At 43.6% G+C, this 113,335-nt stretch overlaps 1 protein-coding gene across 1 annotated transcript; it reads right to left on the bottom strand.

The window, feature by feature from the left end:
* Positions 1–29,858: 29,858 nt before the first annotated feature.
* On the bottom strand, positions 29,859–101,058 carry LOC115077508 (vomeronasal type-2 receptor 116-like). Its single transcript, XM_029579799.1, has 5 exons — positions 100,983–101,058; positions 61,137–61,927; positions 47,057–47,284; positions 35,466–35,592; positions 29,859–30,763 (listed from the first exon to the last, which is right to left on the bottom strand). Exons 1-5 carry the CDS (start codon positions 101,056–101,058, stop codon positions 29,859–29,861), a joined length of 2,127 nt encoding a protein of 708 aa, XP_029435659.1.
* Between the last annotated feature and the right edge of the window lie 12,277 nt (positions 101,059–113,335).

Here is a 113,335-nt window from a genome sequence, read left to right as displayed (position 1 = left end):
TGGGAACAATGGATAACAATTCCAGATGATAGGCCGTAGCAATGCCCGCTGTCACTCCTTGTGACCTTGGGCAAGTCACTTTACCCTACATTGCCTCAGGTACAAAAACTTAGATTGTAAGCCCTCTGGGGATAGAGAAATACCTACAGTACCTGAATGTAAACTGGTGTGATATCTCAATTGAGATCAAATGTCGGTATATAAAAAGAAAAAACAATAAAACAACAACACTGCACGTTTCAATTATTCATCAGGGGCAAAGAGTCTGAACTAAATCAAAAAAAGAAATGTAAGTGCATTCATGTACAAATGATTAAACTTATCATAGTTTAAATAGCAACATATTTAAAGTGATTGTTTTGATCTCATTGAAAACATGACAAACAGCAATTCATCTTTTCTTTCCCATAAGAAATCAGGCATCTAAGCATCCGTGCATGCTAACTCCCGCCTTTTAAAAAATTGGAACATGAAGGACTGAACAAAGAGCCAATTGAGGCTGAGACACTCTGCATCTCGAGGGGGAGGGCCCCTAAATCAATGAATACCAATCTATGGCCTCATTCATGCCATGAGGACCTATGGTATTTAAATTAAGTATCCATCGATGCTCATAAACTTTTTACCTACTGTAGGCTATTACAGGCTGTTCTATAAAGTTAGAATGAAAAGATAGGACATTGCAATGTCTTTTGTTGCTGGAGGAAACTAATGCTGCCTTGTAAGAATGAGGCAATTTGCATATTACTTTAGAGTTGACATTTTTACTACAATAATGTAGTAATGATGAACGATCTGAGTAAAGGGCACAGCGGTAAGCTGTTTTCACTACTGAAAGAGGGTAGCCCCTTTGAAAAAAAAATTTGTGCCTATAATAGCTTATTGTAGGGATAAAAATCTTAAGAATTTGATAATAAGAACAATTCTATCAACAGTCACTTCTCCATCATCAGTACGTCAAGTAGGTAATTATAACTGTAGCAACTCTGATATTTGCAAGAGCCATCTTGGGAACATCCAGCCACCCATGTCACTTTAGTAGAATGACTGCCTGATTGTAATTCAGCAAATGTAATGTATTTGAACATGTGAGCTGCCTTTTGCCTTACGCTGGTAGAACCCCTCACTCTTTCAAATTAGGATATGCGAGCACAGAAAACATTTAAAAACAAGGAGAGAAGAGGCTCCAATTGAAAAGCACTGTTTGCAGTTTCAGCACTATTTTCAACAACTTACTTGGACAGTCATAGATTCTGTGAGAATGCCAAAAAGAGGAGGGGACAGTTCATCTTTGCTCAATTTTATGGAGCAAGAATGGATGTTTAATTGGAATACCTTTGCACCTCATGGCATGAATGAGGCCATAGATTGGTATTCTTTGATTTCGAGACCCTCTCCCTCGAGATGCGAACTGTCTCAGTGCCTCAATTGGCTCATTGTTTAGTCCTTCATGTTCAGACCTGTTTCCAGTTGTTTAAAAGTTGGGAGTTAGTATGCACGGACACTTAGACACTCGAGTACTGATGGGAAACACAAGATAATTTGCCATTTGTCATGTTTTCAAAGAGAGGAAAACAATCACTTTAAATATAAGTTGCTATTTAAAGTATGAGAAGTTTAATCATTTGTACATGTTTGTACTTATATATATATATTTTGATTTAGATAAGATCCATTACCCCTGATGAAGAATCGAAACCCGCAGCATGTTGGGCATTTCTCTGGGCTATCATCTGGAATTGTTATCCATTGTTTCCATCCATTGTTCTACATTGAGTAACTCAGCCACTTAGTTTAAAGATAAGTACAAACCTTGCTAATGAATCTATTTTAAGACTTTCACCTTAAGATAAAGTATAATTATTATGAAAGTTTACAACAGTGTGTGAAAGTTAATTCTGTGACAATCTAAAGTTTGTAATTATGTATTCCCTTAAAATGTCATTAATTACAAGGGATTATAAAACAATAATGTGAAGAGAAAGGAGAATTATAATACGTGTGTTTGTCTTTGAATATTCTTCTAGACCCTGTGGCACTTGAGCGTTCAGTGGCCTGGTTACAGCCAGAGCAAAACCCCATGGAAACTCTGCCTTTGCTTAAAGTGCTCTTTATTTAGAGTGATTTTAAAGACAAGACACACAAGTGGCAGCAGACAGTAGAATAGACTCATTGAACCTTAACTTTAAGTACAGACAGTTTACCAACTTTACAAATGAGTCCTCAGTTGGTATGCTGGTACTCTGTCAGCATCCTGGGGCCTGTCTAACATGTCAAAGGCCTCAGGTTTTATGCTCAGGGGTTGGACTCCTCCCTCCTCCCAGGATACTTTGGGGAGCCCAAGCTTAAGAGAACTGGATGGGATATCTGAGCTTGGTCCCTTAAGGTAGACTCACTACACTATACACTCTCTCATAGATCCCAACCCTCAAAAAGGGCAATCTTTAAATTGTCCACCAGGTTCAAAGTTTGTGTTACTTTACATCCATACTAATATTCAAGGCCAAGGTAACCAAATACTTTCATTCTTGAAAACTGTTGGGTAAAAAGTACTCATGAATTTTGCAAATGCTTTGAATGTGAATATGGTTTCTATGGAAAAAAAAATACTTTCCATACACCTGAAAATATCTATTTTCAAATCCTGCAATAAACACATATGCTGGAATAAGTGTGGGCTATCATACTTGAAATGAATCATCCTCTCATTATAATCACTAATCCCAAACATTAAATTCAGAAATCATCATCATTATTTATATCAAGCTTTACCAGGCGCAGAGTACAAAGCATGTTACAATGAATGGGATATTATAGTACATGCAGAGTACATCTGTAAATGGAATTCAGTTACAATTCACAGGCAATAGGTATTATAGATATAAATGCAATTATAAATGCAAACACAATACAGGATGATTATAGTATATGTTGAAATTAAATATAGAGTTCTTTGATAAAATGAGAGTCTGCAAGAATAAGTTATATTAGCCTGTTGTAGAAATAAAGGCATCTGAGTCAAGTACATCTGAGGGATTTGATGTGGTGCTTACTTGGTGGGAGGAGGTAGTAATTAGTGTGTGTGCTGTAGTGAATTTTATATGAGTCATTGGAGACCAAAACTGTGGTTAAGGGATGTCATCAGGAGGTCACAGTTCCAGCTGTGGGCCAAAGTCAGCACAAATAGCCCTGTTTTCAATCCCTTCATAAAGGTGAGGAGGCCTAGGGCAAATCAAACTTCAAGACCTGTGAGCTCCATAAGGTGCAGCCTTTAGTCTTATTCTGAAAAGATTCTCCTTCCAGTGCTTCATCATCACGCAACACCTTGGGTTCTTTCATGTCTGAAAACCCCATAGGATTCTCTTAAATTTCAATATTCTTTCAGAGTAGCATAATGTATTTCTGTTCAGATTGTGATAAATTGCAGGAAGAACTTGTGAGATTGGAAAATTGGGCATCAAAATGGCAGATGAAATTTAATGTGGATAAGTGCAAGGTGATGCATATAGGGAAAAATAACCCATGCTATAGTTACACAATGTTAGGTTCCGTATTAGGTACTACAACCCAAGAAAGAGATCTAGCGTCATAGTGGATAGCACATTGAAATCGTCAGTTCAGTTTGCTGTGGTAGTCAAAAAAGCAAACAGAATGTCGGGAATTATTAGAAAGGGAATGGTGAATAAAACAGAAAATGTCATAATGCCTCTGTATCGCTCCATGGTGAGACCACACCTTGAATACTGTGTACAATTCTGGTTGCCGCATCTCAAAAAAGTTGTAATTGCGATGGAGAAGGTACAGAGAAGGGCTACCAAAATGATAAGGGGAATAGAACAGCTCCCCTATGAGGAAAGACTAAAGAGGTTAGGACTTAAGAACATGCCATACTGGGTCAGACCAAAGGTCCATCAAGCCCAGCATCCTGTTTCCAACAGTGGCCAATCCAAGCCATAAGAACCTGGCAAGTACCCAAAAACTAAGTCTATTCCATGTTACCATTGCTATTAATTTGTGAGGCAAGACTTGCCTTGAGTAAAGCCATGTTGACTTTGTTCCATTAAACTATGTCTTTCTATATGTTCTGTGATTTTGATGTTTAGAACACTTTCCACTATTTTTCCTGGCACTGAAGTCAGGCTAACCAATCTGTAGTTTCCCGGATCACCCCTGGAGCCCTTTTTAAATATTGAGGTTACCTTAGCTATCCTCCAGTCTTCAGGTACAATGGATGATTTTAATGATAGGTTACAAATTTTTACTAATAGATCAGAAATTTCATTTTTGAGTTCCTTCAGAACTCTGGGGTGTATACCATCCGGTCCAGGTGATTTACTACTCTTCAGTTTGTCAATCAGGCCTACCACATCTTCTAGGTTCACTGTGATTTGATTCAGTCCATCTGAATCATTACCCATGAAAACCTTCTCCATTACAGGTACCTCCCCAACATCCTCTTCAGTAAACACCAAAGCAAAGAAATCATTTAATCTTTCCGCGATGGCCTTATCTTCTCTAAGTGCCCCTTTAACCCCTCGATCATCTAATGGTCCAACTGACTCCCTCACAGACTTTCTACTTCGGATATATTTTTAAAATGTTTTTACTGTGAGTTTTTGCCTCTATGACCAACTTCTTTTCAAATTCTCTCTTAGCCTGCCTTATCAATGTCTTACTTTTAACTTGCCAACGTTTATGCTTTATCCTATTTTCTTCTGTTGGATCCTTCTTCCAATTTTTGAATGAAGATCTTTTGGCTAAGTGTGACGCTTTCCTGGTCCGTACACCGCTGCTTGCGTCTGTTCCCGGGATCAAATCCCTGAATGAGCTTCCCTGGTCCCTTGGAAACTCAAAATAGCAATTTAGCCCCAGGTGGGATTTGAACCCTCACCACCTGGCTAGAAGGCAGATGCCTTCCCCACTGAGCCAGCAACTCACTTTCCAACCACTGGCTTCAGAAGTCCCTCTCAAAGTCCATAGTTCAAATGTCCAGCCCCACTGGGCCTAACTGCCACCTCCCTCCGTACCTCTGGGACCTCAACCCTTCCCCAGAGGTACAGCCACCCACCAGCAGTCCTCCAGGCAAAGTATCCTTGTTGTACGTCCAAACAACAGAAGTCCCCATGCTCACCTTCCTTGTGATAGTTGCTGCAGTCCTTCACACGGTCGGGGAATGTCCAGCCTCGAAGTCTCCCAGAGCCACCAGGAAATCCGATCCTTCCTCCTCGGTCCCCCGCAGGAGACTGACAGTGCTCTACTAGGGAGTCCTTTTTATCCTGTGGAAACTCCTCCTCCTCTGCCAGCTGATTGGCTCTGGGGAGGTCCCACCCTCAATCCCCCACACCTGTGGTCCTTCTGTCCTTGTAACATCCGGGGGAAGGAACCAAGGGACGTCTCTTGCCTGGTGTTGCTGTTTTTTCCTTCCCCCCCTTCCCTTGAATCTTTGGTTCCTAGCTTTATTCTTCCTATCCAGAATAGCATAGTGACCCCATCACACTAAGATAGCTTCTTTCACCTCCCCTTTTAACCATACAGGTAATCATTTTGCCATCTTTCCACCTTTTTTAATGTGTGGAATACATCTGGACTGAGCTTCTAGGATGGCATTTTTTAACAATGACCACACCTCTTGCACACTTTTTACTTTTGTAGCTGCTCCTTTCAGTTTTTTTTTCTAACAATTTTTCTTATTTTATCAGTTTCCCTTTTGAAAGTTTAGCATGAGCACCATGGGTTTGCTTACTATTCCCCTTCTAGTCATTAATTCAGATTTGATCATATTTTGATGATCAGTATTGCCAAGCGGCCCCACCACTGTTACCACAAGGACATCATAGTAGAAGGGGAAAAAACAAATTTGGTATGTTGATTAGAATTAGAAGCAGGGAAGATAGAATATGGAGGTCTAAGCGTGATTACCATAAAAACAGGCTGCAGAAGATGGGAAGATACCTGTGCAGAAGTACCTGCAATTAGACAGGTGAGATAATGATAATAGCAGGAAGCATTAGAAGGGGATAATGGTGTAGTAAGGACAAAACCTGCCATCTGAGTAGTATGGAAATGCTGAGAACAAGCAATACACGGAGTGTTAGGATACAATGTAATAGAATGTTTATACATTAATCGATAATACATATTAGTAAAGAAAGGGGTATGTGTGGGTAAAGAGAATTTAACCAAAAGGTCAGGGGAAAGAAGGGTAACAAAGAAAGAAGGTAAAAAGAGTAAAGAAAAGACAGATAGATACATAATTTCTAAAAAAAATAAAAACAAAAAACCCCCCTAAAAATAATGAATAGCAAACAATATTTTTTTTTAGTTAAAATATGATAGAGAAAGAAAACATGCACCTACTAAGATGATACTTCAATGTTCAAAGATCAGTCCTTTGAAGGACAAAAAGGTCCTTAGTTAATCCTAAGAATCCTATAGGATAAAATAAAGTCAATCCAAACCAGTGAGGCTGAAGAAGCAGAGACAAAAGGGTAAAGTCTCAGCAGGTAGCCTTTGTGCTTGTACACGGCCTCAAATCAGCTAGGTGTGTGAAGGTAATGTCAGCATCTATGCAAGCAGCTCTAGGAGTTAGCGTTGTTATTCTGTATGGTCTGGTGTACACCAGATCTTTCCATGTTTGATGGGTAAAGTTGTGTCGATAAACTAAATCTCCTACTGCATACACTCTCAAAGGTTCTAGCACTTCGGATTGCTTAGCTCTAGCAGCATGTATTTGCTGTGTCGCCACCTGTAAATTTTTGAGAAACACAAACAGTTATCTGGTACTTAGCATGTTTCTGATACTCAACTTGTTGGAGTAAGTTCATAGCTCTGTCCTTACACAGCTCAAAAGTAGTGAGTCCTATAGATCTCACCTAGCTCATTCTAAGTGCCATCAAAGCAGCTGGTAAGGCAGTAAGCCAATTTTGTTCATAAGACAACATCAGTTGTCTTAACTTAGTTTTAAGTAGGGATGTGAATTGTGTCCTCGATCGTCTTAACGATCGATTTCGGCTGGGAGGGGGAGGGAATCGTATTGTTGCCGTTTGGGGGGGTAAAATATCGTGAAAAATCGAAAAATCGCAAAACCGGCACATTAAAACCCCCTAAAACCCACCCCCGACCCTTTAAATTAAATCCCCCACCCTCCCGAACCCCCCCCAAATGACTTAAATAACCTGCGGGTCCAGCGGCGGTCCGGAACGGCAGCGGTCCGGAACGGGCTCCTGCTCCTGAATCTTGTTGTCTTCAGCCGGCGCCATTTTCCAAAATGGCGCAGAAAAATGGCGGCGGCCATAGACGAACACGATTGGACGGCAGGAGGTCCTTCCGGACCCCCGCTGGACTTTTGGCAAGTCTCATGGGGGTCAGGAGGCCCCCCACAAGCTGGCCAAAAGTTCCTGGAGGTCCAGCGGGGGTCAGGGAGCGATTTCCCGCCGCGAATCGTTTTCGTACGGAAAATGGCGCCGGCAGGAGATCGACTGCAGGAGGTCGTTCAGCGAGGGTTCCGGCGCCTCTGTGATATAGTAAGGGCAAGGCTATCGGCGCCATTTTGATTCCTGGCACCCGACGGCATGAGTGCAGGAGATCACTCCCAGACCCCTGCTGGACCCCCAGGGACTTTTGGCCAGCTTAGGGGTCCTCCTGACCCCCACAAGACTTGCCAAAAGTCCAGCGGGGGTCCGGGAGTGACCTCCTGCAATCGGGCCATTTTGCCAGTATTCAAAATGGCGCCGGCGCTACCTTTGCCCTCACTATGTCACAGGGGCCGAAGGTTGGTGACATAGTGAGGGCAAAGGTAGCGCCGGTGCCATTTTGAATACTGGCAAAATGGCCCGATTGCAGGAGGTCACTCCCGGACCCCCGCTGGACTTTTGGCAAGTCTTGTGGGGGTCAGGAGGACCCCCAAGCTGGCCAAAAGTCCCTGGGGGTCCAGCAGGGGTCTGGGAGTGATCTCCTGCACTCATGCCGTCGGGTGCCAGGAATCAAAATGGCGCCGATAGCCTTGCCCTTACTATATCACAGAGGCTACCGGTGCCATTGGTCAACCCCTGTCACATGGTAGGAGCACAAGATAGCGCCGATGGCCATGTGACAGGGGCTGACCAATGGCACCAGTATCCCCTGTGACATAGTAGGTCAAAGGCTATCCGGCACCATTTTGAAGTGGTATCGAGGGTGTGAGAGTGCATGGGATGGGTCCCAGACGCCCCGCTGGACCACCAGGGAGTTTTGGTAAGTCTTGGGGGGCTCAGGAGGGTGGCGGGGTTGTTTAAATTGGCGGCCGAATAATTTGGCGAAAATTCATTGTATTCATGGGGAATCATGAGACGTTTCGCTTCCCCAAGAATACAACGAATATTGGCACATCCGTTGCTGATTGCCAATATGTAGGGACCGAATGCACACCCCTAGAAAAAAAGCTCATAAAATCTCTATTTGCAGTTGGAGAGTTGAACGGATGGATCAACTGGTGCATCGTACCTACAGATATCCACTTTTTAAGATAAATTCACTCCAAAGGCCTCTAGGATGTAATGGAGGGTTTCTGGATAGAAGACTCTGACCTACACATGTGGTGAGAAAATCCAAAAGTGAAGGTTTTCTGGGGAATGATTGAGAGGGAGATATCTTCTAATCTGGATGAAATCTTTATTGTTACCCCTGAGCTCTGCCTTCTGGGGAGGTGGGAGGGCAGGTGCATGTGTACCAGTAGGAGGACTGGTGGAACATGGGCAGATATCTAGAATGGAATTGTGGTTTATGCAAATTCACAAAATGGTGCTGATTGAAAGGCTGACTTACTGTATATGCCCAAACACAATATGTTTCTGTACAATAAAATATGGAAAGAATTTTGGAACTGCCTGAGCAAGAGAGGCAAATGACTCAGCTAATGATGACCGACTTTTACACTTGTAAAGTACATGTTCCATTTTATTTTTTACCCTGGAGTTCCTGACATACTCTTAGCTGTAGAGAGAGATGAAAAATGAATAAGTAAATGGTAGATTTCAATTTTGTGGTATTTGCTAATGCTTTAGTGTTGTTGCCCTGATGTAACACCTCCACATTTCTTTAAGTAAAAAAATAACCCTGGGAAAGAGCAAATATGAGAGCCCTACACTGTTCTATGCTATTTCATTGGAGCCTCCAGAACCTAAAAAATAATCACAAAGTTAACAGCTATCCTTTTTGCTCTCTGGAGAAGAAAAGAAAACCATAGCTTTTTATATTGTTATCTTGGCTGCATATAGACTGTTTTTAACATATGTTCTCTTTTATGATTGCTTTCTTTTCGAAGCTGCCTAGGACACAGGATAGTGCAGCAGATAAGTGTTTTAAATAAATAAATAGAAGCTAAGCCATGGCTAGCAGTGAAAACAGTTGCATGGTTTGTAAGATAGGGGGCACTCCTTTAAAAAGTTATTGTTTTTTGTTGTTTTTTTTTTTGTCAAAATCATTTTTATTAATGAGCAACGCAGGTACAACCAAAACTATATCTAGGGGAAAGGGAAGGTTCAATAGAAGCCAAAGAATGATGCAGCTTTACAGTATAGGATTATTCCCCTTAAGTATCAGAGCCAAATGGAACAACACCCAGCGTACACTCTGTTTGAGGTCCACTGGACCATAGTGAGCAAACCAAACTCAGGCAGTACCACGCAATCCATTCATACCACATGCAACCACAGACATTCTCCCACTCTGCTCGCAACTCCCTTTCCCACCCCAACCCCTAGGAGGCAGCCCCTCTATTACAGAAAAGCTATGATGATATTGAGCAACAATTCAAGTGTAGTTTCTTATAGAAACAAATTATGAAAGAATTCCTTCCTTTATCATGGGTAGAAAGGAAATCAGTCTGCTTTTTCTGCATTTATCTTTGCAGGACAGAAGATAGATATGCAATATCCTTTAAAACTAACCAAGACAATAGTCTAGGATTCTCTCCTTCAAGAAATCTCAAGCTCATAGGTCAAGGGGAGAATTCAGTCATTCAGGAAACAATAAGGTCACAATCTCAGAAAGTATGTTATTTATTTATTTATATTATTTTGTATGCCGATATTCTGATAACAATCATAACAGTTCACAGCATACATATAAATAAAATCACATAAAACATAAAATCTGCAAATCAGTATAAATAATACATCATAAAAGTATCCTAGACCTGAAAATAAAATAAATACAATAATTCAATAAATACACATAATATATACAATCAAATATTAAAAAATGAAATATCATCATAAAGGCCTCACTAGCTCATGCAAACTGTTGCGATTCCGGTCGCCACACTGGCGACCGGGTCCCTACCTTCTTGCCGGCTCCCCCGTCCCTGCCGCGCTCCTCTGGGGTTTGGGCCTGTCCGGCAGCATGGCAATGGCGTCTCCCTCGTGGAGACGCCGTCGAGCCTCGTTTCCAGCTCCTCCCCCTGTAGGTCCAGCACCCGGAAGTGCTGAACCGCCCATTTCCTGACGTCAGATGCTGGTTCCCTATTTAAGCCAGCTTCACTCTCTCCTTCCTCGCCTTGCAACGAGGTCGCTCCTGTGAGTACTTAGTTGCTTCCTGCTGGATCCTGCCTGTTCCTGTTGTGCCTTGGTTCTTGCTTGTTCCTGTGTTCCCTGCTGCGCTCCGTTCCTGTTTTGTTCCAGTTCCATCTGTTCCTGCTTGTTCCCTGTGGCTTCACTCCTGCACTTCCAGCATTCACTTGTCTTCTGCCTGCCTCGACCACCGGACCTCCGCTCGTCTCACCTTGTCTGCTGCCTGCCTCGACCACCGGATTCCTGTTCGACTCTTCTGACTTCTGCCTTCGGTTCTCCTAAGTCCCAGCGACCCGGACCCCTACGGGCTCCTCCTGGGGGGGTCTCGGGCCTCCAGGGTGAACTCTTTCTCCTCTGCACCTGACTTGTTCCGCCTACCGGCTCCTTTCCCATCGACCGGAGTTCGCTCTCCAGTCAGCCGGCCCAAGGATCCACGAACTAACTTTCTTCTCAACAGTTTGCAAGGCCATGGATCCGGCGGACACTTCTGGCCTGCAAGCCATTCCGGGAATGGCCCAAAAAATTCAGCAACAACAGCAATGTCTTGAGCTGTTGGCTGCCACAGTCGACCGCCTGGCAAGCCGCCTTGATGCTAGACCTCCTGAGGCAGCACCGCCTCCACCTCTGGCCCCAGCACCACAGTCATCAGTACCGACTCAACTTCCGGCTCCTACGCATTATTCTGGTGATGCCAAGACGTGCAGGGCCTTCCTGAACCAATGCTTCATCCGCTTTTCCCTGCTGCCGGGGCAATTCCCTTCTGATGCTGTCAAGGTGGCGTACATTTTGTCCCTACTTGACGGGAAGGCAATGCTATGGGCATCCCCCATGTGGGAACACCAGTACTCTATGCTGCAAGACCTGAATCGCTTTGTGGCTCATTTCAAACAAACCTTCGATGAGCCTGCTCGTCAGACTACCACCACCACGGAAATTCTTCAGTTGAAACAAGGGCCTCGTTCGCTGGCAGACTACGCGATCGAATTCCGTACCCTGGCTATGGAATTGGGGTGGCAGGACGATTGCTTGCGGGGCATATTCTTGGAAGGTCTCGCCGGTCGTATAAAGGACGAGCTGATGGCTCGAGATGTTCCTCCCACTTTGAACGAGGTGATAGACTTGGCCGGGAAGATTGACCGGCGCTTGCAGCAACGTGCCAAGGAAGATCGAGTGACTCGTCGACTAGTTCCCCTGGCACCCTCATTCTCAAGACCTCTGGCCGCTTCTCACAAGACACCGTCCACTTCGGCTCATAATCCTACGGAGGAGCCCATGCAGATTGGACATACACCTTTAACCGAGGAAGAGAGGAGGCGTCGGCGCACAATAGGATTATGTCTGTACTGCGGTACCAAGGGTCACCTTCTGGCTCAATGTCCTGTGAGGCCGGAAAACGCTCAAGCCTAGGGCGGAAAGAGGAGATCTCCCTAGGTTGTCTTAATGCTGCTCCTCAATGTACAGTACCTGTGACCCTGGAATACCCAGGAGGTTCATTCCAAACTCTGGCCTTTATTGATTCTGGGGCTGGAGGAAACTTTATTCTGAAAGAACTAGTGTATCAGCTCGGACTCCCAACAATACCCAGAGAACCCCCGTTGCGGGTCACCTCTATCCGAGGCACTCCGTTGCCAGGTGTCATCTCTCAGATTACCAAAACTCTCACTCTTCGGACTGGAATTCTTCATTCCGAAAGCATCTCCTTTCTGTTGCTAGAAAAGTCAGTGCATCCCATAGTTTTAGGTCTTCCTTGGTTACAACAGCACGCACCGATGATTCATTGGGATTCTCTTCAAATCGCCCAGTGGAGTACTTTCTGCTTTCAAAACTGCTTGGACTTGCCTCTGAGACCCACAGTTCCGTGTTGCCAAGCAGCCTTAAAGCTCCCTTCACCATATCAAGAATTCTCAGATGTATTTTCTAAACAGAAAGCAGAACTTCTTCCAGCTCATCGACCATTCGACTGCGCTATTGAACTTCTTCCGGGCACCACTCCACCGCGAGGCAGAGTCTATCCTCTGTCATTACCTGAGACTCGGGCGATGTCGGACTATATTTCTGAAAATCTCGCCAAGGGCTTCATTCGCCCCTTGCACTCGCCTGCCGGGGCGGGCTTCTTTTTCGTAGCCAAGAAAGATGGTACCCTCAGGCCATGCATTGACTACAGAGGGTTAAATACCATCACTAAGAAGGATCGGTATCCGCTTCCCTTGATATCAGAACTACTTGACAGACTACAAGGAGCTAAAGTTTTCACAAAACTCGATCTGCGTGGGGCTTACAACCTAGTCCGTATCCGTCCAGGGGATGAATGGAAGACGGCCTTCAACACTCAGGACGGACACTACGAGTATCTGGTAATGCCCTTCGGGTTATGTAACGCCCCAGCCGTCTTCCAGAACCTCATGAACGAGGTACTTCGTGAGATGCTCCACTTCTTTGTCATCGTATACCTCGACGATGTCCTGATCTACTAGCCAGATCTTCATACACATCGTCATCACGTCAAACGCGTATTACAAGTCTTAAGAGATAATCATCTATACGCCAAACTCGAGAAGTGTCAGTTTGAGTGTGACTCACTTCCCTTTTTAGGGTACATCGTGTCTTCCACTGGATTCCAAATGGACCCAGAAAAGGTTTCCGCTATTACCAACTGGCCTCGTCCTTCTGGCTTAAAGGCTCTCCAACGATTTCTCGGGTTTGCCAACTTCTACAGACACTTTATACCACACTACTCCCGAAAGGTGGCTCCTCTCACCGCACTTACCCGCCAGGGGGCCAACACCCATGACTGGCCTCATACTGCTTGTCTATCTTTTGAAGGATTAAAACAAGCGTTTTTGCAAGCCTCTTGCTTACGCCATCCGAATTCGCAGAACCCCTTCATTGTTGAGGTTGACGCTTCCAGTCAAGCAGTCGGAGCCGTTCTCAGTCAACACGATGCCTCTGGCAAGTTAATGCCTTGCTCGTACTTCTCCAAGAAGTTTTCACCTGCTGAATGCAACTATGGCATTGGAGACAAGGAACTTCTTGCTATTAAACTTGCCTTCGAAGAATGGAGACAGTGGCTGGAGGGAGCAAACTACCCAGTGACTGTTTATACAGACCATAAAAACTTACAGTATTTAGCTCAAGCTCAACGACTAAATCCTCGTCAAGCAAGATGGTCGCTTTTCTTCAGTCGCTTTGATTTTATCCTCAAATACCACCCCGCGGAGAAAAATGCCCGGGCAGACGCCCTTTCTCGCACCACTCAACTTGAGGAAGAGGAAGCACTGCAACATATTTTGGATCCTGCATGTATCCAATTAAGCGTTACTTCTTTTGATTCTACTACCAAGGTCACCGTACCAAAAGACTTCGTAAAAAGGTTTTGGCTTGGGGACATGACTCCCTGACTGGGGGGGCATGCAGGAATACGAAGGACCCTAGATCTGATTAACCGCTTTTATTGGTGGCCTGGTCTTCGGTGGGACATTACTCTTTACGTTGGCTCTTGTTCCACGTGTGCTCTGCAAAAACCTTTAAATGGTCCTCTGAGGGGGTTGTTACAGCCATTACCCGTTCCTACGGAAACTTGGACACATATTGCCACAGACTTTATGGTAGAACTTCGACCTTCTCGCAGCAAGACGGTAGTGTGGGTCACTGTGGACCGTTTTTCTAAAATGGCCCACTTCGTGCCACTTGCTAAACTCCCTTCTGCTACTGAATTAGCTTCTCTGTTCACTCATCATGTATTTCGCATCCATGGTTTGCCTCAAGACATCGTTTCTGACCGTGGTCCTCAGTTTACCGCCAGGTACTGGAGAGCTCTATGCAAAAAGTTCAAAATTCAGTTAAGTTTCTCTACTGCCTTTCACACACAGAGCAACGGCCAAACAGAACGAATGAACCGGTCCTTGAAATTATTCTTGCGAGCTTTCATCAATCACAGACAAGACAATTGGGTGGATTTGTTACCCTGGGCTGAGTTCGCTTACAACAATCAAATACATACCGCAACCGGAAGGTCACCCTTCCAGATCGTATACGGTAAACAGCTGAAACCACCCTTGCCAGTTCCAGTACCTGACTTTTCACCTGCCGCCCAGTCTAGCGCTAACCAACTGGGGAAGCTTTGGGCTTCTACTCAATGTCGACTTCAAAGAGTCGCACTCTCTTCTAAACGTTATATCGATCAACATCGAAAACCCGCACCCCTGTACCTTCCAGGAGACAAGGTATGGCTCAGTACCAAGAATCTCCATCTCCGGCAACCTTCTAAGAAGCTAGCACCTCAGTTTTGTGGTTCTTTTCGTATAGCGGAAAGAGTGGGCTTAGTATCTTACCGCTTATGGCTACCCAGCACCTTGTGCATCCATGATGTCTTTCACGTCTCTCTACTGAAGCCACTCATACTCTCAAGATTCCATCCTACACCGCCTCAGTATTCTCCAGCTCCCATGGCCGACGATCCCACTTTCCAGGTACGGGACGTTTTGGATGTTCGGTTTCTCAACAGACGTTGGGAATATTTACTTGCATGGGAGGGTTGTGGGGAAGAGGACAATACTTGGGAGCCTGCTCGCAACATATTGGACAAGTCTCTCCTGCAACAATTCCACTTGGACCACCCGAATAAACCTGGTCCTTTGAAGAGGGGGCGTAAAGGAGGGGGTACTGTTGCGATTCCGGTCGCCAGACTGGTGACCGGGTCCCTACCTTCTTGCCGGCTCCCCCGTCCCTGCCGTGCTCCTCCGGGGTTTGGGCCTGTCCGGCAGCATGGCAATGGCGTCTCCCTCGTGGAGACGCCGTCGAGCCTCGTTTCCAGCTCCTTCCCCTGCCTAGGAACGCGCGCGAGGGGACGGTCTTTGTAGGTCCAGCACCCGGAAGTGCTGAACCGCCCATTTCCTGATGTCAGACGCTGGTTCCCTATTTAAGCCAGCTTCACTCTCTCCTTCCTCGCCTTGCAACGAGGTCGCTCCTGTGAGTACTTAGTTGCTTCCTGCTGGATCCTGCCTGTTCCTGTTGTGCCTTGGTTCTTGCTTGTTCCTGTGTTCCCTGCTGCGCTCCGTTCCTGTTTTGTTCCAGTTCCGTCTGTTCCTGCTTGTTCCCTGTGGCTTCGCTCCTGCACTTCCAGCATTCACTTGTCTTCTGCCTGCCTCGACCACCGGACCTCCGCTCGTCTCACCTTGTCTGCTGCCTGCCTCGACCACCGGATTCCTGTTCGACTCTTCTGACTTCTGCCTTCGGATCTCCTAAGTCCCAGCGACCCGGACCCCTACGGGCTCCTCCTGGGGGGGTCTCGGGCCTCCAGGGTGAACTCTTTCTCCTCTGCATCTGACTTGTTCCGCCTACCGGCTCCATTCCCATCGACCGGAGTTCGCTCTCCAGTCAGCCGGCCCAAGGATCCACAAACTAACTTTCTTCTCAACACAAACAGCCTTATTTAAAAAGGATTCATATCATTGCATCTTCTCCAATTCCATGTCTAAATAGCCAGGTATCTAAATCTTTTTTAAAAGTTTGAAAATTTGTCTGTAGCCTTAGCTCTGTCGAAAGCGAGTTCCATAATTTGGGCCCAGCTATAATGTATGTAACATAAAAAGGCTAGAAAGGTAGTTTTTAAGGTTTATGCATAGTCATTATTTACACGAGATAATGCCTAAATGGACCATGATTTTGTTTCAATATCTTGGGCTAAAGACAGTGTTTCTATATTTCTATCTAAACTGCAAGACTAATTTATGAAATTCAAGCATTGATTATACAGAGTCCCATTTTAAAAGATTCAACTAAAACTCAGTTTTCAAAATGATAATGGCTTGGTCTAAGTTTCAAGAGTTAAGATGAAGGAGAGTGATCCCCATTAATATTATTAATATTCTTAGATGTTCAGATAATTCTAATAAAATATTTGGAGGTTACAAATACCTTTCAATGTACAGACAATTTATTTGAGGTTTTAGGGGGTGAATGCAAAGTAGAAGCAGCATCTAAGGTCACAATTGCAGGATGTTTTGAATAGTCTATTTCATCCATAATTTTGATGAAAGGAAAGTAGATTCATTCACAAGCCATAAGAGCACAATTGACCTCTTGGGTGGACTTGAGTGCTATAAATCTTGCAGAAGATTAAACAACAGTTTCTTATCATACACGTTCACTAAATACTATATAAGTTGAATGTATCTACAAAAGAAACACATGGATTATAAAGCAAATGTCTTAATAGTGAGTCTATAAAAGTAACACCCAGGATAATTGGGCTTTAGTACATTCCAAGCGATCTGGAATGGTATGGCAGAGAGACTGGGGAAAAAAATAAACTTACCTGATACTTTTTTTCCCTTTATTTCTGCTACACCAGTTCAGAAATCCTCCCCTCCTCCCCCCAAAAATAAATAAATAACATTAAAAAAGGGTATAAGAGAGGGCATGTTCTTAATCAATTAGCACATTTATTAGTTTTTAAATAGATTGCATGGAAGTTTTATTAAATTTTTCAGAAGAGTACTGGCTTTTCAGGTGCAGCTCATAGAATAAGTAGTAAAGGTGATGTCGTATAAAGAAAAAAAACAAACCCATGCCTCCATCAGCTAGAAGTTGGGACAAACCCAATAATTCTGGACCAGTGAGGCAGAAATAAAGGAAAGAAAATTATTAGGTAAGTTTATACAGGACATCTGAAAGTGACTCATAATTTGTAATGAAAAAAGTTTACCAAAGGACAAAAGAGACAGTGTATTTCTCATAATCAAAAGCCTTTATTTCTTATACACATAAGGAAGTCAGCTCCTAAGCCTGAGAGACTGACTTGATTAGACATTCAATTGGCTAGTCTTAAATACAGTTTTTTCCTAGAAATTAAAACAACACTCCTTTGATTTAAGGTCACAAGGTGAAAAGAAACATTTGCTTACATCTGACATTCTAAAGAGTCCTGGGAAACTAACTAGCCTTGATTTTATAACTCTTCATTGTGTTGCCTAAAACAACAAAGAGATACATGTAAGTATGAAAACAAATGGTTGTGAAAGCTTGCTGGGCAGACTGGACGGGCCGTTTGGTCTTCTTCTGCTGTCACTTCTATGTTTCTATGTGTTTTTTCTGTTATCTAAGTGTGAGACAGCTTCAGAGACAGTTTCAAGTCCGAGCAGTGACTCCTGGAACCCTTTTGGTAAATTTCCACTAAACAGATGGCCCTAATACATTTTATTATCACAGTCCCTCCTATAGGTCCAGGGGGCAATGCTTGCCTTAAATTCTTACTATATTTTTACTTATAGTACATAACCTATTAAATTCCTCATCTGAGGATACGTTCTGGGCACTGCAAGTGTTGTTAAGACCATTATTTTAGGAATACTTTTTTTTTTTCATAACATGACAATGCATTGAACGGATACACATAAAATAAGAAATATTATTCCTAAACCAAAGTCATCCCATGAGGGATTTTCTGTGTCAGTAAAATGAGGAAAATGGGAGAGTAAAGTATCTATTGCCTGCATGTGATTTCTAATACTACCATCATTATTAATATAGGAACAACAAGATGAATTAATATATTGGCAAGCCCCTCCTTTGTCAGCAAGCAACATGTCTCACGCAATACGATTATCTAAAACTATTTCTTTAAGAGTCTTGATCTCTTGTTGCATCATAATCTTCATTGTCTCATTCATTATGACTTTCACAGTGGCAGAAAGATTTTTTAAAGCACTTTCAAGTTCAGAAACTCTTAAACCAGGAAAAACTGTCCTCAAAATACAATGAAAGGACCACGGTCCATCTGGAAATCGAATAGTGACCTGTGCCTTCTCTGAGGGGCAAATCAGTTCTGACAATGTTTGTTGAAAGAAAACAATGGTACAATGTATCCAAAGGAAAACTGAGCAGTAATATTAAAGGAAATAGTCTTTACTGCTCCCCACGCTGCAAAGAACTACAGCCCTGAGGTATCATAGATTGATAGTCCGCTGTCATTCTCTTTTACCTTAGAGGTGGTGAAGTAGATTTTTTATATGTTCCCTCCGGTTACAACAGGTAGGCCCAACACAGAGCAGCCTTGTGCTTCAATATAAGCCTTGGCAAACAGAAACCTGGGAGAAGGGGTGTACTCATCATGAGTATAGTTCCCAGTACACCTGAGGTTGCATCCATAACCAGTAGGGCAGGTTCCCTGAATCCTTTTCTCAGCCTCCATAGGGCACAGCTGGCGAATCACATGGACTGACTGCTCTTGCTGCAGTCACAATGAGGTAGAGTCCTTTTAAGCATGGGGAATATCTGGGGCATTTATGTTTATATTCCCTGCAGTATGAAGGATGTGCACCGGGGAAAGCCACCACCTTGTTGTTGACCTTGTACAGATGAACAGTCATGTTTAGTTCATGGTCAAAACATTCATGCACAAAGCTCCATCGTGCAGACAAACGATATTTCACCACACAATAGTAACCCCTTTTGTAGGTGACGGTCATCGTATCGGTGTAGTTTGCCTAGGGTGTGGCACCCTCCAATTGAAAGCTCCACCCAGCCTGTTTGGTGAGTAGGAGTAGGGCATAAGGGTTAGAGTGGGCAATAGAGACAGTAGTAGGTGCAATATAAAGATCTCGATTGAGGATGGAGGATTCATTACAAGAACAAACCCAGAGCCATCCGGCTGTAGATGATAACATAGCCAGCAATCTGAAAGATTCAATGATTTCTGCAGTGTTTTAGTATAGCCCAGATAAGTCTGTATATGGGGCCCCAGATAAGCCATGTCTCTGTGGAGTGCAAATGAATCAGAAGCAAAAGTAGGATCATGTCTGTTCCAGTAGTCTCATCTATACTCAGGAGCTTCCTGTAGTACTGTAAGCCTTTTTTACAGTGAGAAAAATGTACCCAGGTAGGGTGTCCTTCCCATTTTACTGCAGAATGTGAAGTTAAGAGTACCTGATAGGGTCCCCTCCACCTGGGGGCCAAGGAGTTCTTCTGTCGTAAAATCTTCAGAAAAACAAAATCACCTTGTTCACACTCTCAGTGGATGCAGGGTACCCTGGAGGAAAAGATGCTTGTACTTTCTGCCAGTGTGAAGTCAAAACTTTCTGCAACATAAACAAATAGGGAGGTAGACCCAAGCCAAGGCACCCGCGAGGCCTCTAAGGCAGATACAGGCAAGGGACTTTATTTTATTTTATTTTAATAAACTCACTGAGCAAGTGAGCAGCGCTTCACAGCAAGCCCTCTTCCGGAAGCCCCGACGTCACTACCGGCTCCCTAAAGCCCTTTAAAGGGCGAAGACGGCTCCAGGCGTCGCGCGCCTGGCGTCGCGCACCGAAGGAGCGCAACAAAGGGGCCAGCCCCTTTGTGCGCCCCTTTGTGCACTCCCCTCGTGCGCACATAGTGCAAGAATTATTTACAGATCGTCTCACAGCTCTCAGTTCTCACACTGTTTCTGACAACACTCAGCATTCAATAGCCTCGGACTTCTTTCGTCCAGCACTCAGAATTCAGCCTCAGACTTCATTCGCCCAGCACTCAGAATTCAACCAGCACTCAGAATTCAACTAGCACTCAGAATTCAATCGCCCAGCTCTCAGAATTCAGCCTCAGACTTCATTTGCCCAGCACTCAGAATTCAACCAACACTCAGAATTCAACCAGCACTCAGAATTCAATCGCCCAGCTCTCAGAATTCAGCCTCAGACTTCATTTGCCCAGCACTCAGAATTCAACCAGCCTCAGACCTCATTCATTCGCCCAGCATCCAACATACAACCAGCCTCAGACCTCATTCACACATCACTCAGAATTCAACCAGCCACAGACTTCATTCGCCCAGCATTCAACATTCAACATACCTTGAATCAATCTCGCTTACCCCAAGCGGATATCTGATCAACCACGAGGCTATCAGTCCCTGATTCTCTGATCAATAAGAAGTGCATTGATTCTCAGATCTTAGGCACTCCAAGCCTTGACTCCTTTTTCTTCTGAATATTCATTCTATACTAACTGATCATTACCAGACCAACTACATTCACCATGATCACCTCCCACATTCCAGTTCTCAAATACTCAAACTTCTCCACCAATATAATGAGAACAAAGATTAACACCTCATACTATAAATCACTCATTCCAATTATGACCTCTCCCATCACTCAAATCTTAGGATTAATGACTTTCTCAATTCTACTTCTGAACACACAATCCCTACTAAAAAAGGCCACCCTATTAGGTGACATACTCACGGATGAGTCCCCCGACATATGTGCAATCACAGAGACCTGGCTAAAAAGTTCAGACTCCTCCATAATAAATCAACTTCCAACAGACCAATACAATATGTTCTCTATTCCGAGACCTAAAAAGAAAGGAGGTGGAATCCTCCTGGCTGCAAAAAAGAAATACAATCTCTCCCTGCAACCTACCTTACCTCCTCACAAGATTGAAATTGGTCTCTTTAAATCAAAAGACCTTCAAATTTGTTTAATCTATGCCCCCCCTGGCATCTTGGAAAAAAACCCATCTCCACTTACTGAATATATTTCTAAACACATCGACATCAGCATACCTACCATCATTCTAGGAGATCTGAACCTCCATTTTGACCGCTCCCCTCTTTCACCAGCATGTGAAGCCTTTCTCTCTACTCTATATGCAATTGGATTTAAACAAATAGTCTCAGGCCCAACTCATAAGGCAGGCCACACCCTGGATGTTATATTCACGAACTCTCTCTTACGCACTGACCAACCTCAATGCACCCCCATACCTTGGTCGGACCACTACCGAGTTGACACACGCTGCACTCTCAACTGTAACCCCCACTTGACACTCTCTAAGAAAAGAACCATAGAGTTCAGAAAAAAATGCCAAACTGAAGACATCATCGAAGCGCTATCAGAAGATCTTCATAAATTAAGCCTCTCTGATGCCAACTCCGCCTGTTCCTCTTGGCATCAACTCACCAGCTGCATTGCAAATCGACTCTGCCCTCTACTAATGAAAGAGATCCGCTCTGAGAAGAAGATAAAAAAAACCCTGGTACACCTCGGACCTTAGAATTATGAAACTCGAACTCCGTAAACTGGAAAAAAAATGGCGTAGAAACCAAGATCCAACTCTTCTACAAAAATTCAAATCTCTACTCCACAAGTATCGTAAAACAACAGATGAAGCCAAGAAAAACTTTTATACAGAAAAAATCCATCAATACCAGTTCAACCCGCGTGCCCTCTTTCAATACGTTTCTAGCATAGTTACTCCCCCAATAAACATCAACCCAGAAAACGAGGATAAAAACAAATGTGAGAAACTAGCTTCCTATTTCCACGACAAGGTTGCCAATATCATGACTCGCTTTACCTCCCCCTCTCCACCAGTATCTCCACTGACCACCAGCACCATGATCTGCTCAGCCACACTCTCAAATTTCGAAACAACAACTGCATCAGAAATTGAAACAATCCTCAAAAAAATCAAACCAGCCATGCACCCAATTGATATAATGCCATCTAAAACACTTCTATCCATTCCGACTAGGATTGCCCCTCCCATTTCTAATATTATCAACAAATCCATATCGTCTGGTGTTTTTCCTTCTCAACTCAAGCACGCAATAATAAAGCCTACACTCAAAAAATCTGACCTAGATCCATCAGAACCTGCCAACTATCGTCCAGTCTCTAACCTCCCGTTCTTGTCTAAAATCATAGAGAAAGTCATCAACAAGCAACTCACAGACTTTCTTGACGAGAATCTATTACTCTTCCCATCACAATACGGCTTCCGTAAGAACCACAGCACAGAAACTCTTCTAGTGTCCCTCTCAGATTCAATACTAAAAGCCCTCGATTCTGGTCATTCTTACTTACTGGCTCTCCTTGATATTTCTTCTGCTTTTGACACTGTCAACCACAATACCCTCCTTTCCCGCCTTTCACAAATTGGCATCACTGGCTCTGCACTATGCTGGCTCCAATCTTTCCTGAAGGACAGGACTTACAGTGTAAAGATGGACCACCATGTTTCGAAACCCAGAAAACTTTCACAAGGTGTTCCACAAGGATCCTCCCTTTCATCTACGCTCTTCAACCTATACCTATCTCCTCTCTGTCGACTTCTGGTGAAACTGGATCTACTACATTTCATATACGCCGATGATGTACAGATCCTCATCCCCATCAACGATTCCCTTACTAATGCTCTAAAAACTTGGGATACGGCACTGGTTGAAATAAAGAAACTACTCACAGAAAATTTCCTAGCCATAAACACTACCAAGACAGAGCTCCTTATCATCACACCACACAATAACATCTCCTCTAACCACACTCTTCATTCAACATCAGACTCTTCACATTTGCAGCAAGTCCGCAGCCTCGGCGTTATTATAGACAATCATTTCTCCTTAAAGAAATTCATCTCAGACACTATCAAAAATGGTTTCTTCAAGCTACACACACTAAAAAGAATTAAACCTGTACTACATCCACATGACTTCCGGACTGTGTTACAAGCTACAATATTGTCAAAACTAGACTATTGCAACGCCATACTACTAGGTCTCCCTAAAAATACAATACAACCATTACAGATGCTACAAAATGCAGCAGCACGCCTACTCACCAATACCCACCGCCATGAACACATTACACCAGCTCTCATGTTCCTGCACTGGCTTCCTGTAGCCTCTAGGATTATATACAAAGTACTCACCTTCATTCATAAGTCAATCCATAACCAAGATATGCAATGGTTCTCCGATCATTTTATTTTCCGTACTTCAAAGAGACCAATAAGAAATATGCACCAAGCTAGACTCACCACTTCTTCCCATAAACACATCAAACACGTCGCCACAAGAGACCGCTCTTTCTCTATAGCTGGAATCAACATATGGAACAAAATGCCCACGGACCTGCGTCTTGAACCCTGCCATAAGAAATTCAAACAAAACCTCAAAACCTGGCTTTTTGAACAAGCTTACACGCTATGAACACCTCCTCTTCTGAAATGCTGATTTACATGCGCTATGTCTCCCTGATCCTATCCCTACTCCTGCGGCCCGTATTTTCCCTGATCCTATTCCTACTCCCCTAAATTATTTATCGCTCTACTATACTTTTCCTTTATCTCTCTCTGACCCCCTGTTTATGATTTTTGACTCGCCCTTATCTATTTAATCTCTTATTTTCTTTGGTTTAATTACCTTTTGTTCTTAACTTGTTCTAAATTGATTTATATTATATTTTGTTCTTAAATTGTTCTTAATTGATTTATATTATGTCCACCTTAATTTATATTGTATGTAAAGCCTGTTGCTGATTTATTGTTTATTGTAAACCGAGGTGATGTTTTTTACGTGCCGCGGTATATAAAAATTCACTAACTAACTAAATAAATAAATAAATAAATAAATAATGGTTAAGATATACCTCCTGGGAAAATATGAGGGCAGTGGAGGGTTTTCGTATTAGACCAATAGCCATTGGTTGTCCAGTGACTATCTCAAATGGGGTAAGCCCTGTCTTGGAATGGGGTGATACCCGCAAAGCCATTAGAGCTAAAGGGAAAGCTCGTAGCCACGTTAAGTGTGCTGCAGCCATGATAATGCCCAGCTTAGTTTTTAGACTGCCATTGAAGTTCCCTATAAGGGCAGAGGCTTGAGGTCTGCAAGGGGTGTAATAGCCAGAGTCTTTACAGCTGAAACCAGTCCCCACCAGTGGTGAAAAACATGACTATTAATGCCGCAAGAGCTGCATGAGATGCCTGATGAAGAGAAAGTAAAATATGGGGCAGTATATGTCGGGGACCACTACTTCATCATTTGGGCTGAACCATATTTGAGCTTGTTCCTGATTTTGGATAGTGGCCCCTCCTTTTGCCCACAACTTCCAATAATCCTTGTGTCTGTCACTGAATCAAAATGTTTTTAATATTAAAGTCTTTGTTTTATCTATGTGTTTTAGTAAAGGGCATCCTGCAATTCCCACAGTATTGTTGGTCAGAGCTGCATGCTTGGCTGTCTGATCTGCCAAGTTATTCCCTTTGGCTACAGTTGAATCTTCCTTGCTATGCCCTGCAGATTTAACTACTGCCAGCTCAAGAGGCAACAAGATAGCTTCTAGCAAAGCTTTAACAAAGGACCTGTTCCTAATCATTTCTCCATTGCTGTTAAAAATCCTCTCATTTTCCATAATGCCCCATAACTGAGACATAATCCCTTTCCTCTAAAACAAGCCAGAGTGAGGGCTACCAATTCTGTGGTTTGTGCTGATTGTGAATGAGTGAGAGGTCCAGCTTCCAACACTTCCCACTGGGTACATACAGCGTATCCAACCTCCAGGTAACCTGTATCATCATGGAGAGCAGAGCCATCTTTAAAATAAACTGCATCAGCATTAGAAAGAGGGATATCTTTTAAGCCTTCCCGGGGCTGTAATTCATACTCCATCAGTACTGCACAATCATGGTCTAGAATCTCTAAATCAATTATTTCTGGTAACAAAGTAGGGTGAGAGGGTGAGAGCAGAACAGTGATGAAAGATAATATTCATTGATTGTAAAAGGAGTTCATACTTTGTTATGTGTTCCAATGTGATTATCTGAGTCTTTGCATTATTTAAATCTGTGAACAAAGCATAATATTTTATTTATAATTGACACATTTGAAGTTTACCTTTTAATACTTTAAGACCTAATGATTGCAGGAAACACATCTCTACTTCAATAAACCTAGGCAAAACTGGGATAACTGAGATAACTGTCAGGTGAGGTAGAATGCATGGAACTATAAACTATAAATGTTGTAAGTCATGGTTAATTCTGAATCCTTATTTTTGTGTGATTAACTCTAATTACAGACACTACATTACCACGCCATAGTTTATTCTTCTAATGCTAACTTAGTTGGGAGTTTATTAAATCTTCAGCTCCTTTACTCTTTTCTTTCATATACAAATCACTATAATGACAAATATTAAGAAACATTTCTAACCATAGTTTATTTTCCAGCCCTGGTCACAAAAAAAAGGTGTCTGTGAGTTTGGAACCCACATGCTAGTACATGGGTTGTACACTGTTGTGCATAGGCCAGTAAAACTCATATAATATTAGGGATGTGAATCGTTTTTTGACGATTTAAAATATCGTCCGATATATTTTAAATCGTCAAAAAATCGTTAGGGCCACGATACAATACCAATTCCCCCGATTTATCGTTAAAAAATCGTAAATCGGGGGAAGGGGGAGGGCAGGAAAACCGGCACACTAAAACCCCCTAAAACCCACCCCGACCCTTTAAATTAAATCCCCCACCCTCCCGAACCCCCCCCCCCAATGCTTTAAATTACCTGGGGATCCGGCGGTGGTCCAGAACGGCGGCGGTCCGAACGGCCCCCTCAATAGAATTGTGTTGTCTTCAGCCGGTGCCATTTTTCAAAATGGCCGCCGCAAAATGGCGGCGGCCATAGACAAAAACGATTCGACGGAGGAGGTCATTCCGGACCCCCGCTGGACTTTTGGCAAGTCTTGTGGGGGTCAGGAGGCCCCCCCAAGCTGGCCAAAAGTTTCCTGGGAGTCCAGCGGGGTTCCGGGAGCGATTTCTTGCCGCGAATCGTTTTCGTACGGAAAATGGCGCCGGCAGGAGATCAACTGCAGGAGGTCGTTCAGCGGGGGTTCCGGACCGCCGCTGAACGACGATCGAGGACACGATTCACATCTCTATATAATATCAAATCTAAAACCTTTAAAGCATAACAGAGAGTACCAGTTGGTTTTACCCAGCCTACCTTCTTGCTAAATGTACAGCTTATAGCTTTCCAGTTCCCTATAAATTCATGCAGCTGCTACACTGTTTGTAATCCTTCTTTTCTTTTGTGCTCTAGTTTGTATACATTCCTTAGTTGCTAATTGACAAGCTTGTTTAGTAATCTCTTGTGCTGCAAAGTCAGCAAATGTAAGAGAGGTTCTACAGTAGCTGAAACAAAGCCTTTACTATTCCATTTTCTTAAGTGTTTATTAGTAGATGAAAAAAAAATATAATGTGAAGCAGTGAATACTGTCAGGGGAATCTGAGCACAGTTCATGAATTCTGCTCTCTGTGCAGTCATTTCTGATGGTAGTGAGAACTGTTTACGTCTAAGCACTTGGTCTGCAGAATTATACTAAACAGCAGCAGATCCTGGGTTTGATTTTGTACAGAACCCATCTGCAAAACAAAAATCTCTTTCTGTTAGGGGTTCCTTAGATATAACAACCTTATCAGGTAGGGGAAGCCCATTTATTCCATATGGGGAATTGGGTATGTTCCCTCTAGAAGGACCTGAAGAAAATTAAATGTGGAATTAATTGTAATAGTCTAATGGGATACTATAGAAGTCAATAATATGGCCGAATATTTACCAAGGCTCGTAGTGGTAAAGGAGATGTGTGCATCCCCTAAAAGTATTCTAACTTCATGGGAAGTATGTAAAACAATTAAAATCCCTGGTACATGCGCTTGCAATTTACAGATAGCTTTTGCTCATGCCACAATCCCTAATTCACAATTTGAAAACCCAAAAGTACCAGAGAAATAAATCATGGGGGTTATATTGTCATGCTGAGAAGCAGCCACTGCCCATCCTTCAGACCCATAAATCAATATCATAACTTAAATCAACAAGAGCCAAACTAGGTGCATTCAATACAAAATGCAATATGTCTCCTATGTCTGCTGTAAAATCTTTTAAGTTTATTGTTTACAAACTCAATAGCTTTTTAACTTCTAACCAAATTCAATGTTAGCCAGCCAGAGAAAGCTGATGAAATCAAACTTTCTGAAAGAATCTACTAAATTAAATCACTTACTGTAACCTTTCCCCACAACTTTAATTCCTCAGCAGTCTGCTTATAACTTTCAAACAAAAGCAAGTCAAGTAAACCAGTTCTCCCTCACTGTGTCCTACTGTGCATAAGAATTGTCTGGAGCTTTACCCTTCCACCTTCTCTTTACCTGCCAACCCAGTTAACTCTCCAGCTCCCAGTGCCCTTTCAAGTGCTGAAACTGCCATAACAATTGTAATGCATTATACTACAGCAGAAATCAGACATAAATAAAAAACCAGATTGCAAGCTACACTTTCCCAACACTTTCCCTTTTTTATGTTCCTCTAATAATCCCTCAGTCTCGCAAGCAGGGCAAGGGCTTTAAACCATAGGCTAACTGGAACTGTTGTTAAATCTCCTTGAATAGTTTTTTCCAGTACACAGTTATTAACAAATATACAGACAAATAACTCACAATCACTTTTAATACGTTCTCCTTAAGTAGGATAGTCTACAATGGACGTCCCCAAAGTAGATCAAAAGTAATAGTGCATTTGGCCAAAAAGAAATCTTTCAAACCAATCTACCATAGCACAAATTATGTTAACTGCCATAACTTTTCTAAAGGTATCTTCAGCTGGAAATACCCCCTTAGTGACATGATGCCATTCAAACATATATTGGACTGATTCTGGTCCATAATTTTTCCACATATAATGGGCAGGGATTTTTAATGGTAGTTCTGGTATTTGTTTGCTGGGTAAATCTCCCATTTTTTTTCTCAAATAGCAATCCTTTGTTGAATTACAGACACTCTCCTTTTGTATCAAAAATACTCTATGTATTCAAGATTTCCCAAGAAATCAAGATTCCCTTTGCTATCCCCTGATATCCCGTTTACATTTTTATGGTCTACTTTTATTGTAATTTTGTCCCCCTTTTTCTCTTTTTTTTTGTTTTCTGTTTTTTTTTATACCATAAGCAGGGGTGCACTTCCCATACTTATCCTAGCCTTTTCCTAGGCTATATTCAAAGGGAATTTGTCTCCCTGTATCCCAGTCCTAGACTTTCCCAGAGAATTTGTCTCCCTGATTTTGGTCTGCCTAGACTGTCCCAGCCTATTTACCTTAGGCTATATATTCAGGGATTTCACCTCCCTGTATTTCACCGGGCCCGGTATTTTTCCCAGGAGCCTAGTGCCCTGCATTTAAGCTGCCGGATTTTCCTGGAGCCTTGTGCCCTGTATTTAAGCTGCCGGCTATGTCAGGTACCTTGTAATGCTGAACGCTTTGTTATTCATAACAACACACAAGTCTCTTTATAATAGTGCAAAAGCAATGAGTAAGCACATTTCCTTTAAAGGTCTCCATGTTAGTGCAATACAAATGGGACAGCACAAAAAACAAAGAGAAAAAGATTAAAAATACCTTCAGGGATCCTGTGTCCTGTATTCCGTTCGAATCGAGAGAAGGGCTTCTCGGGCTGTCCTGCTTCAGGTCAGCCCAGCCCTCCCTTCTTTGATTCCCAGAACAATGCACCATCTGTAATGAAAAAAGGTTACCAAAGGACAACAGAGACAGTATATTTCTCATAATCAAACGCCTTTATTTCTTATGCGCATAAGGAAGTCAGCTCCTAAGCCTGAGAGACTGACTTGATTAGACATTTAATTGATTAGCCTTAAATACAGTTTTGTCCTAGTAATTAAAACAACACTCCTTTGATTTAAGGTCACAAGGTGAAAAGAAACATTTGCTTACATCTGACATTCCAAAGAGTCCTGGGAAACTAACTAACCTTGATTTTATAATTCTTCATTGTGTTGCCTAAAACTACAAAGAGATACATGTGTTTTATCTAAGTGTGAGATAGCTTCAGAGACAGTTTCAAGAATGAGCAATGCCTCCTGGAACCCTTTTGGTAAATTTCCACTAAACAGATGGCCCTAATAAATTTTATTATCACAAAGTTTAACTAGATTTCTAGGATAATTTTACAGCTCATAATTTGTTTTGGGAGTATTCAGCTGCAGATATAGTAAAATGTTTGGTGTATGCTTGTCACTGATATGGTGATTCCTGTGTTTAAATTGTATAAAAAATATCTGGACTACAATAAAAAGAAATAGAAAGCCCAGTATTCAAAAGATAATTAGCCGGATAAGTCAGACTTATCCAACTAAGTAGCAGCCAGTGAATATCTATGTTCTGCAGTTGCCACTTAGCCAGATACTTCACTTATTCAGATAAGTACATAGCTAGATAAATTTTGGGCAGCAATGGGCAGATTAGGATGGACTACTTAGCCGGATAATTTATTTGGCTAAGTAGCAACTTATACATGGTTATTCATCAACAAAGCCAGATATTCATCATCATATACATAGCTGGCTATGTCTGAATATTAGGTTCATACTCTATTGACTATCAATGATTCAATTTCCAAGTAAAACACAGATCAATCAACTTGTAATGGCTAAAATAATTAAAATGATGTCAAATGTAGCCATCAATTATGCAGATATTAATCATTCCTGGTTTTTGTTAGGAAAATCCTGCTGTTTCTGTCAGGCCTCAGAAGAATAATGTAACATTTGGGAATAAAGATACAGCCCAAGAGTGCAGCACTGGAAGACAGGATAGCAAATATCTCCACTACCACCATGTACTTGCCCCTTGTACTCAGGTACGTTGGGATGAAGGACACCCAAACACTGCAGAACACCAACATGCTGAAGGTGATATGTTTGGCCTCATTGAAAGTGTTAGGTAGATTTCTGGCTAGGAAAGCTACAATGAAACTGATACTAGCCAGAATTCCCAAGTAACCAAGAACACAGTAAAAAGCAAATATTGACCCTTCATTACATTCAATTAGTATTTTTCCAGTTTCAGAATGCATGTTAAGATATGGGAATGGAGGAGCAGTGGACAACCAGACAAGACAAACAAGGGCTTGAAGAAGGGAACCTGAAAGGACAATAGAGTTTGAGACCCTAAAACCCATCCATTTCTTGAACTTGCTTCCTGGTTTTTTGGCTTGGAAGGCCATGACCACAACAATGGTTTTTGCCAATATAGTAGAGAGAGAGATGGAGAATGTGATCCCAAATACAGTCTGACGGAAAATGCAGGTCACCTCCTCAGGGCGGCCAATGAATATCAAGGAGCAGAGAAAGCAGAGCATGAGGGATATAAGGAGAATATAGCTGAGGTCCCTATTGTTAGCTCTCACTATGGGAGTATGTCGGAATTTAATGAAGATTCCCAAAATTGCAGCATTGATGAGAAAGAAGAAAATGCTGATGAGTGTCAAAGCTATCCCCAGTGGTTCTTCATAGGACAGGAAGATTATCACTTTTGGGATGCAGGCGTCTTTCTTTTCATTAGACCATTTGTCCTCTGGGCACATCAAGCAGGTGTCCATATCTGAGGAGGGAGAACATTGTCTCATTATTTCACCAAGAGCATCTCTTATGGGTCCATAAATGAGCATATTTATCAATTTTAGGGACTTGGGTTTTTTTACTGTAGCTTAGAATATTACAGATTTTGATGTGCTTTAGTATTTTGATGGTAATTTTGAAAAGCATTTTCACAGATAAGTATCAGTTTACACAGTTACAAAGGATGTCTGGAAATTGCCTGGCTTTAAGGCAGCTAAATCAATGCAAAGAGATTCTTCAACATATCTACATTTAACTGCACCAGGAGAAAATGTTTCCATGGGCATGCTTAGGTGAGTGGAAGATAAAAATATGTGTATAGTGCATACTCAAATTTTAACATAAGAACATTTTGCCAAACTGGGTCAAACAACACAGGATTCCTAAACATCCCCACCTTAAGAGACGCTCATCTTTCAACTACGCGAGAAAGAGCATTTTCCATTGCTTCCCCCAAAACTTGGAACACCCTACCCATAGAACTGAGGACCCAGCACATCCAAAAAGCATTTAAAAAAGACCTAAAAACATTTTTATTCCGCAAACTCTATTCTAACTATCTGACACCTGATCATCCCAGCACTCAACAGAACTCCAAGCATAATCCTCCTCGTTCATGCTCTCCTGATGTACCCTCCTTTTCTACGCCTCCCTGCTCACTCCCTTGATCCGTTAAGTTCTTTGAAAATGTTCTCCACAATATTCTGTTATTCAACGACTAAGGTTATAATCATTAATCTCCTGCCTCCTCTCATCATTTAAGAAAACCAACACTAAAGAAAACTGAAGGTACCCGCTCAAATATTAATATGATTTCACTTGAACTGCTTTAACAGTTTCCGCCTAGAGAACAACACGCAAGCCAGAGAAAGTTTGGGACTATATAGAGAAAACTTTAAAAAAAAAAATTGTTTTGAAAAAATCACATATATGGAGGTGGCAGGAGGTTAATGATTATAACCATCATAATATTGGTGTGGGGACACCTATGCTCTATATGAAACCTTCTGCTCTTCCTAAAAAACATTTTTTAGATAATAAAAATGCCATAAGTATTAAGGTTTATTGAAAACCATTTATACACATTACGGAATGCAGGTGTTGAAAGTAAAAGTTTACATTGAAAAATATTGTTTTTTAAAATAGATAGAAGCATTAACAAAATGAATCATTATGTATTTGGCCATCACTGGGGTGGCACAGTTGATGGCTCCCTCATGACACCTACAAAGAACTTGTCATGTATAGTTAGGTGTTTAATTGAACAACAAGCAGGCCGATACAGTACAGTGCGCTCCAGCATAGCACACTGTTAACACACGATTGAACGCACTTTTGACGCGCTAGCTTTACCCCTTCTTCAGCAAGGGGTAAAGCTAGCGCGTCTACCCAAAGGTAGGCGTTTAATTTCTCCGGGCACTGGGAAAGTGCACAGAAAAGCAGTAAAAACTGCTTTTCTGTCCACCCTCCGACTTAATATCATGGCGATCCCGAAAGTTAAAAAAAGTTAAAAAAAATTTTGAATTGGCCCACAGCTCGTGGGTTGAAAACCAGGCGCTCAATTTTGCCGGCGTCCGGTTTCTGAACCCATGGCTGTCAGCGGTTTTGAGCACCGACGCCGGCAAAATTGAGCGTCGGCTGTCCAACTCGCTGACACTGCCGCTCCTGTCCAAAAAGAGGCGCTAGGAACGCGCAAGTGTCCCTAGCGCCTCTTTTTACCTCAGGCCCTCATTTGAATACAGAATCACACGCAGAGGAGAGCGGGCATTCACTTTTACTGTATCGGCCCGAAGGTCAGCTAACATCAGGTCAGCTAACACCAGTACCTACAAGTGTTGGGAAGCATGCTGATGTGGAGGACATGGTGCTTTGGATTCAGTGGGATTTTCAAGAAGACAGACTGCATCATCATTCATGAGGCAGTAACATAGAGAGGGTCTGCCACCGAGTAGGCCAGAAGATAGTTCTGAGATCCAGGCAGGTGCATACAGACTCAAGTCCAGGTAAGGTATAGGGATGTGTATTCATTTAAAATAAATGGCCTATCTGCGATGAATATACTATATTGATTGATTCATTTTCCCCTGAAAACATATGAGCAAGTGCCACAAATGAAACATATGTCATTTGTTTCATTTTTGTTTCCCCTTTGAAATGCATTGGCTGCATTAAAAAAACAGAATCTGAGTCTGGGCAGGTCATGTAAGAGTTTTCAAAACAACCAGCCCTTATGCCTATGACTCATGTGTGAGGTCAGAGGAGAACCGGGATCTGTTGTCAAGGAAACCAGACTGACAAAGCAAGGGAACATATCAGAGGGAAGCATTTTTCTAAATCAGCGTATCATTGAACTTTCCATCCTTTGTATTGCAATCCCTGAGTGCATCAGCTTGCAATTGGATTCGATCTCTCACTCATAAAAGATACATCCTGCTTTGCTATTGTCTTAGAATTCTGTATTATTACAGCCTTCTGTATCAGCAGTGCTTTGGTTCAAGATTAGAAACATTTCATCTGTTCTAATCCTGTTAGCTGCTGTCACACTGTGTTAATATGCATAGGTTCATACTTTTTTTTTTAACATCTCACTGCTGTCACTGCTACTGACTTAGAGGAAACTTAGTATTCTCCAGCTTTCCCTTCCCTTTAGAGGGAAGTCACTCCAGGCTGCCTGGCCTGCTTGGCTGACTGGCATTGGATCTTTTTTCTGTGATTTATTAAATAAACTTGTTGTTACCAGTGTAGTACCAGAGCTGTAGCTGAACTCTGCCACAGTATCTCACATAGAACGGCTGTTTTAACTCTCTTTATCTGGGTCTGTATAAGTTAGAGATGTCAGCGCATCCACAAAGTGTGCAGTAGTTCTGTGCCAGTTACCACCACAAGTACAGCCAGCCACTTTTATTTTGCTACTGCATTTAAATTACTAGTGCACTCACTTTTACTTCTGTTTTATTATTCTTTGCTTTTTCTGCATGTGTTGTGTGCATCAGCATGCAATGTAGTCACTAGCAGAGCAAAATACTAAAATTGTTGTTCTACTGTAGTGCATTCTCTCTGTGTGTTGTTCAGCCTTACACACAGAAGGATCACTGTAGTAGTTTGTCACACTAGTGCCATCAGTGTGACTAACCACCAAAGTCAAAGGTTGCAACAGTTTCAGTTTGTAGAAAGCTATTTTGGCCAATAGATGGACATGTGGTTTAAATGTTAAACTTGAGTCTTTATTTTAGTTAAAATAGGGAGTTTAAGGAAACCGTAATTTGGGATATCAAAACTGACATCTCGTCCTTATGGAACAGATTTATTAGTAGCTCTTCATCCTCAGCTGACTGTATTTCCTCTTTCTCAAGGAAATCTTGACTTCTTGCAACATATTCCTTATTTTCCAAAATTTCCTGTAAAAATTCTGGGGAACATAAATCTGCTATGTCTGAGCAAATTCCCTTTTCTTCTGGGATATGTTATTAAAGACCTGAGTTTGTTCTGATGAGAAGAAGGGAGTGTGCCTGGGTGCAAAAATCCTCTGTCTCTCCCTGACTCTACAAAGCCTGAAGGCCTAGTGCAAGAGGTTAAAAAAAATAAGGTTAGTAATCACCTGTAGATTGATCACCAAAATCCAAATTTGCATCCATCTGTTGATTGTCCTCTGGGATTAACTTTGGGAGGGAGGGGGGGTTCACAAGAAACAGAAGAGAGACTGTCACAGAGCTTCTTGCTGATCGCAGTGGCTTCAAAATGGCCAGCATGTCCTTCTCAATGGTCATATTCTGCATTTCAACAATCTCAGGAAAGCACAAAAGTAGCTTTGGTTGTAACTTTGAAGAGGTTGCAGCCTCAGAGACATGGTTTTTATTTTTAAAGTTTGAGAAGTTTGAGATAATTTCACTGCTTCACTTATGTCCGCAGATCCTCTTCCACAGATGCTGTAATATTGGTGTTTTTCTGTCAACTTAAGTGAAGAGTTGAAATATTGCAAAACTCCTTATTTGTCCTCTACAATTTATCTAGTCTGCTAAAACATGGGAAAAATATGTAATAGATTTAATCTTATCTTTGCAGAACTGATTGTAAGTATTAAGCAATCTCTGATGTCTCGTTTAAAATTCTAATAATCTTTTCTTTTTTTTTAATTATAACTTGTTTGGGAAGAAACCACTTTTCCCAGGAGAGTTCTCCTTCCTTAATGAACAAATGATATGTTTTACCAATCCCAGTTAACATAGGGTTAGGAGCTTCAAACCAGTCAATGGCTCACTTCTCAGCAGGGTTCAAATATTGGAGAAACTTGGCCAAAATATGACTTTTAGCTTGCAGGCATTAGAATATAACTATACCAGTTTATTGGATATATTAATCCAAATATATTAAATTTCTTAAAGACGAGGGTGTGCCTTGCCAATATCCATCCTTCCAATAGTTGGAGTCAGAGAATACTGGTTAATGGCTATACCAGTTCTATACAGGACATTACTAGTGATGTCATTAAAAATATCAGCCACCAACTGCTGCATGAGCGACTAAACCCATATGTTCTGGACTAGTATAGCATGAAAAAGAGGAATATCTGGTTATAACTTATACAAATGTTCTCCTTTGCATAACCTCTGAGTGTCACAGAACTGTGGATATAGTCAATGATCAGTGGCCAAGGCATGCCACTTAGTAACTTTATAATTACCCACCGGCATGGCTGGAGAATTCTCCCTCTGGACAAGAAATGCAGTCATAGCAGCAGACTGGTTCTCCTTCCCTGGTTAATTTCCTAAAGCCAGGAGCACAGCTTTTACTGCATTTGGCCTGTGGAGGTATCTAAATATTGAGAAATAAATATTAAGAAAAAAAAATCTAGACAATGTGATTGTAACAGATTAAGCACTCCCTTCCCAGTCAGTAGTAGGGAAGTAATGCTGGTGAACCACAGAATCAAGTTTTGCTAGAGCAGGGAAGCCAGCAGGGAGCAGTAAAGCAGGGAAAGTATGACTTATACAGCCAAACCCTATATCCTTATAAAAGAGAGAAAGAGAACCAGGGTTGGAAGTGTTTGGAGAGTGGCTGCCCATTTATCTGAGCCACATAGGAGAAACTTTGCTTATCAAAAGAAGACATTTTTCCTGTGAGGTTTTAAATAACTTCTTCTTGGTTAATATGCCTGCCTTTACATACTGGCTGTTCACTCTCCCTATGGCAGCAGGAATCTTTGCAGGAACCTTGGATTAGAGGGATGCTTTCCATTCTTGTTAAGCCTTGCTCCTGGTTCTAGAAGCCCAGTACATTTTCCCATATTACAAGCCTAGAGCCGGGCTGAGATGTAAAGAAGTCATTTCCCATCTTATTCTAAAAGCAAAGGGAATTTATGGACGTGAATTATGTGGTTCTGTCATATTTTGTAAGCTGTGCTACTCAGGGACTGCAAAACTACAGACACATATTTCAATTAAAGTTCTGTTTTCCAAAGGCAAGGAGTCTGACAGACTTCATTTTGATAAGAAGGAAACATTTGTATGTAGTTGCTAATTTTCTTTAGTCTGGTTCCTACCAGACCAGTCCATACTGATGGGGTTTCTCTCTCTTCCCAGCATATGGAGCCAGAGAAACAAAGCATCCTTTACTTATGGCACCGTGCCACCTACAATTGTACAGTAACTCTGTAACCAAGCTACAAAAGCAATTCTTAATGACCAGGGGAACAATAAAACTAGGCAAACCCAAATTCGTCTCCACTCCCTTAACTGTGCAAGAGAGAAGCCAAACTAAGACCAGGATTCATCATTCCGTCTGGAAAGATGAACCCTGCGCTACAGGGGGGCAGGGTGGCGAAGCAGGAGGCGGTTGGGCAATAGCCTGCAGCTGGCCACACCACGGTAATGCAGTTTCACCTGCCACTGTGCGGATGGCTGCAGGTTATCGTGGGTATAATTAAAAAATTATTGCCGGTAGCGGTGCTGTCGCCAATTTCCATAATCCCCTCACTAACTCCGCCCCGACTCCTCCCCTTCCCCTAATTTAAATCTTACCACCACAATAAGGGCCTATCGCGGCTTGGAAAATAGCACCCTAATATTGTTACTTTACTGACCTGAATATTTACACTAACAGGCAGAGCTTGCCTCAGAAAGAATGGGTAGGGTTCTGGACTGTTCTGGTAGGAATAAAGGAAAGAATACCATCAGGTAAATACCAATTTTTCCTCTCTCTTCTTCTACCTGAATGGTCCAGATTGATGGGATATGCCCAAGAAGCCACCCTAAACCTGGAGGGGAAGTGAAAGACCTGCTCAAAAGATGCTTGCCCCAAAAACAGCCCCATCTAATGCCTGAACATTCAATCTGTAATGTTTGGCAAAGATTCTTAAGGAAAACCAAGTCACCATCTTGCAAAAGGTCTTGCAGAGACACCAATTGACTCTCCAACCAAGAAGTTGCTTGACTCCTCTTGAAGTGAGCTTTCAGGACATTCACAACTACCAAATCCTTGTCAATGTAAGCTCAGGCAATTGTCTGTTTAATCCATCTGGATTTTGATGCCTTTGATGCATTTTCATGTCTTCTAGGACCACTGAATATCCCAAAAAGATGGCCTGACTGACAAAAAACATTCATCACATTGAAATAATGCACCAACTCCCTCCTGACATCCAATATATGAAGATCCTTAGATCAAGATCCTTCCCCTGAATTTCTCTTTCTGAAGGAGGGAAACTCCACTACCTGATCCATATGAAGGGAAGAGACCACCTTTAGCAAAAGTAGAAGGCACCGTCTGAATAGACCCTCCATGTTCCAAGAACTTGAGAAAGGGATCCCTGCAAGTCAAGGCCTGCAAACTCCGAAATATGCCTCACTGATCAGATGAACACCAAAAACATAATCTTCAACAAAAGATGCCTCTCTAGGAGGCTCAAATGGAGAGGAACCAGATTAATGTTCACTGAGACACTAACCCCCTTATCAGAGGATGCAAATGCTTAATACCATTTAAAAATCTGTGTGCATCCAGGTGCACTGCTAAGGTAGCCTTCTTTATGACCCTGAAAGAAGAAAGAACCACCATCTGAACCTTGAGCGAAAACAGTGCCAAGCCATTCTGTAACCCTTTCTACAAAAATGTAAAATATCTGGCATCAAAGTCACAAATGGAGACAATCCTGACTCCTGACACCAAGATTCAAAAACCTTCCACACTCACACATAAGCCAGAGAAGTAGAAGTCCTGCAGGCTTGAAATACCATGGTAATCACTTCCTCTGAGTAGACCTTGATTTTAAGCCTTCTCAAGAGCCAAACTGTGAAAAAAAAGTGATCCATCTCTTGCAAGGAGATAGGAACTTGATGAAGCAGAGCGGGAATGTGGTTGAATCTCAAAATGCTTTTTACCTTGAGTCTTATTAGATCAGTGCAACAAGGTCTCCTGGGCCACTTTGCAGCAACCAAGATCATCGGATGCCTCTGAATCCTAAAAATTGCCCTGCAAATCAATGGCCATGGTGGAAATACATATAAAAGCACTTGGGCCACTGCTGTACTAAGACATCAAAACCTTTCACTTCCGGCTCTCTTTTGTGACTGAAGAACCTCTGGGTTTTGGAGTTGTATGCAGTTGCCATCAAGTTCACTTGAGGAATCCCCCGCTTGGATATAAAAAATGAGAGAAAATGCTACCTGATCTAGCTCCCATTCTGTGGGATCCAACATGTGCCTGCTTGCACATTCTGCAGTCCAGTGATGTGAGAAGCTGACAGAACCAGAAGATCCAGTTCTGCACATCGGAAGAATAACCTCACTTCCAATGGCACTGCTTGAATCCTTCTCTATCCTTGCTTGTTTATGAAATCCACTGCCATAGGACTGTCTGAGGCCACTCTTTCCACCCTTCCCCTAACTAGAGGAAGAAAAGTCTCCAGCACTTTTAATTCTCTAATTTCCAAACAATTGATAAGCCAAGAATTTTCATCATTCTTCAAAGACTTTGCAACCTTTGTCCATGGCATATGTTTCCCCAGCCTCTCAGGCTGGCATCAGAAGTGACCACTATCCAATCTAGACTCTAACCGAATGCCTTTGCATAAACTAGTCTCTAACAGCCACCAAGACAGACTGTATCTGGCCTCTGCCAGAAGGGCAATCTGACCCCATTATTCTGTGACTGAGAATAATATCTGGATAACAACGCTTTATTTATTTATTTATTATTTATTTAGCTTTTTTATATACCGGCATTCATGAACAAGTCACATCATGCCGGTTCACATAGAACAAGGGGTGCGATGAACAGTATAATTAAACTTGTGCAAGGGGGGAAGCAGTTACAAAAAACAGGGGTAAATAACATGGAATGAGCAGAAAGGGGGAGAGTGGGGTGTAGCAGAGGTCTCATGTGTGCTGCTGTCTAAGCAAACAGCTGGAGAATAGAAGCCACTGATCATAGCACCTGTAGATAATCCTAGACCTTTGACATGATTTGAACCTGAAACTTCAATCTCCTTTCCTTCATCAGATAAACCTTGCTTTCACTTGTGTAGAAGCGAGCTTCCAGATACTCCAACATCTGTGAGTGATACAGCTTGTTTTTTGTCAAATTGATTACCCAACCTAGGTTCCAACTGGACATACATGGTAAGCACTCACTGACACTGTACATCTGTCTTTGCATGAATCAGCTAGTCATCCAGATATATATGCACCATGATTCTTTACCTTTGCAAGGCCTCTGCCATCACTATTATAATTTTGGAGAAAGTCCATGGTACAGTAGCCAGTCTAAAGGGTAAGGCCTGAAAATGATAGTTACCTCCCAGTACTGCAAGTGGAGAAATCTATGGACCTCTCTTCAAATAGGAATGTATAAATGTGCCTTCAACAGATCCAAGAACACTAAGAACTTCCCTATTCATACCACCACAATTACCAAATGGAGAGTTTCCACATGGAAATAAGGCACTGAGAGAGACATGTCAACATTTTTAAAAAATCCAAAATAGGTCTTTTTTTGTTTAATACTGCAAAGTAGATTGAATAATGACCCAAGCCCTGTTCTGCTTGTGGCACTGGAATTACTGCTGCAAGGAAAAAAAGATGGTCTAGGGTTTTCCTGTCTACATCCCTGTTTTTCCCTGGAAGAGCAGGAGATACAATGAAGGCACACGAGCATGCAAATTCTAACACATAATTATCTTTTACAATAGAGAGAACTCATTGGTTTGTAGTTATTTGTGTCCTTTCTTCAAATGGATCCCCTCTGCTTCTTTGGGAAGTGTCTCTTGCCCTTCTACAACATCCATGAAAAGACTGTCCCTTCACAGAAAACTGCCTCGGCCTAGAAGAAGTCTTTCTCAGGCAATAGTGTCTGGACTCTTGAAATCTTGCCTGAAGAGGAAAAGCCTTTCAAGATCTTTTTGGTTTATGACCCTGAAAGAAGAAAGAACCACTACCTGAACCTTGAGCGAAAGCAATGCCAAGCCATTCTGTAACCCTTTCTACAAAAATGCAAAATATCTGGCATCAAAGCCACAAACAGTGATCCTGTTTACCAGAGGATAGGCCCATATTTGGGAGTGGAGTGGAGGAATAGCCTAGTGGTTACAGCAGTGGGCTATGAACCAGGCGACCAGGGTTTAAGTCCTGCAATTGCTCCTTGTGGCCTTGGGCAAGTCACTTTACTCTCCATTGCCTCAGGTACAAACTTAGATTGTAAGCACTCTGGGGATAGAGAAATATCTACAGTACCTGAATGTAATCCACTTTGAAGTACTGCAAAAAGCAGAATATAAATCTAAATTAAAAGAAAAATAGTCACCCCAGGAACCCAGCTACTGGTCTCAGATCACATTTGCTCATGGTGGTAGGCAGCTGTCTCTGCCCTCATGTGCTTGCAGCCTCCTCTGCCACTTCTGACTCCCTTGCAGTTCCCCCTGCACCCAGCAGGCCTCTCCACATGGGCTGTGGAGAGATGCCACCATCCTGCCTTTTCTGGGTCCTGGCTTAGGCGTGCACATGCACGACTCTCGTCCTTTTAAAAGGGCTGTGGCGGGAAAATAGCCCATGGCCCCAGATGATAACATCACTGGGCCTTAGTATTTAAGGCAGGGCCCAGCCATTTGTTCCCTGCCTTGGCAACAGGTCTCCATGGTTGCTTGTGTGCTCGTTGCCCATCATTCCTGGTTCCTGCTCCTGATTCTGTTCCTGGTTCCTGCTACTGACACTGTTCCTGGTTCCTGCTCCTGACTCCGATCCTGGTCCTGTTCCTGTCTGCTCCTTGATCTACTCCTTGTTCGTTTGGACTGATCCTCTGGCATTGACCCCTGCTTCATTGGACTACGCTTAGACTGATCCTCTGTCTTTGACCCCTGCTTTATTGGAATACGCTTGGACTGATCCTCTGGTTTTGACCTTTGCTTCGTTGGACTATGCTTGGACTGATCCTTTGGCTTTGACCCTTACTCTGCTTCCTGGTACTTCACTTCCTCAGCCGCCTACCCCGACTCCAGGTTGCCTTGATCTTGTCTTTGGTATCCCTCGGACTTGGCATTTCAGGCTTTGGCATACCACTACTTGGGTGCCTCCTGTCTTGCCCTGGTCCTGTCAGCATCCGGGTTTCTGGATCCCTGCCTCGTCCGGACCAACCTCAGTCCTCTGATAACTTTGCTGGCCCCTGGCATACCCTTGCTTCTCATCTACTGGGAGTCATCACACGGAGGCCCTCTTAAGACCAGCCAGTCACGACACCCAAGGGCTCAACCTGCAGGGAATGAGGGCTGGTATTGGTGAAGCTCCAGTTGGCCTCTGTCTCTTAGTCTGCTCCACCTCCTGATGGTGGGGACCCATAGGGCTTGCCCTACTGGTAGCATCAACCCCACCTCGGGCCAAGGGTACACCACCAGCACAACAGGTTGCCAAGGCCATGGACTCGGTGGAGCCTTCCAACTTCCAGGCCATTCTGGGCTTGGCTTTGAAGATTCAGGAACAGCAGTGGTTCCTTGAGGCATTGGCCTCCTCCTTCGAACATCTCCATGCTCAACTGGATACCCACGCAAGAACTATAGCATCGATGCCCATATCAGTCAGCCCACCGCCTGCACCCTTGCCTACTAGAGCTTTGCTGGCCCTACCCGATCCACCCCGCTTTAACAGGGATCCTCAACTCTGCAGAGGGTTTATTAACCAGTGCTATATGCAATTTGCTCTACAGCCTTCCATCTTCCAGGATGAACTAACGAAAGTTACTTTTATTCTCTCTCGCTTGAAAGGCAAGGCGCTGGCATGGGCTTCTCCCTTGTGGGAGCGTTAGGACTCTCTTCTACAAGAATTATCATGCTTCGTGACTTTCTTTCGCTGGATCTTTGATGACCCAGGGAGGCAGGCTATAGCCAGTACCAGTTTCTTTGTGGCAAGGTCAGAGAACTCTCAATGACTATACCATTGAATTTCAGACTCTAGCCACCGAGATGGTGTGGCAAGAAGATTGCCTTCAAGCCATTTACTTGGATGGTCTTTTGTCCCAATTGAAAGACAAACTCACAGCCCATGAATTACCTTCCTCATTAGAAGACCTTATCAACTTGTCAGGCTGTATTGATCACCGCCACCAGGAGCTTCACCGTGAATTTTGGACACCCTGACATCTTGCAGTGGAGCGTTCCTGTTCTCCACCTACAGCAGGACCTGCATCCAGTGGAGTCCTACCTTCCACCAAGATAGAGGAACCCATGCAACTGGGTCAAGGGCCCCTTACTCTGGAAGAAAGCCTTTGACAGAGGGATTCTGGATTGTGCCTGTATTGCGGGGCTTCCAGCCACCACCTTCATTGTTATCCTATTCGTCTGGGAAACTCCCAGGCCTAAGTTTAGTTGGGGTCCTGAACTTGGGCACTACTACTCCGGCCCCTCAATTGTCTTTGCCTGTAACCCTGACTAGGGACTCTCGTTCTTTTCCAAACATGGCTCTAATAGATTCTGGAGCCAGTGGGAGTTTTATTTTGAATGACCTAGTACATCTCCTAGGCATTCCCACTCATGCCATTGAGGTACCGTATGCATCACATCCATTCATGGCAAACCCCTACCTGGGCGGATTTCCCAAGTAATGGCAACTGTTCGTCTACTCACCAGAGCTCTCCATGAAGAAGAGATTGAACTTCTCGTGAGGGACAAGTCTATACACCCAGTAGTTTTGCGGTTACCGTGGCTCCTGCATCACTCTCCCCAGTTAGATTGGGAAGCCTTACAGCTTTTTGAGTGGAGCCCAGCCTGTCCCCAACAGTGCATCAAGAAGGTGGCACCTTCTCCTGTGATCTCCCTGGCAGTAGCTGTTTCTGGTCTTCTGTCTCCATATGTGGACTTCAAGGATGTCTTTTCCAAGCAGAGGGCTGATATCCTTTTGCCTCTGCACAAGTTTGACTGTCCCATTGACTTGGTTCCTGGTATAACACCTCCCCGGGGTAGAACCTACCCATTGTCCTGAAATCCAAGCAATGACCGAATATATCCAAGAAAACCTGGCTAAGGATTTTATCTGTCCATCCACCTCACCTGTGGGTGCAGGCTTTTTCTTTGTCACAAAGAAGGATGGGTCTTTGAAACTGGAAAGCACAGCTGCATGGAGCGTTGAGGCCATGACCTCAAATGACCTTGAGATGACTCTCAGTTTTCCTGTCCTGGGCATCCTTGAGAGCCACACTCTCTTCAACCACACTAGTAGTCTTCTTTGGCAGCAGACATGAGCATCACATTTTGGCAATTTTCATTGCTCTAAATGTTCCTGAGGAAGGGGATATCCCATAGACCTCCTGCCCTTGCCTCTGGAGTATCTCATTCAGCAGACACCAAGGCTTTATCCATTCTGTGAAAGGTAAAAGATCTGTTGGGCCCTCTAAGCCCTTACAAAATTGGATCCTCTCCCTACCTTCAAAAAATTAAACTCCTCCTCACTAGCCTAAACCTGGTATTAAATTCCAGCAAAACTGAACTCCTGCTCATCGCCTCAGAAAATAGCACCATCACCCTCTGCACAACAAGCCACGCCAACAATCACACAAGTGAGAGACCTAGGAGTCCTAATTGATAATCGCCTGAATTTCAAAGCCACCATTAACAAAACCACCAAAGACTGTTTCTACCAACTACAAGTGCTGAAAAGAATTAGACCTCTTTTCCATGCCCAAGACTTCAGAACCATTCTACAAGCAATCATTTTTTCAAAATTAGACTATTGTAACACCATCCTACTCGGCCTTCCCGCTTCATACACCAAACCGCTTCAGATGGTGGCAAAATGCAGCTGTACGAATTCTGACAATACCAGGAGAAGGGACCACATAACCCCGATTCTAAAGAGCCTCCATTGGCTACCTATACACTTTAGAATAATATACAAGGCCATTCTTACCACATACAAAATCATCCACCAACTGGCTCCCATTGACCTACAGATCCCTCTCCGACTACACAATTCGTCAAGACCGACAAGAGATGCATACAAGGGATCGCTACAGGTACCACCGTCCAAATCTACTAGATACTGCACACTAAGAGACCGGGCTTTCTCTACAGCCATTCCACCGTTATGGAACTCCATCCCCTCAAATCTCAGAACAGAACCATGCATCTCAACCTTCAAAAAAAGACTAAAGACCTGGATATTCATACAAGCTTTCCCGGACGCCAACATGGTCAACTAATCTCCAACTACACCTTGTTTAACCATATCTTCTATCGTTTACCTGTGTGAATTAATAACCTGTCCTTTCTCTTCCTTCTCAGCCAAGTTCTTATCACCCTGTTATATGTAACTGCCTTTTCAGCACCATTGTTATAGTTATTTTTACTATGCACCCCTGTTCTATGTGAACCAGCATGATGTGACTGCTGTCTCGAATGCCGGTATATAAAAATCTGAAATAAATAAATAAATAAAATACTGATCTGGTTCTACTTTTGTTTCCTTGATATGCAGTTCTTCTGGAGCCCAAGTAATAATAGCAGGCATCTCAACTCTTTTAAAAAGATGGATCACCTTAGGATTATCCTCTATCTTCCACAAGGATTTCTCCTTCCTCCATATCCTCATGAATTCCCCCAGGACAACCTTCCCCAATGCCATCTCCCAATGCCTCTGACTGCAGATCAAAATCCATATCTGGATCCAATTGAAACTACTTAGGATGAGAGGGTATCATAGATGCCCTCAGAAGTCCAACAGAATTTGAGAATCAAGTAGAATTGGAGCCTTTCTTAAAGAAAAATGCCTTATGCATTAAAGTTACAAATTGAAATAACAAGACTCTTCTGAGCCCTGCTGCAGCCATTCAGGAACCATTGAGATTGTAGGTCCCTTCCCACATGATATACCAACATCCCTTTCCAAAGGGTCAGGCTCAGTGGGTCAGAGTAGGCCTCTCTGCTTTCTCTGTCCTGCTGGGAAGGGCTTAAAATGGCCACCATTCGCACACTATGCTCAGTCACTGTAAGTCCCGAATTGGGACCAGCAGATATCTTTTTAGAGACGAGCCCAGCGGCTTGAATCACTCTTCACTTAACGCTAATATGCGAGACACTTCTTTCCATTATGATGGGGAGCTATCATACCTTTGGTGCCACACAGCCGAGCACTGCTCATCAAGCATCTTTTTGGTCTCTCTCTTACCCTGTGCAGGCTGTTGACTGCCTGAAAATCCCTGAGTCACAGAAACATTGCCGAAACACTTGAAATAACTCCACTGGAGCTGAAATGCTGACTGTTCCATTTGCTATCTCCTTTATTTTTTATTTATATTTATTTAAATAAACTGTGACAAGCCTATAGATAAATGAAAAATAATTACTTCCCTGATCTGGACCACAGAAGATCAGGCCAACAGGAGAGGCAGGGGAATAAGAGACATAGTACCACTGGCTTTCAAATCCCTCAGGGAAAGACAAGATCACCAAAAGGAACACAAAACCTTTGCTCATTCCTTTTCAACCAGGAAGATAGCCCCCCCCAAGAGACCTGCCCACTCCTGGGAGCAATTTGTCCACAAAACCAGTCGATTACAAGTAAGACATCTGTGCCATCTGCTGGAGATAGAAGTGACACATTGCCTTAAGTACAGTAGTGTATAGCAAAGCTTTGTTTCTCTGTCTCCATCTACTGGTAGTAGAGAACAATCCACTTATTGTGGACTGGTGTGGTCAATAAACAGAAATTTGTGTTTCCTAATCAATGCAACCTCACTATCTCTAATACCATCTGCATCTCTGGCCTCAGTCATTGATATAATATTGGGCTATGAATTTCTATATGCAGTGTTACTTTACTGTCTATAAATAAGCCATTTCATGCTATTTATTTTTATGAGGTAATTTGCAAGCAATTCAGTGGTATTTGTTTCAGGAGAACTCAGGTTCTTCTGATAAAAAGAAAATAAAGTGGCTATGACATTCCAATTAATTTGGAAATGTATTGCGCAATGATGCTAGCAATTTTGCAGGATAAACTAAAATTAATAAATTTAATCAGTGGTATGAGAGAATATATCTGCTCTTTCCTTGAAATTAAAAATGTTTCTATGATCATAAGAGTCAGGGTATTAAAATAGAACCTTCAGAAGATGCATCTGAAGTCTACATTTTTACTTGTTTACCTAATGGAGCAGACATCATGATCCATTTTTTAATGGATACAAGTATAAAAAAAAATGCAGCCCAAGAATTGCATTCCATTTTCTCCGAGCAGTGACTGAGAGTGAGAAATGATGATGTTAATTTGCAGATCCAATGGTGGTGAGCTGGAAGCATCCTAGCACCCATCTAGAGGCAGCCTGAGAAACACTTATTCTTAGGAGGGCTTTCAGTCAGTGCTGGGAGGGAATCTGCATGGTGGCTTCCATTTAGCATATCTGCATGACTGGTGGGAAATTATTCTAATTGGGAGTAGCACTATAGAAATGTTATGTAGTAGGAGTAACACAAAAATGTAACCCATGCGCCAAACTGAACTTATGAAAGGTGATAGATTTTATTTTTCATTATTATGGAAGAGTTTAGGTGAATTCCCCTCCTTCTGTAATGCAATCTCCACGTGATCCCTCCTGCTGCCCTCTAATGGGAGAATTCTCGCCACTCGTCATTCTGATGGAAGAAAAATTCTCTCCTTTGCTGAAAGGTCTGTTACATTATCAAGAGGTGGAATTTAGGCCAGCCGAACACACACCAGCACTTCCCCTTTCCTGTTTTATTAACATATGTGATACTTGCAAGGTTCAGTGTTTCCATCATGTTTTAGTATTTCTTGATTCTGACCTGGGTGAATGCGCTCTCCCACACGATTGCCTTCTCATCAATGGTAAAATCCTGGCCCTGAGGAGCGTGAGGGTTGTAACTTCCAACAATATTATTCCTCACTGTCCCATTGGGTAGATAGACAATATTTATAATATTGTATCCAATGGAGAGGTCGCCGTTCTGATCAAAAATGATCTCTTCTTCCAGGCTGTTCCTGAAGTGGACGTTCTTCAGATAATGATGAAGCTAAAGAAGGAGAGGAACAATTTTAGTAGAGCCCTAACTGCAGAGTCCAGAGCTCACTTCAAATAGGGATCTGCTGTCTTTTCTTTTAGCATGCATTAACATTTTTGTGTGCATTTAATGCATGCCAAATTGTTTTAATTTGCTGTAAATGAACTGAAACAAAGCATATCAAAATGCAAGATAAAATACTTTTCTTCTCTGTCCATAGCTATCTTGAAGTACATAAAACATAAGTCAGAAGGTTGATATTCCGAGGGTCTGTCCAGCTAACTTTTGGAGTTACTCAGTCAGCACCTGAGATTTTAATATGTCCTCCCACTCCCCCCTGGGGGCATTCTCAGAGTGTGGTTTCACTATGTGGCTAGTGCTGATATTCTGCCCAGCCAGATAAAGTTAGCTGGATAAATGTGGTCAGCAAATACCTGTCCTAAGGTTATCGGATAATTTTGTCCAGGTAACTTTTACTGGGTCTATTCAGTGGGGAAGTATTTTTTTTTCTGTTTCACTTAGTGCTCACTATAAGGCCGATTAAATATTGTGTTATGACTTCGCTGCCCGCGGGTTTCCCCGCGAGCAGACACTCACCCCATGCTGTTTCCACCTGACGCGGCAGGACGCCGCCGTTGGGACTTCCATGCAGCTGGAGCCGTGGTCGTTGCTGCCCACATGGCCCGGAGGCCGCCTTGGAGTCTCCTGTGCTCCATGGTCGGAGCCGCGGCCTTGTTTCATCTTCAGCGGGGCTGGAACCGCTCCCGACGTTGTCAGCTTCTTCGCGACCTAAGGCCACATCCCCGGCCTGGATTGGCGGCAGGAGCCGCCCCCGGGGCCTCCTGCAGCAGCTGGAGCCGCTGCTCACGTCAGGCCTGCATCTCAGGCCAGTCCTGCCTCTTCTGACACGATGACGTCGGTGCAGGCCGCTGTCCGCGGTCCTGCACAGCTCCCTGCTGCTCTCCTTAGGCGCCGGTGTGCACCTCTCTGCAGAATTTAAAGGGCCAGGCACCGGACGTGTGCTGGCCCCACCTTCAAGTGGACTTCCTGCTTTAGCCCTATAAAGGGATGCTTCGTCAGTCTGTTCTTCGCCTTGCATCATGGCGACTCCCCTCTGCCAGAGACTTGTAAGGTCTTTTGTCTTCGTGGAGCTCCTTGTCTCGTCTCGTCTGCCTTCTTCCATGTCTTCATGTCTTGGTGTTCCGCCTGAGGTCCCGGTCCATGTTTTGATGTCTTGCTATGTTCCTGCACGTCCTGATGTGTGTTCCTGCATCTCATCTTCTACACTCCTGAGCCTTCTGGTCCTGTGGGCCGGACTCCCTCGGATGACGTCTTTCCAAGGTTGGAGTGGCCTGCAGGTGGACTGGTGTCCTGCGCTCTCGAGCCGTCATGTCCTGGATCTTTCCTGCGCTGTCCCATTCTCCTCATGGTCCATGACCAGCCTGCATGGGCTGTGTAGGGCCCGCAGTGGGACAGGGTGGTCCACGACTCATCCTGAGGGTGGCCTGAGTAGGGCGCCCTGAGAGACAGTGCCAATGTCCATGCCTTGTGTTTTGCCTACTTCAGGGGTGGGCAATTCCGGTCCTCGAGGGCCGCAAACCAGTCGGGTTTTCAGGATATCCCTAATGAATATGCACGAGAGAGATTTGCATGCACTCTGCCTCAGTCGTATGTAAAAGTTTTTCATGCATATTCATTAGGGATATCCTGAAAACCCGACCGGTTTGCAGCCCTCGAGGATCGGAATTGCCCATCCCTGGCCTTCTTGGATGTCAAGTCCTTTGTCATGGATGCCGTTGCATCAGCCAAGTGTCTTCGTCCAAGGATGCTGTTGCATCAACCCTGCATCTTCGTCCAAGGATGCCGTTGAATCAACCCAGTGTCTTCGTCTAGATGCCGTCGCATCAATCATTGTCATGTCTTCATGTCAAGGCCGTCTGCCCTCAACCTCAGGCCAGGCCTGCTGCTCCATGCTGTTCGCAGCAGGTCCGAAAGGGCTCGGAATGGTCAGAAGACCATTCAACTTCCAACATCCTCGGATGTTGGCCTTGGGAGCTTGTCGGCCTGGCAGAGTGTAATACCGTCAGCCATGCGGAGCCACTGTCAACCCTTACTCGGCCCTGAAGGTCTGGGACCGAGCGGAGGCCCATGGGCACACTAAACCGCCCACCACATAACATATTGTGTGAGAAAAACATGCGTCCAAACTGGATGCCCATTTTTTTCAAAACCTTTCATGGGCACCCGATGCAGTATTGATTTGAAACTGAAATGAAAGGGATGCCCCAAAAGCATGAGAGGTCAAAAAAGAGCATACGTAGCGCTATCCATTTTATTGCATCAGTCGTCCATACTGCATCTTGCTTATGCCATGCGGACATGCATACATTCTGACAAAAAGAGCATACATTCTGTCAAATGCAATACGGGGTATGTTTATTTGAAAAATTATATTTTGAAATTGAATTGTTCACCCCCAACGTGATGTCATGATGTGAGGTCATAACTCTCCAGCAGGGTATATCAATCGCTGCTTTAAGTCAAATTGTCCTTTAGTGCTCAGTTCAAAGTATATCTGTGCTCTGTACAGACTGGTATGGACTGGTGCCTAGCATTTGGGTTATTCAGCATTGCAGGAAGATCAACATTGCTTCATTTTCAACAGGTAAGATGTAGGGTTGTGAATGGTTTTTGACGATTTAAAAAAATCGTCAGATATTTTTTAAATCGTCAAAAATTGTTAAGAGTCGCAATACAATAGAAATTCCCCCGATTTATCGTGAAAAATCGTAAATCGGGGAGGGGGAAGTGCGGGGAAAACCGGCACACCAAAACAACCCATAAACCCACCTGACCCTATAAAATGAATCCCTTACCTTCCCCCGCCCTCCTGAACCCCCCCAAAACCTTTTACGAGTACCTGGTGGTCCAGTGGGGGTGCGGGGACTGATCTCCCGCTCTCGGTCCATCGGCGCCATTTTGGCTGCCACTCAAAAATGGCACCGATAGCCCGATAAAAAACCCCCCACCCTACCCTTTAAAAATGACCCCTTAACTTCCCCCACCCTCCCGATCCCCTCAAAACATTTTAAAATTACCTGGTGGTCTAGTGGTGGTCCCGGGAGCAATCTCCCGTTCTCGGGCCATCGGCTGCCACTCATAAAGATGGCGCCGATGGCCCTTTGCCCTTACCATGTGACAGGGTATCCGTGCCATTGGCCGGCCCTCCATTCAATTTCTTTTCATTTCTTCTATTCCACTTAAATTCAATTCCCGATCAGAGACTCCTGTTTCACCCAAGGTTTCATCAGGGGATATAACAGCTATTTTACAATGGATCACCATTAATATAACAGGGAGCCATATATTTCAAATCTTCTCATTGCTAAATATCCTGAAGAAATAACTTTAACCCTTCTTACTCATATTCAAAAATTATCTGATCAATGTGTCTTCCATACACAAAACCGAAGCATTTCCCGCCTATATTTCAATGTTTTTTCAATGCGGTAACCTTTATAATTTCCTCTCTCATGCCGCCAGTTTTTATCATTGCCGTTAACATCAAACAGCCATCTCATTCATCCAAAGAATAATGCGGCTATTTGATGATAACGGTGATGATAAAAATTAGTGGCGACAGACTCATATCTGTATTCATGAACTGAGATTAAATACCAGAGTTTGTGACATCATGTGGTGGGGACACCCCCGAGGTTCCCACCATGACGCATGTAGAGGACAGGGCTGTGCATGCGCACACAAGCCCTAGATGACTCTGGGAGAAAGATGGCGAATGCAATCGCCCATGCTAGACTGGGAATGCCGAAGGGGTCGCGTGGAGATGCAGAGGGAGCCATCTTCCCAAACTGAGCTGAATCAGGTAGAAAAAAGGTGAGCAATAGAGGGCGCAGCCATCTGCGACCGACGGGCAGAACAGTTGTTCTTATTTTTCTCACCGCCGAGCATCTTGAGGCAGCCAGTATCCCACAAGCAATGTTCCCCCAAACACTATAGCTTTAGGAAGACAAGCCAAGTAAGAAAAGGTATTTTATTGGCCCAGGAGGGCTGTGTAGGTGTGTCTGGGAGAAGGTCTCATTTTCTCGCTCGCGATAATAGCATAGAGCTGCTGTTGCGCGATAAATACATTTCCCCCTTTACTGCAAAATAAAAGATATTTTCCACATTAAATTCCATGGTATTGTGCATTATTTTGCTGCAAAATGCAGTAGGACACTAATTTGCATTGACTCCTCCTATTTGCATACTCATAATAAAATAAACATGCTTGCTTATTGCATGTTTAACAGACATTAGATGCATTTAAAAGGGATGTGCAGAAGGAAAAAATTGGTTTCATTTCATTTTTCGTTTTGCTGGGACCCAAATTTGTTTCATTAGTTTCATAGGGGAAAAACCAATTTGTTTATTAGTTTCATTCATTTTTCATTTTGCCATTAAAGTCAAAGGGGGAAGTATTTGCAGCCTATTTTTGGCTGCAGAATTCGGGTTTTCTTATCAATTCTGATGAAACTTAAGGGGAGCAATCATTGAAAGAGGAAAGAGCTCCAAGGTACTTAGACTGTGGCAAAGTGGCACCAAAGTGGCATGAATAGTCTAAGGCACTGTAAAGGGGTAAAGGAGTGCCAGGAGTGGCAAGTGTGCTTTAACAGAGGTACAAAGCAGCAGCGAGAGTGTCAAAAACACACCACAGCTTCAAAAGAGAGCACCGATAACAGATGCATGAACCCTCCAAGGCAGCATGACAGGCAAAGTGGAAAGCAAGTGGCATCAACATCCTACAGCACAATGAAGGGGGAAGATAGCAAACAGAAAGGGTGTGAGAAAAAATCATAAGGCACCGATAAAGGGACAAAGCAGCAGAAAGACTAGCACCAACACACTGAGGAACCATGATAGTGGCAAAAACACCACAAGGAGTAGAATCTTCTGGTGTATGGCAGCAAGACAGAGTGGCAGAAAGTTGATAGGTACAAGACAGGATGGCAGAGCGGAGGTAGTCTGGTCCCTGTGGTTTTTATAGGGGCAAGACAGGCTGGTAGAGCTGAGGTAGTCTAGCAAACAACCTTTGCAGATAGAACCCAAGAAACATAGAAACATAGAAACATAGAAATGACGGCAGAAGAAGACCAAATGGCCCATCCAGTCTGCCCAGCAAGCTTCCCTCATTTCTTCTCTCATACTTATCTGTTTCTCTTAGCTCTTGGTTCTAATTCCCTTCCACCCCCGCCATTAATGTAGAGAGCGGTGATGGAGCTGCATCCAAGTGAAATATCTAGCTTGATTAGTTAGAGGTAGTAGGGGTAGTAACCGCCGCAATAAGCAAGCTACACCCATGCTTATTTGTTTTTACCCAGATTATGTTATACAGCCCTTATTGGTTGTTTATCTTCTCCCCTGCCGTTGAAGCAGGGAGCTATGCTGGATATGCGTGAGGTATCAGTTTTTTTCTTCTCCCCTGCCTTTGAAGCAGAGAGCTATGCTGGATATGCATCGAAAGTGAAGTATCAGGCACATTTGGTTTGGGGTAGTAACCGCCGTAACAAGCCAGCTACTCCCCGCTTTGTGAGTGTGAATCCTTTTTTCTTCTCCCTGCCGTTGAAGTTATGCTGGATATGCGTGAAGTATCAGTTTTTCTTTTCCCCTGCCGTTGAAGCAGAGAGCTATGCTGGAAATTCGTGATGTATCAGTCTTTCTCCCATGCCGTTGAAGCAGAGAGCCATGCTGGATATGCGTCGAGAGTGAAGTATCAGGTACATTTGGTTTGGGGTAGTAACCGCCGTAACAAGCCAGCTACTCCCCGCTTTGTGAGTGCGAACCCTTTTTTCTTCTCCCCTGCCGTTTAAGCAGAGAGCTCTGCTGGATGTGTGAAGTAACAGTTTTTCTTCTCCCCTGCTGTTGAAGCAGAGAACTATGCTGGATATGCATTGAAAGTGAAGTATAAGAATGGAGTGATCAAGCTAGTTGAAAGGCATCAGGAATAGAGGAAGGTGGAGGTAGTAATTTGGATATTTGGTTTGGGGTAGTAACCGCCGTAACAAACCAGCTACTCCCGTCTTTGTGAGTGCAAATCCTTTTTTCCACATTTCCTCTTGCTGTTGAAGCTTAGAGTGATGTTGGAGTCACAGTAACCATGTGTATGTTTATTGAATAAGGGTATTGTCTCCAGGCAGTAGCCATCATTCTGGCGAGTCACCTACTCTTCATTGGCGGCCTCTTGACTTTATGGATCCACAGTGTTTATCCCACGCCCCTTTGAAGTCCTTCACAGTTCTGGTCTTCACCACTTCCTCCGGAAGGGCATTCCAGGCATCCACCACCCTCTCCGTGAAGAAATACTTCCTGACATTGGTTCTGAATCTTCCTCCCTGGAGCTTCAAATCGTGACCCCTGGTTCTGCTGATTTTTTCTTATGGTAAAGGTTTGTTGTTGCCTTTGGATCATTAAAACCTTTCAAGTATCTGAAAGTCTGTATCATATCACCTCTGCTCCTCCTTTCCTCCAGGGTGTACATATTTAGATTCTTCAATCTCTCCTCGTACGTCATGTGATGAAGATCCTCCACCTTCCTGGTTGCCCTTCTCTGTACCGCTTCCATCTTGTCTTTGTCTTTTTGTAGATACGGTCTCCAGAACTGACACAGTACTCCAGGTGAGGCCTCACCAAGGACCTGTACAAGGGAATAATCACTTCCCTTTTCTTACTCGATATTCCTCTCTCTATGCAGCCCAGCATTCTTCTGGCTTTTGCTATCGCCTTGTCGCATTGTTTCGCAGACTTCATATCATTAGACACTATCACCCCAAGGTCCCTCTCCTGCTCCGTGCACGTCAGCCTTTCCCCCCCCCCCCCCATCGAATACAGTTCATTCTGATTTCCGCTCCCCATATGCATGACTTTGCACTTCTTGGCATTGAATCTCAGCTGCCATATCTTCGACCACTCTTCCAGTTTCCTTAGATCCCGTCTCATTCTCTCCACTCCTTCCGGCGTGTCCACTCTGTTGCAGATCTTAGTGTCATCGCAAAAAGACAAACCTTACCTTCTATCCCGTCCGCAATGTCGCTCACAAAGATATTGAACAGGACCGGTCCCAACACCGATCCTTGCGGTACACCACTTAAAACCGCTCTCTCTTCAGAGAAGGTTCCGTTTACCATCACACATTGAAGAAAGTACACTGTGTGCTATGCTTGCAGAAGTTAGCAATTCAGTGGACCCTTGACTTACAAACTCAATTGGTTCCAGACGGCTGGTTGTAACTCAGGTTGGTTGTAAGTAAAGATTATTTTTCCCATAGGAAATAATGGAAATACTCATAATGTATTCCAAACCTCCCAAAGCACCCCTTACCTAACCATCAGCTATATAATTGAGCGGTGACTGATTTGCCATGAATGCGCAGTAGAGAGCAGCTCTCACCGACGTGCCGTGCTTGCGCAGATGAGAGAGCTCTCACTGACGTGCTGTGCCTGTGCCGCGAATGCGCAGAAGGAGCAGCTCTGTCTGTGAGGAAGAGAGCTCTGACCGACGTGCCGTGAACATCCAGAGCTCTGACTGACGAACCGCGAACATCTCGCCCGTTTTAATGGGCCCATGAGAAGCTGTGACTGTGCGGAATAGACAGCTCTGGCCGGCACACCTCGCCTGTTTTAACGGGCTTAACAGCTCATTTCTATAATAAAAAATGGTTGTATAATGTCTGTAATTACCAGAAACACCAATAATTTCCTAGTGTACTCACCAAAAAGTTATAAAATGTACCTAGCATACCAGAAACAATAACTTTACCTCCTCCACCAGTTCCTTTATGATATGGACTCTCTACCTGAGTAACATCAAGCTAGGTTGAGAGAACATTGCACAAATCTCATTTTTGGGTGAGTTTCCTCGCTCCGAAGTTCATCAAATCTTCACAAGCGTGTACTGTTATGTTCGTACGTCACACTCTGCATGTCAAAGTGGCCCCTAACCCCTACACTAATACCTACACCTCACCTCGAATATCTAGGTGGGCCTCATATAGGGGTATAAATACCTACATAGGATGGGGACATTCTCTCTCTCTCTCTCTCTCTCATATATATATGTTATGTTTTATTTGTGGGGGATCGCCATTCATTTCGCGAATGCAACGAATAGGGCCTTATTTGTTGCGGATGAAACATTCATTGAAAATGAATGCACATCCCTTGCATTTAATGCACGTTGGGGCCTCAATGCAATTTGAAAAATTATCCTATAAGTTAGCCTTATAACTTTAGACCTGCTCGGAAGTAACCCCATATGGCTGGATAACTTCAGACTTAACCAGCTATATTGAAAAGAATATAGCTGGCTGTTTTCCAGTTAAAAAATAATTCACATTACGACCTGACCCCCGCTACTCTCCCATCCGAGTTGCAAAGGCCCTACGAGGCTAAACTTTCCACCCCCTCCACAAAAAGGGCCCACTTCATGCTTAAAATAAAATAATTGGGTCCCAGAGTCCCCCTCCCCCACCCCTGTTCCCACTTTCCCTTCTATGCCCGTACCTTTATTTGTCATTGGTCTCCTGGATCGTAGTAGCCTAGCAATCATAGAAGCACCAGAAAAATGCTGGCCCCAGCTCCTGCAATCCAGGAGACCAACTATAAATAAAGGTATGTGGTGGTGGCACAGAAGGGAAGGGTTGGGGTGGCATTGCGTGGGATCAGGAGCCCGTGAGATGTGATGAAAATAATAAAAGGGGTAGGAGTTCTTCTTTTTTTTTTTTTAACTGGAATAAAACTTAACTGGCTATACTCTTTTGAAAATAGCAGGTTAAGTCTAAAGTTATAGGGCTATCTGTCGCCGAATACCTTAATATATAGCAGGCGATATTCAAAAGAATATCCCATTATATTTAACCAGATGTTTCTCCCACTGAATATCCAGGAGACGTTATCCGGCTAACTTTAGTTAAGATAACTTGTTCACTAAACAGCCAACTGCATATTGGCCTCCACGTTTATAAATTACTATAATTAACTTCCGAACATACATTTACATACATCCAAGCAATACATAACTTGAGATTTTATATTTAGAGAATTCACTCTAGAAATCTTCACTCTGAATGAGTTTTTGCCCTCCTCCAGCTAGTTAAGCCCATCTGGAAATAACCAAATCTCAGGCAGTTTCAGTCGCAGCTGGAATACTCTTCAAACCGTTCCTTCTTTTTTATTAGACAATTATGAATTTTTTAGGAGGAAATTAAACATGCACTGTTTTTCATTTTCCTGATCCTTTTGGTAAAAAGAGTAAGGGATTTGATTTTTTTTTCTAAATCAGAATTGCTGCGGTTTTCTGTCTTCCCTTATTTTTAGGGCTTTTAATGGTTTTATTTTTTTGTTAGAGAAAACTTGTGTTTCTCATTGATTGCATAATCAAAAGCAAAAAATAATGTGTATTGACTATGTTCTGCTTGGACTCTATACCCATTTTTCTCTATATTTAATTATGTGTGACGTACTTCACAGGGATCAAGTTTACTTGGACCTGTGGGTTTTAAAATGTGCCACAAATAAATGCAAATAATGAATTGTCAAGAACATTTAATTGAATATTATTCAGTTAATTCTGACTTTTAATGTCTGAGGCAATTATCTAACCAAATTCTAAAGATGAATTTTAAAAGCTTGACAAGTGCATTAATTACCTGAATGTAATCCACTTTGAAGTGCTGAAAAACGTGAGAAAAGCGGAATATAAATCTAAACAAATAAAATAAAATAAATAAATGAATATGTTGGGGTCATGCGTGCCAAGCGGAATTTAAAAGCTGCTGATATATGCGTGTATCCCCTGAAGCGCACGCATCGCGGAAGTTTTCAAAACATAGCCAGTATGGGCGTGGTTTGGGCAGGGTGTGGGCATTTCAGGCATCAGCATGTACACAGATACAATTCTTTTTTTAGGGACATCCCTACATCCATGAATTATATCAACATCACCTTTGGTTTGAAAAGAATTTCAATGATGTTTGAGGGATGAAACATTCTGACTCCGTTCTCAGTCCACTCCATCTTCACATCCCCTCCCTTCACTTAAGGACAGGGTGGGAGGAAAAACAGAAACTTCTTCCCTGCGGGAAGGAGCTGGAGCAGAGGGAGAGAGCTGAGACTGAAGACTGGCAGGCACCCTGTAGCTTTGTTCAAAGGATTAAATTAAGAGCTTTCAGGAATGTTGATTCTGTGGCAAATTTGGTGGTTTCTCCTGTAATCACACAAGTGCTGGATGCTAGGGATACTGCCTCTAACCCTGACAGATCTATTGTCTGACCATTCATCATGGATCCTTCTGCACAGACTGCCAGACAGACCTGTTTGCACACTGTCCTGTTTTCATGCCAGATCTTCTATGTATTATTATTACACGTACAAGCTGCAAGTCAGAACCAGCTATTCATTAATTCTATGATTCAGAATAATCTGTTAGGATCCCCGGCCTTCTGAGACCATGGCCGGGTCCCCTTACCTGCGCAGGCAGATGACCCATTCTTGCTCCCCTCCGTCACCACCTCTTGCGACCAACATGACCACCACAACTGCAGCCTTCTCTCCCAGTGCTCCCATATGCCACCAATGCCCAGTTCGGCACCTGGCTCCCTAGGCACACACGCACGCCTCTGCTGTAAATTTAAAGGGCCTGAGGCAGGATATATATACCCTGCCCTGCTATTTTTTTTTAAATTTATTTAGATTTTTATATTCCGCTTTTCGCACTTTTCTTAGCACTTCACCTCAGCAACGGGTCCAGCTCATTCTTGAGTGTGAGTTGTCTGCATTCTTGATCCCTGCCTTGCTTCCTGTTCCTGACTCCTGGTTCCAGCGTTCCTGTTCCTTCTCTCCAGTTCCTGCCTACTCCTCATCCTGATGGATTGATCTTCTGGTTCTGCACAAAAAATTGATGCTAAAGCCCAGAGACCGGTGCCATTTTGACTTCACATTTGGAACTTTCAGGACCAGTTGATGCCAGTTTTAAAGAGACATTGGTGGGCAGGAACAAGTGTGGATCACTCCTTCCTCTTTCCTGCTGGAAACATCACCTGGAAAGAGGTAAGTGGGGGACAAGGAGTTTTTTGGTAGCCAGGGGATAAAGACCCTGGGGGAACTGGGAGTTCAGTGTAAGTGGTGGATAGGGTCAGGGGGTGTTGCGACCGTCGTTGCTTGATGCCCTCACTCCGCCCTCTTTACCTCTGTGGCGACTTCCTCCGGGTCTGATGGACGGTTGGCTGCCGCGGCGTCTCCATGCCGTCTCTCTCTGGCGTCCCCGGACCAGCTCGACGCTGCAGATCCACCATGTTGCCTGAAGACCTAGGGCGTGCGTGCACGCTCTGATTGAAGTTCCATCAAGGGCACGAACGTCAGGGGCGTCCCCCTGAGATGATGTCATCCGCTTCCAATATTTAAAGGTCTCTATTTGCACTATCAAGCTGAGTTAGCAAGGGGTTGGTATGGGAATGTGTCTCACTACTTTCTGACTACTCCCCCAAGCTACTCTGCCTCCTCGGACTTACCAGAGGTACCCGCTCCTCGGTACCCTCGCTCTTTTCTTTACTTTATGATTACAGATAGGAACCGATACTCGCTCCTCGAGGGCCCATGTTCCTGGACACTCTGAAGATTAGGGATGTGAATCGTGTCCTCGATCGTCTTAACGATCGATTTCGGCTGGGAGGGGGAGGGAATCGTATTGTTGCCGTTTGGGGGGGTAAAATATCGTGAAAAATCGTGAAAAATCGAAAAATCGAAAAATCGCAAAACCGGCACATTAAAACCCCCTAAAACCCACCCCCGACCCTTTAAATTAAATCCCCCACCCTCCCGAACCCCCCCAAATGACTTAAATAACCTGCGGGTCCAGCGGCGGTCCGGAACGGTAGCGGTCCGGAACGGGCTCCTGCTCCTGAATCTTGTTGTCTTCAGCCGGCGCCATTTTCCAAAATGGCGGCGAAAAATGGCGGCGGCCATAGATGAACACGATTGGACGGCAGGAGGTCCTTCCGGACCCCCGCTGGACTTTTGGCAAGTCTCGTGGGGGTCAGGAGGCCCCCCACAAGCTGGCCAAAAGTTCCTGGAGGTCCAGCGGGGGTCAGGGAGCGATTTCCCGCCGCGAATCGTTTTCGTACGGAAAATGGTGCCGGCAGGAGATCGACTGCAGGAGGTCGTTCAGCGAGGGTTCCGGCACCTCGCTGAACAACCTCCTGCAGTCGATCTCCTGCCGGCGCCATTTTCCGTACGAAAACGATTCGCGGCGGGAAATCGCTCCCTGACCCCCGCTGGACCTCCAGGAACTTTTGGCCAGCTTGTGGGGGGCCTCCTGACCCCCACGAGACTTGCCAAAAGTCCAGCGGGGGTCCGGAAGGACCTCCTGCCGTCCAATCATGTTCGTCTATGGCCGCCGCCATTTTTCGCCGCCATTTTGGAAAATGGCGCCGGCTGAAGACAACAAGATTCAGGAGCAGGAGCCCGTTCCGGACCGCTGCCGTTCCGGACCGCCGCTGGACCCGCAGGTTATTTAAGTCATTTGGGGGGGGGGGTTCGGGAGGGTGGGGGATTTAATTTAAAGGGTCGGGGGTGGGTTTTAGGGGGTTTTAGTGTGCCGGCTCACGATTCTAACGATTTATAACGATAAATCGTTAGAATCTCTATTGTATTGTGTTCCATAACGGTTTAAGACGATATTAAAATTATCGGACGATAATTTTAATCGTCCTAAAACGATTCACATCCCTACTGAAGATTCTCTACTGCCTGGAAGCTATCGCTGCTCCAAACAATTGTGAGTTACCATCGCTCTCTCAGAGCTTTCCCTGGAACCAGGTACTCGCTCCTCGAGGGCCTAAACCTTTCCAGCTCCTGAGCTTCCTTGAGACCTTATGTGAGTTTTGTCATCTAGTTATGTTCATGAACTCTGCCTACTCTGCCTACTCACTTTCTATAGTTTCTCAACAGCTCAGCCATCCTGGGATCGCTGTTCCAGTACCTGAGGGACTACAGCCCTGCCGGGCATATCAACTCACTACTGCCACCTCTGGTGGTTTCAAAAACCTGTTTAATAAAAGAACTAATGTGTGGCTGTCTCCATCCTCAAGCCTAGCCATTGGTCCCTCTCGGGATATCCTCCTGGGGGCATGGTCATCTACCACCGGCCCAGGGATCCACCCACAACTATATCAGATTCATTTCAGATTGCTACTCCATAGCAAGACAATATTTGAGACACTACGGATTGCTATCTCCTCCCTCCTTCAGGAGCTTGCAACTCAGATTCTAATAAGACTGCTGACTCCTCCTTCCTTAGGAGTCAACAATAACATAATTCTAACAGTTTGCTCTCTCCGCAGTCAGATCAACAATAGATTGCTAACTCCTCCCATGGAGTACAACAGATTGCTAACTACTGTCTGATTGCTCCTCCCATCAGATAGCACGTCATTAACAGATTTCTCCTCCCAGCAGACTGTTCACTACGTTCATAACAGGGGGCCATACAAAAGAAAATGTGCATCATACCTGCTCTTTTCTTGCTGGAAGAACCCCCCTAGAAGAGGTAAGTGGGGAGGTCTTTGCTGATGACAGGGAAATAGGTCGGGTTCAAAGAATATGGGTTGGCCCCAGCTGAGCTTTGCTTAGCCCAAATGGGTAGGTGTGTGTCATGGCTTATTGATGGCAGGTGGAAGGGTTCTGTTCGGAAGCTTATCCAGGTAGAAATGAATCATTAAATCAAGAAACAAAGCCCAATAAAAAGATCCAAACTATTTTAATATGCACATCCCTACAATGTACGACTGATTTTGTTTTCCTCGAACAAATGTTACCTTCCATGGAAAATCATCCAAAAATGACCAACTTTCTGCATGCCACGTGGCTTTGTTTCCAGGTTTATCCATGATCATGTCATGCAGCGCATGAGCCAGGGCAGACACAGCATTGTGCACACTATAACTGTTCCCATAGTATAATGAGCCACAGTGATTGCTGTGGTGCAATGTTTCATTATAGCTGCAAGACTTTCTGATGCTCTTGGGGCAATAGCTGTGACACAGGTTTTCCCACCACATCTTTGTATAATAATTTCTTTGAAACAGGAGAGGATTCACTTCACGGATAAATTTGGAGAAGTCTGGAATATTTTTCTTTTCTACTGTGAATACCAAGGTGTTGTTCTTATTATAGTCCACTGAGTTAATTGAGGAAAAGTCATATACACATATATTGATCCAAACCTTGCCAGATATCTCCAAAGTATCAGAAAATTGTAGCATATTTATCTCATAATCAAAACTTAAATAGAGAATGATGACATTAGCTGATGATGCATAGATGGTCTTCTTAAATTTCTGTATCTTTTCTGATGTGACAATATTCATGTGCATGATTTCTATGAATTCAATGCAGCCCCCGTTCTGCTCTATCCCTTCTTTCAGGATCTGGATAGCCCTCATGCTGCTGTCATCATTGGATGCAACGATACCAACCCAGGTCCAGTTGAAATGCTTTAATAACTTGACTATCCCATTGCAGAGGGACAGCTCATTGGGGACTGTTCGATAGAAATAAGGAAACTTAACAGTGTCACTCATAAAATATTCTGCGAGGCATAGCTGATCTGTTGAGAAAAAAACAATAATTTTGCATTCATCACAATCACTAAGAATTAATTTTCTTCACATATTACATTTTAAAAACATAATTTTACTTTGCTTAATTCTGTGAGTTAGTAAAGCTTAGTTTTTAACTATTAATGTTAGAATAGTGTGTATATTGAGAGAGTAGATTTTGATTAAATCTGTGAAATGACAGAATTTAGTATTTGATTGTCAGTATTAGAATAGTGTGCTTGAAAATATTAGTTGGAAGATCTGAGAAGATGAGACTACTCATTCCTGGGCAACTAGTTACTGGTTTGATTCCCAACCATCTCATTCATATTTTTTGATATATACATTATTTCTCCCATTTGGAGAAAAACCTAAAATAAGAGTCCATGAGTGATTTAGAATAAGACCTATTTAATCTCCAAAGGTAGACCCCTGCAAATTAGTAAATATAAGGTCATACTAAAATGGTTGGACCAAGGCAATCTCTTGTTGTCGATAGGTAAAGATCTGGCATGCATGTAATTAAATCAAGAAAAGCCAGGTCAAGCAAATGCCCTTTCTTAAGAGTTGGTGAATGGAATTCTTCTTCAGATCCTAAAGAATTTATAATGTTAAAAATGTTCTCACAATGTGCTGAGCAGATACATGTCTATGTGTAAATTAAAGTCTTCAACTAAAATCATTCTGCTCAAATCAATATTACAAACCTCATAGTCCTCAATCAAAGGTGAGAAATTATATCCCAATGAATTTGGTAGGCATTAAATTACAGCAATCTTCAAATTACCTGTGGATAATAATAGTAGCTCAAATGCTTGGAGATCATCAATGCTTTTGATGTTTGCTTTGTTTGGTGATTTTTTTTAAGGTTGTTTTCTAACATTGTGGGGCAGATTTTTAATTTTACACACGCAGGGTACATTTGTGTGCGCTACCCGGCACGCACAAATGTACATCCGGGGTCAGTACACGCAAGGCGGTGCACACTTGTGCACCTTGCACATGCCAAGCCCTAGGGGAGGACCAATGGCTTTCCCCATTCCCTCCGAGGCCGCTACGAAATCGGAACGGCCTTGGAGGGAATTTTCCTTTTGATCCACCCCACCTTCCCCTCCCTTCCCCTATTTAACCCACCCCTCAGCCCTACCTAAATCCCCCCCCTACCTTTGCTGTCAAACAGGTCGATACAGCAAGGACGCGTTAGAAAGAGTGCGGCAGTGCCGGGCGCACCCTCATTCCCCACACGCACAGTCCTGCTCACATACCGCTCGATACTCTATTTAAATTGCTTGCAAATGCAAGCCGCGTCTGCGAAGCGTTAGGCGAAGGGTTAGGCCCGCACAACCCATTTTACTGTATAGGCGCTTAATACAGCGCTTATACAGTATCCTGGGTGCGCTGGTACCTGTCATTGCAAATGTCATTTCAACTGACATGGTACTTTAAAACAAAAGTGTAAAAAACAAAAGTGTAAAAAAAGTTAACTTACGGGTGGGAGCCGGCGGGAGCGAGTTCATCGAGGCAGTAGCCGGCGGGCTGTCATTGAGGTGGGAACCGGCGGGCGGGTGGGCGCGTGTTCATCCAGGTGCGGTGGGAGCCGGCGGGTGCGCGTTTATCCAGGCGGTGGCAGCGGCGGTGGGAGCCAGCGGGCGCGCGTTTAACCAGGCAGCGGCGGTGGGAGCCGGTGGGCGCGCGTTCATCCAGGGGGCTGTCATCGAGACGGGAGCCGGCGGGCGGGCGTGCTGTCATCGAGGCGGGAGCCGGCGGGCAGGTGATTGTCAGCCCTCTCCCCTCCTCCCGAAGCAAGGCACGAAAGCAGCCTTGCTCCGGGAGGAGGGGAGACAGGACTGGCAGTGTAAAGCGAAAAAAAAAGTAGCAAGAGCGAGGGGAGAGAGGACGGGCAATCCTACGCTCGGGATTGCCAGTCCCCCCTCCCCTCCTCCCGAAGCAGGGCACGAAAAGCAGCCTTGCTCCGGGAGGAGGGGAGGGGGGACTGGCAGTGTAAAGCGATGAAGCAACTTACTTTTTGCAGCCCCCCTCTGGACATCGGCGAGGACGACCGCGGCTCCCCTCTCCTGCCTCCAGCTGCTCGCGAAGATGTACGCCTGCACGGGCAAAAGCGGCCCCTGTTCGTGCAATTGAACCGCTCAAGGCGTGACGTCATGACATTTGGCGTCACGGCACGTGACGCCAAACGTGACGCCATAATATATATATATATATATATATATATATATATATTATGGTATCTATGGTATAGATACCATATGATATCTATGGGTTACCATAGATACCATATTGTTTCCATATAAGATATACTTGACCTTGTGCTTTATGATGGTCGATTGTTTACACAGTTAAATAGTCCACTCAAAATATTGGAAGTAAGAAATATTTTTTTCTGTGATTTATTTTTACATAATTTAGTATTGGTACATTATATAACCGCATCATGTAATATTATTTGGAATCATAAAAACTGGCTTCCTGCAGCTGCTCCTTTGAGGGTGTTTCAGGCATTGGTGGTGAGAGGAGTTGTTATAAGGAGTTAGGTGGCTCTAGGTGTTGCTGTATTAAATTACTCAGATGAGTTATCTGTGTCTCTTGCTTGTTTCTTCATTATTCACTAGACATTACATTCAGGAGAAAAAAAATAGGAAATAACAAAATTACCTATTTTGTTCTCTAATTGTTTAATTTTGAGAACAAAATTGGTAATTTTTGTTATTTTCTATATTGTTATTTCCTATGTTTTTCCTCCTGAATGTTACATGTCTAGTGAACAATGAAAAAACAAGCAAGAGACAAAGAAAAGTCAATCACCTACATCCTCACAATGTAGGGGTCTATGTCTAGGCAATGGCCCAACATTAGGGCCTAGGATGAGATCTGAGCAATGCTCAGGTCCCAAAAATGTTGCTGTGGACCGAAACCTTCCCTGCCCCCACTTATGTAATCTGCTATCCTGAACTAGCTTAGAGGCGGGATCCCGATGCATGGACCTCGGCCTAGGCCAAGGCTTGGACCCAAGCCTGAGGCCAGTACTTTATCAAGAGAATGGGTGCTGACATCTGGGACTCGGCTTAGGCCAAGCCCCAGGCCAGGCCTAATGCTGAAGCCCAGTCCAGAGATTGGATCCTGATGTTGATGTTGATGTTGATGTTGGGCCTCAACCTGGACCCAGGCTGATGCCAAGGCTCATTCTGGAGACTGGGTCCTGAAACACCTGTGCATTAGCCCATACTCAGGCTCAACACAGATCCCAACCCAAAGGCCAGGTCCTGATGCCTGATGACATGTTACAAGAAGATGGCCTGAGTTTTGTCCTCCTGCCTTGGGCCTGGGCTTAGACTGATGCCCAGGCATTGGGACCCAGCCTCTGAGTTGGGCCCTATCATCGGGTCTCAGCCTCTGGCATCTAGACCCAGTCTCCGGAGCAGGTCCCAAAGTCATACGTGGGCCTATGCCTAGGCCAAGGCTTACACAATGATATTGGGACCAGGCCTCAAAGCCTGTGATTTGCTTAGGGCCTAGGATGACATTGTGGTAACCTATTGTGGACTAGTTCTACACAAGGCCCATGCTTTTGCCTGAGCCTTGGCCCTGTCAGCAAATCCCCCTCATACCAGGTAAGGGTGGCTAAGAAGGATATTGGTCCCTGCATTTTTTTAGGACCTTGGCCCATGAGGTGACAGGTGGCCTCATGAGGCCCCCATTTATTTTTTGTTTTATTGCATTTATTTTTATGTTTATTTTGTTTCATAAACTAAAGAAAAGAAAATAAGCATAAAAAGAAATGAAATTCATGAGGTAAATTACTTAATAATGAAAATAAAAAGTAAAACAACATTTCTACCCTGTGCACTCCTATTGTTCACCTATCCCTTTGTCTCTTGTCTTTTTCTGTGTGTGAAAGAAGAGTGAAAGTTTTTGAAAGTTTGTCATATTTGTCTGTCTTTCCCAATTTGTTTAGAAATTTCAAGAGAGGAGTGTGTGGGTGGTGAGATATGTGAGGATGGAGGGCGAAAGGAGTGAGTGTGGGCATAACAGGTATGTGTGTGGATACAGGAAGAAGAAGTGTGAGAGGAGGTGTGAAAAGAGGTGTGAAAAGAGGCAGGAACAAAGACATGATGAGAGGTGTGAGGAGGAGATCAGGAGTGGTCGGGGAGAGTGGTAGGAGAGAAATGAGGAAGAGTAGAAGTAGATTTAGAAAGGAGAGAAGGCAGGTTGGGAAGGGGTGTAGCCATGAAAGTGTAGAGGGAAGAGGATGGGCCAAGTGCCTGAGAGTGAGGGTAGAGTGTGGGGCAGTTGTCAGAGCAGGCATAGGAAGAGTGTGGAGGAAGGCAGGAAGCTAGCAGCAGGAATGAAAGTAAGAATGAAGGGAGTGACACAACATCTCTGGAAGTGGCAACCCGCTATGAAATTTATATGAAGTAAACAATATATACATTGTTAATAAACCTAAACTAAACCCAATACTCAGGCAGCCAGGCAGCAGAAAGACCATGGCCTTCAAGTTCAGTGTGGAGGAGAATCACCTGCTCATTGAAGGCATCCTGGAAAACTACAACATGCTGATCAGGTGACAGGCAGTGAAGATGTCAATAGCCATCAAGAGCCAGATATGGAAGACCATCACACAGGCCATATCAAGATTCATCAGAATCGAAAGGACTGATGAGCAAGTTACCCATCACTACCATGATGTCAAGGTGCAGTTCAAGAAGAAGGATGCAAGCAGGAAAAAATACATATGACAGACTGGAGGGGGTGCGCCCTGTCCCATCATCCTGATGGCCATGGAGGAGTAACTGATGCAATGACAGGGACACGATATATTTAATGGCATGGGTGAGGCCCTGGACACCAGTCAATTTGTCCTTACCTGCCAGGGAAGGTAAGGACACCAGAACAAAACATACAGTATGCTACAGATGTGAATGCTTTTTGCATAGGATGCTCACATATGATGTTATCATTATGAACATTTCAATAACACAATGAATAACAGCATTTATTTCATTCGGGGGGGGGGGGGGGGGTGTCCCAAAATGAATCTGGGTCCCTCTAAATGAATTGAACCATATTCATTGCCTTTGTTTGAAATGAATATTTCAAGTCTAAGCCTAGGCCCGAGGACAGGGCTTTGCCTGGGTCATAGGACAAGGCCCTCGAGCATGATGCTTTGATCTTCAGCCTATACCGGGGCCTTATCCAAGGCTTAAGCTCCCCCCCCCCCCAAGAACAATCACTTAATTGATCCATCAAGTATCCGAGTTCCAGGCCATGTGATGATGCCTGGACCTTGGGCCTGAAGCAGTAGCCCAGGCCAGAGGCCATGTCCTGATGTCGGGATCTCAACCCAGACCCAGGCCTGACACCATCCCCAACCCAGAGACTGGGTGATGACACCTGGGCCTCAGTCTAAGCCAGGGCTTGCACTCAGGACAGACACCATGGCCCAGCCTGGAGGCCTAGTCCTAATGCTGAAAAATCGGGTTTTGATCCAGAGACTAGATCCTGAAACCTGGGCTTGGGCAATTACCCAGGCCTGACACAGGGTTGGCCTGGAGATTGGCTCCTGATGCCTTAGCCTTGTCCTAGGGTCAAGAACAGGCTCAGAGCCCAGACCCCGAAACTCTGACAAAGTGGTCCTTTCTTTGTAAACTGAGGCCATGAGCTGGAGTTGCTTCAGAACTAATTAACTCCATTTATGAAGAAAGAAGAGGATTCCATTGTTACTGATCTGAGGCCTGAACTCAAGCCCAAGCATCAGGACCTGGCCTCCAGGCCAAGCCCTGTCATCACGCCTAAGTCCAGGTCAAGTCCCTGGAGTCAGTTTCTGGCATCTAGGCTGAGCTGTGGCATCAGGCCTGGACTCCTCCCTTGCCCAAGGTTGACGCATTAGAACCCAGCCTCTGGGCTAGGTTGATGCACCGGTCCTAGACCCGGTACCTTCCTGGGCCAAGTCCCAGGCATCAGTTTGCACCTGTTCTCCATATAATTAGTTGCTTTAAATGTATCTTTATAAAAAAAAATTCTTTAAATTATTATTTAAATCACTTCAAATTATCAGTTAACCATCTGTAGCTAATCATTTGGAATCATTGTAGAGAAAGATCATATTTTGTTGAGATTGGGTACGCAGAAGGAAGTAAAACAAAATCAAGAAGCTCCCTGACCTGCGGGTAGTGGTATATCCTGAATATGTCAGACATCTGACTAGACAGCTGAGCAGGAAGGCCTTCAATGACAGCAGCCAGTCTTCCAGATCTTGTGCAGCTGTAATTAGGGATCATGGCATCTTTTCCGGAAAATGTATGTATGGCAGCCAAAAGCATAAAGACTGGATTGTTGTAAGGCTCATCTATTTGGTACCCCAATGTCAGGTTGGGTAAGATCTCCGAGCTATTAATCTCTTCCACTGTCCAAACAAAGGCCAGGAAATCGAAGTACAGGCTTGCAATCATACTGTAATGACATTAATGGAGCAATATTCAAAACTGTGCTTTTCCTGCAAATCCTTGGGTACATTTACCCTCTCCACCTGTTTGCATCCATGGCTAAATTTACTCCTCCACCAGTTTTGTAAAGTTAAGAATGAGCATAATTTCCTTTTTGAATAATCTACCAAGAAATAGTACCCACAGATAATTGAATCTGTTCTTTTTTTCTGCAAAAACCTTTCCTGAGGAAAACTATGCATGCAATTTATAGAAATAAAAAAACTATACACCTTGTTGCATTCTCCACACTAACCCCACCTCCAGGAATGCCTCCACAGAATACAGGTAAAAGTACACATGTTATGAATAACCTGGATAAGGTATGGGAAAGTCCAAATAACCAATTAACCCTACTAAGCAGATATCTGCCAAGGTAAATTACTTCTCAAAATCTGATATTATAAAATCAAACCTCAGTGAAAATATAATGAAATATGGATAAGAATTATAGAATTACGTGAAATAAATGGAGCCTTTTATAAGCTTTAAAAACTGATCTGGTAGGAATTTCTGGTGATGCTTTAACACAGGAATGACAGCTTATTGAGGCACCCACTTATATCCACATAATAACTTCAGTCTGTCAGTTTTGCTGCCTTCATTTTTACAATGTCACAATATAACTTGGTTTGATGTTTCTCTTAAGATTTTATTTGTGATTGATTTTATTTTACTTGTTACTCATTTATTAATGATTAGCAACTGTACCCGTTCTACGCCCAGGCAGCAAGCCTTTTTATTGGCACATATGCTCTTTTATGGAAGCGTTAGCTGAAAAGGAAAAACAAAATTGTTTTCACCCAGGGCAAGGGATGTGGACTGGAGGCACATTTGCTAAAGCCAGGGCTGGCAAAATTTATTTAGCAAACTGTCTTTCTGTTGCGTTCGTGCCTCTTCTCACCCCTCTCTCTACCTTGGGAGCGACTCCCTTCGGCTCTGATGGACAGTTGCAGCCGCGGTTTCTCCCTGCCTCTTGGTCCCGGTGTCCCCGGGCTGGCTTGACGCTACGGATCTGCCATGTTCCTGATGAGGTATGGGGGCGCGTGCTCCAGACTTTGTACCAGCAAGGGCCCAAAAAACAACAAGGTAGGCGATCTAGAAAAGCCGTGGGCAAGCCTAAGAAAGTAGATGCCTGAAGAATGTCCTTTTCAATATCTTTATTAGATGGAGACATTTGGTAACAATAAAACCTCCTGACACAGGCCGAGTTTCGCCACACAAGAGTGGCTGCCTCAGGGGCTTGCAAATAACTGTAGTATAATGAAACTTATTCGCAACAAATTTTGAATTGATACTTTCAGCTCTTTGACATGGTATACTGGATGGAAGGGAGTATACTGGATGGAAGGGAGTCTTCAAAGCCATAGGAATGTAGGCCCTCGTGGAGCGAGTACCAATTCCTATTACAATAGAACTTACTGTGTTCACGTCTGCGATCGCTTCCCGGCAATGAGGAATCTTCTGAGTATTCACAGGCAATCTGAAATCAAAAAGAGAGAGCAGAGCCCCCATGGAGCGGGTACTCCTGGTAAGTTTGAAAAGGCCGAGCAGTGGGGAAGGATTCCCCTCACTGACTTGGATCGTTCTTGCAAGTATCGTTGGCTGCCGAAGCAAGTCCTGTTGGAGTTCCTTGCTAACTCATTAGAGATAGGCAACCAAAGACCTTTTAAAGTAAAAATGGATGACATCATTATGGGGGGACACCCCCGAGGTTTGTGCCCTTGCTGGTACAAATCTTTATTAGATGGAGATGTTTGGTAACAATAAAACAGCCCGACACAGGCCGAGTTTCACCACACAAGAATGGCTGCCTCAGGGGCTTGCAAATAACTGTAGTATAATGAAAATTATTCGCAGCAAATTTTGAATTGATCCTTTCAGCTCTTTGACATGAACATCGGCACTGACATATCTTAATGATGAACAAGTGATTTATATGCTTTTGTTGGTTCCATGTGCAAAATGGTACCTCATACGATTATGCCGCCGGTTCATGTGTGACGTCTCCACTCAGATTGAGAAAAAGAAAATATATTATAGATTTTATTTGAACCTCTTTTGTAATTATTTTGATTTGAGGATAAGAAGAACATAAGAACATAAGAAAATGCCATACTGGGTCAGACCAAGGGTCCATCAAGCCCAACATCCTGCTTTCAACAGTGGCCAATCCAGGCCACAAGAACCTGGCAAGTACCCAAAAACTAAGTCTATTCTAGGGATGTGAATCATGTGCCATATCGTCTTAACGATTGAAATCGTCTGGCAGGAGATGAAAATCGTGTTTGGCACGATTTTTTAGTTAAAAAATCGTTTTTTCCGATTAGTGCGCACTAACCGGGAGTTAGTGCGCACTAACTCCCGTTAGTGCGCACTAACAGAAAATGATACAATTTGACACTTTTCAGGTCAGTTAAGGTCAGTTTAGGAATGAATATGTATTCCTATTGGCTGCCCTCTTATTTATTCATGTTACCAAGGTTCCCACTGACAATATATGGGGGATGGGAAATGGAAACAGTTGGTAGCTTGACAAAAAAAGTAATGTGATCAGTCAATGTGACTAGAACTTGTGCCCTAACCCTGATACCAGGGGTGTTGTGATCTTCCTGCACACAGTGCCCTAACCCTGACACCAGGGGTGTTGTGATCTTCCTGCACACAGTGCCCTATCCCTATTAATACCAGGAGTGTTGTGATCTTCCTGCACACAGTGCCCTAACCCTGATACCAGGGGTGTTATGATCTTCCTGCATGTTAGTGCGCACTAACTCCCGTTAGTGCGCACTAACATGATTTAACGATTTTTAACGATAAATCGTTAGAATTTCTATTGTATTGTGTTCTATAACGATTTAAGACGATATTAAAATTATCGGATGATAATTTTAATCGTTGAAAAACGATTCACATCCCTAGTCTATTCCATGTTACCATTGCTAATGGCAGTGGCTATTCTCTAAGTGAACTTAATAGCAGGTAATGGACTTCTCCTCCAATAACTTATCCAATCCTTTTTTAAACACAGCTATACTAACTGCACTAACCACATCCTCTGGCAACAAATTCCAGAGTTTAATTGTGCGTTGAGTAAAAAAGAACTTTCTCCGATTAGTTTTAAATGTGCCCCATGCTAACTTCATGGAGTGCCCCCTGGTCTTTCTATTATCCGAAAGAGTAAATAACCGATTCACATCTACCTGTTCTAGACCTCTCATGATTTTAAACATCTCTATCATATCCCCCCCTCAGTCGTCTCTTCTCCAAGCTGAAAAGTCCTAACCTCTTTAGTCTTTCCTCATAGGGTAGTTGTTCCATTCCCCTTATCATTTATATTGTGAACCATTATGTGAACCATTATGACTGTATGCAGAATATCATTATATAAAATCTATAATATATCAGGCTTGGTAGTGTGTCTGTCAGTGCTTGCGCATGTTACCCAGCCCACCGATAGATGGCGCTATAATGATTGCTAATGTTGCTCTTATCCATCTCCTCAGCATAAAAGTAAATCTTCCGAAACATCTGACTGCTTTCATAAAAAAGTGGTCTGGGGAGATGGTAAAGCAAATGGACATTTTTTTAAAATCCAAATGTTTTGCAATATACTAAACAAATACTGAAATAAAATAGAAACAAGTCAGACATAATGTAAAGAGAATGTGTATGGGAGAAAGACATGAACAAAAGGAGAGATGAATAATAGCAAAGGGGTTTGAGTTACACAGGCAAATAGGGGTAAGCACATATTTTCTCATTTCCTCTTTCTTTCTTTTTTTAATTCTAACCCTCTGTAGGCTTTAAAGACTCTGTGCCTTCACTGTGCCAAAAGAAATAAAATGCCCGGACTAGCTATAGCTAAGTACCTTCTTATTACAGCTAGATTTTTCCTAAACTATGCCTCACTCGGCCCGGAAACGAAGGGCACGAGAGAGGTTCTTTTCTGAAGGAACTTTAGTGAGTCCAGTGTTGGGTCCTTTGGATGCCCACATTAGAAGGAATGCCATAAGACTGGGTGAAATGTCGCCTGAAGGCTTGCGGGAAGGCACCGCAAGCCCTCGTGACCTGGAGATCTCAGTTTCCCTGGATGATAGAGTGCCTCCCAGGAACCCTGTTATTTTAAGACCTGAACCTATTGAGGATACATTGTCTTCTCTAAGGAAAAGCGACAACATAGAGGGTGGACTGGGAACAACAGGGGTTCAAGGAGCAGAGCAAACTAGAAAGTCTAGTGAATTAGAAGGGAATGTTAGAGAGGGGTTGTTGATGATCCAGGAATCCACATTAAAAGGTGAAGAGTTTGAAATAATACCAATTGTAAGACCACATACATTTTTATTGGAAGTTATATGGGAAACGTTAGTTGTTTTAAATAAAAATGTATCATTACAATTAAAACCTATAGTGAAAAATATAGAAGAAATGGAATATGAAGTTAATAAGATAATCAGTGATGATTTAGTAAGGGATCAGGCTATAGAGAGAAATTCTGAGGAATTGAAAAATCTAAGTAAAGAGAATGAATTGATAATGAAAGGAAACCAATTCTTGATTAGAAGAATGGAAAATCTGGAAAATCAATCCAGAAGTAGAAATCTTAGATTGGTAAATTTTCCTAAAGTGTAATTTCTCAGCAAAAGAAATGTGGAACAGATTTGCCTTAGAACATCTTAAAATTCCTCAACAAGCTTTACCTCCTTTAACTCAAGTATACTATCTTCCTTCATGGAAAATAATAACATCTGAAAAAGACCAACCGTTTCAATCATGAATGTCATTAAATGTCACTGAAATGCTTGAATCCACAAGTTTAGAAGAGGCCCAACCTGCCACAATGGTAATCTCCTTCCTATTGAACTCAGATAAAGAATGGGTTCAAAAATTATTTTTTAGGAATATTAAGGAGAAATTTTGTCATATGGCAGTGAGAATTTTCCCAGATGTCACCAAGGAAACTCAAAGGAGGAGAAAGGAATTTCTTATATTAAAACCAAAATTATTACAAATGGGTGTTTTATACAAACTAAAATTTCCATGTAAATGTTGTATCTTATATCAATCTGTTAAGTATTGTTTCTTCCAACCCGCGCATTTGGAAAAATTAATAATAGATAAACAAGGTGAGCAAAACCTGGAGACAACAAACCTCAGTAAGATAACTAAGTAGCTCTATAATTGTAAAAGTGACTAACCTAGTTAGTCGTCAATTATTTCCTGTGTTGTTTTTGGATTGTTATGCCTTTATAATATTACAATTCATTTTCCCACTAGTTGAGGACTTAGAAAATGGCTTATAAATGTGTATAATGTATTTATGAAATTTACTTTATAATAGTACTATGCAAAGAACAGCCAGATATTGTATCAAGGAATTCTTGATTTGTACATTTGAAAACTTCAGAAATAAAAATTAAAAAAACAAATACATCAACTGAAACATTAATAATTTAGATACATTAAATTCCACAGGGCAGCAATATATCACAAACTCCTACAGAAACAAGTTCAAGCAAGAAGTGTACCTACAGTCCACATTCTTGGAATAAAATAAAGGACATGATCAGCTGGCTATTTCGCTGTATGTATTTTGGTAAAATGGGCCCTGAAAATATTTGCCTTAGTATTGAAGAAAAATACCATCTTGGATGCCAAGATAAAAGTATCCTATGTATTAGCAACAATTTCAAGTATATGCAAAGAGTTACAAATTGGCAGGACTGGATGGTATCTATCCCAGAGTCCTAAAAGAACCCAGATATGAAATTGAAAAGCTGCTTCTAGTAGTTTGTGTAATGTGTACTATCATGTGAAACAGTGACAGTACCTGAGGACTGGAGGTGGTCAATGTAATGCCAAATTTTAAAAACGACTCCAGAGATGATCCAGGAAACTGCAGAATGATGAGCCTGCTGTATGTGCAGGGCATTGTGGGCAAAATGGTAGGAGCTATTCTTAAAATCAAAATTACTGCTCATGAGCATAGGCAGGGCTTAATGGGGGAGATCAACATGGGTTTTAACAAAGTGAAGTCTTCTCTTATAATTATTTTTTAAACATGAAGATAAAGGTTTGCCAGTTGACATAGTTGTTTTTAGATTTTCAGAGGTCATTTAAGGAAGTGTCCCAATATTGACTTTTCATCAAATAAAAAAAAAATAGATTAGGAGGCAATGTATATTGGTAATAGGGATGTGCATTTGTGTTAAACAAAATAGATAATGGCTATGAAATCATCTATTTCATTTTGTTTCGGGAGCACCACAAAGCGAATGAAAAAATGACAAATTTTGTAAAAATTGGTAGTTTGTGTTAGTGTTCACTAACGGGATTTAGTGCATGTTAACTGGCTGTTAGCACTAACTGAAAATGTGTACACTAACTGAAAATGTTATTGATAAGTTAAAGAGTGTCAATTGGGGGAGCAGATGATTAGCTAGAGACATGACTCTGAATTTCCATTGGTTAACTACTTAGATACTTGTTTATTTTGCCAAGTTTGCAAGGTGGTGTTTGTGGGGGGATGGCCTGTGCCTGGTAACAATTGTAAATGGACAAGTGAGATAATAATACCATCAAATTCTAGTCAGTGAAAGCTTGTAATGCAAATGCATATTTGGAATTTGCCAATCCCTTTGCATTTTATGAAAGGGGTCCTGGAATTTGGGATATGCATACTTTTAATTCCCCTGGTGTGTGGGGGTGACTGGTGAGAAGGTGAGCGACTTGAGTGACTGCATGGGGTGATAAGTGAGAGAAAGACTGGTTGAAGTGGTGACAGGTGAGAGAGAGACAGCCTGGTATGTAGAGGGGGGTGATTGCTGAAATAAGGAGTAACTGCATATCCCAAAATGTCAGGGGCCCCTTTCATAAAATTCAAAGGGAATGGTGAGTTCAAAATATGCATTTGCATTATATATTTTTGCTTTCACTGACTAGAACTTGATTCTACTATTATATCACTTGTTTATTTTTACTTGTTACCAGGCCCTGCTCATCCCCATTGGGAATGCAGAACCATACCTCTAGGTAATGAACTGCTCCCCCAGTTGACACTTTTAACATATCAGTAACATTTTCAGTTAGTGCACATTGAACACTAACATCCAAACAATTTTAAAAACAAAATCAAATGGATAACAACCCAAAACAAAAATGACACAAACATTTTAAAAAAAGGAGACTCCTAATTGGTAACTGAATAAAAGTCTGGAAGCAGAAGGTAGGACTAAATGGTTAGCTGTATGAATGGAGAACGTTCATTAGAGGAGCACCCACAGGGATTGGTACTTAGACCTGTACTATTTAACATATTTATAAATGATCTATAAAAGAGAAGAATGAATGAGGTGGTTACAGTTGTGAAATTTGTAAAACAAAATTATTTAAAGTTATTAAAAGAGCAATCGATCATAAGAAAGTGCAGAAAGACTGCAAAAGTAGAAAACTTGGCATTGAGTAGCAGATGATATTCAATGTAATGACATGTAAAATGATGACAAGTAAAATATGGCAATAGGGTATACGGTCTATAGGGGTTAGGATCAATAGGCTGCCCTGCTTTCTGATTAGACCACTTCTTAAGTATTGTGAGGAGACCACATGTACAAAAGACCATGGAGAAGGCAAACCGAAATAGTGCAGATCTTGAAAAGCTAAATATGTACTCTTAAGAAGAAAAAAGGGAAACAAGAGATATAATGCAAACAAGGAGCTCTTTAGCTGTCTTCAGTAAGAGAAGCAGGTATTGTTTTCCAGAGAATGCAAAACTCAATGTCTAGGGGTTGTCATATGAAGCTAACATGGTGACCAATATAAAAGACATGGAAGAACACACTTTTATTATAGTTTGGTGATACCTGAGGTGGTAGGATCAAAAAAAGTAGTTGATTTAAAATTTGTTTTTTTGAAAGACATAAACAGGCCTTAGTTTCAGTGGAGAAAGGGAAAAGACCAGAGATTGAGAAGGATCTGAGACATCAGAGAATGCAGTAAAAATGCACAGCCAAGGGCAACTGGAGACACAGGGGAGCTGGAGAGACATTTTCCTTTTTCAAATTATCTGGTAAAACCAGAGAGACTGCTACCATCTGTAAGAACATTTTCTTGCTGAACGGGACTTGCCACTGTGCCTGATGTCAGAGGGAGGAACCGGAAGTGCCTTTTAAGACCGGCACTCCTGAGGAGAAACCAGGGCAGCTGGAGAAACATTTTCCTTTTTCAAATTACCTGGTAAAACCAGAGAGACTGCTACCATCTGTGAGTAAGGACATTTTCTTGCTGAATGGGATGCCCATACTGTGCCTTATGTCAGAGGGAGAGGCTGGAAGTGCCTTGTAAGACCAGCACTTCTGCAGCATGTCACAGCCACCGGCACTCTGCTAAAGCCACGTGCGCCTAAGGGGCATGCGGCTTTGCCCGGGTTTGCCCGGTTTACCTGGCTTACCTAGTTTACTGCCGGAAAATCTCTGGAAAAAAGGATAAGAGAGCGACATAGAAGCATCTCTAAGCATAAGAGTTGCATCTTTTTTATTCTTTCTGGTATTAATAATTTTTTGCCACACATGAAGGTAGAGAGCAGGAAATATTAGACATTCCAAACACTTTTTAATTGATGCAAAAGTTCTTTGTTTAATGTTTACTCTTTCCAAGCGGCTACTCCAAAAGCTCTAGTGAAATACAGTGGTTTTCAACCAGGTCCCCCACGTCGGGAGGGACTGAGTACAGTGTATAATTTCAACCACTTATCTCAGGTCCAATATCAGGTTAAAAGGAGAGCCTGATATTGGATCTGAGTTAAGTGGTTGACCTGAGTTAAGTGGTGGACCTGAGTTAAGTGGTTGAAATAATATACTGTACACAGTCCCTCCCGAAGAGGGGGACCTGGTTGAAAACCACTGTATTTCACTAGAGCTTTTGGAGTAGCCGCTTGGAAAGAGTAAACATTAAACAAAGAACTTTTGCATCAATTAAAAAGTGTTTGGACTGTCTAATATTTCTTGCTCTCTACCTTCATGTGTGGTTAATATTTGGAGAGCAGAATATCTCATTTTCCTGTGTTGGATTAATAATGTCTTGACCAAACTGGCCAAAATGAAAGGGAAAATAAGGGGTTTTCCCTCCGAACCCTTACCCTCCCTAATTCAACTCGAAATTGATCGCTTTTTGACTCAGCTGGAAATACAGGTAGTTAGTGAACCCGTTGGAAGTTTGCGGGAAGGAGACTGTGAAGTTTCCCAGAATGAAGCATCCCTGAGCCCAAACCAACACCCGCCTCCTGCTCAGCGTGGCCTCATATGAATTTCCATGGAGCAATTTATATTTCCCTGACAATGAATGTCTTTTAATGGTGAGCAATATATTCACAGACTCCGATAGAGGTTGAAAACCACTGTATTTCACTAGAGCTTTTGGAGTAGCCGCTTGGAAAGAGTAAACATTAAACTCAGGGACGCTTCATTCTGGGAAACTTCACAGTCTCCTTCCCGCAAACTTCCAACGGGTTCACTAACTACCTGTATTTCCAGCTAAGTCAAAAAGCTATCGGCTCATAATTAACTTCATATTATCACTCAGTGACAGAAACATGAAAAATCACAACAAGTCTTCATGCGTTTAAGGGTCTCTCTTACAGGTTCAAGCTACATCTGCAGTTTATGTCAGTGACTAACCACCAAGATAAAACTCACAGCATGTATCAGATAGGAGCTAAGCCATGATGGTACTTACTTTGTTGTTCCTTTTACTACAGGAAAAGATGTGAAGAGCAGATGTTCTCTTATATTAAGGCTTTCTGTACTTATAATTCCCCCAATTATGATATCCCCATCTTTGTACAATCTTCGTATTACCTCCCCATTACGGCCTAGTTTACATTGACACTCAGCAGTCTCCCACAGGGCATTATAAAACAATAAAATCAGAACTGTATGAACTCCCATCTTTCAATCTGTGTAGTAGTTTATCAGTGGTGAAGTCTGCCTTTCCTGCTCTGCAATTATTTCCTGAGCATGGCAGAAGGATGCTGTAAGAGTCAGGGTGGCTTCTCTGATTGATGGGCAGAGAAGTTTATCTGTTGATCTGTACACACTTAGTCCTTCAACGCAAAGGAGAATTTAAATAGACAGCAATATGGGCATTGAGGAGAGCTCTCTATTTATACCCGAGATCCAACTGTTGGGAAGAAACCATGTGGTGTTTATTGGGTCCTGATGTGCAAATGTTCACTCTCAAGTGATATCTGCTTCTAAGCTGTGCATTTAATATTAAATATAGGTTGTTTTAAATAGTGCCTTACAGATGTTGTGTGTTCAATAACAGAGAGACAAATATTAATTTGACTGGAAAGGTCATGAATTTGGTGTATGGGACAGTGATTAATGTATATAGAATAATATTTTCTGTCTTAGAACCTGATTTATAAAGTTTTTGCTTTTTTCATAAATATTAAGTAACTGGCACATTTTTATTAAATATCTATCAATAACTAATAAATAGATTAACTGTGTTCATAGAAAACATCAGCAGATGCTTCCTTTCCAATCCAAACTATTGCAAGTTTATTTACGTTTCAATTTTTCCAAAATACTCAAAGCCACTAACAGCAATATAATGATAAAGAGGGTAATTTTGAATTAATTTTTGTACAAAACAGTGTTACTTAGCAGGATAAATTGAACATATCTGGCTATAGTGAATTTTGTGCAGTGGCTGACTGGCTGAATATTAGAAATGTGCATTCACTTAAACTGAATGCACAAATTGCAACAAATAAGGGCAATATTGTTTCATTTAAGAGTCCCTGAAATGAATCTAGGGTCACCCAAATGAAAAGAACCTTATTTGTTGCATATTTTTTCAATGAATGCTTCAGGGATAGGCCTAGGCTCAAGACCGGGGCCTTACCTAGTGCATAGGATGAGGACCAAATCAGGGTATCTTGGACTAGGCCAAGGCCAAAAGCGTGGGCCAAGGCATAGGAAAAAGCACAATGCCAGGGCCTTGGCTGAGACCCAAGACTCCCAATGTCCTAAAAAAAGAGGATGGTGCATCTACTTTTACTGGAGTGGTTTATAGGCCTCCGACTGAAATGAAAGAAATAGAGAGAGCTGATTGAAGACATCCAAAAGGTGGGAAGGAAGATAGATGTGGTGATTATTGGAGATTTTAATCTGCCGGATGTAGACTCGAGGATCCCTTCTGTGGAATCTAACAGAAGTAGAGAGATAGTAGGGATGTGAATCGTTTTCCATATCGTCTTAACGATAGAAATCGTGTGGCAGGGCAAGAAAATCGTCTTAGGCACGATTTTTTAGTTAAAAAATCGTTAAAAATCGTTTTTTCCGATTAGTGCGCACTAACTCGAGTTAGTGCGCACTAACGGGAGTTAGTGCGCACTAACTGGGAGTTAGTGCGCACTAACTGAAAATGATACAATTTGACACTTTTCAGGTCAGTTAAGGTCAGTTTAGGAATGAATATGTATTCCTATTGGCTGCCCTCTTATTTATTCATGTTACCAAGTTTCCTACTGACAGTATATGGGGGATGGGAAATGGAAACAGTTGGTAGCTTGACAAAACAAGTAATGTGATCAGTCAATGTGACTAGAACTTGTGCCCTAACCCTGATACCAGGGGTATTGTGATCTTCCTGCACACAGTGCCCTATCCCTATTAATACCAGGAGTTTTGTGATCTTCCTGCACACAGTGCCCTATCCCTAATACCAGGGGTGTTGTGATCTTCCTGCACACAGTGCCCTATTCCTGATACTGGGGGTGTTGTGATCTTCCTGCACACAGTGCCCTATTCCTGATACCGGGGGTGTTGTGATCTTCTTGCACACATCCCGGTATCAGGGATAGGGCACTGCATGCAGGAAGATCACAACACTCCTGGTATTAATAGGGATAGGGCACTGCATGCAGGAAGATCACAACACTCCTGGTATTAATAGGGATAGGGCACTGCATGCAGGAAGATCACAACACCCCTGGTATCAGGGATAGGGCACTGTGTGCAGGAAGATCACAATACCCCGGAGGAGTGAGGGTCAGGCAGCTCCCCCCTGTCTGTGAAGCCAGCCTCTCACTAGTAATGCAGGGAGGGAGCTGTCTCAGACTTCACCATCCTCCCCCCCCCCCCTCACCCACACACCATTCACTAGCTGGGACATGGGGGAAGTCAGGAGTGAGGGTCAGGCAGCTCCCCCCTGTCTGTGAAGCCAGCCTCTCACTAGTAATGCAGGGAGGGAGCTGTCTCAGACTTCACCATCCTCCCCCCCCCTCACCCACACACCATTCACTAGCTGGGACATGGGGGAAGTCAAGAGTGAGGGTCATGCAGCTCCCCCCTGTCTGTGAAGCCAGCCTCTCACTAGTAATGCAGGGAGGGAGCTGTCTCAGACTTCACCATCCTCCCCCCCCCTCACCCACACACCATTCACTAGCTGGGACATGGGGGAAGTCAGGAGTGAGGGTCAGGCAGCTCCCCCCTGTCTGTGAAGCCAGCCTCTCACTAGTAATGCAGGGAGGGAGCTGTCTCAGACTTCACCATCCTCCCCCCCCCCCCCCTCACCCACACACCATTCACTAGCTGGGACATGGGGGAAGTCAGGAGTGAGGGTCAGGCAGCTCCCCCCTGTCTGTGAAGCCAGCCTCTCACTAGTAATGCAGGGAGGGAGCTGTCTCAGACTTCACCATCCTCCCCCCCCCCCCTCACCTACATACCATTCACTAGCTGGGACATGGGGGAAGTCAGGAGTGAGGGTCAGGCAGCTCCCCCCTGTCTGTGAAGCCAGCCTCTCACTAGTAATGCAGGGAGGGAGCTGTCTCAGACTTCACCATCCTCCCCCCCCCCCTCCCCCACACACCATTCACTAGCTGGGACATGGGGGAAGTCAGGAGTGAGGGTCAGGCAGCTCCCCCCTGTCTGTGAAGCCAGCCTCTCACTAGTAATGCAGGGAGGGAGCTGTCTCAGACTTCACCATCCTCCTCCCCCCCCCCCGCACCCACACACCATTCACTAGCTGGGACATGGGGGAAGTCAGGAGTGAGGGTCAGGCAGCTCCCCCCTGTCTGTGAAGCCAGCCTCTCACTAGTAATGCAGGGAGGGAGCTGTCTCAGACTTCACCATCCTCCCCCCCCCCCCCTCACCCACACACCATTCACTAGCTGGGACATGGGGGAAGTCAGGAGTGAGGGTCAGGCAGCTCCCCCCTGTCTGTGAAGCCAGCCTCTCACTAGTAATGCAGGGAGGGAGCTGTCTCAGACTGGTATCAGGGTTAGGGCACTGTGTGCAGGAAGATCACAACACTCCTGGTATTAATAGGGATAGGGCACTGTAAGAGATGACTGTAGTAGATTGAATAAAGATCTGATGTTTCTGCTCTCCTCACACCAAACAAAAACAACACACAAGCAGAGAAGCCCTTCTTACAAAGCTGAGCTAGTGAGTTAAGTAGGAGGAAAAGTAAACATACTTGTGCCAGTGTGGCTACTTAAAAAATACACTTACCAACAATCAATTACATATATTTGAACTGTGTACAGTTCCAGCCAGGACCACCTTTCTAAAATGCACAGTGATTGGCAAATTCAACATGCACTAGCATTTCAGGTGCCTGCTAACAAAAATAATAAACAAACAAGTTCTAGTCACGTGAGTGCTGATCATTACATTACTTTTTTTGTCAAGCTTCCAACTGTTTCCATTTCACATCCCCCCAACCATTACCTCAGTATTAGCCTTGGTAACATCAATAGATAAGAGCACAGCCAGCCAATAGGAATACATACATACATATTCATTCCTAAGTGACCTTTACTGACCTGGGAAGTGTGAACACTTTGTTTCATTTTCTGTTGGTGTTCGTTAGTTTCCAGTTCCATTTCCCATCCCCCCAACCATCACCTCAGTGGTAACCTTGGTAACATCAATAGATAAGAGGGCAGCCAGCCAATAGGAACACATATTCATTCCTAACTGACCTTCAGTGACCTGGAAAGTGTTTATTTGTATCATTTTCAGTTAGTGCGCACTAAATCGAGTTAGTGCGCACTAACGGGGAGTTAGTGCGCACTAACTCGAGTTAGTGCGCACTAACACGATTTAACGATTTTTAACGATAAATCGTTAGAATTTCTATTGTATCGTGTTCTATAACGATTTAAGACGATATAAACATTATCGGACGATAATTTTAATCGTTGAAAAACGATTCACATCCCTAAGAGATAGTGGATGCCCTGCCAGGGGCTCTGTTCAAACAAATGGTAATGGAACTCATGAGGGAGGGAGCTATTCTCAACTTAGTGCTCACAAACGGGGATAGCATCTCAAATGTCTGGGTGGGTGCCCAATTTAGTACCAGTGATCATCAAACGGTATGATTTGATATTGCAAATGCGATATGGGGAAGTCACATGAAGACCCAAGTTTTGAACTTCAAAAATATGGACTTTGTTGAAATGGGAAAATTCCTGGAGATGGAACTTGATGACCAAGAAAAAATGGGAGATTTTAAAAGAATCAATTTCAAAGGCAACTAATCTTTATGTTAGAAAAGTAAACAAAAGCAAGAGAAATAAGAAACCTATCTATGATTTTCAGAAGGCATTTGACAAAGTTCCTCATGAGAGGCTTCTAGGAAAAGTAAAAAGTCAAGGGATAGGTGGCAATGTCCTTTTGTGGATTACAAACTGGCGAAAAGACAGGAAATAGAGAGTAGGATTAAATGGGAAATTTTCTCAGTGGAAGGGAGTGGGCAGTGGAGTGCCTCAGGGATCTGTACTGGGACCCTTACTTTTCAATATATTTATAAATGATCTGGAAAGAAATACGACGAGTGAGGTAATCAAATTTGCAGATGATACAAAATTGTTCAGAGTAGTTAAATCACAAGCAGATTGTGATAAATTGCAGGAAGACCTTGTGAGACTGGAAAATTGGGCATCTAAATGGCAGATGAAATTTAATGTGGATAAGTGCAAGGTGATGAATATAGGGAAAAATAACCCATGCTATAGTAGTTACACAATGTTGGGTTCCATATTAGGTGCTACCACCCAAGAAAGAGATCTAGGTGTCATAGTGGATAACACATTGAAATTGTCAGTTCAGTGTGCTGCAGCAGTCAAAAAACCAAACAGAATGTTGGGAATTATTAGAAAGGGAATGGTGAATAAAACGAAAAATGTCATAATGCCTCTGTATCGCTCCATGGTGAGACCGCAACTTGAACATTGTGTACAATTCTGGTCGCCGCATCTCAAAAAAGATATAATTGCGATGGAGAAGGTACAGAGAAGGGCTACCAAAATGATAAAGGGAATGGAACAGCTCCCCTATGAGGAAAGACTAAAGAGGTTAGGACTTTTCAGCTTGGAGAAGAGACGGCTGAGGGGGGACATGATAGAGGTGTTTAAAATCATGAGAGGTCTAGAACGGGTGAATCGTTTTTTTACTGTTTCAGATAATAGAAAGACTAGGGGGCACTCCATGAAGTTAGCATGTGGCACATTTAAAACTAATTGGAGAAAGTTCTTTTTCACTCAACGCACAATTAAACTCTGGAATTTGTTGCCAGAGGATGTGGTTAGTGCTGTTAGTATAGCTGTGTTTAAAAAAGGATTGGATAAGTTCTTGGAGGAGAAGTCCATTACCTCTATTAAGTTCACCTAGAGAATAGCCCCTGCCATTAGCAATGGTAACATGGAATAGACTTAGTTTTTGGGTACTTGCCAGGTTCTTATGGCCTGGATTGGCCACTGTTGGAAACAGGATGCTGGGCTTGATGGACCCTTGTTCTGACCCAGTATGGCATGTTCTTATGTTCTTATGAGTCTTCCAACATAGAATGGCAAATCTTCTGAGGAGGGCTTTAAACTAGGATCTTCAGTAATGGGTGAATAAAATCTTAAGGAAAATTAAATGTTAAATACTTGCACAATAATGGGAAAAAGGGCAATATCTGAAAGACTAAGAACATTAATGTTAACAGAATGGGAAATAAAGTCCCAGATCTAGTGACAATCATGGAAGAAGCTGACTTAGATGTGTCCCAGAGACATGGTGCATGGAAAATAATGACTAAGATATAGTTAAACTGAGCTGCAAACTATTTGGGAAGGATCAGGTACTAAAGAAAGAAGGAGGTATGACATTATACATAAAAATTAAATTAAAGAAACAGAATTGCAGGGCTTACAAGGTAAGGAAAAGGCACTATGGGTTAATCTGGAAAAAGGGAATAGAATATCTATTTATATTGGTATAATAAACAGACCTCCATTGCAAATAGAAGAAATGGAAAGAGATTTAAGGTCAGATTTTAAAAGGGCCACAAGTGCAAATACCAGCAGTTACGTGCCTGGCTGGGCCTTGTGCGCTGCACACATTTTCAAAGGGGTCCAGCCAGGCACGTAACTGCCGGTATTTGCACTCGTGGCCCTTTTAAAATCTGACCTTAAATCTCTTTCCATTTCTTCTATTTGTGATGGAGGTCTGTTTAGCCAAAAACACATCCTTCAAAAATTGGAAGAAGGATCCATCTGAAGAATATAGGATAAAACATAAGCATTGTCAAGTTAAGCGTAAAACATTGATAAGACAGGCGAAGAGAGAATTTGAAATAAATTTGTCCATAGAGGCAAAAACTCATAATAAAAACTTTTAAAATATATCCAAAGCAAGAAACCTGTGAGGGAGACTGTTGGACCCTTAGATGACTGAATGGTTAAAGTGGCTCTTAGGGAAGATAAAGCCATTGTAGAAAGACTAAACAAATTCTTTGCTTACGTGTTTACTAATGAGGATGTTAGGCAGATACCAGTTCTGGAGATGGTTTTCAGGGGTGATGAGTCAGATGAACTGAACCAAATCACTGTGAACCTGGAAGATGTAGTAGGCCAGATTGACAAACTAAAGAGAAGCAAATTACCTGGACCAGATGGTATGCATCCTAGGGTACTGAAGGAACTCAAAAATGAAATTTCAGACCTATTACTTAAAATTTGTAACCTATCATTAAAACCATTCTACCTGAAGGCAGGAGGGTGGCCAATGTAACCCCAATATTTAAAAAGTGATCCAGGGGCTATCTGGGAAACTATAGACCAGGGAGCCTGATTTCAGTGCCAGGATAAATAGTGGAAACTATTCTAAAGATCAAAATCGTAGCGCATATAGAAAGACATGGTTTAATGGAACACAGTCAACATTAATTTACTCAAGGGAAGTCTTGCCTTACAAATATGCTTCATTTTTTTGAAGGGATTAATAAACATGTGGATAAAGGTGAACTGGTAGATGTAGTGTATTTGGATTTTCAGAAGGCATTTGATAAAGTCCCTCATGAGAGGCTTCTAAGAAAACTAGTCATGAGATAGGAGGCGATGTCCTTTCGTGGATTAGAAACTGGTTAAAAGATAGGAAACAAAGAATAGAATTAAATGGTCAATGTTCTCAGTGGAAAAGGGTAAACAGTGATCTGTTTAGGCCTCAGGGATCCGTACTTGGACTGGTCCTTTTCAATATATATTTATATATATAAATGACCTGGAAAGGAATATGATAAGTGAGGTTATCAAATTTGTGGATGATACAAAATTATTCAGAGTTGTTAAATCACAAGCAGATTGTGATACATTACAGGAGGACCTTGCAAGACTGGAAGATTGGGCATCCAAAAAATAACCCTCGCTGAAGTTACATGATGTTAGGTTCCATATTAGGAGCTACCACCCAGGAAAAAGATGTAGGCATTATAGTGGATAATACTTTGAAATCGTCAGCTCAGTGTGCTGCAGCAGTCAGAAAAGGAAACAGAATGATAGGAATTATTAGGAAGGGAATGTTAATAAAATGGAAAATTTCATAATGCCTCTGTATCGCTCCATGTTGAAACCGCGCCTTGAATACTGTGTACAATTCTGGTCGCCGCATCTCAAAAATATATAGTTGCAATGGAGAAGGTACAGAGAAGGGCAACCAAAATGATAAAGGGGATGCAACAGCTCCCCTGTGAGGAAAGGCTGAAGAGGTTAGGGCTGTTCAGTTTGGAGAAGAGATGGCTGAGGGGGGATATGTTAGAGATCTTTAAAATCATGAGAGGTACTGAACGAGTGATGTGAATTGGTTATATACACTTTTGGATAATAGAAGGACTAGGGGGCATTCCATGAAGTTAGCAAGTAGCACATTTAAGACTAATCATAGAACATTCTTTTTCACTCAGCGCATAATTAAGGTCTGGAATTTGTTGCCAGAGAATGTGGTTAGTGAAGTTAGTGTAGCTGGGTTCAAAAAAGGTTTGTATACGTTCTTGGAGAAGTCCATTAACTGCTATTAATCAAGATTACTTAGGGAATAGCCACTGCTATTAATTGCATCAGTAGCATGGGATCTTCTTGGTGTTTGGTTACTTGCCAGGTTCTTGAAGCCTGGTTTGGCCTTTGTTGGAAACAGGATGCTGGGCTTGATGGTCCCTTGGTCTGACCCAGTATAGCAATTTCTTATGTTCTTATAGTCCACCTGGTTCTCTACAAAAAAACTGTTCCACATTAATTGAACTCTTTATTACGTCTTTCCCAAACCCTGAATCAGGAATAATTTTATGTGACTTCAACCTTCATGTTGACAACTCACAAAAATCAAATGCATGTGAAATCTTCCTAGATACAATGGAAACCATTGGCTGGAATCAATTTGTAACTAAATCAACACATAAAGCTGCTCACATTCTTGTCTTAATATTTGCTAATAAATGTAAATGCCAAATTTCATTATCTCACAAAACTATACCTTGGTCTGATCATCAACTGATTAAAGCTGATATTACTTTACAATATTCACAACAATCATTTTCAAACAACTTCATAATAATCAAATACAAGAAAAAAAAATAGACTGCAAAATTATTGAAGAACACATCAAAAATAAATTATCTGATCTAGACTAAGAAAACTCTTCTTCTTCTCATGACCTTTGGCAAAAAATAATAAATGAAAGCTGATGACTGTGTCTTGAACAAATAAAAAAGAGCCAAATAAATATTATTCAAAAACAAATAAACCTTGGTACAATGAAGAATTACGATGAATTAAATAGCTTCTTAGAAAATACGAAAAACAATGGATAAAAATCCTTCTACAGAACACCTAAAAAACTACAAACTCAACTAATCAATTAACAAAAACCAAATTCACAATTTTATTTTCAATTCCAAACTACTCTTTGAAACTGTACGAAACCTCATCATCCTTATTCAATTTCATCAAACTCTTATGAATTTACTAAATAATCTTGCAATTAATATGCAAACCTCTTACTACCAAAAATAAACTCTCTCACATCTAAATTTCAATCTAACAAAAAAAGGTTTACAAACCTGAAAATAATACTACTTAACCAAGATGGACATCTTTCAACACTTTATCCAAAATTGAAATTAACCAGATAATTAATAAGATAAAACCTGCAACCCATCCTCTTTATCTGATTCCTGCTATCTCCATGAAAAAAGTTTAACACCTTAATAACACCAATAATAACAAAAATTGAAAACCAATCATTATCACAAGGAAACATTCCCACTCCAAGCAATCCTACCCTCAAAAACAAATCTGGTAAAACAGATGACTGGGATAATTATAGACCTATATCAAACTTTCCTTTCATTGCAAACATTTTAGAAAAAGCAGCTTTAATCCAACAAGAAAACTTCTTGATGAAAACAAAATACTACATCCAAACTAATTTGTCTTCAGGAAAAACTATTCAACAGAAAAAATTACTAATTTTTTTTATCTGATAACATTCTAAAAGCTTTTGATAATAATGAATCTTATTTTCTAATTCTTTTTTACCTAAAAGCAACATTTGACACTGTTGACCATGCTCATCTCTGCAATCAATTATTAAATATTGGAATTGATAGAAATGTATACAATGGGTTCCCTTTTTTCTTTAGAGAAAAGATCCTTCCAAGTGAAATTAGGCTATCAAACCTCAGACCTCTTTAAAATTGACAGAGGAGTTCCTCAAGGATTAGCCCTGTTAGCAACTTCATTTAACATTTATCTCCTTCCCATTTGCTCTCTATGATCAAAGTTAAACACAAAATTCTTTATATACACTGTTGATATTCAATTTTACATTCCTTTTGAAAAATCCTTTGAAAGAACAACAGCAACCCTAACAAACTACATGAAATCTATCCAAAAAGAGCTCTCTTTCTACTGAAATTGACTCTTAATACTAACAAACCTGAAATAATTTGGCTAAGAAAAGAAAATACACCTCCAAACCATCCATACTAAACATAGAAATAGCCAATATATCAACTGCTGATGAAGTACGTGATCTAGGAATCCAAATTGATGAAAACGTCAACATGAAAAAACATACTTCGAGGATATTCATATCTGGTTATGCCAAACTCAGAATGCTTCACCATCTGAAACCTTTGCTTACCTTCCAGGACTTCTGCACAGTGTTACAAACTCCAATTTTTTCTAATCTAGATTACTTTAATTCATTATTTCTTGGCCTTAATGCAAACTTAATTAAACCTCTTCAACTACTCCAAAATACTTCTGCCAGAATTCTCATTGGAACTAGAAAATGTGATCATATCACTCCCACCCTGATAGGTCTTCATTGGCTTGCAGAAATTCAAGCAAGATCTAAAAACATGGCTCTTGAAAAATGCCTATGAACTCACCTGAATTAATTCAAATATTCTTAGTAAAAAGATTGATCTCACACTTAATTTTATTTGATTTGCATAGTTTTTAAATCTTATACTTAAATAATTCCTTGGAATTATTTTCCATTGTTGTAGTTATTAATAACTTTCTTCTTCTTATATCTTTTTCATTCTATTATATGACTGCAGTTTGAAATTTAATTATATTTCTACACTGTAATCCAATGCTATATTTGTAAACCGTCGTGATCTACTTCTGGAACGACAGTATATAAAAGGCATAAACAAACAAATATATAAAGCTATCAGTCGTACAGGAATTTGTGAAGGAGATAGGGTGAGGGTCCTCTGATTAAGTGCTGAGCCCTACCAGAAGCAGTAGTACAATTCCAAAAACAAAATTTAGCACAAGGCCTCCAGCTGCCGGTCATGCTTTCAAGCATCTGTGGCATCCTTCCCTTCCTACCATATGGGATTCCTGCTACTATGGAAACCCTTGCAAAGGGTGGGGATTTTGCAGGGCCTTGAAGCCCCTGTGCTGAATTTTCTTTTTAGTTCTGCATTCTGCTAGTGCAAGAGCTGAGCACTGCTGTGACTTGGAGGTAGGCCTGGATAGAAGCATAGGAACAGGGTCACTGATCAGATGCCTATTAATTTTTGGTACTGGAGGAGCCTAAATCTGAGCCTGAATTTGGCCATCCTAACTTATTTTCTAGTTTCTTTCAGCTTAACTAGATATTCTTGCCTGTGTTTTGGGTTTGTTTTTTTTTTTGTGATCCTTTGTATTTTTTGGAAGCTAACCTTTTGGCATTAACTTCTTCAGCCACCCTTTTGGTTACCCATGCCAGTTATCTTTTCAACTTATTTTTATTAACACCTTCTATACAGACCTGATGCCCTTGCTACAGCACCTTTAGTTTATCCCACTATTCTTCTACTTTACCCACCTCTTCTCATCCTGCCAGAGTCTCGTTTAGGTACTCCCTCCATTACAAAATTCAGTATATTTTAAAATGAGAACTTTTGGCTTTGTATGATTTTTCTCTGTCTTAGTAGTAATATCAAACCATATTGTGTAAAGATCACTGGTGCTAAGGTCACCATTTGTAAGTACCAGGTCTAATATTGCCCATTCCCTTGCAAATTAAATCATTTGTTTGAGGCTATTCTCTTGAAAAGAGTCCAGAATCTCTTTACTCATATGAGTCCATTGACATGACAACATTCTTCAATTAGTATCCAGCAGGTTAAAATCTCTTACAAATCTCCTATCGACCCTTTCTTGCCAAACTTTTAGATGTCTTCAGCCAGATCTCTCTTCATTTCCTCATATGAAAATAAGAAGTTAAGATATGCTACACAGGGTCAGACCAAGGATCCATCAAGCCCAGCATCCTGCGTCCAACAGTGGCCAACCAAGTCACAAGTACCTGGCAAGTACGCAAGCAATAAGGGGTAGATTTTCAAAAGGGTACGCGCGTAAGATACGTGCGTACCCCCCGAAAACCTACCCCAAACCCCCCCTGCGCACGCCGAGCCTATTTTGCATAAGCTCGGCGGCACGCACAAGCCCCGGGACGTGTGTAAGTCCCGGGGATTGCATGGATGGGCATGTCGGGGGCGTGTCGGGGGCATGCCGGGAGTGACGCTGTGTTTTGGGGGCGTGTCGGGAGTGACGCGGCGTTTCGGGGGCATGTCCGGGGGCGTGGTTCTGGCCCGGGGGCGTTCTGAGGGCATGACAGCGGCCCCTGGACCAGCCCCCGGACCGGAACATGGAGCAAGGCAGCCGGCCCGGCACGTGTAAAGTTCAACTATGTGACTCTCTGCTTTACCCTCTCCCCCATAACCATGAAGTCACTTTAGATATGTCCTGTGTGGTACCTAACAGTGTCATTTGTGCCAACATGGATGATCAACATTGGATAGTGGTCAATAGACTTCAGATTTGTTGGCAAGCTCTCCATAATGTTTGGATTTCAGCACCTAGCAGACATCACACTTCAAAAGATGGATGCCCCCCTGCCATTCAGAAACAAATCATTAACCACCACTACCCTCTGCCTCCTAGGTGCAGTTGTTGCTGAGCCCACAGCTTTGGGGTTTGCATGTTTTGGTTCTTCCTCATTGTGGGATAGTTTCTACTTCTCCTCTACCAGGTCTGCATACTGGTTCTTCAGTTCAAGGGAGATTGGATAGGTTCTAGTAACTTCCATCTTTGATGACTCAATAACCATTTCATAGATATTGTCCTCATTTTCTCATATGCTTCTTGACACTTTCTCTGAGTTCCACTTCCAGTTTTCTGAAGGAGCACATATATAATTTGACAGAAGTGATAGCAACAGTTGGTAACAGCTTGGATGATATGATGTTTCCCAGTTATCCTTCATTTTTGGCAAGCTTCCGATACCATTGAAAGGAATGAGAAAGACTTCCCTTTGTTCATGCTTTTCCATTTACTTTATTAGTAATTTTTTTTCTGAAATAATACTGCCTTAACCTTTTTCCTGAAATTCATAAATTTTGGTTCATTTCACAACTCCAGTGGTAGTAAGTTCCATAAGATTGGTGCTGCTATATAATATAATTGTTCTTTGGTCTTATTGATTGAAGGTAGAAGTGTTTCTGAGATTCTGACCTCATAATTTATGCTGGACAATGCCAGTGTATTCTGTCTGATATGCAAAAATTCTCTAGATAATGATTTATGCACCATGATCAGTACTTTAAATACTATTCTTTGATGGATTTCCATCCAATATAACTCATTCGTATACGAAGAAGTAATCATTGCCAGCACAAACCATAAATAACACAAACTGCCACATTCTGGACTAATTGTAGTTTCTTTACTAAATTCTTGGGTACAGCTAAGAACAAGCAGTTACAATAATCCAAATTGCTAAGCACAATTGCCTAAACTACCATTCTAAAATCCTGAGGAGAGAGCAGCAATGCTTCTGATTTCAGAGCCCATAGCAAAACATCCTGTGTGGTCCCTGAGGGATCAAAGGAAGAGGCATTTTCCTTAATGAAAGCACTTTGGGGTAGATTTTAAAAAGGAGTGCATGGGTGTACATGTGTGTGTGCTAACCAGAGCAGGCGCGCGCATGTTATAAAATCCAGGGTCGGCGTGCCCAACGGGGTGCATAATTGTGCACCTTGCACACGCCGAGCCCACTCTGAGCCGTGCTGCCTTCCCCCGTTCTCTCTCAGGCTGCTCTGAAATTGTAGCAGCCTCAGAGGAATCTTCCCTACCCCCTACTCCATCTTCCCTTCCCTTCTCCTACCTCCCCCACCCTTTCTCCCCTACCTTTGATGATTTATTTTTTTAATGCAAAACTTAGTTCAGCCCTGAGGCAAATGGCTGCTGTGCCTGGAGCCTCTTACCCTGCCCCCGCCCTGCCTCCGGGCCGCCCCGCCCATGCCCTGCCCCCTTTCCGCCCCTTTAGTAAAGTCCCGGGCTTTACATGCATCGCTAGGCCTTTTGAAAATAGGTCCAGTGTGTGTAACCTTTTTAAAAATCTGGCCCTTTGGTTTTATTAAAGTTTAGACATAGACTACTATTGGCATTGCACATTGTAATATAATTCATGATCCAATCATATTTATCAGTTGGAAATTCTCCATCCTTTGTACTAGGTAAATAAAATTGTACATTGTCAACGTATATATGACAAAAAAAAACTCAAGGGAGGCTAGCAAACGTCTTAATGGTTGCATAAACACATTAAATAGAGTCGTAGATGATACCAATCCCTTGGACCATGCTGCTGGTGCACAGCTACCAAGCCAAAGAAGTCTCATTATATTGCAACCATCCTGACCATCCCTCCAGGGAAGATGGTCATTCTACATAGAGAAAGTGTTACACTGGTCCCACGATTCTTGCATTGCAGGCCACCCTGGACGAGCCTGGACCCTTGCATTACTCCAGCAATTTTATAAGTAACCAACATGCAGAAGTATGTTCATGCCTATGTGAACTCATGTCCCATCTGCGCACAGCAGAAATATCCAGTGGGATGACATTGGGGGATGTTAGCCATTACCAGTCCCTGAGGAACCTTGGAGTCACCTTGGACTCACCTTGGACTCACATCTTCACAGACTTCATCATGGATCTCCGACTCTCAGATGGCAACACATTTATCTGGGTGGTAGTTGACTGTTTCTCTAAGATGTCACATTTTATTGCCTTGCTTGGTCTTCCTTTTGCGCCACAACTGGCACAGCTCTTCATCCAACATGTGTTTCGCCTTCATGGACTTTCCAAGTATATTTCATCAGATTGTGGTACTCAATTTACAGCCAAGTACTGGAGGGCCCTCTGTAAGAAATTCATGACCGCCTACCATCCACAAGCAAACAGTCAAGTGGAAAGAGCCAACTGCACCAAGTTTCACACATTTTCTATGTTTTTAAAAATATTTTTATATTTCATGTTTAATTTTTAATTTGATTATGTATGTCCTGTATTGTTTACATTGTTTATTTATTTGTTTTAGCCCCTGAGGCAGCCCCAAGTGAGGCGAAACTCGGCCTGAGTCAGGCACAAACACAAATTTATGTCTCCATTCAAATAAAGCTCAAACTTGGACTATCTTTGGAGCTGGTAGTTCACAGGACCCAGTTGACGGATTACTGGGAATGGATCAATATACCGTGGAGATAGGCACATGGATGGAAGCTTGAGCCATATGTATTGGGTGCTGAGCCAAACCTTCTCCCTGGGTGGTCAGTGGCAGATGGGGAAGCAGCCACCTTCCATAGATGATTTGAAAGGGGGAAGATATGGTGGCAGAACAAAGATGAGAGTTATAGGAAATCTCTGCCCAGGGAAGCAGTGTTGCCCAGTCATCCTGATGAGCATTGACGTAGGCTCGAAGGAGATGCTTTAATGTGCAGTTGGTTCTTTCCATTTGACTCTTTGCTTGTGGATGGTAGGCAGTCATGAATTTCTTACAGAGGGCCCTCCAGTACTTGGCTATAAATTGAGTGCCGCAATCTGATGAAATATACTTGGGAAGTCCATGAAGGCAAAACACATGTTGGATGAAGAGCTGTGCCAGTTGTGGCGCAAAAGGAAGACCAAGCAAGGCAATAAAATGTGACATCTTAGAGAAACAGTCAACTACCACCCAGATAAATGTGTTGCCATCTGAGAGTTGGAGATCCATGACGAAGTCTGTGAAGATGTGAGTCCAAGGTTCCTCAGGGACTGGTAATGGCTGTAACATCCCCCAATGTCGTCCCACTGGATATTTCTGCTGTGAGTAGATGGGGCATGAGTCCACATAGACATGAACATACTTCTGCATGTTGGTTACTTATAAAATTGCTGGAGTAATGCAAGGGTCCAGGCTCGTCCAGGGTGGCCTGCAATACAAGAATCGTGGGACCAGTGTAACACTTTGTCTATGTAGAATGACCATCTTCCCTGGAGGTATGGTCAGGATGGTTGTAAGAAGAACCTGTGCTGGATCTATGATATGCCGGGCCGGTTCAACAGCATCCTCCAAGACAAGAGAGCGGGACAGGGCATCCGCTCAGATGTTTTTAGCTGCGGGTCTGTATCGGAGCTTAAATTGAAAGTGAGTAAAGAAAAGGGCCCAATTGGCTTGTTGCAGATTCAGAAGCTGGGATTTGTGGAGATATTCAAGATTCTTATGATCCGTGTAGATAGTGATATGGTGCTGAACCCTCTCTAACCACTGGTGCCACTCCCTCTTGTGCTGATCTTGTAGTTCCGCTCCACTGTAGAAAATTTATTCAAAAAGAAGGTGCATGTGTGTAAGGTTCCCAAGGAACAGTGCTGGTTCAGGATGGCCCCTATCCCTTTGGAGGAAGCATCAACCTCTACAATGAAAGGTTGTTATAGGTCAGGATGTTAGAGACATGGTTCCCAGAGGAAAGCAGTTTTAAGTCCTGAAAGGTTGTTATTGCCTCAGGAGGTCACAGTTTAGGATTCACCCCTTTTCATGTCAGGGATACAAACAGAGCCGCCAGCTTGGAATAATTCTTAATGAAGGTACGGTAATAACTGGCAAAGCCAAGAAACCTCTGAAGGGCCCGCTGGCCAGTGGGTTGTGGCCAATCCTAAATACTCTTGAGCTTTTCTGGATCCATTTGGAAACCTTGCTGGGAGACAATGTATCCTAAAAATGGCAGACTTTCTTTTTCAAAAGAACATTTCTCCAGTTTGGCAAACAACTGGTTATCCTGAAGACATTGAAGAACTCGAGAAACATCTCAGCGATGTGTATTTAAGTCCTTAGAGAATACCAGGATATCATCAAGGTACACGACCACACATTCATAAAATAGGTCCCGGAAAATTTTGTTCATCATATTTTGGAAGACGGCAGGTGCATTGCAAAGTCCAAACAACATGGGTAGATATTCCTAATGGCCATCTCTGGTGTTAAAGGCCATCTTCCATTCATCACCTTCTCATATGCGGATTAAATTATAGGCTCTCTGGAGGTCCAACTTTGAGAACAGTCGAATAGTTATGCAATGAGGGGTAAGGGGTAGCAGTCTTTCCAGATAATGGTGTCCGCTCCCTTTTTGGAGAAGACATCGGCGAATGGAGCATATTGTGGCAGGAGGCCAGCAGGAAGAAGCGACATCGAAAGATATTGCTGGGTGGCAACCCTCTCCAAACAAGATGTGTGACAGTCTGGGCCCCACCGGGACAGCTGCAGAAAGGCTCAATCAAATTAGGGGGAGTGACACTGGAGCCAGGGCAGTCCAAGGACCACAGGATGGATGGCTTTCCTGATGACATGAAAAGCCAGGTATTCCACATGGAGGGAGCCCATGCGAAACTGCAACGGAACTGTGGTGTGAGTCATTCTCCCGGGAAGGGGATTGCTGTGGATAGAGGAGAGGACCAATGGGACTGGAGAGAGGAGAGTAGGGTTCATGATAAAGTCGCCTCCTACCCCGGAGTCTACTAGGGCAAGAGTATGGAAATCCTGGTTGTCTACCGAGAGTATCATGGGAAGAGTTAATTTGGGAGCTGGTGTGGTCAGGCCTAGGGTCTAGCGGGGAGTCAGGACGCCATTTCTGAACTCCTTTGCGAGGAGCACGTGACATCTGCGTCACGTCGGAGTGACGCGGACGTCACGTGATTCCCCGCGGGTTCGCTCCGGGACCCTCGTTGGACCCAAAAGGAACTTTTGGCCAGCTTGGGGGGGTCAGGAGGGGAGAGAGGACGGGCAATCCTACGCTCGGGATTGCCAGTCCCCCCTCCCCTCCTCCCGAAGCAGGGCGCGAAAAGCAGCCTTGCTCCGGGAGGAGGGGAGGGGGGACTGGCAGTGTAAAGCGACGAAGCAACTTACTTTTTGCAGCCCCCCTCTGGACATCGGCGAGGACGACCACGTGACGCCGCGTCACTCCGACGTGACGCCGACTTCACGTGATTCCCCGCGGATTCGCTCCGGGACCCTCGTTGGACCCAAAAGGAACTTTTGGCCAGCTTGGGGGGGGCCTCCTGACCCCCCCAAGCTGGCCAAAAGTTCCTTTTGGGTCCAACGAGGGTCCCGGAGCGAACCCGCGGGGAATCACGTGACGCCGCATCACTCCGACGTGACGCCAACGTCACGTGCTCCTCGCAAAGGAGTTCAGAAATGGCGTCCTGACTCCCCGCTAGACCACCAGGGAGTTTTGGTAAGTCTTGGGGGGAATTAAGGAGGGTGAGGGGTTTAAATTTTTATTTAGGATCAACAATCGCGATTTCCAACGTATTCAACATAGCTATGTTGAATACGTTGGAAATCCGATCGTTTTCGCCTCATCACTTTTTTAAGTTAAAAAAAAAAAAGTTGCGTTTTACCTATAAGTTCAAAACGAATGCACACCCTTAAGACCGGCCTCCTGGCACTGGAGATGCTCCTCGGGAGTCAGCCTGCCGCGACCCAAATGCATGAGTTCCTCTGCTGTGGCTCCAGCAGACAAGGGACCTTCTGACAGTGAGGAGGAGCACTGGGAGTGATGAACAGCGGTTGGGCATCTTTTGGAAGCTTGCAACTCTCAGTTCCGCTCTTGGAGTTGGCAGTCTATCCGGCCAGCAAGGTCAATGTGAGCATCTAAAAAGGGAGGAAACTCATGAGCCGCCAGATCATCTTTTATTCGGGCATACAAACCATCCAAGAAAATGGAACGAAGATAGTCCTTGCCCCAGTGGAGTTCTAAGGGCAAAGGTCCAGAATTCAATGACATACTCCATGAGGGAGCGAGCACCCTGGCGGATGTGCAGGAGATCTGAGCCTAAGGCTGTCATTTGACCAGGATCATCTAAGATTGTCTGGAAGAGATCCAAGAAGCCCTGCAGGTCCTATAGGATGGGATCCATCCACTCCCCACAAGGCCCATGCTAGGGACTTACCATCCAAAGAGCAAGAGGATGTATGTGGTCTTGGTAGCTTCATCAGGAAACAGTGCAGATTGAAGGCAAAAGTGCATGTTGCACTGGTCAGGAAACCCCACAGAACTGGGGATCTCCAGGATAGTTCTGCAGGATCCCTGCGATCACCAGGTCATTCTCCTGCGTGCTGAACTTTATGGCCCTTAGACGAGCACGTGGTGCTGGCTTCCTGCCTGTAGGGGGTGCTGGCTGGCTGCCTGAAGGGAGGAGCCTGATGGGGCACATAGTGGATACAGGGACTATGTAACCTGGAGCAGGAGGGATCAGAGAACCTGTTGGAACTGTGGAATCAAGATGAGCACTAAGACATTCCACAAAATCCGCGTCCAGGAAGTTCTGCTGCTCTAGAATCTTCTGGGCCAAGCTCGGAATAGCCTGTAAGGTGGGCGCCTCCATTGGGTTCATGGCCTTGACAACCTGTTATGCTGGTGGACCCTTGGACTGAGGGTGAGTTGTCACCACCCATACATGGGATGTAACTTATGCAATGTGTTCTACTGCTCCAGCTTACCTCATCGTGTGAAAGCAGTTTGTAGTTCTCATTAGTTTTATACAATAGAGCTGAAGTTGTGAGTTTGTGTGGAGGGAGAGAGTGCAGCAAGGATCCTGGTGTAGCCAGGCACCCGGAACACATGGGGAGAAGAAAGCACAGGAGGAGCCACTCTGCTCAGATCCCAAACCCTGATGCAGCCGTTGTGCGAGACTCTGCGAGAGCTGGGCTCTCTTACCACGTTATATGTGCAAATAAATATCTCCAATCTAAGGCAACTGGTCTGTCTTGCTTTTGTTTTGCCTTCTGGCTTTGACAGATGGCCTTCCGGTCTGTTTCTTGGGACCCTTCCATCCAGGTGGTACAGCAACTCTGTAGTGAGGACATGCTGAACCGGTTTCTTCTATCTCGATGGTACAGCAATTCTGAGCAGGTTTCTTCCATCTAGATGGCATAGCAACTCTGTGATGAGGACACGCTGAGCATGTTTCTTCCATCTAGATGGCACAGTAAGTCTGTGAAGACAGTCCAGTCTTCTCCCAAAATTGTTCTTCATGGCCTTTGCTGGCCATTTTTCATTTTACAGATCCAAGGCCCTTTTCCATGTCATGCCTTCCCTCTGGGAGGGGGCATATCTTTTGGGGGCCTACTCCTCCAGCTTCTTGCCTCTCTGGGACTGCTCCATGGTGTGGATTCTAGTGATGGAGCTGAGGACTCTGAAGGCTTCTCTGGCATGCGGTGCAGTATTTGTGTTAGCACATTAGTCATGTTGCTGATGGCAGCAACAAGGGTGTTAACATTTTGAGTGCTGGCAGCAGTATTATGTTAGAGGATCCTGTTCTCTCCCCATAAATGCCTCAATTCAGCTATATGGTTTATTTAGGTTTTTTAAACCGTCACATCAATAAAAACCTTCACAACGATGTACAAAAATTAAAACAGGTGAAAAACAATAGATAGCGAAAAAAGAACATAAGTTAAAATTACAAAGCAGAAATAAATAAGATATAGCTGCTAAATTAGTCTAAAAACATAAAATCATAAAATGATAAAAACAGTAATAAATCAAAAGCTATTTACTAAAAGAAAGAAGAAGCACATTAAATATAATCTAAATAAATAAATAATAATACACACAATACCCACTTTCTGCATAAGCACATGTAAAAAGCCATGTTTTTAGGTCGGCTTTAAATTTCTTGAGGTCAGGTTGTAGCCATAATTGGGGTGGAAGAGTGTTCCAAAATTTAGGTCCTGAGATAGAGATTGCCCTTTCTCTTACTTCACATAGGGGCGGATTTTCAGAGCCCTGCTCGCCTAAATCCGCCCAAAACCGGGCGGATTTAGGCGAGCAGGGCCCTGCGCGCCGGTAAGCCTATTTTACATAGGCCTACCGGCACGCGCAGAGCCCCGGGACTCGCGTAAGTCCCGGGGTTCTCCGAGGGGGGCGTGTCGGGGGCGGGCCCGAACCGCGCGGCGTTTAGGGGGCGTGCCAGGAGCGTTTCGGGGGCGGGCCCGGAGGCGTGGTTACGGCCCGGGGCGGCCCGGGGCGGCCCGGGGGCGTGGCCGCGCCCTCCGGACCCACCCCCAGGTCGCGTCCCGGCGCGCAGGAGGCCCGCTGACGCGCGGGGATTTACGCCTGCCTCCCTCCGGGAGGCGTAAATCCCCCGACAAAGGTAAGGGGGGGCTTAGACAGGGCCGGGTGGGTTGGTTAGGAAGGGGAAGGGAGGGGAAGGTGAGGGGAGGGCAAAAGGAAGTTCCCTCCGAGGCCGCTCCGATTTCGGAGCGGCCTCGGAGGGAACGGGGGTAGGCTGCGCGGCTCGGCGCGCGCCGGCTATACAGAATTGATAGCCTTGCGCGCGCCGATCCAGGATTTTAGTGGATACGCGCGGCTCCGCGTGTATCTACTAAAATCCAGCGTACTTTTGTTTGCGCCTGGAGCGCAAACAAAAGTAGGCCTATTCGCGGAGTATGAAAATCCGCCCCATAGCCTTGCTGTTTTTATTGTAGGTATTGATAGTAAGCCTTTATTAGCCGATCTTACATTTTTGGGGGGAACATGAAGTTGGATTACTGTGTTAAGCCATTCTGTTTTGTTTCCGTGTATAAGATTGTGGAGGATACAAGTCGTTTTATAATGTATACGTGATGTTATAGGAAGCCAATGGAGGGCGATCAGAATGGGGGTAATATGATGACATTTTTTAACTCCGGATAGTACCCTTGCGGCAGAGTTCTGTAATACTTGAAGTGGCCTTATTGTACTTTGAGGGAGACCAAGCAATAAGGCATGCTTGCTGTTAGTGGAGGTGTTGGTGCCGGTACTGGTGATGGTGTTGGTGCCCCTGGCGGTGTTGGTGATGCTGGCAGTGTCAGTGCTGATGGCACTGTTGTTGATGGTGCTGATGGTGCTGCTGGTGAGTGAGGGTGCAAGATGAGCATAAGTGGGGTGGTGAGCTCCACCTAGTCTGTGGATGGTGTCACCTCATGCTGGTGTGGGGTGCTGGCTCGTGGTACATGTGGTTTTGAAGGGTGCCAGTCAAGATCATCTTCCTTCATGAATGTCGACAGATTAAGGAATACCTGAAGTGGACTTGGTAAGGGCATCTCGTAGCAAGAGCAGTGGCTGTAAATCCTGAGGCTGATGTGCTCCTCCTCCTTCTCCTAACTCCACTGTGTCTCAGAATCCATCAGTAAGGGCCTCTGTACTACAGCTAGTGGGCATCTCATCCCCGGGGCTTGCCAGCTGAACCCTGGGTGCTCCTGGCCAGGACCAGAAGCTTGGCATTCAAAAAGAGCTTGAAAAGAGAAAAAACAAAAAACAAGACATAAGAACATATGCCAGCAAGTACAACTTTTTTATTTGGCATAAGAGGTGCACTTAGCTTCTTGCTTAGTGAGCTTCTTATGTCAAATGATGTCTGTACTCCTTGCAGCCTGCATGTTTAGAGATGAAGTAAATTTACTGGCTGCAGCTCGCATCATGTCCAGCTGCTCAGCCATGGCCTTGAGCACATCTGTTCCTAGCCTCTCGATCAGTCGCTCCTCGATCTATGTCAGCTGGATTGGACAGAGTGCTCCTCCTCCGGTCCGGCTTTGGTATTTGGCTCTTGCCGCCACCTTGGCTTTGAGCTGGGCCTTAATGTCCCTGAACCGGTGGGTGTCCTGCTCTGCAGTTCTTGACACACCGCTCTGGTTGCTGATGGACTGCACCATGTTGCACCATATCTGTCCTTTTGCTGCCTTGGACATCTTGGCTGCTAGGTTGCCAAACAGCAGGGGATAGTTCTGCAGGATCCCTGCGATCACCAGGTCATTCTCCTGCGTGCTGAACTTTATGGCCCTTAGGCGAGCACGTGGTGCTGGCTTCCTGCCTGTAGGGGGTGCTGACTGGCTGCCTGAAGGGGGTGCCACTTCCTTTTCCGGAGATGTGTTCTCCCTTTCCTCACTCTCCATCCTATGCCTTTCTTCACTTCCTTCCTCTCACCCCCTCCTGCACCTGCCCTACCAACTCCTTTCCCTTCTGCCCTCTGTGATAATCCCTAGCCTGCCCTACTCCTTCCCTGGAACTCCCCTGACTAGACCCTTCCCCCTATCCCTTCCATTCTGCCTCTCTCTACTCCTGCGCCTGTCCCTACTCCTACTCCGACACTTTCCCCTGGCACTGCAGCCCACATCCTTCCTCTCCCTCTTTAGGTCCCCTCTTATCCTGATGCCTCTTCTCTCCAGTCTTCAAATGCCTGTCACGCTACATCCTCTCCACAACCTCCAAGCACACCACCTTCACACACACACACGCCTCCTCAGCACACACACACACACACCTCCTCCACTCCTCTCCACCTCTCCTCCTCTCAAAAAACAAACTGGACTAACAAACAAAAACTTTCACTCCAACAAAGATGACAAAAGACAAATGTAAAGGGAAACAGATGAGAAACAAGCCACAGGACACCTCACTCAGAACTCGCTAAATACCTCCAACCAAATACCAACTACTACCAACTCACCTACTCTCCTCTCCTGTCTCCAAACGCCCGACACACTTTCAAAGAGGCATGTGCAGGAAGCCAGTATTTATATTGGAAAAAAAATGTCATGCTGCGCGATGACGCAGAGTGCTGCGCAATGTTGCAGTGCTGTGCGTGAAGCTGCAACGCCATGTGCATTATTTAGCTATGTGATGCTGTAAGGCTGGCAATTAGAATAAACACACTCCCTTTTTATCATGGGTACTATTTCTCACGATAAATACAGCAACATGATGAATCTCGGCCTAAGTAATATATACTTCAAGGGACCAATTATCTTCAATTTGAAGGAGGATATTTTTAGTGACATTACTAATTTGTGCCTTGAATGAAAGGACAGAGTCCAACACCATACCTAAATTACAGGCTTTATTACTTAACTCCTTAGGATGGAAAACTACTTTTACCTAACCACTGAATCACTGTTTTACTGTGATTCAAAACAAGCCCATTGGCACTGATCCAATTAATAATAATGGTCATACAAAGAGAAAACTCAATATATGGAAAAATCACAAGTAACTAAAGTGGGAATAGAGAATTGCATGTTATCAGCATCTAATTTAAACAAATACCTGAAGGAATCCAACACATCTAAGTTCTCCAAATATATATTGAATAAATCGAATAATGAGGTCTGCCACCTTCGCACAAGGCAGTCAAGTTCCCAGGCAATCTTCATGTACACCAGTCATCCAGCTATCTACATTTCTAATAATCGAATTACCAACTATGACGGTTGACCTAACTCTTCCCTTCTGGGCAGTAGCCCTGGAAGAACTGTCCTCAGTGTGAGAGGACAATACATCACCTAGAGAGCAGGATCACTTCCTGGTTCACCAGGGTGATGCCTTCCAACTGGGAGACCTTTCTGATCCAAGGCAGAACAGGGGCTGCCAGACTGGATTTGGAACTTGGCTACTAGGGATGTGAATCGGATGCCCGTTCGTTCCTGCTTTCGGGTTCATCTAGTCACAGGAAAATCTTGTTTTCCCATGGATCGACGTTTTTGGGGTTTTTTTTGTGAAAAATCAGTTTTCGGCTTAGTGTGCGCTTACAAAAAATATCAAAACGTAACAAAAAATAACAAAAATAAATGTTTTTTGATAGCATGCGCTAACAGGGGTTAGCACGCACTAATCCAAATAAAGGGGCGGATTTTAAATCGAGCGCGAATAGCCTACTTTTGCTTGCGCATCAGACTCAAGCAAATGTACGCTGGATTTTAGTAGATACGCGCGTATCCACTAAAATCCTGGATCGGCGCGCGCAAGGCTATCGATTTCGTATAGCCGGCGCGCGCCGAGCCGCGCAGCCTACCCCCATTCCCTCCCAGGCCGCTCCGAAATCGGAGCGGCCTGGGAGGGAACTTTCCTTTGCCCTCCCCTCACCTTACCCTCCCTTCCCCTACCTAACCCACCCGCCCGGCCCTGTCTACACCCCCCCCTTACCTTTGTCGGGGGATTTACGCCTCCCGGAGGGAGACGTAAATCCCCGCGCGCCAGCGGGCCTGCTGCGCGCCGGGCCGCGACCTGGGGGCGGGTACGGAGGGCGCGGCCACGCCCCCGGACCGCCCCGGGCCGTAGCCACGCCCCCATACCCGCCCCCAAAACGCTGCCGACACGTCCCTGAAACGCCGCGACGATCGGGCCCGCCCCCGACACGCCCCCCTCCGAAAACCCCGGGACGTACGCGAGTCCCGGGGCCTGCGCGCGCCGGTAGGCCTATGTAAAATAGGCTCACCGGCGCGCAGGGCCCTGCTCGCGTAAATCCGCCCGGATTTACGCGAGCAGGGCTCTTAAAATCCGCCCCAAAGATTTTCATGAAAATTTGGGGGGAAAAGTGTTTGTTTCTTATTTTAACCGATATATAACGAATTAAGAAATATTGTATGATATTTCAATTCGTTATAAAAACGATTCACTTCCCTATTGGCTACTATATCCCTGAAGGTCTTATCAATATACCTCTCTATTTGCCTCAGCTCCTCTAGGTCTACTGCTCTAGCCCCCAAAAGTTGGACTTGTTCTCTGAGAGCCAGGAACTCTTTGCACTAGATGCATACATACAACCTCTCACCGGCGGGTAAAAAATTATACATGTGACACTCAATGCAAAAGTATGGAAGGTTCCCCTCTTGCAGCTGGACTCTGCTTTCATCTTTTTTGTTGAGTTCCTAGTTAATTTTAGGTTGCTATGGGAGTAGGAATATGTACAATTAGAGTCCTTTACATTTATAGGTGTATTCACTAATGAATCTGGTAATGACCTACAATGGGATGATTAAGCTGTCAATAAGGGCTGATGCAATAGTATGGTTTAGATAAGAGACTAACTGATTTTTAATGAGAAAGTTCTCTTACCTATAAATCAAAGGATGATCTAGGGGTGGGTGGGAAGAAAATACAGACACTAGAGTTAACTCCCTCTGGCTTGCTTATTAACTCAGACATACAAAAACTCTAAAAAATATTACCCACTATTTACTCCTCTCTCCAAACATTTTTAAGTCCTAAGGTTTCCCAAAGCAATACTTATGATCCTCTTCAGCCACCAACAAGATGATCTTCTCTCAATGCTGCCATTGGATTGAGAGCATTTCCAGTTCTCTTCTACTGCAAGGCATGCAGGTCCTCTGGAAGCTGGGCCTGTGGATTTTGAAGCCTGGATCACTCACTGTGACCTCTGGAATTCTCTCCCAGGGGATGCTGGGAACAGTATGCAGATGAGCCTTCCAGTCCTCTTCTACTGCAGCAGATGTTTGAAAAGCCAACAGAATTTTAAAAATATTAGGAAAGAAATGGAAAACATCATAATATGGTGCAAGCAAACCTAGAGTATTGTATGCAATTCTAGATTCTGCATATCAAAAAAGATAAAGCATAACTAAAAAAGGTACTGAGAAGGGAACAAAAAGATAAAAGAGATGGAATGTCTCTCCTCTGGGGAAAGGCTAAAGAAGACAGAGCACTTCAGCTTGGAGAAGAAATGGCTTAGAGGAAATTTGATAGGAATTTCTAAAATTGTTACTTGAGTGGAACAGTTACATGTGAAGACAATGGAACATTCCATCAAGTTACTAAGTAGAACATTTAAAATTAATTGGAGAATATGCAGTATTTTTTCACTAAGGGCCAGATTTAAAAAGCTGGGCCTTAGTGTTGCTGGGCCTATTTTACAAAGGCCCAGCAACACGTGTAAAGCCCCGGGATGTGTCTAAGTCCCCGGGCTTCAAAAAAGGGGTGGGGAGGGGGCAGGGGCAGGGCCAGAGGCCTCTGGCACAGTGGCCATTTTCCGCTGTGTCAGAGGATCATGTGTTGACAGGCTGCCGGCGCACGCAACTTGCACCTGCCCGGAGGCAGGTGCAAGAGGTAAGATAAAGGTTGGGGGGGTAGGATAGGGCTAGGGGAAGGGAGGTTAGGTTAGGGGGTTAGGAAGTTCCCTCCCAGGCCTCTCCGAAATCAGAGCGGCCTTGGAGGGAATGGGTCAAGGCCGCGGGCGTTGGCACGTGCAGGGTGCACAAGTGTGCACTCCCTTGCGCGCGTCGACCTCCGATTTTATAACATTTGCGCACCTGCGTGCACGTTATAAAATCAGGCGTCCACGTGTGTGCGCCGGGTAAGGCGCGCGCGCACATGGATGCCCGCGCATACGTTTTAAAATCTACTCCTAAGTGCACAATTAAGCTCTGGAATTTATTGCCAAAGGATGTGGTAAAGGCAATTAGCATAGATGGGTTAAAAAAGGTTTGGAATATTCCTGAAGGAAAAGTCCATAAGCCATTATTAACCCTGTAGACTTGGGGGAAGCCATGGCTTAGCCCAGGCATAAGCAACATAGAATCTATCTACTTTCTGGGATCCTACCAGATTCTTGTGACCTGAGTTGGTCACTGTTGGAAACAGGATACTGGACTTGGACTCTTTCGGAGTGTGAAAGTTTCTCCTTGCTGTTTCCACCAGAAATCGTCTGCCAAAGATTTCTGTCAAAGGATCACTAAGAGGTTCCTTTATCATTTTGCGTTAGGGCCCTAACGTGTGCGATAACGCTGTAATACACGTGATAAATACTGCATCACAAGTTGCATATGCAAATTAAAAATTAGTATTTGAATGAGAGGGGTTTGGGTGAAATAAATGGAAATGAGGGTCTGGTAGCATGGTGTGCGATGTAGTATTGCACACTATCGTGAGCTTTAATCCTGGAAATAACTAAACCTTTTTTTTTTTTTGCGGTAGTGAAAAAAAGTTTTTATTGTGTCCGATATCGTGTATCACGGGTATTATCACAGCGATTATCGTGCGTGATAAAAAATGGAATGATGAGAGACACACCTACCAGGCCTTCCTGCCACAATACAAACACCTGTTCTTACCTGGTCTAGCTTTCTAAAGCCATAATGTTTGTTGGATGATACTGGATACTTCGAAAGGCTCACCACAGATGACAACAAGTGGAAGAACAACAACCTCAAGAACAGGCAAGGTCAGTTATTAGCCCTCCTATGGAAGTCTCTGCACCTCCGGCAGAGCCACGGGCCCTGCAGGGTCAGGGACCAGGGCAGCGCCTGGCATGCAGGTGGCCACAGCAAAGGAGATACAGGGAGCACAACTTTCCTCCATGAACATCCTTGCTGGGCAGGCCAGAGGACTATGTGGTTTGGAGCCAGTCACCGCAAGGTCCCACTCTGTGCCTGGCCTCATCAAACTATTGATCACCCTGCATTCCATGGCAAACGGCTCCTTCCAAATGACAGTAGGGGTCATGGGGGGAATGTCTCAAAATACTTTTTCCCACTGTCTGGATCAGGTCATCACAGCAGACTCTGACCGCATTGATTGCTACATAGGATTTCCTCAGGACAAGCAGGACTTGATGAACTTGAAGAGAGGCTTTTATGCCTTTGCAAATTTTCCCAGTATTATGGGAGCTATCAACTGCACTCGCATGGCCATCATTGCACTTCGTGACAGGAAGGAGATGTACCCCAACAGAAAGCTCTTCTACTCCATCAACTTGTAAGTGGTCTGTGACTCTCGAATGTGCATCCTGGATGTGGTAGCAAGGTACCCGGGAACCACGCACAATTATTTTATACTCAGGCAATCAGGCCTCCTTGATGGTTGGCTTATAGGTAAGAGACAGGGGAGGATTGTGGGAAAATAGTGGCCTGGAGGATTTTTCTCCATACTGGCCCAGGGGTACCCAATTACACTTACATTTGGCGAGTCACCAAATACAGAATAAAGGGACCATAAAATATACACAGAAATGCACAGACAAACTAAACTGGAAATCACAACAAGTTAGACTGTATGTAATGCAGCAATGGAAAAACAGAAACTACTATCATTCCTCATAAAACATCAAACAATAAAATCAAGAACTATAAAACATCAATTACAATAGGAAAATCATACTAAAAATATATATTTCAAAACTGCTGATGAATAGAACCTCCAGTAATTTAACTCATATACAAATTTTTGTAAATTTCCCTAACACCAATAAAATATTTCAAAAACAGCAGACATCAAATAATAATCAATAATTAAAACTAATAAGGATAGAAAAAAATCCCCGGATCTCCATACCTGGGAACTTTTAATTCCAGTCACCATGAATTAGTTGTTCTCTAGCACAGTGGTTCTCAACCTTTTTTCTGTCGGGACACACCTGACAGATGGTTCTCACATGCATGACACACTGAACACATGACCATCATAGGGCTAAATGTAAAAGTACAGTTTGCATCCACAGGAACCTCCCTGACCCACAATTATGGATGTAAAGCAGAATTATGACATTCCCTGTACAACTCACCTTACAAAAAATATATTCTGGTTCTAGTGTCATCTCAGTAATAGCAACACAAACTCCAACTACCAGGCTCAAGAGCCCTACTTATGAAAAGACAGCAGTTTATCACTAGTGCATGTCCTCTTGAGAAAATACAACAAATAAGACTGATACAGTAAAATGCCTCACCTCGGTCACATACACAGAACCGACATAACATACTCCCAGGATCTGCAGTAATGCACATAAACTAATCCGCACACAGTTACACTTGTAATATGGAATACACTCAAACAGTAACAACCCTACCTATGAAAAGGCCGCGGGGAGAATTCAAAAGCAGCACTTAAGCGGAGGGCCTCGGGGGAGGCTTCCGCTCTCGGAGAAATGTCACATGACTGCTGTTGGTCGCCGCGACCAACACCTATCACGTGATTTGGCTGACCGGCCCGCCGGGGCATGCCCGAAGCCCCGATAGGCCATTCCGTCCCTGGTAAGAGAAACGCTTTTTTCTATATTCCACCTCTGGTTATGTGTTTGTGGCATACGGCACGGAAATGGGGGGTGGCTGGGAGAATGAAAAGCATTGCTGCCATGATGTTTGGCTTGTACAGTTACATCTGCAGGCCATTGGCCAAGGGCCTGGCTTTTTCACCACATGCTGCAGAGACCTGCAAATCTAGTGACGCTAACAATGCACTGGCCCTAAAGCTTGGTGTGTGAGCAGGCACTATACACCTTCAAAGTGCTCATTGCCAAAATGGCCCTGTTCCTATCCTCCCATTGGGAGCTATTAAAATCTCACTGGTTAATGACAAGCTTGAAGTGTCCACACTGCTGGTACTGCCTGATCACGTGTGGGCGGTTGGTGAGGCGTCATTGAGATTGTCGGCCACAGTTTGTCTTGACACTCACACTCCTCAATAGAGATGTGAATCGTGTGATCGATCGTCTTAACGATAGAGTTTGGCTGGGGAGGGGGAGGGAATCTGATCTTCGCGGTTTTGTTTTTTTAAAAATCGGTAATTTAAAACATTTTGGGGGGGTTCGGGAGGGTGGGGGATTTATTTTAAAGGGTCGGGGTGGGTTTTAGGGTTGTTTTAGTGTGCCGGTTTTCCCGCCCTCCCCCTTCCCCTCCCCCTCCCCCGATTTACGATTTTTGATGATAAATCGGGGGAATTCCTATTGTATCGTGCCTCTAACGATTTTTGACGATTTAAAATATATCGGACGATTTTTTAAATCGTCAAAAAATGATTCACATCCCTACCTCCTCAACCAGAAGCAGTGTCCTGTGCATGTTGGTGGCATGGCATATTCCCCATGTCAGGGTTCACTAATTGGTTTATATGGAGGACATACAGCAGAGCTGGCAGAGGCATTTGCAATCACATCATGAGGTAACATTTTTGCAGTGAATACAGGCATGACAGCTCTTATGTATTGCTTCTAATTTGGCAGCCTGCTATACACTAGTACCCTCAGCTTGGTTGCAAGGCCTAGCACACAATTGTTGGAATACCCAGATCTGATTTAGTTATCCAGAAGAGCTGAGATATTTTTGGCTACTGCTATCCTGCATATAATATGGCCCAAAATAATGTGATATACACTTAGGCTAGGCAAATCACCCTTTAAGGCTCAGGGAAAGGTATAGACTACCTTGAACTGTCTTATACGATTCTGTGGTTTGCCAGCCAGATCTGCAAGTGACAATGCTATGATTGATGGCTTAAATCTGTCATTGCTGCAGGAGATTCTGGGTACGGTTGCAGGACCTGGCTTCTCACCCCCGTTGCCATTCCCAACATGCCGGAAGAGACAAGGTACAATGTGGCCTTTTGTGCTACCTGCTGTGACATCAAACACACCTTTAGAGTTCTCAAAAGTCACTTTTGCTGTTTGGAAAAGATGGGCGGAGCTTTAATATATGCCCCACCCAAAGTTGCAGATATAGTGCTGTTTTGCTGTGTCTTCCATAATCTCACTTTACGCCATGGACTGCGAATGGAAATACATCCGGATCTCCCCCCAGATCCCTCAGGTGTCCCCACACGAGCTGAGGACAAGATGCTGAGTGGCAGCCAGCTTTGCCAAAACCTTATACAATGCTACTTTGTCTGATAGGCCTCACATACCACATCCCCTTCCAGGGAAGGGAGGCCAGCAGAGTGTTAGCTGCTACTCTCCTCTTTATCATCTTTCTTTCTCTCACTGCTTATGATGTATTAATGAGCCTGCAAGCTGCCTCCATAGTAAACTGGACACAGTGCTGAATGTATAGGCCTATAGTCCCAGAGGACTCATGTGGTTGCCATGATGACTGATGGCCTTTCTGTGTTGGTTTCTTGCCAGACACCCATTTAGTGCCACCTAAGCCCTGGAGGGGCCCATGTCAGTGCCTCAGACAAAGTAGGTGTCACATATGCCTCTGACAGATGTGTTTTATGTGGCCAGGTATATATATATAATCTGTGCCGAGGAAGGACTCAGACTACCTCATTAGAGGTTAGGGACAAGCATCCACAGACATCAATGTTGTTGGATGACAAAAATTCCAGAAATATACACATTGTGTAGGTGCAGGAAGTGCTGCAGGTAGTCTGTACTCAAAAGATAAGTGTGTGAGTGTGCGACTCAGTGAGTGATGTGCTGTGTTAGCCTCAGTCACTCTCTGTGTCTGGGGTGCTGTTGTCAGAGGTCCCTCCCTTGCCACACCAATCCATACCCCACAGCAGGTAATGTGTGTGCTCTAGTTTTGCACACACAAAGCTTTTGGACAGCAGTGATCGAGTGCTTGCACTCTTGAGAAGGGGCGCCTCTGACAGATGAGCATATGGGCTGGAGTATGAATGGCCTCACGCCTTGTACTCTAAAATTTCCACTAGTATGCTCACAGTTTATACCTAGCTTAAAGAGAGGGGCGGAGGTGTGAAAGTTGCCAGCGTGACACATCAAATATACAGTCTTACGTATACATTTTAGTTGACATTTACATGTCATGCACACTGTGGCCCCCTCCCCCCCCCCCAAGCCTTTTCCACCTAGTACATGAAGTTGGCCTACTAGTCCAGTAATCAGAGGCTGTGCATGCTACCCAGAGCTTAAGCTGTCACAGAGGGAGGGAGGGAGGCAGTGGGTGTTAAGGAGCTGTTCATTGTATGTGGGGTGCTGTGATGTATGGAACGTGGAGTGGCAAGGACCACCTAATGCCATCAATGTTGGAATGATTCAGATGAATGGTTTTCATGATGATGGTTTTGTGGCAGCATGCACTGAGGGAGCCAGGGCAGGGTTGACTTGGCAGGTGCCTGAGGCCTGGCTGAAGTCCTTTTTGCAGTCACTGGTCTGCTTAGCCTCCTCTGTTGATCATATCATGCACAGTTCACATTTATTTATTTATATTCCACTTTTCACACTTTTTTTTTCAGCACTTCAAAGCAGATTACATTCAGGTACTGTAGGTATTTCCCTATCCTGTGGGCTTACAATCTAAGTTTGTACCTGAGACAATGGCGGGTAAAGTGACTTGCCCAAGGTCATAAGGAGCAACAGTGGGACTCTAACCCTGGTCTCCTGGTTTGTAGCCCACTGCTCTAACCACTAGGCTACTCCTCCACTCATTCTGACCTCTGTATACATTGGCAGGATAGGGCTACCTTCTTTCTTCTAAATGTACATCAATAGCTTTCCTGTGCACACATAGAGGTGGCACAACCATATATGCTGCACAATCCAGGGGACAGGTTTTGCTTACCACTTTAGATGCTTCACTTGTAGCCTAACCTACCTTTCCCTTCCACACCACTGTGTACTTGCTAACTGTTGGAAAAGAGTGTCAGCTGCTGTGTGACAACTAGAGAGGAGGAGTGAGGGAGTAGTGTCTTGACCAGAATGTCCCCAGGCAAAGAACAGAGGGCCTAGAGGGTTGCTACTGCTGCGCGGGACTAGGCAGACTTCCACAGACTGACTGCCATCTCTCTAGTGGGCTGCCTTCAGGATCTGTATGCTACCTTACCTTACAAGTATTATACATATCCACAAGCCATGCCAATACAGGGGTTCCAGCCAGTCTGCGGAAGTCTGCTGGTCCCAAGCAGCAGCAGTCCACTAGGCCCTCTGCTCTTCACCTATGGACATTCTGGACAAGACACTGCTCCCTCACTCCTCCTCCCTAGTTGTCACATAATAGTTGACACTCTGTTCCAACAGTTAGCAAGTAGATGTCATATTTGGTTTAGTGTGAAATCTAAAAATGGTCAGTTACAGATAGCCTAAGAGTCATGACAAGTGAGGGGGCTGAAGATCAAATCTTGTATGATGATGATTCTACACCACACAAGCTCTCCACATATACAATATACAGTGTTGGGCAGCTAGCTACTGTTCATCTTACATACAGACCCATGTAAGCAGGAGTTAGCTAAGAGTATGCAGTGTGAAGAAGACAAAAAGAGGCAGTATTGAAGTTCTCCAGTAATAAACATCTTCTTTAACTTTTCCTGTCTTTCTTAGGAGCATACACTGAGCATACAGTTGCGATGGAGAAGGCACAGAGAAGGGCAACCAAAATGATTAAGGGGATGGAACAGCTCCCCTATGAGGAAAGACTAAACAGGTTAGGGCTGTTCAGCTTCGAGAAGAGACGTCTGAGGGGGGATATTATAGAGGTAATTAAAATGAGAGGTCTAGAGCAGGTAAATGTGAATAGGTTATTTACTCTTTCGGATAATAGAAGGATTAGGGGCCTAAGGGTTAGGCTGGCCATCATAGTTGGTGAGTCAATTATTAGACATGTAGATAGCAGGATGGCTGGTGGATGTGAGGACCACCTGATAACTTGCCTGCCTGGTGCGAAGGTGGCAGACCTCACGCATCACCTAGATAGGATTATAGACAGTGCTGGGGAGGAGCCGGCTGTCATGGTACATGTGGGCACCAACAACAAAGGAAAATGTGGGAGAGAGGTTCTGGAAGCCAAATTTAGGATTTTAGGTAGAAAGCAGAAATCCAGAATCTGTAGGGTGGCATTCTATGAAATGCTTCCTGTTCCACATCCAGGTCCCCAGAGGCAGGCAGAGCTCCAGAGTTTCAATGCGTGGATGAGATGATGGTGCACGAAAGAGGGATTCAGTTTTGTAAGGATCTGGGGAAACTTTTGGGGAAAGGGGAGACTTACCGAAAGGATGGGCTCCACCTTAACCAGAGTGAAACCAAGCTACTGGCACTAACTTTCAAAAAGGAGATAGAGCAACTTTTAAACTAGAACAAGGGGGAAAGCCGACAGTCACTCAGCAGTGCATGGTTTGGAGAAATGTATCCTTGAAGGATACTAATGAAACAGGAGAGTTAGGGCATCCCAACAGAGATGATCCAATAAAAGCAAACGTAGTCCATGTGCCTATAAGTAAAAAAATCACCAAAGCTAATGATTTCCGAATTATTCCTAA

The sequence above is a fragment of the Rhinatrema bivittatum genome, chromosome 16 (assembly GCF_901001135.1).
Source record: "Rhinatrema bivittatum chromosome 16, aRhiBiv1.1, whole genome shotgun sequence".
Classification (NCBI taxonomy): domain Eukaryota; kingdom Metazoa; phylum Chordata; class Amphibia; order Gymnophiona; family Rhinatrematidae; genus Rhinatrema; species Rhinatrema bivittatum.
Note: the sequence above shows the minus strand (reverse complement) of the source record. Positions and strands in the feature narration are given on the sequence as shown.

What these genes read in the sequence shown, in the direction of transcription:
- LOC115077508 (XM_029579799.1), bottom strand. Translation starts at nt 101,058, where the DNA reads ATGGCTGAGCAGCTGGACATGATGCGAGCTGCAGCCAGTAAATTTACT. An exon ending in TGGATGATTTTCCATGGAAG is followed by an intron (nt 47,285 to 61,136) that starts GTAACATTTGTT and finishes CTCCTTCTTTAG; the next exon opens with CTTCATCATTATCTGAAGAA. An exon ending in GGGAGAGCGCATTCACCCAG is followed by an intron (nt 35,593 to 47,056) that starts GTCAGAATCAAG and finishes CTCAATATTTAG; the next exon opens with ATACCTCCACAGGCCAAATG.